This window comes from Tachyglossus aculeatus, chromosome 8, assembly GCF_015852505.1.
Source record: "Tachyglossus aculeatus isolate mTacAcu1 chromosome 8, mTacAcu1.pri, whole genome shotgun sequence".
Taxonomy (NCBI): Eukaryota; Metazoa; Chordata; class Mammalia; order Monotremata; family Tachyglossidae; genus Tachyglossus; species Tachyglossus aculeatus.
This window is the reverse complement of record NC_052073.1, coordinates 28,544,658-28,688,836: the sequence shown is the minus strand read 5'-3', so window position 1 is coordinate 28,688,836 and position 144,179 is coordinate 28,544,658. Positions and strand designations below refer to the sequence as shown.

Here is a 144,179-nt window from a genome sequence, read left to right as displayed (position 1 = left end):
GAGAAGGGTCACTGAAGACCAGCCAAGTTATTGAATTTTGTCCTTGTTTGTTTGTGTTAAGTGCAAAATAACTAACAAAACTATTCACTGGGTATTAAGGGGAGTCTTGAAGCCAACCGAGACTCAAATAATAAAGCAAACCCCTGAAGACGGCTTTTCTTCTTGCAGGGTTCAGCAAAACTGGAGGTAAACTTAGGACAGTGCTTGGCATATAGTAAGCGCTTAACAAATACCATTATTATTAAACTCAATTCTTCACTCCCCTAACACCAACCTATTCACTGAATCCTCACTCTCAATTACTTACCCCCTCCCTCTTGCCTGAACTGCATTCCTCCTGGAGCTCCCTCATGCTTCATATCTGGCAGACCACTACTTTCCACATCTTCCATGTCCTGTCCTCCAGGAAGTCTTCCATGATACATATCTGAACTCCCCATCCTATTCCCCCATCTCTACATCACCAATGTCCTTGAATCCTCACTCCCAAACACTCATCTCCTCCACCCCAAATGCTTTTGGGTACATATTCTCATATTTGATTGCTTTTCCTGGTAATAATAACAAAAATAGTATTTGTTAAGTGCTTACTATGTCTCCAGCAGTGTTCTAAGCACTAGGATAGAAACAAGCTAATCAGGTTGGACACAGTCCTTGTCCCACATGAGGCCCTCAGTCTTAATCCCCATTTTACAAGTGAGATAACTGAGGCACAGAGAAGGTAAGTGACTTGCTCAAGGTCACATAACTGACAAGTAGTGGCTATAATAATAGAATACTACAGTAATAGAAATGTATTGTAGTGTCTGTCTCCCACACTTAAGGGCAAGAATTTTATCTACCAACTCCATTGTATTATACTTTTCCCATCACTTAGTAGAGTATGCTGCACAAAGTGAGCACTTACATATGAGGATGTGAGAAGTCTGTTTTACTGTACTCTGCCCACCACTTAGTACAATGCTCTGCACACAATAAGCACTCAATGAATATGATTTATAGTTTGAAAAAGAATGTTAATGCTTTCCCCATCCCCATTTGGAAAGAGGATACGTGGAGTAGAGTAAGGGCCTGTTGTCTTCAGCAGGTCGGGGAAGGAGAAAGAAGACTCTACCATATCTGGCTGCAACCAGAGAACAAGTGAAGCAGCAGTATGTCCTAGTGGCTACAGCACAGGCCTAGGAGTCAGAAGGATCCCACTTCTGCCACTTGTCTGCTGTGTGACCTCTGGCAAATCACTCAGCTTCTCTGTGTTTCAGTTACCTTATCTGTAAAATGGGGATTAAGACTGTGAGCCCCATGTGGGACCTGACCTTGTCCAACCTGATCATTTTCTATCTACCCCAGACCTTAGAACAGTGCTTGGTACAAATACCATAGAAAAAAATGCATGGGAGATCCTATTCTGGGTCTATTGAGGGGTGCACACCTTTTGCCCAACTTCCAGCATTCCCTGGGCCTAGCCACTCTGGACAGCCTGGATGGCACTATCTTAAGGGGTAAGTCAGGAATGCCAGCTCCACATGGGCTGAATGAGCATCCTCACTGGAAAGCCCCTCTCCCAAGGACCAAACCCTCTAAAAAGAAAGAGATGCAGCCCAGGACACACAGAAAAGTATAAGAAACAGAAGAGGAGGCAGCATACAAAAATACTTTTTACCTTCTGTGATCTCTGTTGAGCTTGCTACTTTTTTCACCCCTCCATTGTTGGAACAGATAATTGGTCTGGGGGTTCCCTAAGCCCAAGTTGAGTTTTTTTTATGGTATTTGTTAAGCATTTACTATAAGCCAGGCACTGTACTAAATGCTGGGGTAAACACAAGCTAATTAGGGACATTACAGATAAGATACCTTATTACAGATAAGGTAACCCAGGCCTAGGAACGGTAAGTGACTTGTCACACAATAGCAAAGTGGCAGAGCAGCGATTAGACCTCAGGTCCTTCTGACTCCTGGGCCTGGGCTCTTTTCACTATGCCACAATGCAGCTTCCTCGTCTCTTCCACTTCATGTACAAGGATTCATGCACAGGGAAGGTCATTCATTTAGTGGTATTTATTGAGCACTTACTATACTACGTGCTTGGAAGAGTACAATATAACATTAATCAGATGCATTCCCTGCCCACAGTGAGCCCTACCTGAGGACACATACTTCTTTCCCCAGCGCTCTGTTAGGGCCTGCTTTTAACCCTTCATGACAGCGATGAAAGCAAGAGTGCATGTTCCCTGCACTTCCCCTCAACATTTTTGCACCACCTTTCCTCCCCCCTCCCAAACTACAGTACTCTTATCCACTTCGCTTTATGATGTCTACTATTTCAGGGTTCACTTTTCCACAAAACTCTCTTTCCATTCTCTTCTTCCTTCCGCGGGTAAATTATTTTCTGTCTGTCTCCCCCACGCAATTTCCAGCTCCTCGAAGACAGGAGTTGTATTTCCTTCTACCAATGGCTTAGTACAGTGCTCTGCACACAGTAGGGGATTAATAATTACTGGTTGAGAGGATAGGGAAGACGATATCTGAAAAACTTGGGGAACCCCCTCCCCCATCCAAGAGCAAGCGGCCAGTCTATTTTATCGTTATTATTATTGTTTTGTATTATGATTGTATTATTTAAGGGGCCTGGGTAAACTGCCCCTTCTGCCCATTGGTTGATGTGACTCTGCTACATGCTTTTGCAATGCACTAGGGGCAAGAGGGGAAGAGGAGTAAGGAAGGAAGAGCTCCAGAGGAGTTCCTTATGGGCAAGGAATGTGCCTGTTACATTGTACTCCCCAAGCACTTATTCCAGTGCTCTGCAATCATCAATCAATAACGCTATTTACAGAGTGCTTTTTTTGATGGCATTTATTAAGTGCTTACTATGTGCAAAGCACTGTTCTAAGCGCTGGGGAGGTTACAAGGTGATCAGGTTGTCCCACGGGGGGCTCACAGTCAATCCCCATTTTACAGATGAGGTAACCGAGGCCCAGAGAAGTTAAGTGACTTGCCCAAAGTCACACAGCTGACAATTGGTGGAGCCGGGATTTGAACCCAAGAACTCTGACTCCAGAGCCCGGGTTCTTTCCTACTGAGCCACACTTCTTACAGTCTGCAGAGCACTGTACCAACTCTGTTTTATTGTACACTCTCAAGTGCTTAGTCTGGTGCTCTGCAATCACATTTATTGAGTGCTTATTGTGTGCAGAATACTATTCCAACTCTTATATTGTACTCTCCGAAGCACTTAGTACAGTGCTCTAGGCACAGTAAGCTCTCGATAAATAATATTGATTGTACTAAGTGCTTGTGAGTGTACAACAAAGTTGGTAAACATGTTCCCTGCTCTGAACACTCAATAAACACCATTGTTTCATTAGTTGACTGAGGACCATGAATATTTTAAGCTTGTAATGGGCAGGGAACATCTCTATCAGCTCTCTTGTATTGTACTCTCTCAAGTGCTTAGTACAGTACTTTCTACCCAGGAAGCCCTCAATAAATACCACTGATTGACTGAAGAGAGCAGGCAGTTAATATGGGCATCTCCCCATTCTTTACTTTCCCTGTAGCATTATTAGTTAGGGAAATGCATATACAAATGCTACTGCTATTTCTCCATTTTCAATCTACACTTCCATAATCAAGTTATATTATTTGACATGTTCATGATGACATTTGTTAAGTGCTAAGTACTGTGGTAGATACAAGGTAATCAGGTTGTCCTATGTGGGGCTCACAGTCTTAATCCCCATTTTACACATTAGTTAACTAAGACACAAAGAAGTGATTTGCCCAAAGTCACACAGCTGACAGGTGGTGGAGCTGGAATTAGAACTCACGACCTTTGACTCCCAAACCCGTGCTCTTTCCACTAAGCCGAGCTGCTTCTCCACCATCCTATTGCATTTATTCAAGTTCCACTCTGTTCCATGTCCATCTATTTCCCCTATATATAATTTATTTTGTCCGCCTTCCTCTCTAAACCATGAACTCCTTGTGGACAGGGACTGTGGCTAACAGCTCTATTGTATTGTACTCTCAAGCATTTAGCACAGTGCTCTGCACACCGGAAGTGATGAAGAAACCCAACTGACTGACTAATTGGACACTGCAATGAAAACACCTTCTCTGTTGGAACTGAGCCATCGTGGCTGAGAGAAGCAGGGGTTGGGGAAAAAAAAAATCACAATCATAGCCAAACCCAAATATCTACATTGCTATTTTGTCTGTAGGGATGTCATCCAGTAAAAAAGAAAAGAAAGAAGAGGAAAGAGGGATGGAGCAGTCAAAGCCCTTGTTGCTGTTTCTCTAAGGCCTGTGGACTCAGTGCTGATTAGATGACAAAGGTGTTTGCCTGTTATGGGAAGATAAGCCCAGGCTGTACACTGTAGGCAACTGATAGCAATAATTCCCAGAACAAAGCTCTTAGTCCAAGCTGGGAAGAGATGAAATTAAAGTTATTTCCACTGCCCCACTGCAGAAGGGAAAAGCATGAAATGTGTTGATGTGTGCTGAGGAAGGGGCAGGTTTCAATTTCCTCATGTGTAAAATGGAAATTCAAATCCTGTCCTCCCTCTCATTTAGACTTTGAGCTCCATGTGCGACAGGGGCTGATTATCCATTGGTCCAAACTAATGATCATGTATCTACCCCTTTGCTTAGTACAGAGCTTGGCACATACTAAGCACTTAAATACCATGTTGACCTGCATATTCAATTATTTATTCAGACATTTTAATCTAACATTTGCACTACATCTGTTCCATCCTTGTTCATCCTCTTGCTCCTATTATTTGTAAATAGCTTTTGTCTATCTGCTTCCTGTATTAAACTTTACAATCCTCAAGGGGAGAGAATGGGAAGCAGTGTGGCCTAGTAGAAAGAATATGCACCTGGGAATCAGAGGACCTGGGTTCTAACCAAAAGGCCCTCCCCAACTAGGCCCTCATTTCTTCTTCTTCCACTCCTTTCTATGTCATCTTGCACTTGGGTTCGCACCAGTTGTATCTGTTGAGCACTCACTGTGTGCAGGGGATTGTACGAAGTGCTTGGGAGAGTACAAACAACAATATAACCTAAGTGTTTCCTTCCCACAATGAACTTACAGTCTAGATGGGGGGACAGATATTAATAAGTAAATAAATTGTGGATATGTATTTAAATGCTGTGAGGCTGGGGGGTAGTGAATAAACAGAGAGAGTCAGGGTGACAAAGGGAGTCAGAAAAAAGGAAATGAAGGTTTAGTCAGAGAAGTCTTCTTGGAGGAGATGTACCTTCAATAAGGCTTTGCAGCTTGGGAGAGGAATCGTCTGACATTCATTCAATCATATTTATTGAGTGCAGAGCACTGTACTAAGTTCTTGGGAGAGTACAATACACAATAGACATATTCCCTGCCCACAATGAGTTTACAGTGTACAGTTTAGTGTTGTTGTCTTCTCTGAGGGGCAGAGATCTGACTTCGGAAGGGCTTTCCAGGCCAGAGGCAGGTGGCAAGATAGACAAGATCGAGGTACAGTGAGTACAGTGGCATTAGAGGAGAGAAGTGTGCAGGTTGAGTTGGATTAGGAGAGTAGTGAGATGAGGTAGGAGGGGGCTAGGTGATTTAGTGCTCAAAGGCTGATAGTAAGGAGGTGGATGGACAATCACTAGCGATTCTGCAGGAGTGGAGAAACATGGGCTGAACATTTTTGTAGAAAAATGATCTGGGCAGCAGAGTGAAGTATAGACGGGAGGCAGAGAGGTCAGTAATGAGGGTGATACAGTAATCAAGGCAGGATAGAATAAATGTGGTAGCAGTTTGGATGGAGAAGAAAGAATGGGTTTTAGCACCTTTTAACCACCGCTCCTCAACACTAATGTGCATATCCCCGGATTGTCTTTGTCCAGAAACGCTCTGGGCATGTTACTCCCCTCCTCAAAAATCTCCAGTGGCTACCAATCTGCACATCAGGCAGAAACTCCTCACCCTGGGCTTCAAGGCTGTCCATCACCTCGCCCCCTCCTACCTCACCTCCCTTCTCTCCTTCTCCAGCCCAACCGGCACCCTCCGCTCCTCTGCCGCTAATCTCCTCACCGTACCTCGTTCTCGCCTGTCCCGCCATGGACCCCTGGCCCACGTCATCCCCCGGGCCTGGATTGCCCTCCCTCTGCCCATCCGCCAAGCTAGCTCTCTTCCACCCTTCAAGGCCCTACTGAGAGCTCACCTTCTCCAGGAGGCTTTCCCAGACTGAGCCCCTTCCTTCCTCTCCCCCTCTCCATCCCCCCCGTCTTACCTCCTTCCCTTCCCCACAGCACCTCTATATATGTTTGTACATATTTGTTACTCTATTTATTTTACTTGTACATATCTATTCTATTTATTTTACTTTGTTAGTATGTTTGGTTTTGTTCTCTGTCTCCCCCTTTTGGACTGTGAGCCCACTGTTGGGTAGGGACTGTCTCTATATGTTGCCAACTTGTACTTCCCAAGTGCTTAGTACAGTGATCTGCACACAGTAAGCGCTCAATAAATACAATTGATGATGATGATATCCACTTTTTCTTCATATTAATGTCTACCCCCAATTATACTGTAAACATTGTGGGTAGTAAATGTGACTACCAACTCTGTTATACCATACTCATCTGTAAAGTGGGACTTGAGACTGTGAGCACCACATGGGACAACCCAATTTTCATCTATCCACCCCAGCCTTTAATACAATACTTGTGTTTACCAAAAACTTCAATTAGTGTTATTATTATTATTACTGTCCAAGACAGTACAATGTTCTGCACCCGGTTAGCCCCTCCAGCCCCATACCAACCAGAACTGGGGGAGCTTCAGTGACACATAGTAGAAGTCAAACCTCACCTCTGCTCATCACAGTTAATGTGGAAAGCTTTTTTTAACTTAGCTTTACTAATGTGCAAGGGAGTGACATATACATACGCTCACTCACTCCACCAAGGGTCAAATACCAGTCTTTGGTCAAAGGAGCCCATTCTGCCAATGCTTTTTCTGCTTCCAAGTGCTGCTGCTGCTGCTGCTGCTGCTGCTGCTGCTGCTGCTGCTGCTGCTGCTGCTGCTCCAGGTGCCCCCTTTGCACTTCAAAAACAACCACCTTTTATCTGCCTTAGGCATGTCAGCTGGGGCTCTACTTGACCATCATTGATTGGTCCAGACCTGTTCTGGGTAGAACAGAGAGAGAAGGCTACGCCTCTCTCCATACTCCAACCCCACAGGACAACCATCACCTGTGTCAGGTAGAGCCCATCACTGGCTTCTCCAAGTCTCTTCCTTGTTGCTGTTCATGGGATCAAAAACAGTCATTAATAAGGCAGCTTGTTGGGGCTAACCACAACAGAAAGCACTCAATAAATACAATTGATTGATTGATAAATCCCATCTCTATCACTTGTCTGCTGTGTGACCTTGGGAAAGTCACCTAACTTTTCTGTGCCTCAGTTACCTCAACTGTAAAATAGGGATTAAGACTGTGAGCTATGTGCAACATGGACTGTGTCCAACCTGATTAGCTTCTATCTACCTAAGCACTTAGTACAGTGCCCAGCACATAGAAAGCCCTTAACAAATACCATTTAAACAAAACAAAAAGCATGCCTTGCTTTTGTTAAACTCTCCCAAGCCATTTTTAGTACAGTTCTAGGGCAAAAAACATTGACTGGTTGATGAACATTTCTGTCTGACCTTCCTGTGGCTCTAGAGCTCAGATCCAATCCCCTGCATCCAAGCAATGTGAATCCACCCTTGCCTTGAATCCCAGGACCTCCCGCTCCTGTAACTCTGCAATACCTTTCCCTCCAATATTATCTTTAATCACAGGCATAATGGGGGTTCAATTTTAGTCCTCAGCCCCAATTTCTTCGTCTTTATTCACAGCGCTGTAATTTTCTCCAAAATAAACAATTTTCCTGCTCTTTCCCGCATTGATCTTGCCAGGAAATTCAAAGAGGGGCTTTTACTTTGCGTTCGCATGATTATTTGGGAGCCCTTGGCTGGTAATGAAAATGAGGCCTTGAGGCTCTTAACGGGAATGGTCTAAAGCCCATAGCTACAGCCAGGATGGTGCCTGTTCCCTTTGTTCTTTTCAAGCACAGTCCATGGGACTGATTACTATCATTTGCTGCCATTTATGGACAGCCCCAGAAAGAGCCTCTCCGTTCTTTGCACGGCTATTGCCCGTTAGCAAAACAGCCCCTTGTGCAGTCCTAATTTCCCTCTCCTGCCGTCTTCCCTGGCGCATGCTCAATCCCCTCTATCAGGGCAACGCTGGCTGGGGAGGGCAGACCCTCATTATCCTGCAGCTGCATTTGATTACCCATGGACGCGTTTTTCTTCCTTTTTTTGTGTGTTCTTTCTAATATCTCCTGGAGTAGCCACTTTTCTCTCCCTTGCTGTATGAACAGCAGTTGGTGTAAATCATTCCTGATTGCAGACACTCCAACTCCTCCCTCTCCTTTTTCGCTTTCCACTCCGGCTACGGTGTCAGACTTTTGATCATGCCAGGGGATACAAGCCGAGGTGTTCGGAAACAGAATCTGGCTGGAAATGTCTAAAGTGACAGCAGAAACAGGCTGAGGGGATCAGAGAGGGATCATTTTGTGCAGGCAAAACAAAAACAAACGCATCTGGGTCTCAAGAGCAGCAACTGGCTTGCCTGCTGAGTGTGACAAATACAGGCTGACACCAATCTGGATTATGAATGTAAAAAGGATCCTCTTATAGAAACTGCAGAATTCCCTTTAGTTCTCTTTCTTTTTCTTAAGCATGTGTTTAGTAAAAGGGATACAGACTTTGCTAGGCTCTTTGATTGCTCTCTGTGGTGCCCACTTTCGAGTTAGGATAGGGATTGAGAGCTAGGAATTTTTGGATTCTAATTTTCACCGCTATCTGTTCTCTGTGATCTTCAGACACAATATTGACCTATTGGGTTATCCCAGCCTCCGATGGACACGTTTGAACCAGATTCTCCCATTACTCGTTAGGTGCAAGAACCCAAAGATGCCATAACATGTCCTAGTAGGATAGAGCCCGGGTCTGGGAATCAGAAAGACCTGGGTTCTAACCCCAACTCTGTCACTTGTCTGCTGTGTCTCCTTGGGCAAGTCATTTAACTTCTCTGGTCCTCAGTTACTCCATCTGTAAAATGGGGATTAAAACCATGAGCTCCATTTGGGACAGGTATTGGGTCCAGCCCAATTTGTTTGTATCCACCCCAGAATTTGAACAGTGCCTGCTACATACTAAGTGCTTAACAACTACAATTATTGTTATTGTAAAGAAGTTTTTTACCCCAACCAATCCCTTAATATTAGTTTCACACTTTTCAAAATATGGGGCAACAAAACTTCCTCAAAGGATCTGTGGAGACTGATTTTTGTAAATTAATTAGAGAACGTCAAGTGAAAGACGCTATGTCAGGGTCAGATATTACTCATTCTTTTAATCATATTTATTGAGCGCTTACTGTGTGCAGAGCACTTTACTAAGCACTTGGAAAGTACAAGTCAGCAAATACTATCTAATATCCATACCTTTATGGAGCACATTTTTCCCTTCCAAAAATATCTTTCAGGGCTTTCAACTTCTAGGTCTTAGCTAAACTAGGAAGAATGGAGGAAGGTGTGTTTAGATGTTTTTTTCATGGTATTTGTTAAGTGCTTTCAGTGTGTCAGGCATTGTACTAAGTTCTGGGAGTAGGTACTAGCTAAGCAGGTAGGACGCAGTCCCTTCCCACATAGTGCTCAGTCTTAATCCCCAATTTACAGATGCAGTAACTGAGGCACAGAGAAGTTAAGTGACTTGCCCAAGGCCACACAGCCGACAGGTGGTGGAGCCGAGGTTAGAACCCAGTTCCTCTGATTTAATGGCCCAGGTTCCTTCTACTAGGCCAAGCTGCTTCCCTCAATAATTCCTCAGTAATGTTGATCCCAGAGATTGGAGTTGGGATTTCACTCTCTTGTGTGATCAAACATTTGTCAAACAGCTGCTTGGTGATTTTCCTGTGATTTTCCTCTAATACTAAGGGAGGACAGAGAAGAGTATTTGATGTGCCGGACAGAGCATGTCCACTGGGCCAGTTTCCAGTTGAGTCAGTAACTTGGATTTTGCCAGGTTGGAGAAAAGTGAGATACACTGGAAAATTTTGCTCTCAGATTTCGCACCTTCTTTTTGAATGTGATGATGATTGGTGCTATTTTTGAAAGGATTCTACTTTTTGGGGGGTTTTTTAATGGCATTTGTTAAGCACTCATTATGTGTCAAGAACTGTTCTAAGAGCTGGGGCAGATATTAAGTAGGAAGGTTGTCCCACGTGGGGATCACAGCCTTAATCCCCATTTTACAGGTGAGGTAAAGGCACAGAGAAGTTAAGTGGCTTGACCATGGTCACACAGCAGAAAAGTGGCAGAGGTGGGTTTAGAATCCACTTCCTCTGACTCCCAAGCCCATCCTCTTTCCACTAAGCCATGTAATATAGGCAGTTCTACTTTCTGCTTGTAGAGCTGAATAGATGATTTGGGAGATTTATTATTTTTCATGATAATTTTTATCATTATGGTATTTGTTGAGCACTTACTATGTGCTAAATACTATACTAAGCCATGGGGCAATTACAAGGTAGTCAGGTCAGACACAGTCCCCATCCCACATAGAGTTCGGAGTTTAAGGAGAAAGAATAGCTATTTACTCCCCATTTTACAGATGAAGAAACAGAGGCAAAGAGAAGTTGTCACTTGGCCAAAGTCATGCAGCAGACAAGGAATGGAGTCTGTATTAGAACTCAGGTCCTCTGAATCCCAGGCCTGTGCTCATACCAATAAGTCATGCTCTGGCTCTGACACTTGCTTGCTGTGTGTCTTTGGGCAAATCACCTAACTTCTCTGGGCCTCATTTCCTCATCTGTAAAATGGGGATTCTATACCTGTTCTCCTTCCTACTTAGACTGTGAGCCCCGTGTGGGCCAGAGACTATCCCAGGGCTTAGAACTGTGCTTGACACATAGTAAGTACTTAACAAATACCATTAAAAAATGAACAAACTGGAGCAAGGGTTTCTTGTGGCTATAATGGTGTGACCAAAGCTCCTTAAAAATACCTTCTTTCTACAGTATTTTAATGTTTAGTCATCCGTGTGGTTCAAGCATTAGTATAGTGTTAGTATGCACTTATGTTTATATCCATCCACAAAACAACAAACCCCATGAAATTCTAAATGAATGAAAATTTATTTGCCTCCTTTGTTACTCCTAATTTATTTATATATCTTAACATCTGTCTCCCTCTCTAGACTGTAAGTTAGTTGTGGGCAGGGAAGGAGTCTACCATCTATGCTTTATTGTACTCTCCCATCCACTTAGTGCAGTGCTCTGCACATAGTAAATGCTCAATAGATACAAATGTTGATGGTGATGATGATGATAGCTTAATCCATTGGTAGTATAAAGTGCCACTATTTATATCTCAAGGGTATTCCTGATATCTTCCTCTGGTTCTGTAAGGGACAGACTGTGTTGGTGATTACAAGTGGATACTTGGTACCCACACAAGGAGAAGACTGTTGCTTGCGAGCTTTCCAAATGGGTGGGGGTTCTATTATATTTTCCCCCCATATTTCAGCAGCATTCGTGGTGTAGTGGAAAAAGCACAGGCCTGAGAGTCAGATGGTCATGGGTCCTAATCTCGACTCCACGACTTGTCTGCTGTCTGACCTTGGGCAAGTCATTTAACTTATCTGTGCCTCAGTTCTCTCATCTGTAAAAAATGGGGATTAAGAGTACGAGCCCAGTTTAGGACATGGACTGTGTCCAGCCCGATTAACTTATATCTACCTAAGTGCTTAAAACAGTGCTTGACACATAGTAAGCACTTAACAAGTACCATAATTATTATTATTATTATTGAACTGTAGTAGGATAGCTGGTCAATGTTGGCATCAGTGTGATGAACTTACCTCCATCTTTATAGAATTCTTTCTGTTTCCTCACTGTGATCAATCAGGATGGAGAGAAGCAGCATGGCCTAGGAGTCAGAAGACCCTGGGTTTTAATCCAACCTCCACCACTTGTCTGCTCTGTGACCTTGGGGAAGTCACTTTGTTTCTCTGTGCCTCAGTTACCTCATCTTTAAAATAGTGAAGTGGACAGCCTCTACTCCATCTTAATCCTCCTCTACCTCTCTGCCTTCAACACTGCGGACCACCCCCTTCTCCTGGAAACATTATCCAACCTTGGCTTCACTGACTCTGTCCTCTCCTGGTTCTCCTCTTCTCTCTGGCTGCTCATTCTCAGTCTTCTTTTTTGCTCCTCCTCTGTTTCCCACCTCCTTACTATGGGCGTCCCTCAAGGTTCAGTTCTGGGTCCTCTTCTATTCTCCATCTACACCCACTCCCTTGGAGAACTCATTCGCTTCCATGGCTTCAACCTCTATGCAGTTGATACCCAATTCTACATCTCCAGCTTTGATCTCCCTCTCTCTCTGCAGTCTCGCATTTCCTCTTGCCTTCAAGCTCATTGTGGACAGGGAATGAATCTGGTATATTGTTGTGTTGTACCCTTCCAAGAAATTAGTGCAGTGCCCTGAACACAGGAAGTGCCCATTAAATACGATTGAGTGATTGATTTATTTAGTTGGGACGTGAATTTACTGTAGATGTTACATCTGACTTTTAGAGCAGTTCCTTTGTACCCTATCAAGTCAAATAGTAAACAGAATCACGAGCAGTTAAGTCCATCAACATCAAAGCAGTACAGGCAGCCCTGGACTTAAGAAAAATAGCACTTACAATTTTCTAAATTTTCAGGCTATTTCAGTTTTGACTTTATAAAGCCAGCCTCCTTCACGGCATCAACTCCGGGGAGCAGGCAGTGGGAGCCAGAGTAAAAAAGGGGAACAATTTGAAAAATCACAATGGGAGGGAGAGGGAGGAAGGAGCACTTAACAAATACCATTAAAAAGGAGGGGTGAAATGAAAAATAGAGACAGCCACACTCTGTAGGAAGCAAATACAACAGCACAGCAGAGACTGATTTTACCTGGTTGCAATGTAGATGTTGACAGGGCAGAATTTATGGGGCATTTACTATGTGCAGAGCACTGTATTAAGTACTTGGGAGAGTTCAATAGTAATGGACCTGATCCTGATGGTTTAATCCTTATGGGCTTAATCCTTAGTAGTGTTCTCCTAATGATTGTGAGGCTATATAATAATAATAATAATGATGGCATTTGTTAAGCGCTATGTTTGTTATTTGCTATGTGCCAAGCACGGTTCTAAGCACTGGGGGAGATACAAGGTAATCAGGTTGGCTCACAGTCTCAATCCCCATTTTACAGATGAGGTCACTGAGGCACAGATAAGTTAAGTGACTTGCCCAAAGTCACAGAGCTGACAAGTGACAGAGCCGGGATTAGAACTCAAAACCTCTGACTCCTAAGCCCATGCTCTTTCCACTGAGCCTCACTGCTTCTCTTTTATCTTTGAAGGGAGAAGCTCTCTTTGAGAGAGAATCTCTTGCATGTTTTTGAAAATACATATGAAAATATGGGAGCACAAGGTGTTTTATAGTCTGTTATTTAATACATCAAGTTTGTGATTTAGAGGAAATGCTTGATTTTATCAGGGGGGGACCATGCTTTGGTTGCTAGAAGGAGCATTACAAAACATGAAACTCTTTGAGGATTATAGCAAAGCCACAGTTCCCTTAATTGACTCTTTAACTGCATAGAGAGCAACACAGGCCCTTCAACAGCTACTGAGAGACAACAGGAAAGGAGTGTTGCTCCCTCCTCCCCTCCTGGGGAATTGGGCTTAAGGTTCAGAAATTACATTTCTGTTTCCTTTTCCATAAAGACTTTCAAAAGACTTTCATTCAAAAGGTCACTGTTTTCCTCAGAAGGCAGCTGTAGAAGCAGCTTGCCTCTGTAAGCTTCTGTTAATTCATTTGTGAGGACAGAGGCTATAATGGCGACTTGTCTCAGGATTCCTGAAAAATTCACCAGAAATGTCGATTTTCTCCGTTTTACCTTACATTCTTCTTCTTTGCTGAGCTTACCTTACAAATTGCCTGGATTATTCAAGCCCCAAGTATATTCCTTAGTAACATCAGTTGTCTGGTTATTTCAGATCCAAGAGCATTTTGTGGAGCCAGAATTATCCACATCATTTCCTTGTGTAATCTTGAAAAGTTGGATTATTTTGTTCTTAGTATGATCCAACAGTGCTTGTGCCTCCTTTCCCACTCAATGTATCTAGGAACTTCAAATTTCCACCTTCCAGTCTTCTTGAACATCAGCTACTCTGGCAGTAAAGAACATAACAGAGAGTGGGAAAACATACCCTCCATGCACTGTGACCTCTTCCTCTCCAAATCTAATGGTCTCCACTCCATCCTAATCCTCCTTGCCCTCTCTAGTCACCTTTGACACTATGGACCATTTCCTTCTCCTGAAGATGCTATTGAATCTTGGTTGCACCAACATCAGGTTTAGCTCCTACAATTGAGAGCCTTATCTTAGTCTCTTTTGCTGACGTCTCTTCTGCCTCTCACCCCTTGACTGTGGGTGTCCCTGTAGCCTCCCAATCCCATCCTTTTCTCATTTTATACTCACTCTCTGAAGAGGTCATCCACTCCCACAACTTCACCTACCATGTCTAGTAAAACGACTCCCAAATTTATCTCACTAGCCCAGGTCTCTCCCCTAACTTCAACATCACATTTCCTTCAGCCTGTTAGACCTCTCTATATTGATGTGTGGCAGGCATCTCAAGCTCAATCTATCAAAAATTCCATAATTTATTTATTTATGTTCATATCTGTGCCCCCCCCCCAGACTATAAGCTCCTGGTGGGTAGGAAATGTATCTACCAACTCTGTAATATTGTTCTCTCCCAAAAGCTTAGTACATTGCTCTGCACATGGTAAATACTCAATATATATAACTGATTGATTGATTGAACTGTGGGCAGGGAATATTTTTTACCAACTCTGTTATATTGTACTCTCCCAAGCTCTTAGTACAGTGCTGTGCACACAGTAAGCTTTTCTAGCTGTCTTTCAAATGGAGCTGGTACAGCTGGCCAAAATTCATTATAGCCCTTCCCAATTCAGGACTCCTGCTTACCTTATAATATTCATTGATTCATTCAATCATATTTATTGAGCACTTACTGTGTGCAGAGCACTATACTAAGAGCTTGGGAAGTACAAGTTGGCAACAGATACAGTCCCTACCCAACAACGGGCTCACAGTCTAGAAGGGGGAGACAGACAACAAAACAAAACATGTAGACAGGTGTCAAAGTCATCAGAACAAATAGAGTTAAAGCTATATGCACATCGTTAACAAAATAAATAGAATAGTAAATATGTACAAGTAAAATAGAGTAATAAATCTGTGGCATGCCCAGAGCATTTCTACCCAAAGATGATCCGGGCAGCAGAGTGAAGTATAGGCTGAAGTGGGGAGACACAGGAGGATGGGAGTTCAGAGAGGAGGCTGATGCAGTAATCCAGTTGGGATAGAATGAGAGATTGAACGAACAGTATTATTATCATACCTATAATAATAATTGTGGTATCTGTTAAATGCTTACTATGTGCCAGACACTGTACTAAGCACTGAGGTAGGTACAGGTTAATCAAGTTGGATACAGTCCATGTCCTTCATGGGGCTCACAATCTTAGACCCCATTTTACAGATGAGGTAACTGATGCACAGAGAAGCAAAGTGACTTGCCCAGGGTAACACAGCAGACAAGTGGCAGAGCTTAGTGGATCGAGCATGGGCCTGTGAGTCAGAAGGAGCTGGGTTTTAATCCTGGGCCTGCTAATTGTCTGTTGTGTGACCTTGGACAAGTCACTTCACTTCTCTGTGCCTCAGTTACCTCATCTGCAAAATGGGGACTAAGACTGTGAGCCCCATGCAGGACATGGACTGTTTCCAACTTGAGTAACTAGTATCTACCTCAGTGCTTAGTTCACTGCCTGGCACGTAGTAAACGCTTTACAAATACCATTAAAAAACGAAGATTACTATTACAGTCACAAGGCTTCCTAGGGATTAATGGTCAAGGAAACAAATGGGGATTAAATACCTGTTCTCCCTCCTACTTCAGCTGTGAGCCGAAAGAGGGACATTGACTGTGTACAACCTGATTATCTTGTATCTAACCCAACACTTAGTACAGTACTTGGCATGCAGTAAGCACTTAACAATTAGCATTAAGAAAAAAAAGAAACCCTCTCCAGTCTTCAGTCCGCAGCAATTTTACTCTAATTCAAGATGCCAGGGTTCATTCCAGTAATAGTAACATTCATTCTTTTTATGCTACCTTCTTGCAGTGATTACAACAGTGCCTTACACATAGTAAGCGCTTAATAAATGCCATCATTATTATTATTATTCCCCCTTTGCTAATTTTCAGACTTTTAACTTTACATCTTTCTCTAGTCTGAGTCCTTAATTTATTTTTGATAATTGTTAACACACCAAATACAACTGAAATCTACCTGGTATTATCTCATTTATGTGGTCTAGTGGAAAGAACAGGGGTCTGAGAGTCAGAGGATCTGGGTTCTAATCCCTACTCTGCCACTTGCCTGCTAGGTGACCTCGGTCAAGCCATTTCACTTCTTAGGGCCTCAGTTTCCTCATCAGTAAAATGGGGATTCAACACGTGCTCTCCCTCCTACATGGAGTGTGAGCCCCATGTGGGACAGAGACTGCCCAACCTGGTTATCTTGTATCTACCCCAGTTCTTAGTATAGTGTTAAGCACATAGTAAATGATCAGTAAATATAACTATTATTATTAGATGCTTTGACCGGGGGATTTCTGGGTCTAACTCAGTGCATAGGGAGGTGGGGGGAAAGCTGTTTCTCCTTCCTACATTCCAAAGCCATTTTAGAACCATGATAATGAAGGGTACAGTCTGCTTAGAACACCCTGATGAGCAAGGAAAGGAATGGGTTAGTTCTTGAATAGCTAAAAGAAATTTTAAAACTAAAAGAATGTGAGACAACTGTGTGCATCTCTTGGTGATGCACCCAGAGGCTTAATTTTAATTACACAGCCAGTATAAGGTCATTGCTTATATCCAGAGCTGGGATTTGAGTTATGGTTCTGTAATATTGGACAATCAGTGATTGATTATTTGCATTCCTGGGTTATGATATCCAATATATTGCTGCAGTTTTGATTTTCACTGCTCTGGGCTCTCTGTTCTGATGATGGATAGGTTCTTCTATTTTATCATAAATACCAGGCCATCATTCCCCGTGCGATATGGATCTATAGCCTATAATCCTCAATCAGTGTATATCCTGCATTCAATCATCCAAAGACTCATTTCTTTGGAACATGCTATTATTAGCCTTGCTGAAGTAGTTTTCTAGCTCAGAAAACTTGCATTTAATTTGAATTAAGCATGTGTATGGCAGTTACTTCTGCCTCAGAAAGAAAGTCAGATGAAAAAATGTAAATCCCTACTGGGGATTTTTTTAACCTGTTGCACTCTAGGATTATACATAAAGCTTTAAAATTTTTTTGGTTGTTTTTCCTCTCCACCGAAACTGTGATGGGATCCATGGCCTGAGCAGATGAGGAGGAAATGTTAAGCAAGAAACAGCAGTTCATTTGGCTGGGCTCTCTGTGTTGTTTAGACTACTGTTATTTCCCAGTCAATGGACCAACAGGAATAGCCAGAGGGAAGTTGTCAGAGGATCTAGGCCACTGTTGTACTTGCCCAAGCAGGGAAGAGCCACAGAAGAGTCCAGAGTCCATGAATACCTGCTGGAAATCTGGCCTTCATTCATAACACCCTTGGAGCTTGAGATGGGAATTGTGTCAGCCAGACTTCTGAGGAGATGCCAGAAAGTTGAGGAAAGGCAGTTTGGACAAGGGAGTTGAACTTCGTGAGTCCTGACTCTATAGAGGGCCAGGAGACTCAGGGTAAGTGGCCCAGGAAAGTGATTGGGCCAAGAGTTGAAGGTCAAACAATTGTGCAGTGGTCAGTAGAAGCTGGAAGGCTCAAAGACTGGGATTGTTAGAAGAGGCTTCAGAGGTACACCTCTGTTTTAGGATTGCTTCAGACAGGCCCTGGGATCAGATGACTTACCCTTACTACGAAGATTCCCAGCCACTTCCTCTTCAATGGGCCTAGAATATTGTGATGAATTCATCAGTCAATCAATTAATTGTATTTATTGACCACTTACTGTGTGCAGAGAACCAGACTAGGCACTAGGGAGAGTATGATATAACAGAGTTGGTAGATACATTCCCTGCCCACAATAAACTTACTGTCTAGTGGGGGAGACAGAAATTAATATAAATAAAAATGCAATAGATATGTATATAAGTGTTGTAAGGCTGAGGGAGGAGTGAATAGAGGGAGCAAATCCAAGTACAAGGGTGATGCAGAAGGGAGTGGGAGAAAAGGAAATGGGGGCTTAGTCAGGGAAGATCTCTGTCTACATATCTCAGCTCCAAGGTCCAATTCAAGGAATGGATATTTTTCACTTTTTTTAAGTGATTTGTTAAGCACTTAATATGTGCCAGACACTCTACTAAGTGCTGGGGTAGATACAAGACACAGCCAAGTCCCATGTAGGGCTCCCAGTCATAATCCCCATTTTACAGATAAGGTAACTGAGGCACATAGAAGATAAGTGATTTGCCCAAGGTCACACAGCAACAGGACCTATCTTCCATTCCTTCATGACACATCTATAGAGAGCCTCGTCTAACTCCTGAGGCTTGGGGTGGTGGGGTTGGTAGCGTTGGGTGGAGAGGAGTGGAAGCAGGGAGGATAGAGGATTTGCCAAAGAATATCATTCTTCATGATTCGTTTCTAATCCTTGAACCAAATACAGCAACTGCCTGCCTCCCTTCTCTATCTCCTGACCCCTCCTTAGAGGGGAACTGAGTCATTGCTTGCTAATTCTGAGCCTCAGAGTCATGAGAAAAGCTGATCCCAGGGACTCTGTCAGGAGCACAGGTTTTAGTCAGTGATTAGGGAGTAAATGGGAAGATTCTGCATTAGTCTTTCCTTCCGAACCTTGAGTTTCAGAACAAAAGAGAAGGTCAGTGAGCTGAAGGAAAGCTTTTATTTTGGGAAAACAGGATCCCAAATTACAGCACTGCTAAAATTCCAAGTGTGGGGACCTGGGAGATTCAGCTTTGGCCTTCCTGCCTTTTAGTATGAATTTGGTCAATTAATCAGTCAATAAATCAATAGCATTTATTGGGTGCTCTCTGAGCACCAAACACTGTACTAAGATCTTGGGAAGCAAAACACACATTTTCTGCCCTCAAGGAATTTACAGTCTAAGGGCTCTTGAGTGGTCCATGGGGCAGGACTTCATTTTTGGGGTTTTTTAATGGTATTTGTTAAGCACTTATTATGTGCCAGGCACTGAACTAAGCACTGGGGTATATACAAGATGATCAGGTTGGATACTGTCCATGTCTCACATGGGGCTCACAGTCTTAATCCTCATTTTACTGATGAGGTAACTGAGGCACAGAGAGGTTATATGACTTGCCCAAGGTCACAGAGCAGCAAAGTGGTGGAGGTGGGATTAGAACCCAGGCCCTTATGACCCACATTTTCCCCAGTGCTTAGCGCAAAGTGAGCACTTATCACATACAATTATTACAGACTCTTACAAGTACCAGAGACTCTTGATACTACCAGCTCTATCCTTATTTTTCCTCCTCCTCCCGCTCTATGCATATATATATAGACAGATAGATATAGATATATGTATATCTAGATAGAGAGAGATGAAAGATAGATATAGATAGATACAAGATGATACAAGATAATCAGGTTGGACACAGTCCTGTCCCATATGGGGCTCACAGTCTAGGCAAGAAGGAGTAGGATTTTGATTTGATAATGTTGAATGAGAAGTTTGCTGTTGGAGCAAAGCGTCATCATTTATAAAAATGGCCTCACATCTATAGAACAGATTCCTCTAAGGGGGACACTTTCCTTCCAGTTGATCTATTTAAAAGTCACATTCCTGAACAGGAAACTTCATCTGAGAAGCTGAGTTCTGTCTTGAAAAATTCGTCCATTTCTTACCTCACCGATTTCCTACTACAACCCAGTCTGTAAATTTTGCTCCTCCAAACCCAATTTTTTCATTGTATCTTGATCTCGTTTATCCCTCCACCAACCCCTTACTCAAGTCCTCTCTCTGTCCTAGAACTCCCTCCTCCTTTCTTCATCATCATCATCAACAATGGTATTTATTGAGTGCTTATTATGTGCAGAACACTGTATTAAACTGTATACAGTGCTTGGGAGAATATAATAGAGTTGGTAGACACATTCCCTGCCCACAGCAAGCTTACAGTCTAGAAGTTTATCCAACAGACCATCACTCTTCCCAGCTTTAAAGCTTTATTAATATCACATCCCCTCTAAGAGGCCTTCCCCAAATAAGCCCTCATTTGCCCTATTCCCCCTCCCTTCTGCATCATCTATGCACTTGGATCTGTACCCAGCGTGGCTTAGTGGAAAGAGCCCGGGCTTGGGAGTCAGAAGTCATGGGTTCTAAGCCCAGCTCCGCCACTTGTCAGCTGTGTGACTTTGGGCAAGTCACTTAACTTTTCTGTGCTTCAGTTACCTCATCTGTAAAATGGGGATTAAGGCTGTAAACCTCACATGGGACAACCTGATTACCTTGTATCTACCCCAGGGCTTAGAACAGTGCTTGGCACATAGTAAGTGCTTAACAAATACCATCATTATTATTATTATTACACTTTAAGCACTTGATATCCACCCACCCTCAGTCCCACAAGGACGTATGTAACTGTAATTTATTATAATGTCTGCCTCCCTTTCTGAACTATAGCTCCTTGTGGGCAGGGATCATACCTACCAACTCTATTGTATGCTCCTAAATAGTCTAGCATTCTGCACACAGTAAGCACTCAATAAATAACATCGATTGTTTGACTGATTGATTTCCTAGGCAAAAACCCTACTACACTTTCTGGCTAATGTACCTTGCTATATAATTGCTATATTTAGAGGCAGGGAGACTGACCTCCTTTCTATGGGGATTTCTCCTCTGCTTCTCTTCCTTCCACTCCTCTCTCACACTGACCCAAAACCCACAGGGATATATTATTGCTGATGAAGGTCGTCAGCTCAACCAACAGCCCCATGACTTCTGCCCCGCACTGATTCTCTGCAGAGAGGGCAATTCCCTGGCCTTTGTAAGATGGCACTGTGATTCAGGAAGCTGAGCCCCCGTCTCACGAAACCAACTCATTGTCAAACAGAAGCTGCCTCTCAGTTTGTGTATTATTGGCCCGTCATGGTTTTGAAATATATCTTAAAATAAATGAGTCTGAATGCTCCTGCCTCTAGGGTTATTAAACTGCACAGCACAAAGGAAATTGCTTTTCATAAACATACTGACTGCTGTGCTTATGGGGATCTTTAAAATGTTTAATACAGTCAATCGTAGTTAATCTGAATCAATCTGCACGTGGCACTACTAATAAGATTGGAAAATTTTTCATGGTTGGGTATAGAAGTCCTGGATGATGGAGGAGGAGGAGGAAGAGGAGGAGGAGGAGGAGGTATGGAGAAGAAGGAAGAGGAGGAGGTAGAGAAAGGGAAGTAGGAGGAAGAGGGGGGCAAGAGGAGAGGAGGAGAAAGGGAGAGGAGGAGGTGGATGAGGAAGGAGTGGATGATGAGGAGGAGGAGAAGGAGGAGGAGGAAGAAAAGGAGAAGGAGGAGAAAGATAAGAAGGAGGAGAAAGATAAAAAGGAGGATGAAGAGGAGGAGTAAAGAGGGGAAGGGGGAGGTGAATGAGGAGAAGGAAGAGGAGGAGGAGGAGAAAGAAAGGGAGGAGGAATGGGGAGGAAGGCAAAGAAGAGGAGGAGGAAGAGAAAAAGGAGAAGGAGGAACAGGGAGAGGTGGAAGAGGAGGAGGAGGAGAAAGAAAGGGAGGAGTGGGGGGAGGAGGAATGAGGGGGAGGAAGGCAAGGAGAAGGAGGAGGAAGATTAAGAGGAGGAGGAAGAGGCAGAGAAGGAAGAGGAAGAGGAGGGGGGGAGCAAGAGGAGGAGGTGGAAGAGGAGAAGGAGGAAGAAGAGAAGAAAGAGGAGGAATAGGTGGAGGAGGAGGAGGAAGAGGAGGAGGAAAATGAAGAGGAGGAGGAGGAGGACTGTAGTAGAAAGTTAGCAAAGTTAGGTAGGAGCAGGAAAGCTGATTGAGTGCCTTAAAGTCAGTGATTTTCCAGTGGAGTGATTGTTCCAGTGGAGGAACAATTTTGTGGAATGGGAATGGGTTGGGTACATTTCTTTAAGAAAGGTCACCAATCCTGAAAGGGACAGTCTGTCAAAGAAATAAAGGAGTGGGATTGCTTAATTTGGGCACAGACTCAAAAAATCCCACCTCACCCACTGGACAGAACTGAACGGCTTTTTGGAAAGCTATTCTTTGATGTTTGACACCCCTAAAGAGAACGTAACACAGAAGCAGCATGGCCTCATGGATTGATCATGGGCTTGGGGGTCAGAAGGATCTGAGTTCTAATCCCTGCTTCACCACTTGTCTGCTGTGTGACCTTGAGTAAGTTGCTCAACTTCTCTGTGCCTCAGTTACCTCATTTATAAAATGGGGATTACAACTGTGTCCAACCTGATTAGCTTGAATCTATCCCAGCACTTAATACATAATAAGTGCTTAACAAATACCATTAAAAATAACCCATGGGAAATGAATTTCCCAGACATTCCTAAGATTGACAGGAATGACATATTTTGAAGTTCCACTCGCAGACTGGAATGGCATCGAGACGGCAGAGAAGCTAAAAATACTACAATGGCCACGGGCCCCTCCCCTCTTCCTCAACTTCAGTATTGCCCTAGACACCTGAGTCTCTCCTTCATTACAACCTGGCCATCCAAATTCCTCCACGTTCAACTGGAAAACTACAAAGCCATTTGGCAGCTGAGAATAAATTTCTATTTGCATTGTAGTTAAATTGAAGAAAATGATGACTTCTTTTTTTTCAAAAACCAGAGATGGAGACCAATCTAGGTTGCTATGCAACTGAGGCCTGCACCCGGCTGATAACACTCAAGGCATTATTTGTCTGCCTCACTGCACAGACTCAGAACAAAGCTCAGCTAATGAAGCTTTCAAACGCCGTTGGCTCTGCCTTGGACTGTTTGCCCATGTTCTCCCGGCATGTTTGTGACAGTTGCAGCGGTGATTTGACATCCCCCTCCAACCCCAGATCCTGCCCGAGATTGGGTGGGGTAATCCAATGGAAAGTGACAGGCAAACAGAGTGGCAAAATGTCTGACAGATGTTGCTAGTTCCCAAAATGGAAGCCGGCCACAGAGCTAGCTGCGCAGGGAGGCTGATAACGAGTCAGCCACTAGGATTTCCGAATCCTCATATAATCTGAAATAGGATGGTACGTCTCTCCGTGACCTTATCTTTCAGCACAACTGTCTCCGTCTCCCAAAACTCATGACTGGAATAGCATATCACTTGGACTCAAACTGGAGCAAAAGCCCAGCCATTAAACTGGTTAAGGGAATGCTGGAAACTTGGAGAGATGAGAAATTGGGAAGGAAAACAAAATCACAAAACACACATTCTAATATTCATTCAGACTTTCAGTTGTATTTTTTGAGTGCTTACTGTGTAACTTTACAAAGTGCTTGGGAGAATACAATACAATAATAATCAGACATATTCCCTGCCCACAACGAACTTACAGTCTAGAGGCAGGGAGACTGATATTACTATAAATAAATAAATTACAGGTCTGCACTTAAATGCTGTGGGCCTAGGATGGGGGGAGAAGAAAGGGAGCAAGTCAGAGAATTGCAGAAGGGAGTGGGAGAAGAGGAAAAGTGGGGCTTAGGGAAGGTGTCTTGCTGGAGATGTGCCTTCAGTAAGGCCTTGAAGCAGTAATTGTCTTTGGATTTGAGGAGGGAGGACATTCCAGGACAGAGGAGGACATGGGTGAGGGGTCGGGGGAGAGATAGGAGAGATGGAGGCATAGTGGGAAGGTTAGCATTAAGGAGTGAAGTGTGTGGCCTGGGTTTTATTAGGAGAGTAGCAAGGTGAAGTAGGAGGGGGCAAAGGGTTGAAGTGCTTTAAAGCCAACGGTGAGGAGTTTTTGTTTGTTGCGGAGGTGGATGGGGTAAACACTAGAGTTTTTTGAGGAGTGGGATGACATGCCTTGAACGTTTTTGTAGAAAAATGATCCGGGCAGCAGGGCATAGTATGGACTGGAGTGGGGACAGGCAGGAGGCCTGGAGGTCAGCAAGGACTAAAAGGGCCACATAAAGATGAATTCAAAGTCAATTAAAAAAAAAAATTATCATTTGTTTTGTGATCACCGTTCAGCTCCTAGATGAACCATGCATTTTCTTAGGTAAGTCGAGCAATAGAAGAAGAAAACTAAGGAATAAAAGTGTGTCTGCCTGGGGTTACCTTGTGTTCTCTTGGGACATGGATTTTCACCTGCATGTCACACTTTGGGCCACCCAAATCCAATGTGGAGAACAGTCTATTTTGCCATCTGCATTTTATTCCAACATTAGTCAGTATCTCTCCTCTAGAAAGACCAAATCATTGTCTAGCCATATTAAACCTCTCTCCCATGTTCTTTCCAACCTCTCTCCATAACTGATTCAGCATTGTGAAAGGAGCTTTTCAGCAACATTAAAATGCCAACAAATCATATCCGAGGGTAACAGGAAACCACGTTGAGCTGTGCGCAATGGAAGGATATGAACTAACATACGCTGATTTGGAGGAAAGTAGAGGGTTTTTTTTAAAGAATTTTAAAAAAGGGTGATTTTGAAGAACCACTGCGCTTCAGAACATGACTAACTTGCATCCAAGCCAGCCCAATTGGTGTTTAACTTTAGCACCCCAATTTGGGAGGTAGACTTCCTGCTCAGATCACTAAGCTACTACTGAATGAATCAAATTAGTCAATTAATAGACCATTCTCTGATGGCTTGAAAAGCTTAATGGAACTCTGAAAATGTCTCATCCATCCTGAAGCCCCTTATTTGTCCACCAAGATGGTAATAATAATAATGGTATTTGTTAAGCACTTACTATGTGCCAAGCACTGTTCTAAGCGCTGGAGGGGGGAAATACAAAATACAAGATAATCAGGTTGCCCCGTGTGGAGCTCACAGTCTTCATCCCCATTTTACAGATGAGGTAACAGGCACAGAGAAGTTGTGACCTGCTCAAAATCACACAACTGACAAGTGGCAAAGCCGGGATTAGAACCCATGACCTCTGACTCCCTAGCCCAAGCTCTTTCCACTGATCCACGCTGCAGATGAAGTTTGGTGCTTGTGCCCTGTCCCCCCACCGCCCCCACAAAAAATGCCAACATGGCTTTATGTTCTGCTTCCCTGACTCAAGAATCCAGGACTTGTCCAGACTCACGATCTCAACTGGACTTGGAGGAGGGATTTGAAAGGATCGTGAGGAGAGGTTGAGGTGTTCAGAAGAGATCAGTATCCTGTGGTTTTCCCCAAAGCCCATTGGAACTCTGAGGGTGTTCCTAGGACCTTCCTAGGCTCCTTGGGCTGCCAATCCCACTTCCCTGGGACATCCAGAGCCTGGAGAAGGCTCACTGAGGTCACTGTGGCCAACCTGAATTCCTATGGACTTCCCAATATATTTGAGCCAATATGGGCTTGGGGGAAGGGGTTGCGCTAGCGCTGAAAAATAGGCAAATGTGTGAGCTTTAGGAAAACAAACAATTGTCTCCTTTCCCTTCTGAAAACTCTGATCTCTCTGGAGAAGGTTTCAACCCCAAAAGGCAGCATTCTCATAGAGCCAGATGGAACCGAGATTCTGAGTATTTCAGCCAGACAGCAATAGATCAATCAGTACTATTTATTGAGCACTTACTGTATGCATTTATTTATATTAATGTCTGTCTCCCCCTCCGGACTATAATATCATTGTGGGCAGGGAATGTGTCTGTTTATTGTTATATTGTACTCTCCGAAGTGCCTAGTACAGTGTTCTGCATACAGTAAGCACTCAATTAATACGATTGACTGGCTGACAGAAGACTTACTAGTGCTTTTTAAAAATGGCATTCGTTAAGTGCTTACTATGTGTCAAGCACTGTTCTAAGTGCTGAGTAGACACAAATCAATCAACTGTCCTGCATGGGGCTTACATTCTAAGTAGGGAGGAGAACAGGGATTGAATCCCCATTTTACAGCGGAGGAAACGGAGGCCTGCAGAAGTGAAGCGACTTGCCCAAGGTCACACGGCAAGCAAGCGGCAGAGCTGGCATTAGAACCCAGTTCCTCTGACCCCAGGCCTGGGCTCTTTCCACTAAGCCATGCTGCTTCCACATTGCTTGGGAGAGTTCAGTGCAACAGAGTTGGTAGACATGATCCCTGCCCATAAGGTGTTTATGGTCTAGAGGGGGGAATCCCAATTTAGTTCAGAAAGCAAAGAGGAGAGTGGAAGGAAGTGCTCTTTTTCCTCTCTCTGTAGTTTCTGGAAGTACATTGCTGCAGTATCTATGAGGGTCTTGGAAAGGGGAGTCAGTCGGTCAATCATATTTGTTGAGCGCTTACTGTGTGCAGAGCACTGTACTAAGTGCTTGGGAGAATACACTACAACAATACAACAGACACATTCCCTAACCCTAACGAGTTTGCCGTCTAGAGGGGGAGACAGACATTAATATAAATAAATTACAGATACATACGTAAGATACATACAGATACGTGCATGAGGCTTTGTGGGGGGTGGGCGCTGAATAAAGGGAGCAAATCAGGGAGGTTTGTTGTAATAATAATAACAATAATAATAATAGTAGTAGTAGTAGTAGCAGTAATAGTAGTAGTAGTAGTAGTAGCAGTAGTAGTAGCAGGCAGAGGAACCAAAAATTACCCTAGGATCTCAGAGCAGAGAATATTCTGCTCCCTCTTATACTCACTCTCCTACCAAGCCATGCTGGCCTTGGCCAGGGTGAAACGCTGATCAAATCTGTCGTTCTCCATTAATACTTGGGGAGGGGAGAGAGGCAGAAAGAGGCCTGTCATTTACAACCACTTTGTCCTAATTCCTGGGACTTTTTAAAAAGGTTTCTATTCCTCCTTCCTTTCCTAGACCTCTTTCAGCATAGTGCTTGGCACAGAGTAAGGACTTTAGTGGTTCCATTATTACTATTGTGTCTGAAAACTAATCATGAAGAAACACAAAAGCTGGCTCCTGTTCTGCTAGAAACACAGAGGGCCAAACATTTTACATCCATTGCAAAAAAAGCTTCACTAAGTAAACTTCATTGTTTTTTTCTGGGCAATTGAGGGTATTTTAGAGCAGAAGACCCACACTGCAAAGATGAATTAGTTTGAGAGATTATGGGTCTTTCTTGCCATTGAACTTTGCTCAAGTCCTCCCTCTGGATTAGAACTCCCTCTCCCTTCGTATTTGACAGATCACCACTCTCCGCACCTGCAAACCCCTATGAATAATCATGTCTCCTGCAAGAGGCCTTCCCCAAATAAACTCTCCCATCCCTGCCTAAACCTTATTTTCTGGGTTTTGGTCTAGGAACTTGGAATTGCACTCCTTAAACATTCGATATTCACCCCTCCCTCAGCCCTACAGCACTTATGTACATACCCAGTTGTAGTTTGTTTTAATGCCTGCTTCCTCCTTTAGCCTATAGGCTCCTTATAATAATGGTGGTATTTGTTAAGCGCTTACTATGTGCCAGGCACCTTCCCAAGTGCTGTAGGGTTCATCTATTTCGTACTTTCCCCTCCCAAGTGCTTAGTGGGCAGTGCTCGGCACACAGTAAATGCTCAAAAAATACCATTGATTAATTGATCGATTGATTGATGTGGCAGATCAGAAATTTTCCTCAGGGGTGTTGGGCAGCAGACTCTAAGTTCGGCCATTCCTTTTATAAGCGATAGACAAAGGCTACAGGGGAAATTTTCCAACCTGCCCCTATATGAGGCCCTGAGTCCTGAAACTGACCAATCGGCCCATCCTCCAGGCTCAAGCCCTACTATTAAATGCTTTTCTACTATCTGTTCTCCCAGGCTGGCAAAATGCAGCCAGGTCGGATTGCTTTTTTAATTACGGTAATTTTACCTTAAAAACAGGCAGCTGGATGTCCATCAAGTTGCACATTCGCTGTTGGGTAAGTGATTCTTCTCCCTCCCCCGCCAGCTAAATGATTAGGGATAATAACAAGTGGCTCATAATAAACTCAACACATCACAGTAAGTGCTAAGGACAAGATGCCCCAGTCAGGAGGGCTATTAGGCAACCCCTGGGTCCTTTTCCCTTTTGGAAAACAATGCGGCATCCTTAATTGTCCCTCCCGTAATCTGGAACTCAGGTTTGTCAATCAGCCCTGTTGGCTTGTTATAATACCTAATTATTCCCTTCTTGATTGGCTCTCCCAGTGTCCCCTGGAGCCTCCCAGAGACATGTCACTCCCAGCCCACACGGACTGTTGAGGACAGTTTCTGCCTTCAGCAGAGAGAACCGGGCCGCCCTCTGCCACTCTCTGCTCCCAGCTTCTGCCCGCTCCTACCAAACTTCAAATAGAGAAGCAGCGTGGCCTTGTGGCTAGAGCATGGGCCTGGGTGTTAGAAGGTCACGGGTTCTAATTCTGGCTCCACAACTTGTCTGCTGTGTGACCTTGGGCCAGTCACTTCACTTCTCCAGGCCTTAGTTACCTCATCAGGAAAACGGGGACTAAGAGTGTGAGTCCCACGTGGGACCGGGACTCTGTCCAACCCGATTAACTTGTATCCACTCCAGCACTTAGTAATAATAATAATAATGATGGTATTTGTTTGTTGGTATGTGCAAAGCACTGTTCTAAGCGCTGGGGGGATACAAGGTGATCAGGTTGTCCCACGTGGGGCTCACAGTCTTCATCCCCATTTTACAGATGAGGGAACTGAGGCCCAGAGAAGTGAAGTGACTTGCCCAAAGTCACACAGCTGACAACTGAAAAATTGAACCCCTGACCTCTGACTCCAAAACCCAGGCTCTTTCCACTGAGCCACGCTGCTTCTCTGTAAAGTACAGGGCCTGGTACATAGTAAACATTTAACAACCATCATCATTCTTATTATTTCCCTCTGCTCTCTCTTGCTGCTCACAGCCGCTCTCTGCCATCTTCTGTTCTCTGTTGCTGCTAATAGCTACTCTTTGCCACCCTTTGCTGCCCGCTCCTACCCTCTGTCATCCTCTGCTCCCCGCTACTGCCTATTTCTGTCACTTTCTGCTGCCCTGGGGAGCTCTCTGTTGCTCTCTTCTCCCCGTTCCCCCCTTCTGCAGCCCGCTACTGTATCCGGCTTCCTCCTCCGCCCCGACACGGTGTGGCCTGGGCATCGGACTTGCTGTTTCCCAGGCAGGATGTACTGATCCGGCAGGGACTCAGTCCGTTCAGGATCGGAGAGCCTGGAGTTACGCATTGTGCCCCATGTTGAGTTTCAATCTATCAATCAATTGTATTTATTGAGTGTTTGCTGTGTGCAGAGCACTTGGGAGTGTACAACACAACAGAATTGGTAGACACGCTCCTTGCCCACGATGAGCTTACAGTCTAGAGGGCAAAAGCAGCTTCCCTACTGAGGGGCCTGGAAGATGGGGGATTGTGAGGAGAAGATTAAGTGGCCAGAAAGAGAGACTGTACTCTGTCCTATGTGCTTTCCATGGGTAGGGAACAGGACTATCCACTCCGTTGTACTCTTCCGAGTGCTTAGTGCAGTGGTCCCACACAGTAAGCACTCAATAAATACCATTGGTATTTGTGGTATTTGTTAAGCACTTACTGTGCATCAAGCACTGTCCTAATCACTGGAGTAAATACAAGATAATCAGGTCCCCTATGGGGCTCACAGTCTAAGTAGGAGGGAGAAGAGGTATCAAATCCCCATTCTGCAGATGAGGGAACAGAGGGTATGTCTGATCTGATCATCTTGCAGCTACACCATCACTTAGCACAGTGCTTGGCACTTGGTAAGCACTTAGCACACGCCACCGTTGTTATTATTATTAGGAAAAGCAGGTGAGGAGGCAAAGAAAATGGCCAAGATGGAGAGCACAAAAAGGCACCTTCAAACAAAAGGTGTTGGAGAGTTACAGATTCACAGAAAAGAGATCTGACAGGGCAGGCCGCTCCAATGAAGGAGGAAAGTCAAGCTTGTTTCAAGAGACTTTCTAAGCTGGAGAATTTGCAATCTCCCTTTTCTGTCCCTACTGCAGGACCTGGCCACCCTAATGAATGCCTTTATAGGGAAAGCCCAAACCCTCCTGCTGGGGCCCAGGAAAACCCGCTTCCTGGCTCCCTACTGCCTGCATGTGCATTTTTTTTTAATGGTATTCGTTAAGCACTTGCTATGTGCCAGGCACTGTACTGAGCGCTGGGGTAGATACAACCTAATCAGTTTGGACACAGTCCATGTCCCATGTGGGGCTCACAGTCTTAGTCCCCATTTTACAAATGAGGAAACGGAGGCACAGAGAAGTTAAGTGACTTGCTCAAAGTCACTCAGCAGACAAGTGGTGGAGCCGGGATTAGAACCCAGGTCCTTCTGACTCACGGTTCCATGCTTTATCCATCAGGCTACATACACTGTTTGTTCCTCAGGGTGCAGCAATCACACTGAGGCTACAGACCACACTGGTCAGCTGTGTGACTTTATTATTATTTGTTAAGCACTTACTATGTGCCAAGCACTGTTCTACGCACTGGGGTGGCTACAAGGTGATCAGGTTGGGGCTCACAGTCTTAATCCCCATTTTACAGATGAGGTAATGAGGCACAGAGAAGTTAAGTGCCTTGCCCAAAGTCACACAGCTGACAGTGGCAGAGCCGGGATACAAAACCACGATCACTGACTCCCAAGCTTGTGTTCTTTCCACTAAGCCACATTGCTTCTCTGTGCCTGTTACCTCATCTGTAAAATGGGGATTAAGACGGTGAGCCCCACGTGGGCAACCTGATAAGCTTGTGTCTACCCCAGTGCTTAGAACAGTGCTTGGCACATAGTAAGTGCTTAACAAATACTATCATTATTATTATTAGTTCCAAGGGTTAGTCAACATTACCTCAGGGAAGAGCTGTCAGTGGGTTCAAATTATTAAGGAATGCTTCAGATGAGGCAGTTATGTGAGATGCTAAGTTTCTAAGCTCCAGAAAAGGCCTCTTGCCTTTCTGGACACAGCCGAAGATAACACTACTGCATTCGCATTAGCTCTTTCCACTGCAATCTTGATGTAGGCAGCAGGAGGGGCCCAGAAAGAACTGGAGAGGAAAAGAGCAAAAGTCTGAGAAAGTGGTTAACCGTCAGTGAAGGCCTTAGCGTACAAAGCCTGCATAACTAACAGCGGGCAGTCAGGGTGGAAGGAAAATAATCAATAAAAAAAATGCCCTTGGGAATGCAAAGAGATTAGCCCTTGGATAACACTGAAGATGAATGGTTGGACTAAAACTTGATTAAACCAAAGGTGTTTTCGCTTCAGATAATCATGTCTTAGGACTAAGAAGACAAACCTATCTGAAAGCATCTGTTTTTGTTTTTTAAAGTTTGCCACAGGACCATCCGGAGATGTTACTAGCAAAAATCGATCACCTTATTATCGCTATTATTACTAATATTTGTTGAAAGCCTACTTTGAGCACTGCACAAGGAAATAGTTAAAGAAATACATGAATCAATGATAGTTTCTGCCCTTGAAAAGTTTACAATCCAGGGGAGAAAGGATAAACACCGAAATGTCTTAATCTTCTATCAATCAAATCCTACCCTTCCCCCTCAACAAATTACATAACAATTATTATTACTACTAGATGCCTGGGAAGTACAGATTAATAAAGTGACACAAGGCAAGCAGAAAAATATTTTCAGCTAGAATGGTCAAATGGGGTTTGTGCTCCTCACATATTGGATAAGATCATCTGCTCATTGCAACTACATCTAACCTAGATATGAAAAAGATGCAGCAACATCTAACTACCCATCTCCAACACAATGTCATAACTTCGAGCAATGTAAATAACTTAAGCAAGATAAACTGTAGCTCAAAAGTCATTTCTCTGGTGTGAAACAGTGCACCAATTTATAAATCCCTCCTCGGTGCAGAGAATCGGGGTAGAAATGTCAACGCAACCAGTTGGGGGGCATGTTTATCTCGTAGCTTTATTGATTAAACTGATTTTAAATACAGCATTAAAAAAATTTTTAAAAAGATAATAAAAACCAATATTCAAAACCTTGTAGTGATGGTGTTTCAACTTCACCATACTCTCCTCTCCTGCAAAAAATAGGACACAAATTGCCAACATCAACTCAAGGGATAAATCTGAACTCTATACACCCTTTCCCTATGACTTGCACAATAGTGGTTTCTTAGACTGCACACACCTCTGAAAGAGAGCACTGACTCTCCATTCCCATTTCACAGCAGCAGCTTCGCAGTGGATGACAATCAAAGTTACCTGCCCCAGGAAATTTAGTCTCCTAATGACCTAGGGCCACTATAGGCCTTCTGATCCCACTGTCCTTTTCAGCTATTCCAAAACAGTATTCCACACCAAATGCTGATGAGAAGTCTAATCTGTGGCGCTGAAACATGGAAATCCTTGATCATGACTAGTGCTGCAGAGGCAGTATTGCATCACAATCCAAAGCCGCATCCTTATAGTAACAGCTTCCCAAACCATCCCTCCCCTTATTCCTTGTTCCATGAAATCTGTTTTTCAAAGCCTGAGACTGAGGACATTTAGAGCAGCAGAGCTCGGTGGTTAACAATTTCCAGTCTGGCCTACAGGCTTCATGGTGAGACATTCATTGCCTCTTCCTCCTCCTTCCCAGGCAGGCAGATGCTCCTGGATCCCAGCGATTCTGGAGATCCTTTCTTTTGTTCCTTAATCATCTGGCAACTCCCTTTTTAACTGCTTGGGTGGAGGGGAGGAGGAGGAGGCAGTTGCTTACGTGAAAGGAATGCGCCATCCAGCAGTTCCAGTTATGCTTTGTTATTCTACTCTAAAATGAGGAGGGGGAAAAATAATGGATTGAAGTAAAAATCTTTTAATTATTAATACCAGAGAACGTTATGATTCAGCTGAAGTGGCTAATCTGCTCCAAACACATCTCAGGATACAAAGTATGTTCTCCAGATGAATCTGTTTCGAGAGTAAGGCAAGCCACTTAAAATACAACAAAATTCCATCATGAACTTATAGTCATGCCCAGTGTTCACTTTCTCTCAGGGTGAAGGTCCAGAGTTTTTTTTATCCCATTTAGGGGACATCCAGTTGGCTCTCTTGGCTTTTTCAACAGGATTAGAAAAGTGTGGAGACTATGCACTTTCTAACAAAAACTCTCGCACATTTTTTCACATAAGACACTATAAATGAGCAGACATTCTAGGCTAATCACTAAAAATATCACTATCTCTCCTAGGAACACGCACTACACACACACACACACACACACACACACACACACACACACACAGAGAGTTGTGACAAAAAGGAACATGGCTCAAATGCTTCTGACTTGCATTGGTCATTTCCAAGGCCTGACAGTATCTGGGTCAGAACACCGAATAGCAACTTTGAAAGAAGACGTGGAGCAGAAGTTACAGTCAGCGTTCTATTTCTCTGTAAGAAGTAATACTCGGTCATGGACTTGATGAGAGATTGCCAAAAGTGATCTGTGACGGTCTTTTACGGAGGAGTTGAAAGTTGATTCTGAAAGTCAGGCCTCAGGAGCAATTAGGGACCAACAGCCACTGAAGTGGTTTCCCTGGATGAAGTCTTGGGAAGAGAATTCTTCTCATTCCTGCACATGCTCATCTCAGAGAGGGAAGGCAGCAGTTTCTCCACACTCTTTCCCTAGAATGGCTTCCATCTTGATCTTTACAGTTTCCAACAGGATAAGGTTTTTATTTTTTTCTTAAAAAAATACCATTCTAGAGATATCCCTCTCAGATATTCTTTAATTTCGAGTTGAAGGCTGCCCAACTGAACAGTCTTCCCTTTTTATGTGCAGTCCTTTGACTCAAACTGCTCAATTTCGTCTTTCCCCGGATGGCACTGTAAGGAAAGGGCACAAGACAGACCCTGTTGGCACATTGGCTTCATCAGCTCCTGCAGCTCAAGAAGGGCAGCCAATCACATGGGGTAGGTAACACATCCAGTCACCCTACTTTGGGGGGCAATGAGGTGGGTGGGTCCTTCAGGAAGGTTGGATTTTTGTTTTGTTCTTTGTTAGACAAAATTGCATTTGTCTCATTGGCCCTTTAAGCATTCCAGCGGCTTAGAAGCCGCAGGAAGAGAGCGATATCTGATAGCCCACCTGCAGCCCAAGATGCTCATTAAATGTCGCTGGCCGAACAGGCTAGTTTGGGCCAGGTCGGAGAAAGTTGTCCCAGCAGTTCCTTCCCGCCTCAGCATGGAATGTCCAAAGCGAGTTTTGAGAGACTGACTGGATCTTGCCGACGTCCTCCTCTAAGAGCAGGCTTTTCTCTGACAGCGGGTCAATTCGGAATAGGATCAGAGAGCTGTCGCTGAGGTGGATGGCCTTTTTACCGGCTCTCTGGGGGACTGGGGATGCCCGCTATCTTCACAGCCCCCGAGGCAGAAATAGACAAAGCTCGTTTCCTTCATGAAATCAGAGTTGCTTCTGTCCATTGCAGGGTGTCACATGTGGACCTCATGCGTTCAGGCCACGTGACCTCTCAGAAACTTGAACCGAAGGCTTTGTGACCAGAGGAATATCCTCTAAAGTATCTGTGGTAAGGCTGGGCTCTGCTTAATGATCCACTCCCCATGAGGATTGATATGGTACAAGTCTAAGAGGTAGGTGTCTGGATCCAGGCAATGTTCACCTGGAAGGAAGAAAAACATATTGTTAAAATGGCAGAGAAGCAGCACGTCCTAGTGAATAGGGCAGGGGCCCCAGATTCAGAAGGACCTGGGTTCTAATCTCAGCTCTGCCACTCGTCTGTTGTGTGATCCGTGGGTAAGTCACTTCACTTTTCTGTGCCTCAGTTACCTCATCTGTAAAATGGGGATTAAGACTGTGAGCCCTATGTGGGACAGGGACTTTGTCCAACCCAATTAACTTGTATCGTCCCCAGCACTAAGTGCTTAAAAAAAATACCGTAAACAAAACAAAAAACCTAACATTTCTTGGGGTCTATTATTATTATTGTACTTGTTAAGTGCTTAATATGTGTCAAGCACTGTTCTAAATGCTGGTGCATGTAAAAGTTAATCAGTTTGGACCCAGTCCCTGTCCATATGGGGCTCATAGACAAAGCAGGCGGGAGAACAGATGTTGAATCCCCATTTTAGAGACAAGGAAACTGAGCACAGAGAAGTGACTTGTCCAAGGTCACACAGCACGTAACTGGCAGGCCTGGGATTAGAATCAATGGCATTTATTGAGTGCTTAATTTGTGCAGAGAAATGTACTAAGTACTTGGGAGAGTACAGTGCAAACATTAAGCCTCCGACTCCAAGGCATCTTGGTCTTTTCACTAGGCTATGCTGTTTCATCCTCTATCTATGCTGGGTCCGATCCCTGGGCTCCCTGCCACGTCTTTCCTTCCTCATCCTCTCCACCCCAGGCAAATCCACAGGAGACAACTCTGAGGTGGACGCAGACTGCTCCTTTGATTCTGAAGGAAGAGGCAGGTCAGGGGAGGAGAGCGGATGAGACGTAGTGACCGAACACATCCTCGGAGATAATGAACAGGGGGACCATGGCCATGCAGATTTCACCCTTCTGAAACACTGACTGAAAAACAACCTTCTCCAAAATCTGCCATGGCTTCTTTCTTGTACACAACAAAAATATCCACCAGCTGGCCAGCCTTTCCCCTTCTGTGGTCTTCTCCCATCACACCCCACCTTGTACTCCTTGCTCTGCCCTAGCAAACCAGGGAAGTGGTGTGGCCTAGTGGAAAGATCATGGGCCTGCATGCCGGAGGACCTGGGTTCTAATCCCAGCTCTGTCACTTGTCTGGGTGACCTTGAACAAGTCACTTGACTTTTCCATGCCTTAGTTTCCTCAGGTGTACAATGGGAATTCAATACCTGGTCTTCCTCCTACTTAGGCTATGAGCCCCATGTGAGACAGTGACGGTGTCTGACTTGATTAACTTGTATCTATCCCAGTGTTTAGAACAGTGTTTGGCACATAGTAAATACTTAACCAATACCACCTTATGACTACTATTAATAAAAGTAATCCTTCCGCCCATCACTCTACTTCCAGCCTCTGCTCTACTCTTTGCATCTTTCCCCTACCAGCTTTAGCAAGCCACATTCTTCCCTTTCATCAAGGACTTCCTAGAAAGTCATCTCCTCTAAGATCACATTCCTTATTAAATTCCACTGCTTCCCAGTCACGCCATACCATCAGCCACATCAGTAATCCTGTGCTTGTTTATCCACTCCTATCTCTTGTTTTTACCTCTTCTCACTCTTAGGAATTGTGCGGAAGCAGTGAGGCCTATTGGAAAAAGCACAGAGTTGGGAGTCAGAGGAACCTGGGTTCTAATACTGGCTCTGCTGTGTGACCTTGAGCAAGTCACTCAATTTCTCTGTGCCTCAGTCACCACATTGGCAAAATGGGGATTATGACTGTGAACCCCATGAGGCACACGGACGGTATTATCCAACCTGATTACCTTGCATCTACCCTAGCACTTAATACAGTATCTGGCATATTGTAAGTGCTCAATAAACACCATTAAATTAAAAAAAGCTATACTTTCATCCATTTCTGTCTGGTGCCTTTCCCATTGGATTGCAAGCTCCTCAAAGATGGGAATTACATCTTTGATTTCTTTTGTATATGCCAAAGCATGTAATCCTGTGCTTGGCTACTGGGAGGTGCTTGATAGATACTGTTGATACTGGTACTTCAGCGAAACCTTTAGTTGCCACTTTTGACTCATTCAGGCTGCTAGATTCAACATGTGGGAGCTTGCACATTGTTGCTTTCCCATGCACATTGTTGCTCAGTTTGCTTCTTGTGAGGAGAAGCAGTATGGCCTAGTGGATAGAGCACAGGCCTGGGCATCAGAAGGACATGGGTTCTAACCCCAGCTCTGCCACTTGTCTGCTGCGTGACACTGGGCAAGTCACTTCACTTTACCACAGTTACCTCATCAGCAAAATAGGGATTAAGTCTGTGAGCCCCATGTGAGACATGGACTGTGTCTAACCTGATTAGCTTGTATCTACCCCAGTGCTTAGTACAGTTTCTAGCAAACAGTTAAGCACTTAACAAATGCCATACTAAAAAAAAAAAGGCTCCACTGAAAGCCCAAGGCCAATGGAGATGACACTTAAGCCCTAGGGATTTCCATTCCATACACCTGGGCTCCAGATTTCCCTACATGGGATTACCCTCTTCATTCTCATTCAGTGCAACCTCACTACAGTGTTGTTTAATACAGCTTTCTGTGCCCCAGTAAGCACTCAGTAAATATCACTGATTGCCTGATTCCCCAGGAATCCCAAAGAAAGTCAGTCAGGCGTATTTATTGAGCACTTACTGTGTGCAGAGCATTGTACTAAGCGCTTGAGAGAGTACAATATAACAATATAATGGACACATTCCCTGCCCACAGTGAGCCTACAGACTAGAAGACTTTATAACTGGGGAAAACACCTGAACATTCAGGAATATTCTTTAATGCATCACTTACTCTCCCCCTCGTCCCCCTCTCCATCCCCCCCATCTTACCTCCTTCCCTTCCCCACAGCACCTGTATATATGTATATATGTTTGTACATATTTTTTACTCTATTTATTTATTTATTTTATTTGTACATATCTATTCTATTTATTTTATTTTGTTGGTATGTTTGGTTTTGTTCTCTGTCTCCCCCTTTTAGACTGTGAGCCCACTGTTGGGTAGGGACCGTCTCTATATGTTGTCAACTTGTACTTCCCAAGCTCTTAGTACAGTGCTCTGCACATAGTAAGCGCTCAATAAATACGATTGATTGATTGATTTGTGTGGGGTCTGGCCACCCATCAGGAATCCCTCCCTGAGGGACTTTCAGAGCCAGACAATCAATCAATCAATCAATTGTATTTATTGAGCATTTACTGTGTGCAGAGCACTGTACAAAGCGCTTGGGAAGTACAAGTTGGCAACATATAGAGACAGTCCCTACCCAACAGTGGGCTCACAGTCTAAAAGACGTCACAGACACACAACTGCCCAGCTGAGAAAATACTTGTGATCCACTCAGAAGGGCAACATCCCCTGAAATGAGTTCCTTGCCATTTTCCCTTTTCTTTTTTTTTAATGGTATTTGCTAAGTGCTTACTACGTGCCAAGCCCTGTACTAAATGCTCGGGTAGACACAAGCAAATCAGGTTGGACACAGTCCAGATTCCCAACTGGGGCTTACTGTTTGACTTCCCATTTTATGGATGAGGTAACTGAGGCACAGAGGAAGTGAAGTGACTTGCTCAAGGTCATACAGCAGACAAGGGGCGCAGACAGGATTGCAACCCAGGCCCTTCTGACCACCAGGACCATACTCTAACTACTAGTCCATACTGCTTCTCTTTTCCTCCTCTTTCTGAATTCCACAACTGGGAATGAGAATTCCAAAGAGATGATCTCTCTGGAACTTGGATCTCTGACATGCTCCGAACGTCCCAGTTGGGAACTTACTTATATTGCCGCCAACTTCGTACAGGAGCAGGTTAGAAGCCTCAATGGATCCATTGCTGTGGGAAACAGAAGGAAAAACAGACCCTGAGTGGACACAGACACTGAGGCAGGGTGACCCCATCCCAATCAACCAGCAGAAAAAGCCAAGACATTTTTACTTAAATAATAATAATAATAATAATGGTATTTGTTAGGTGCTTACTATGTGCAAAGCACTGTTCTAAGCACTGGGGAGGATACAAGGTGATCTGGTTGTCCCACAGGGTGATCACAGTCTTAATCCCCATTTTCCAGATGAGGTAACTGAGGTTCAGAGAAGTGAAGTGACTTGCCCAAAGTCACACAGCTGACAAGTGGCGGAGCCGGGATTTGAACCCATGACCTCTGACTCCAAAGCCCGGCCTCTTTCCACTGAGCCATGCTGCTTCCCAAAGGCTGCCAACTCGCCAGGAAGTGGCCAGCATTCTGAGAGCAGGCTCCACTGATCTCCGGGGCTTCGGGAAGGCTGAGGTGCATAATAATAATAATAATAATAATAATGATGGCATTTATTAAGCGCTTACTATGTGCAAAGCACTGTTCTAAGCACTGGGGAGGTTACAAGGTGATCAGGTTGTCCCACGGGGGGCTCACAGTCTTGAACCCCATTTTACAGATGAGGTAACTGAGGCACAGAGAAGTAAAGTGACTTGCCCGAAGTCACACAGCTGACAGTTGGCAGAGCTGGGATTCGAACCCATGACCTCTGACTCCGAAGCCCGTGCTCTTTCCACTGAGCCACGCTGCTTCTCCCATAGTCAAAGAAGCAGGGGAGGGGAAAAAACAGAAGCATTCTTCATCCCATTCAGATTCACCACAAGGAATGAAGACTGCTCCTGAAGAGGGAAGCATTTAATTCATGAGAGAGGCTTGGCTGTCAATACGGAGCCTTGCAAGGGCCATTCTTGGCAGCAGAGTTAATAAGTAGTGGCCCATATCCTTAAATTAATGTCAACCAGTCACACATAGAGACATCAGTCCACAGGCCCCATACAAAGGCTCGATGAGTCAAAGTCCATAAAAACCTTGGTGCTTTGAGCCCCTGGATCGCTGCTGTGTGATGCATTTGTTACATTTGCTGTTCGTTAGAGAAGCAGCACGCCATAGTGGAAAGAGCACCTGCCTGGGAGTCAGAGAACCTGGGCTCTAATCCCAGCTCTGTCATTTACCTGCTGTGTGACCTTGGGCAAGTCACCTCTCTGGGCCTCAGTTCCCTCATCTGCAAAATGGGGATTCGATAGCTGTGCTCCCTCCTACCTAGAATGTGAGCTCCATGGGGGACCTGATTACCATGTAATAATAATAATGATGGCATTTGTTAAGTGCTTACTATGTGCAAAGCACTGTTTTAAGCGCTGGGAGGGATACAAGGTGATCAGCTCACAGTCTTAATCCCCATTTTACAGATGAGGTAACTGAGGCTCAGAGAAGTTAAGGGACTTGCCCAAGGTCACACAGCAGACACGTGGGGGAGACGGGATTAGAACCCATGACCTCTGACTTCCAAGCCCGTGCTCTTTCCACTGAGCCACGCTGCTTCTCTTAAGGGCTTGGACCTACCCAAGTAGGTCATAGTAAGAGCTTAAATACAATTATTATTATTATTACCACTATATCACCTCAAAGAGGCTGGTGAGGTTCTGTGGAGCCCACTGTTGGGTAGGGACTGTCTCTATATGTTGCCAATTTGTACTTCCCAAGCGTTTAGTACAGTGCTCTGCACATAGTAAGCGCTCAATAAATACGATTGATGATGATGTGGAGGGGATAAGTAAAGAGAGTTCTTCCATTTATCTGTCCTGTATCCTCACATTATTGCTTCCTTTAACAGAAACCGTTCCTCGGCCTTGAGAAACAGGCAGCAAAACTTAAAGCGGGTCAGAACAAAGAATATGGGATGATGACTTTTCTTTTTCCCATTCTGGGACACTGTCTGTGTCTCTGGTGAGATCCAGACCCTTTCTGAGGGAAAAGAAAGTACTTAAGTCCCCCAGAGCCAGGCAATGAATCAATCAGTGGTATTTACTGAGCACTTACTGTGTGCAGTAATTGACTCTTTCTATTTGGAATGTGATCTACTGATGTGTTGGACAAGGCAAAGCCCAGTTTCACAACCCAAATGCTTAAAAAGTGGGTGAAAAATGAAGGGCAGGTTGCAATAAAATAAAGGTGGTACTTCTTAAGTGTTTACTATGTGCTTGGCACTATACTAAGCACTGGAGTAAATACAAGATAACCAAGTTGGACATGGTCCCTGACTCTTTTAGGGCTCATTGTCCACGTTACATAAGAGGAAGAACTGGCATTTAATCCCCATTTTACAGATGGGGCAACTGAGGCCCAGAGAAGTGAAATGACTTGCCCAAAGTCACAGAGCAGGCAAGTGGCAGAGCCGGAATTAGAACCCAGGTCCTTCTGACTCCCTCACCTGAAAACACCTTTCGGGTGGCACTGTCACACACTTCCTATCCCTCCCTTCCCTCCAAATTCTCTTTATCACTTGGGTGGGAAACAGCAGAGAGGTTCAAGTTTCACGTAACCATTCAGGATGTTAGTTACCATTTGATGAGATTGACGGTATTCACAATATTCCAGTTACTGGAACAGAGATGCTTCTGGAACTGCTTGAGGACATCAGCTGCTTTGGTCCCATTATTCAACTGCACCTCCAAAGAGTCTTTCAGAAGCAAAGTAGCCTGAATTTTCACCACCTTGGATGGCTAAGCAAACACACAAACAAAGGTTTAATCATGGACAAATGGTGCGAATTAGAGAGCCACTTGGGGTCTTAAATTCAAGCACAAACAGCTCAGAGTTTTCCAGGCGCACTAGAAAATGCACCAATCAATCAATCAATCAATCGTATTTATTTAGCACTTACTGTGTGCAGAGCACTGTACTAAGCACTTGGGAGGTACAAGTTGGCAACATATAGAGACAGTCCCTACCCTACAGTGGGCTCACAGTCTAAAAGGGGGAGACAGAGAACAAAACCAAACATACTAACAAAATAAAATAGAGTAGATATGTACAATTAAAATAAATAATAGAGTAATAAATATGTACAAACATATATACATATATACAGGTGCTGTGGGGAAGGGAAGGAGGTAAGATGGGGGGATGGAGAGGGGGACGAGGGGGAGAGGAAGGAAGGGGCTCAGTCTGGGAAGGCCTCCTGGAGGAGGCCTCCTGGCACCACATACAAAGAAACAAATTCTGGATACTGAAAGGATTAGTCTGTCCGTTTTTCCAAGTGGCCTTCTTTCCACAACCCCCCTCATCTGCATGTGGTTCGCTAACTCAGATGAGGACCTTTTTAAGGACCAAAGTCTCTCGTAAAAGTGAATCCGGAGAAGACCAGGAAGGAGCTAAGGGAACTTTGAAAACATATATTTTTTAGCAAATTCAGTTCTCAGCATCCCACCAGAGTCATAAATACCTGATCTCAGAAAGAACTAGGGAATAAAGTAAGAGTGCCCCCAGGCGTTCACAAAGTAATATAGTTTTTATTTAGAGCTAACTGGATTTTTTTGTTTGTGTTTTTTTTTTAATGATACTTGTTCAGCACTTATTATGTGTCAAATACAGTTCTAAGCGCTGGGGTACACCCAAATTAATCAGGTTGGACACAGTTCTTGTCCCACATAGGCCTCACAGTCACAACATCGCTAAAATCTGCCCTTTCCTCTTCAGCCAAACTGCCGCCACATTAGTACAATCATTCATTCATTCAATCGTATTTATTGAGCGCTTACTGTGTGCAGAGCACTGTACTAAGCACTTGGAAAGTACAAGTCACGCATCCCATCCCGCCTAGATCACTGCATCAGCCTCCTTTCTGACCTCCCAACCTCCTGCCTCTTCCCCACTCCAGTCCATACATCACTCCGCTGACAAGATTATCTTTCTACAGAAACATCATCTTCCGCCTCAGTAGTCCCCAGTGGTTGCCTATCCACCTCTGTATCAAACAAAAACTCCTCACCATTGGCTTTAAAGCATTCCATCAACTTGCCCCCTCCTACCACACCTTGCTTATCTTCTTCTACAACCCAACCCGCACACTTGGCTCCGATGGAGCTAACCTTTTCACTGTGCCTCGATCTCACCTGTCTCACTGCCGACTCCTAGACGGCATCCTACCTCTGGCCTGGAATGTCCTCCCTCCTCAAATCCACCAAATTACTTTTCCTTCAAAGCCTTACTGAAGGCACATCTCCTCCAAGAGGCCTTGCCAGACTAAGCCCCACTTTTTGTCATCTCCCACTCCCTTCTGTGTTACTCTGACTCACTCCCTTTGCTCTTCCCCGCTCTCCCCACCCCACAGCACTTATGTATATATCTGTAATTTTATTTATTTATATTGATGTCTGTTTACTTGTATTGATGTGTGTTTCCCCCCTCCACCCCCATACTGTGAGCTCGTTGTGGGCATGGGTTGTCTCTCTTAAATACTGCATGGTACTTTCCCAAGTGCTTAGTACAGTGCTTTGCACACAATAAGTGTTCAATAAATACGATTGCGTGACAACGAATGAATGCATAAAATAGAAGGGAGAACAGGTTTTGCATCCCTATTTCACAGATCATGAAAGTTTTCGTTAAACTGTGGCTCTCTGCCTGCCTCATCCTTATGTGAACCTGTTCAAGAACAGAGACCTTGGCAATGGAGTCAAAGCCCAAATCTCTGCCCCAGACCACCTCTTGGAGAATGGCTATGTGTGAAGAACCTTTCCAGGATTTCTGCTTAGACGGTTTCTGTACTGTCTCTCAGCCTTCAGTCTTTATTTAGGGATGGGAATGTGTGTGTATGTGGAGGGGGCAGGCGGAGAGGAGAAGGGGACCAGGGGAGGAGGTCAAAAAAGGTCTGGAGGAAAGGGTCTCAGCTGAGCTTCAGCAGGAATGCCCACGTGGAGAGACTTCCTCCCCTCCTCAGAAGAAGGGGGATAAAACAGTCTCAGAACTATTTCCAACCAAGAAAGGAAAAAGGGAAAGCTTTTCTCCTGTAACGGCAGACACAGCGGCAACCTGCACTTCCTGGAAGTCTTTCGTTCTGCTGGGTTTGACCTAGCTCTTTCTAGCCATCCACCCGAGAGAGGATCACCCCTAAAACTCACATGCCTACAGAAGGCCACAAACAGTCAAAATGCATTTGGGTTGAAGCCATGTGGCCTGTTGAATGGGCAGGGCAGGGAGAGATCTGCAGCATAGCATGATGGATAGAGCATGGGACTGGAAGTCTAACTCTGAGTTAGTAATGAGCTCTGGCTCTGCCACTTGTCTGCTGTGTGGTTCTGGGCATGTCACTTTACTTCTCTGTGCCTCAGTTCCCTCATCTGTAAAATGGGGATTAAGACTGTGAGTCCGACGAAGGATAGGGGCTGTGTTCAACCTGATTTGCTTGTATCCACCCGAGCGCTTAGTACAGTGCCTGGCCCCCAGTAAGCACTTAAATATCATAATTATTATTATTACTAGTGGTGGAAATGGGAACTCTGACTGAATATCTGACCCAACTCTCTGGGCTAAGAAATGGCTCCCAGAATCTTGTGCTCTCCCTCAAGTCCTTCAGGTTTTTTGAGAAAACAAGGAGAGGGAAAGGGGTAAGTGGGATGGAGAGGAGTGGAGGAGAAAGGGGAACAATACGGATGAGGACAAGACAGGGAATGGGAATCAAAGAGCGTGGGCAGAGAATGTGGGCACTGTGACAGCATAAAGCCATGCACCTCTACTGTCTGCACTCTGCAGGGTGTGACAATTGCAGGAATTTTCTGGCTGCCTCGAGCCTGTAGAGACATGTTCTCAGTGCATGGGGAGTGGATTAAATTACCTAACTTTTGAATTTACTTTCATCCTTTAAATACACATCTACTCGCTACGATGAGTACAATAAGCAGGTTGGCTCCTTGGAGAAGCAGTGTGGCCTAATGGGAAGAGCATGGGACAGAGTCAGGAGACCTGGGTCCTAATCCCAGCGCTGCCACTAGCCTGTTGTGTGGCATTAGGTAAGTCACTTGACTTCTCTAGGCCTCGGTTTCTTCATCTGTAAAACGGGGACTAAACACCCATTCTCCCTCTCCGTAAAACTGTGAGCCCCATATGGGACAAAGACTGTGTCTGATCTGATTCTACCGTAACTAGCACACAGAATGGCACATACTAAATGCTTGACAAATGCCACCATTCTTATTATTATTTAGTAATTTGTGGAGAAAGGCGACAGCAGCCTGCAGGCCTAGAGTCTCAGACCCTAGCTAACATGCAGGTCCAACTGGGAAAATTCAACGCTTGCTCACAAAGTAGGAGTAAGCCCTGTCTGTCAGAAACCACCTATGACTGAGGCTCCAGGAAAACTCTAAGTGGAATAAACTGTGAGAATGCTTGGGGAGTTTTTCATTATGTGTAGGGAGCATGTTTGCTAATTCTGTTGTACTGCCCTCTTCCAAGCGCTTAGTACAGTGCTCTGCACATAGTAAGCTCTCAACAAATACCATTAATTGGTTAATTGATTGAGGAGGGGGTGGAGGGAAACAGCAGCCACTCTGAATGTGTCTATTTATGTTTTCATTGTACTGTTCCAAGTACCTTAGTACAATGCTCTGCACACAGTAAGTGCTCAATAAATATGATTGAATGAATGAATGAACGAATGGATTTGGTTTTATGGGACCTGATGAATTGATGGAGCCCATCTGAGCTCCGGGAGGCAGAACTCACTTCTCCAGGGGCTTTCCCAGCCTTGTCCTTGTCAGTGTGGATCTTTCTCAACAAGTTCTTGATCCGTTTATCGTAAAATTGGTACCTCCGGCTGCTGCTCTCGTTCAGTTTTCTCACTTGAGATACCAGGAACGAGGATACCTGGTGGGGAAAAAAAACAACTGTATTTATTGATCATTTACTGTGTGCAGAGCACTATACAAAGGGCTTGGGAGAGTACGATTTAACAGAGTTAGCAGAGAGGTTCCCTGCCCACAATGAGCTAACAGTCTAAAGGGGGAGACAGGCATGGATGTAAAGAAATAAATTATGGATACATACGTAAGTACTGTGGGGCTGAGAGGGTGGCGAATAAAGGGTGCAAATCTAAGTGAAAGGGTGACAGAGAAGGGAGTGAGAGAAGAGGAAATAAGGGTCTAATTGGAGAAGGCCTCTTGGAGGAGATATTCTTTCAATAAGGTGGGTACAAATGGGAGACTCCTAGGTGCAGGGGGGCAAAACCATCATCTGACCCTCCTTACCATAAACTGCTATGTCGGGGGGCACCCTGGGAGCTGAGAAGTGTCAGATTTCCTTCACTAAAATGTCTATCTCCTTCATCCTTTGCTTGGGACACAGCCAAGCAGAAGAATGGATTTAAAGAGGAAGGGGAGCCTAGTCTCAAACAACACAGCAGGGAGACTGGCTGGGGTGGGGGGCATTACAACTGGGAGAAGGGGGTGGCTCTCCATGAACAGGGGCTTTGGGAACATTGGGATTCCAGGAGGCGGATTCAAAACCAGCGCAGACCGACGCCTCAGTGAGGTCTTTCTATGCACACAGTGTGGAGCGGGGTGTTCCCATCTGGGATGGAGCAGGAGTCCAAGGGGAGAGGGAGGGACTTACTGTCCACAGCAGATCCTGGTAATGGATCATCATCCGAACCAAATCGGCCGCCCCCTCAGCCAACTGTTTCTCCTTCCCCTCCGGGATCTTGTTGGGCAGCCCCTTGTGCATGAAGAGGTTGGGCGCGATCACCGTGGAGACGTTCCATAAGTTCATCTTGTTCTTCTTCTCCCGGGCAACCACTTTGCTGAGAAACTCCAACAGGGCCTGAAAGAGGCCAGAGGGACGGTTAAGAGAATCGCCAGCGCTTGGCAGAGCCCCCTCAGCTCAGGGGCAACCCAGAAGCCTCAGCGTCCTCTCATTCTTCCTTCTTGGGGGTCAGGGTTCAAACACTGCCCATCTCAGTCCCGGGACGGGGTACGGAACCACAAGTTCTGGTTCTGACCCAGGTTGTGAGACTCTGGGGCTGTCATTACCCGCTCTGGGCCATCTGGGAAATGGGGAGAATATGTGGCCTCCCGACTACCCAGGAATGGAGGAGACACAATCTGAAATCACAGCCTGTGTCGGGAAACCGGGCTTGGGCCTGCTCTTCTCCTAGGGCCCAAGTGAATGTTTTCCTCTAGGGAGAGAAGGGATGGTCCAGGAGAGCTGCCAGCCTGAACTGAAAAGAAATAAACTAAAATGCCACGAGGGTGGAATTCCTTTGAAATTTAAAGAATCAGCCAGAAACATCCTCATATATTCATAATCCTATCTCACCCCCACCACCACTCCACCCACCTGCTGGCTTTCATCTAACCCCTGACTGTGGAGAAGAAACGTAGTTACCTCGGGTGGATTTTTTTCCCTCCCAAACGCGATCCGCTTCACAAGGTGACTAAGTTTCCCGCAACAAGGTCTGCAATTGTAAGGGACTCATGGGAGGGTGGAGAGAGGGGAGTAGGCTGTGTTAAGTACTGAGGGGAAGTGGGAAGGGAATTACCTTCAGGGTGTTCCTGTTTGGTTCTGGAAGGATCAAGATGAGCAAATTGAGGGCCTGCAGCCTCTGCTTCAGGTCAGGGATATCTGGATTAAGAGGAACACACACCCATCATCCCAACTACATGCTTTGTCAGTTATCAAAACACTCCCAAATATCGCCACTGTGCCTTTCAATCAATCGATGGTATTTATTGAGTGCTCACAGTGCATAATGCACCATACAAAACACTTGGAAGAGTACAATAGGGCTAGTACATCCCTGCCCTCAGGGAGCTTCCAATCTAGGATGGGAGACAGACTTAAAATAGATGACAGGTAGAAGAAGCCACAGAAGATACAAAGATATGTTCATGAGGGATGTTGGGGTGGGAACAGATTGAGTATTAAAGGGCTCGGGGTGCCGACTTAGGCAGAGAAGTGACATGCAATAGGAAGGGAAATAAGTTGGGGAGACGAGAGGTTAGTCAGGGAAGGCTTCTTGGAAGAGATAACATTTTAGTGTAGAGCTTTGAAGATGGGAAGAGTGGTGGTTTGTTGGCTATGAAGGCGGAGGGAGTTCCAGGAAAGAGGAAGGAGGTGGGCAAGGGGTCAACAGCAAGACATAAGAGAAAGCAGCATGGCTTAGTGGATAGAGCATGGGTCAGAAGGACCTGGGTTCTAATCCCAGCTCTGCCATTTCATTCATTCTTTCAGTCATATTTACTGAGTGCTTCCTTTGTGCAGAGCACCTGGAAAGTACAATTCAGCATCAAATAGAGACAATCCCTGCCCAACAACGGGCTCACAGTCCAGAAGGGAGGAGACAGACATCAAAACAAGTAAACAGGCATCAATATAAATAAATGGAATCATAGATATATACACATCATTAATAAAATAAATAGAATAATAAACATGTACATATATACACAAGTGCTGTGGGGTGGGGAGGGAGGTAGAGCAGAGGGAGGGAGTTGGGGCGATGGGGAGGGGAGGAGGAGCAGAGGAAAGGGAGGCTTAGTCATTTGTCTGCTGGGTGACCTTGAGTCAAACAGTTAACTTCTCCGTACCTCAGTTACCTCCTCTGTAAAATGGGGATTAAGACGGTGAGCCCTGTGTGGGACATGGAATCCAATCTGCTTAAATTGTATTTACCCCAGCATTTATTCATTCATTCATTCATTCAATCGTATTTATTGAGCACTTACTGTGTGCAGAGCACTGCACTAAGCGCTTGGGAAGTACAAGTCGGCAACATATACAGATGGTCCCTACCCCACAACGGGCTCACAGTCTAGAAGGGGGAGACAGACAACAAAACAAAACATGTAAACAGGTGTCAAGTCATCAGAATAAATAGAAGTAAAGAAGTAAAGGGACAAGTACACTTTAAAAAAAATTAAGTAACATCTTGGAAATGTGTCATTCATTCATTGTCGTATTTATTGAGCGCTTACTGTGTGCAGACCACTGTACTAAGTGCTTGGGAAGTACAAGTCGGCAACATATAGAGACAGTCCCTACCCAACAACGGGCTCACAGTCTAGAAGGGGGGAGACAGACAACAAAATGAAACATGTGAACAGGTGTCAAGTCATCAGAATAAACAAATAAAGCTAGATGCACATCACTGCCTGTTACTTAGTAAGCACTTAAATACCATAAAAAAAGTTCAGGTGATATCATTCATTCATTCATTCATTGTCGTATTTATTGAGCGCTTACTGTGTGCTGACCACTGTACTAAGCGCTTGGGAAGTACAAGTCGGCAACATATGGAGACGGTCCCTACCCAACAACGGGCTCACAGTCTAGGAGGGGGGAGACAGACAACAAAACGAAACGTGAACAGGTGTCAAGTCATCAGAATAAACAGAAGTAAAGCTAGATGCCATCACTGCCTGTTACTTAGTAAGGACTTAAATACCATAAAAAAAGTTCAGGTGATATCATTCATTCATTCATTCATTGTCGTATTTATTGAGCGCTTACTGTGTGCAGACCACTGTACTAAGCGCTTGGGAAGTACAAGTCGGCAACATATAGAGACGGTCCCTACCCAACAACGGGCTCACAGTCTAGAAGGGGGGAGACAGACAACAAAACGAAACATGTGAACAGGTGTCAAGTCATCAAAATAAATAGAAGTAAAGCTAGATGCACATCACTGCCTGTTACTTAGTAAGCACTTAAATACCATAAAAAAAGTTCAGGTGATATCATTCATTCATTCATTCATTGTCGTATTTATTGAGCGCTTACTGTGTGCAGACCACTGTACTAAGCGCTTGGGAAGTACAAGTCGGCAACATATAGAGACGGTCCCTACCCAACAACGGGCTCACAGTCTAGAAGGGGGGAGACAGACAACAAAACGAAACATGTGAACAGGTGTCAAGTCATCAAAATAAATAGAAGTAAAGCTAGATGCACATCACTGCCTGTTACTTAGTAAGCACTTAAATACCATAAAAAAAAGTTCAGGTGATATCATGATACCGTTATATCTCCCTTGGTCTAGGATGAGCGTCCCATTGGAGGCTGCTAACACAAAACAGCATCTTATATCCTCTCCCTCCGCCTCCCTACCCACAGGGATTATTTTCACACTACTGCCCTGCTGATTAGCATTTTATTTGGCAAAGGGGGGAAGGGATTATACTTTTCTTTGCCATATGATGGATGGATGCGACTTGGGCGACAGAGGTGAGGACCAGGACAGGGACGGTGCAGTGATAAAGGAAACCACCAGAGAGCACGGTGAAACTGTTCTCCAGCCCCACGAAAGTCATTTTCTCCCTGATTTCTCCATGATTTGGGCTCCAAAATTCATTCATTCAATCGCATGTATTGAGAGCTTACTGTGCGCAAAGCTAAGTGCTTGGGAGAGGAGTTACACAGTAACTGAATTTGGAGAAAGTTTACCCTAGAAGTAGTTAAAAACCAGGAGAAGATCTGCAGAGACATGCACAGTATTCATTAGACAAGATCCATCCCCTCCCCACAGCACCTGTACATAGGTTTGTACAGATTTATTACTCTATTTTACTTGTACATATTTACTATTCTGTTTATGGTGTTAATCATCATCATCATCATCAATCGTATTTATTGAGCTCTTACTATGTGCAGAGCACTGTACTAAGCGCTTGGGAAGTACGAATTGGCAACATATAGAGACAGTCCCTACCCAACAGTGGGCTCACAGTCTAAAAGGGGGAGACAGAGAACAAAACCAAACACACTAACAAAATAAAATAAATAGAATAGCTATGTATAAGTAAAATAAATAAAGAAATAAATAGAGTAATAAATATGTACAAACATATATACATATATACAGGTGCTGTGGGGAAGGGAAGGAGGTAAGATGGGGGGGATGGAGATGTGCATCTAGCTTTATTTCTATTTATTCTGATGACTTGACACCTGTCTACATGTTTTGCCTTGTTGTCTGTCTCCCCCTTCTAGACTGTGAGCCCGTTGTAGGGTAGGGACCGTCTCTATATGTTGCCAACTTGTACTTCCCAAGCGCTTAGTACAGTGCTCTGCACACAGTAAGTTCTCAATAAATATGACTGAATGAATGAATGACACATTTCCAAAATGTTCCTTAATTTTTTTTAAAGTTGTACTTGTGAGGCACTTACTCTATGCCAGGCAGTGTAATAAGTGCTGGGGTAGATCCAAGCTAATCAGGTTGGACACAGTCCCTGTCTCACATGGGGATCACCGTCTTATTCCCCATTTTACATATGAGGGAACTACAGCATGGAGAAGTGAGGTGACTTGCCCAAGGTCACGCAGCAGACAAGTGGTGGAGCCGGGATTAGAACCCAGGTCCTTCTGACTCTCAGGCCTGTGCTCTATTCACTAGGCTATGCTGTTTTCCTCATTAGTAATTTAGCAGTCGTTCATTTTCACAACCGTAAGAGAAGCAATGGTAATGAGCACTTACTTTATACAGAGCACTGTACTAAGTGCTTGGGAGAGTACAAGACAACAAAGTTGGTAGGCTGCCCACAAGGAGCTTACAGTCTAGAGGAGGGGTTTACAGTTTAATGATTATTTTAACACAATAATCAAAAATGAATCTCATAAGGGCACCATAGACAGTGAATTCAGACAGTGAATTTAGCAGGCAGTGTCTGCTAATTCTGTTTGTTGCATTCTCCCAAGCACTTAGTATGGTCCTATGCACTTAGTAAGGACTCAATCAATATCACTGATTGATTGATAATCAAACTGGCACTGTAGAAGTTGCTCTGAAGGATGAAATAACTGAGATGCTGGGAGTCAAGAAGACAAATACGAACCATCTTTCACATTCATTCAGTCAGTCATATCTATTGAGTGCTTACTGTGTGCAAAGCACTGTAAAAAGTGCTGGGGAGAGTGCAATATAACAACAAACAGGCACATTCCTGCCCACAACGAGATGTCTAGAGTCTATCTGATTGCAGAGTTTTCCTCCCAGGAAAGCTCTAAGAAAAAAACATTTATTCAAAATGGGGTTGGGGAGAACATTTAAGCTTTATTTCTAGCTTTATTTCTATTTATTCTGATGACTTGACACCTGTCTACATGTTTTGTCTTGTTGTCTGTCTCCCCCTTCTAGACTGTGAGCCCATTGTAGGGTAGGGACTGTCTCTATATGTTTAAAGCACTGTACTAGGAGCTTGAAAAGAACAATTCAGCAACAAATAGAGACAATCCCTGCCCACAATGGGCTCAGTCTAGAAGGGGGGAGACAGGCATCAAAACAAGCAAACAGGTATCAACAGCATCAATATCAGTAAACATAATTCTAGATCTATACGCATCGTTAATATAAATAAATAGAATTATATATATGCAAATATCTACCCAAGTGCTATGGTGGGGAAGTGGGGTAGAGCAAAGGGAGCAAGTCAGGGTGAGGGGAGGGGAGAGTAGAGGAAAAGGGGGGCTTAGTATGGGAAGGCCTCCTGGAGGAGGTGAGCCTTCAGTAGGGCTCTGAAAGGGGGAAGTGTGATTGGCAGATTTGAGGAGGGAGGGCAAGAAGTGGAAACTAAGGGACATCTCTTCATGTCCTGTGGTCTTAATGAAGGTGGAAAGGAAAGTACCCAACACATGCCCTTAGGAGGATCGGCCACATGGCAAAAAAACAGTGAAATCTGGTAGGCCTCCTAAAACATGAGCTATGCCAGGTATATTTAAGGGAATCAGGACTTGAAAAGTGTACACCTATCTATCTTCCCGTTCCTCCCCTCCAGTGTGGCCTAGTGGAAAGGCCACGGGCCTGAAAGTCAAAGGACGTGGGTTCTAATCCCAGCCCCTCCACGTGTCTGCTGTGTGATCTTGGGCAAGTCACTTCACTTCTCTGTGCCTCAGTTACTAATAATTGTGGTATCTGTTAAGCGCTTACTATGTGCCAAGCACTCTACAAAGTGCTGGAGTAGATACAAGGTAACTCGGTTGGACAGTTCCTGTCCCACACAGGGCTCACAGTCTTAATCCCCATTATACGGATGCGGTAACTAAGGTACAGAGAAGTGAAGTGACTTTGCCCAAGGCCACACAGCAGACACATGGTGGAGCTGGGTTTATAGCCCAGGTCCTTCGGACTCCCAGGCTTGTGCTCTAACCATTAGGCCATGCTACTTCGCCTGTAAAACGGGGATTAAGACTGTGAGCCCCATGTGGGACAGGCACTGCGTCCAAACTGATTACTTTGTATCTACCCCAGAGCTTAGAACAGTGCTTGGCCCATGGTAAGCGCTTAACAAATGCTACAATCATTATTATTATTATTACTAATAAATGAGCATTTTTCCCTTCAGAAAAAAGTGTAGGCCACAGATGTCTATCCTGAGAAAGCCCGCTGCATCTCCCCAAAGCTAGAGAGAGGCAGACTGACAGGGCTCTGATATCGCCCACTACCCTTCCCTGGTCCTGGTTGAGCACCGAGGCTCGTGCAATCCCCGCACGCCCCGTCTTCCCCCTCGCCAGCTCCAGGGCCCGGCCGGACTCACTCTGCACGGCGGCAAAGGCAGGCAGGTATTCGGCTGTGAGCAGCGGGGTGGGGAGCTCCCGAATGAACCTCTTGAGTAAACCCGACACGTCATTCTGGTGGACGTCGTCCCAGCTGAAGAGGCCGGCGTAGAAATCATTTTCCAGCTTTTGCTCCAGGCTCTGGAGAAGGGAGGGAAAATGGATTTATTCATTCATCATGGTACTTCCTAAGCGCTTACTATTTTCATTCATTTGATTGTATTTATTGAAAGCTTACTGTGGGCAGAGCACTGTATTAAGCGATTGGGAGAGTATGAAATACCAATAAACGGACACATTCCCCACCCACAATGAGCTTCCAATCTAGAGGGGGAGACCGACATTAATATAAATAAATTACAGATCTGTACATAAGTGCGATGGGTATGGGAGGCGGGCATGTACCCAACACTGTTCTAAGCGCTGGGGTAGATTCAAATTCATCGGGTTGAGCACGATCCCTGTCCCACATGGGAGAGTGACCCTCAGATTCTCACCATGGCCCATCTCCTTTTGATTTTCAGATTGTGAACCTCAAGAGATAGCGACCAGGTCTAATTCCCAAGCTGGTATTCTTTCCCAGCACTGCCGACATTAAGTGCTCGTACACACTATAACTCCTCCTCCTCCTCTCATTCATTCATTCAATCGTATTCGAGCATTTCCTGTACTAAGCACTTGGGAGAGTACAATATAACAATAATCAACAGACACATTGCCTGCCCATAACGAGCTTACAGTCTAGAGTCCAGTGGTCTGCATCTAGCAGACTCTGAAATTCCTGGAATTAAGAGACATGGGCAATAAGGCAAGGAGAGGGTAGAGTGAAGAAGAACCACCAGGCTTCCACAACATCGGTAGCCGTGACTCTCTTGGCAGACTATTTTCTGTGAATAAATGGGCAAGTACAGTACGTCAAGTTGGCAGATGCTATTACTGCCCACAGGGAGCTTATAGTCTACAGCAGGACATCACGCACCCCTCAATCAGTGGTATTTATTGAGCACTTGCCATGTGCAGAGCACTATACTAAGCGCTTAGGTGAGTACGATGCAACAATGTCGGTAGATGTATTCCCTCCCCATCCCACTGATGTCTTGCTTGGGGCTGACACCACAACTCAATGGGCTTCTAAACTCTGGGGCGGAGATAGTCATTGCTGAAATGAGCCCACCTTGAAACTAAAGAAGCAGCCTCAGCCCACCCCGAACCCTCTCATTCAAGCAGTGTGGCTCAGTGGAAAGAGGACGGGCTTTGGAGTCAGAGGTCAGGGGTTCAAATCCCGGCTCTGCCAATTGTCAGCTGTGTGACTTTGGGCAAGTCACTTCACTTCTCTGTGCCTCAGTTACCTCATCTGTAAAATGGGGGTGAAGACTGTGAGCTGCCCCCGTGGGACAACCTGATCACCTTGTACCTCCCCAGTGCTGAGAACAGTGCTTTGCACATAGTAAGTGCTTAATAAATGCCATAAAAAATGGTTTCATTAGCAAGAGCAGGTACTACAGCTGTATCTAATTATTATATATTATAATTATATTATAATTATAATTATTATAATTATTATAATAATAATTATTATTATTATTGGAAGACTTTTAGAGTCTTTAGACACTCTAAAGACTTTCTGGTTGGAACCTGTCAAGGTCTGATAGGTGAACAGGGTGGAAGGCAGGAGACAGAGAGATAGGAAAGGAAATTTGGGCTGGAGTAACGATGCCCAGAAAAACTGAGCTAAGGGAGGGGGGAATGAGAAGGAAGAGATCTAACAGCAGCTGGAGAGGGTAATATTAACAACTGCGGTATCTGTTAAGTGTTAAGTACTGTACTAAACACTGAGGTAGATACAAGAGAAGCAGTGTGGTCTAGTGGAAATAGCACAGAACTGGGAGTCAGAGGACCTGGGTTCTAAATCTGGCTCCACCACTTGTCTGCCATGTGACCTCGGGCAAGTCACTTAACTTTTCTGTGCCTCAGTTACCTCATCTGTACAGTAATAATGCTGGTATGTAATAATGATAGTATTTAGGTGCTTACCATGCACCAGACACTGTACGAAGCGCAGGGGTGGATATAAGCAAATCGAGTTGGACACAGTCCCTGTCCCATATGGGGCTCACAGTCTCAATCCTCAATTTTACAGGTAATTGAGGCACAGAGAAGTGACTTCAATCAGGATTAAGACTGTGAGCCCTATGTGGAACAGAAGCTATGTCCAACCTGATTAGCTTCTGTCTATGCCAGGACTTAGAACAGTGCTTGACATGCAGTAAGTGCTTAAAAAATACCATTTTAGAAAAAGAATTAGTTGGACACAATCCCAGTCTCCACATGGGGCTCATAGGGATCCCCTGGAACAGTGACCGTGGCTTTTACATTATATGACTCTGAAACCAGGAAGAGGATTTTATGCTACTTTCACCACTGAGAAAACCAAGCCTCATTTTCCAATCACAATCTAAGCCACTGTGCAGAAATACTCTCTGAGAACTGTGTGCTACAACTTGATACATTTCACTTTCTCCCCCTTTCCTTCCCAGCTGGCTACCATGTCACAGGGGCCAGAGCCAGACTTGGGAAAGCAAACATCCGAGAGCAATTTCACCGCCCGTCCCACAAGAAGGGCTGGTCTTCGGAGGTATTTGATAAAAGTGAGGCAGCACGGGTTGGTGGAGACAGCGTGGGCCTGAGAGTTAGGAATCCTGGGCTCCAATCACAGCTCCACAAATCACAACCTCTCAGTCAGTAGTATTTACTGAGTACCCACTGCGTGCACTCATTCATTCATTCAATCATATTTATTGAGTGCTTACTGTGTGCAGAGCACTGTACTAAGTGCTTAGTACCGACCTAAGCACTTGGGAGAGTTTAATAGAATTACAAGACATGAACCTTCCCTAAAGGAGCTCATCATCATCATCATCATCATCATAATAATAATGGTATTTGTTAAGCACTTATTATGTGCAAAGCACTATTCTAAGCCCTGGGGGGATACAGGGTGATCAGGTTGTCCTACGTGGGGCTCACAGTCTTAATCACCATTTTACAGATGAGGGAACTGGCACAGAGAAGTTAAGTGACTTACCCAAAGTCACACAGCTGACAAGTGGCGGGGCCAGAATTTGAACCCATGACCTCTGACTCCAAAGCCTGTGCTCTTTCCACTGAGCCACGCTGCTTCCTGCTTCATGTGGTGAAGAATGACATTAAAATAAATTTCATAAATGAGGAAGGAAAAGGGGATATGTATCTGTTTGCTCAAACTTATATCTCTTTAGAAAAACAACATGGCCTAGTGGGAAAAGCATAGGCCTGGGAGTTGGAGGACCTAGGTTCTAATCCCAGCTCTGCCACAGTCCTGCTGTGTGACTTTGGGCAAGTCACGTAACTTCTCTGGGCCTCAATTCTCTCATCTGCAATACCTGTTCTCCCTCCAGTGTATACTGTGAATCCCATGTAGGATCTGATTATCTTGTATCTACTCCAATGCTTAGTACAGTGCTTGACACATAGTAAGTGCTTAACAAATATCACAATTCTTATTATTAGTCCCTGTCTTGAGGAGTCTTACTTATTAACTGAATTTCCTACCACATTGCCGCAGAAAAGAGTTTTTTAAAGTTTGTGTGTTGGGAGGTAAAGATTTGGGTGTCCATTGAGGAAACTGATAGAAATAGGAAACAAGACCTATAGAGATTTGAATAATGATTTTTTTGAAAAAAAAAAAACAACTCTAAAGCTTCAGATTTTAGGGGGATTTTCAAACTCAGGTACACCTTGGTTTTAGCATCTATGAACCTGGGCATATTGCAGCCCAGGTAGAAAATAAAGCCTCACAATTTTAAATATCCACACAAAACCTTACCTTAATCCGGGTTTGGGACCCACAGACTCTCAAAATGCCTTCGGTATCCAGCCCTCTCTTTTCCAAGCATGACAACAGCTGGAAGAAAATTGAAACCAGTATCTTAAATACAAAAATGTGGAACTCTGTACCTCTCTGTATTGTCTGTACCTAAATCTCATCTATCCCACCACTGACCCCTTGCCTACCTTCTCCCTCGGGCCTGGAACTCTCTCCCACTTCACATCCAACAGTCCATCATTCTCCCCATCTTCAAAACCCTCCAAAAATAACTTCTCCTCCAAGAGGCCTTCCCCTATCCACCCTCCCTTTTCTATTATCTATGCACTTGACTCTGTGCTCCTCACTCCAGTCTCACAACACACAGTCTTTAATTCTATTTCCCTTCTCTCTAATTTATTTAAAGTCTGTCTAACCCTGTGACTAAGCTCCTTGCAGACAGAAATTGTGTCAACCAACTCCACTTTGTTGTACTTTCCAAAGCACTTAGTACAGTGCTCTGCACACAATAAGCACTCAATAAATATCACTGATTGACATCCAGGTGCAGGATGATCAAAAACAGTCACAACTTGGTCCTTGGCTACTGAAAATCAGGAGTGGCAGATCTCTCTTTGGATACAGTCAGTTCTTTCTTAGCACAGGCCTTAGGATCACGAAAACCCTGGTTTTGCTCTTACCCCGCCATTGAAGTAGCCTGCGTGTGCAACATCATTTCTTATAAAATCATATTGCCTTTTTATCCATACAAACACCCACTAAATCCCTAGTTTTATCCAAAACACATAATGCAAACAAGCAATCATTTCTTATTATCAGTTGGCAAAACTGCCCTTTGAAACGCTCATAAGAAACAACCTGAAAGAGTCCCCAGATGAAAACTAGAGGGAACTTACTGCTTGAAGAATCAATGGGACCTGAGTGTTGGGAATGACTTTTTGATCGGTTTCCAATAAAGTGCTTAGTGGAACTCCAAAGAGCCGTTTTTCTGTAGCGAGAAAAGCACCTTGAGTTACCTCGTCTTTAAGCGATAAGTCAAAGAGCCCTGGTGTACAGTACCTTAGGGGAATTAATTTGAGGATTCTACGGTTATGGCACCAAGGGCTAGCCCTAGTTTTTTGTACACAAGGACTTAATAAATATATTAATGCCCAGCAACTTATACATAGCAAGTTGATTAATAGCTAGGGGGAAAAGAGGGTTTTTTGGAGGTAGAATTGCATCAAATCCCAAATTCCCAAATGCCTCTATTCATTCCCATTAATCAATAGGATAAAACAAACTTCTGAAAAAAAAAAAACACACATTCAATAAGATTCTCAGCTTTTCCCTTACAGGAGCACTCAACTGGAGAGAGGAGGGGGAACCTAGGAAACCATATTTATAAATGCCCATTCCCACCATCTTTTAATAATCATCATCATCATCAATCGTATTTATTGAGTGCTTACTATGTGCAGAGCACTGTACTAAGTGCTTGGGAAGTACAAATTGGCAACATAATAATAATAACATAATAATAATAATAATTATGCATTAGTTAAGCTCTTACTATGTGCACTGTTCTAAGTATGAACATCAGCATAAATTACACATCAATCTATCCTTTTCTTCTGAACTTGAGATGTAAAGTCAGGTTCATCTGAACCTCTTTAAAGTTGATATTTGCAGACCGATCCTCCAATTTCATCCTTCCTCTCCTGGTTTTTAAAAATTATATTCAGTAGGATCCCTCTGCCTTTAGGTCTCTTGGTGAAAAATCTAAAGAGAGAAGCTTTTTTCTGGCAGGTGCTAACTTAGAGAAAGGGTCTTGAAGACAGACATAAATCTTGGATGAGCACAGAGAAGAGATAAGCTTAGAAAGTCTAATTGGCTATTAATCCCTTTGGGTCACATAATTTAGCAACCACTACTACTAATTTGCAAGCAATCCTAGGAAAACTTAGCAGTTTATCCCATTACTTCAAGAGAACTGCAGTCCTAAGGTTACACCTATGCTTTAAAATTAAATCCAGAAAAGTCACAGAAACAAGCCACTCATATTTAAAAGCCAGTGCCTCCCAGAGCACTCTCCCCACATAACTCTCCAACTAGTGAAAGACGGAGGAAACTGGGGGATTTTTTTCCAACCCAAACTCAGGCTTCAGAGTAGATTGCAGAGAGCTGACCTGTGGCTTTCCGTTTTCCTGCTTTGTTTCTCTTCAGGTCCAATCCCAAGATATCGCAGAGAGCGGTGAGCTCAATCAGAGCCAAGGTGGGGATCTTCTTCATATCTTGAGGAGACAGGTCTCCAATTCGTGTGACGCCCAATCTGCCCTTGGGAATCCTAAACTTCTACAGAGGGAAGAGATGAAAATTAGTGATACTAAAGAACTCCTGACTATACACACCTTTGGCTTTAAAAAAAAACTTGCAAAACAGAGAAATATTCAAGAGCAAGTTGATTTTCCAAAAATCAGAAATAATAATAATAGTATTTGTGGAGGGCCTACTATGTGTCCAGCACTTAGAACAGTGCTTTGCACATAGTAAGGCTTAATAAATGCCATCATTGTTATTATTATTATTATTATTTAGTACTGTTCAAAGCCCTGGGGTAGAGACAACTAAATTAGGTTAGCTGCAAACCATGTCCCACAGTGGGCTCACAATCTAAGGGGGAGAGGGAAATAAGTACTGGATCCCCATTTTCCAGATGGGGAAACTGAGGTTCAGAGAAGTTAAATGACTTGCCCAAGGTCACACGGGGGCAGAGCCAGAATTAGAACCCAGGTCCTCCGACTCCTAAGTCCGTGCTCTTTCCACTAGGCAATGCTGCTTCTCTGAAAGGAAGAGGATGTGATCCGAGAACAGTAGATTAGGCAATGCCACGCTCACCCATATGCTTCAAAGTTTGAAAGATCTGCCTCCCTTTAGAGGTTGGACTCAGTCCAGCTAATTCTGAAGGGATCAGTTTAGGAGAATCTAGAATGTCTGATTCCACATACAGGGCTGGGTTCTCTTTTTTGGAGATATGAGAAGCTGTAAGTGACTGGTAAGAAGACAGACAGGAGCAGATTGGTTGGTGAGGGAGAGTGAACCGGGACAACATGTGGGTGACTGGTGAAGACTTCTGCAGGCCTGTAGATTTCTGAACCTATCTGCTAGGTTGATAAACATGCTAGCAACTCCGACACGATTCCCTCCTTGTAAGCCACGGCATTAACATTACCCAGAGGCTCAGAGCCACACAAAGCGAGGTGTACCCAAGTCGAAGTTTAGCCCTTACAGGCAATGAGCTTTCATCCTTGATCCGGATGACTTCCCGTGGGAGAGATGCTCTCTGCAGTACAGCCGCTTGTTCTGAATAGGCAGAGTCGGTGTTGAATGTTTCCTCACGGCCAGAGCCCCAAAGACTGCAGGGAAAATCCTGGAGTCCTGTTGGTCCCGCCACTGCCAAGAGACCACAGAAAAGTCCCCAGTCAGAAAGGGATCTTCCCTCAACAGAGACACCAAAACACTCGATGACTCCTACGAGGGAGCTTCGGGAGAGATGACACCAAAAGTGATACCAAAGATGACATCACTTGACAATTTCCCCGGGCCACTCCCTTGTCCCAGTTGGTCAGCTTTATTTTTGGAGATTTCTCATAGGAGGAGGGCCTCCCCATGTCTTTATCACAGGCCTCATTAAGGCCTATCAGCATAGTCTCCAGTCTCACTCGCTTCTCCACCACTTGTGAAGCAGTGTCGCTCAGTGGAAAGAGCACAGTCCTGGAAGCCAAAGAGCCTGGGTTTTAATCCTACCTCTGCCACTTGTCTGCTGCTTGATGTTGGGCATGCCATTTCACTTCTCTTTGCTTCAGCTACCTTATTTGTAAAATGGGGATTAAGTTCCTGCCGCCGTGACAAACCTGATTACTTTCTACCAGGACTTAGGACAGTATTGACACATTGTAAACATTTAACAAATACCATAATTATTATATCTTCTTGGTGGGAAGGGTGGAAACTGACTGTACTATACCAGGTAACCAGGTATTAGTATCTTTGCTGCCTTTGAGTGAAGGCTAATAATAATAGTAATAGCATTTGTTAAACACTTACCATGTGCCAAGCACTGTACTAAGCGCTCGGGTAGATACAAGATAATCAAATCCCACAAGGGGCTCACATTCCAAGTCGGGGGGAGAACAAGTACTGAATCCCCATTTTGCGGAAGAGGAAATTGAGGCATGGATAAATTATGTGACTTGCCCAAAGTCACGCAGCAGGTTCATGGCAGGGCTGGAATTAGAACCCAAGTCCCCTGATTCTCAGGCCTGTGCTCTTTCCACTAGGCAACACTGCTTATATCCCAGTGTTGTACTGGGGCAAAGATGAGGGAGAACAAGAGGGGGAAGTGCCAACTAGTAATGTTATGTAACTGGACTTCTTTTGCTAAGTGCCAGTACGAAATATCTCCCTAGACAGAACACTTCCACATGCAAAAAAAATGCATTTGCCTGGGACATAGCTTTGCCCTCCTGGAAGTGTATTTCACTGTGGTTTGACCTCTACAAAAGTCAAACAACTCAAGGAAATTCCAATTGAAAACAGCAGCATGGAAATTCCAGCAGACATTCCAGGCTCTAGCTGCTCCTTTGAAGGATGGTGCAGAACCTATATATTTCAGCACATACGTGATGTAGCGTGGTGTAGTGGAAAGAGCACGGAGCAGGGAGTAAGAGGATCTAGGTCCTAATACCAGCTCTACCACATATCTGCTGTGGAACCTTGGGCAAGTCACTTAACTTCCTTGGGCCTCGGTTGCCTCATCTGTAAAATGGGGATTAAGTCTGGGAGCCCCATATAGGACATGGACTGTGTCCAACCTGATTAGCTTATAGCTATCCCAGTGCTTAGTACAGGGTCTGGCACATACCGTGCTTGGCACATAGTAAGTGCTTAACAAATACCATCATCATCATCACAGAGAAGCAGCATGGCTCAGTGGAAAGAGCGCGGGTTTGGGAATCAAAGGTCATAGGTTCTAATCCCACCTCTGCCACTTATCAGCTGTGTGACTTTGAGCAAGTCACTTCACTTCTCTGTGCCTCGGTTACCTCATCTGGAAAACGAGGATTAAGACTGTGAGCCCTGTATGGGACAACCTGATTTACCTTGTATCTCCCCCAGAGCTTAGAACAGTGCTTGGCACATAGTAAGCACTTAACAAATACCAAAATTATTATTATTACTATCCACAGTAGGTTATGTGGGAAGCAGCATGGCCTAATGGATAGAGCATGGGCCTTGAAGCCAGAAGGACCTGGGTTCCAATTCTGGCTCTGCCACATATCCGCTGTGTGACCTTGGTCAAGTCACTTCACTTAACTGAGCCTCAGTTCCTTCATCTGTAAAATAAGGATTAAGACTGTGAACCCCATGTGGGACATGGACCATGTCCAACCTGATTATCTTGTGTCTACCCCAGCACGTGGCACTAAGTAAACACTTAAAGCAGCATGGCTCAGTGGAAAGAGCACAGGTTTTGAAGCCACAGGTCATGGGTTCAAATCTTGACTCTGCCACGTCTGCTGTGTGACCTTGGGCAAGTCACTTAACTTCTCTGAGCCTCAGTTACCTCATCTGTAAAATGGGGATTAATACTGTGAGCCCCACGTGGGACAACTTGATCACCTTGTAACCCCCCAGCGCTTAGAACAGTGCTTTGCACATAGTAAGCGCTTAACAAATGCCATTATTATTATTATTATTACTTAAAGACCATACACACTGAGACCATACTGAAAGCTCACCTCCTCCAAGAGGCCTTCCCAGACTGAGCCCCCTTTTTCCTCTCCTCCTCCCCATCCCCCCGCCCTACCTCCTTCCCCTCCCCACAGCACTTGTACATATATTTGTACAGATTTATTACTCTATTTTACTTGTACATATTTACTATTCTATTTATTTTGTTAATGATGTGCATAGAGCATTAATTCAATTTTTCTGACGACTTTGACACCTGTCGCCATGTTTTGTTTTGTTGCTTGTCTGTCTCCCCCTTCTAGACTGTGAGCCGGTTGTTGGGTAGGGACCGTCTTTATATGTTGCCGACTTGTACTTCCCAAGTGCTTAATACAGTGCTCCGCACACAGTAAGTGCTCAATAAATGCGACTGAATGAATGAATGAATGAAAAAATAAATAAGTGTGCTATTGGAGCCATGGCCTGTTTTCACACTCCCTCATCCTTGGCACAATACATAACTTGATGCCAACCTGCAGGCTGAGCTACTGCAACTCAGTTTGGCATTTTGAGTCTTATGTATTTCCTTCCTTTTGACTACTGGATTTTTTTTTTTTTTTTACAATTAAGGCATTGAGTTTTACTCTGGGTTGTAAGCTCGTTGTTGGCAGAAAATGTGCCTACCAACATTTTTGCACTGTACTCTCCCAAGTGCTTAGTACAGTGCTCTCCACACAGGTAGCTCTCAATAAATACCATTGTTTGATGAAGCAGTGTGTCTCACCCTTCACAGACTGTAAACAATTGAAATGCTATACTGATGCTCATCGTGTCCTCAATGCTGCTGTCTCGCAAGAGTCCTGAACCAAAATGAGGGTGTACTTTTCCTTTTAAACTCCATGAGAATGCCTATTCCAAGAGCTAAAAGATTGGGCCTAAAATTCCCAGCCCTTAGAGGCTGGTAAGGAAGAGGAAGATTCTCCCTGCAGAATCAGCCATATTTATTGACTGCTTATTGTGTGCAGAGCAGTGTACTACTCACCTGGGAGAGAACAATGTAACAGGGTTGATAGAAACCTTCCCTGCCCACCAGGAGCTTACATTCTAGAGGGGGAGATATGCATTAATATAAATACATTACAGATATGTAGGTAAGTGCTGGGGGGATGAGCTGTTCTGATCTTCCCTTCATTGGCTTGTACCCAGGAAGGGATTAATGTTCCCCCAATTATGCCAGTTGGCCTTCTAGAAGGAAGAGGTCATTTCAGGAAAATAAGCCACCTTTGTATTCCCAATGTCTGGACCCAGAGACCTTGAACATGGATTTGTTTGAATCACAGCCAAGCTGACTTCCGTGCTCCTACACCAAACTCAGATGTGGCATTCCCATTTCCACCTGTCGGAACCCAGGGGCCAAGTGCCCTGCTGGCCTTTAGAGGGGCCATGATGGGTGATCGTGGTCCCTACTCAACCTGAGAGGGCGGGTGACAATAGTGTAGGAGACCAATCAGAAGAAGGGCACGGTGGACACTCCACAAGCAGATTTTTCCCACCACTCCGACCCAGCCTGGAGAAATCAATCAGGAGGAGGAGCCAGGAAGCGCAGGTCGTAATAAATCATTGTTTTGAATGGGAGGAAACAAAAGGCAGAAGTTGACTGGAAGCTTCGCACTTTCACGAAAATCTCAACTTTACAAGCCACTTTTTTTTTAATGGGATTTGTTAAGCACTTACTATGTGCCAGGCACTGAGGTAGATATAAGCTAATCAGGTTGGACACAGTCCATGTCCTACATAATAATAATAATAATAATGACGGCTTTTATTAAGCACTTACTATGTGCAAAGCACTGTTCTAAGTGCTGGGGAAGTTACAAAGTGATCAGGTTGTCCCACAGGGGGCTCACAGTCTTAATCCCCTTTACAGATGAGGTAACTGAGGCCCAGAGAAATGAAGTGACTTGCCCAAAGTCACACAGCTGACAGTTGGTGGAGCCGGGATTTGAACCCATGACCTCTGACTCTTTCCACTGAGACACGCTGCTTCTCCGCAGCTCACATGCGGCTCACAGTCTTAATCCCCATTTTACAGGTGAGGTACCGGATGCACATAGAAGTGAAGTGATTTGCCCAAGCTCGTCCAGCAGACGAGTGGCAGAGCAGGCGTTAGAAACCTGGTCCTTCCGACTCTCAGATCCTTGCACTAACCGCCAGCCCACACTGCTTCTGACGAAGCGTGCCTGGGACCGATGACTCCACGATGGCTTCTGGCTAGGGGAGCTTTCCCAGAACAGGTGGGTCACTGAGAAGAGCAGGGAGGACAGCTGAAGCTTCCTCTCCCCCTTCCTCATTCCCTAATGGGGAAGTTGCGAATGGCGGTCACGGCCAAAGGCACGACACTGTCTCTTGCAAGACCGCACAAAATGGATCAGGCCACAGTTATTCCCCATAGAGCGGCGGAGGTTGTTCTGGCGAAGAGGTGACAGGGAAGGAAGTGGGACTTAGGTCCTCTTGTCAGGGAACGGGTCACAGCCACTCCAGGTTCATACAGTCTGGAAATACCCAAAGACCCCCTCAGGGCAAATGGTTACAGCAGAATGACTGTTCTCTTTTTGCTTACTGAGCTAAGAGAAGCGGGTTCTGGATTCAGGATCAATAAAGAAGGACTCTTAAAACACAGATGGGAAATAATAATAACTATAATTGCGGTACTTCTTAAGCACTTACTATACGTCAAGCGCTGTGCTGGGATAGATACAAGATAATCAGCTCCCACTTGGGGATCATCTAAACAAGAATGAGAAGAGGAATAGAATCCCCATTTGCACAGTTACTTGCCCAAGGTCACACGACAGGTATATAGCAGAGACAGGATTAGAACCCAGGGCGTCTGACTCAAACACTGATCAAGGATAGGGAATGGGAAACCAGAGGACAATCCAATTTATATTGACACCCAGCCGCTTGACAAGCTCATTTCTCTCCCTACTGCCTGCCCCCTCACCAGACAAGCATCTCTACTGCAACAAAATGAGACAGAATGAGACCTCTCTCCCTTTGAATCCCAAAACACAATCAATGATCTTTATTGAGCACTTACTGTGTGCGGAGCACTGTACTAAGTATATGGGAGAGCCCAGTATGGCAGAGTTGGTAGACATTTTCTCTGCCCCTAAGGTTGTGTACACAGAACAACAACTTGAAAGCAGAGTGTGTTTTCAGAGAACAGAAAGCCCTCCTTACACTTTGGGGTGTTTGAAGACCTTGGTTTCTCCCGTATCAGCTTCACATCCAAATCTTCTCTCTCTGGCAATGTCTCCTGCATGAAAATAAGAGACAGATCATTCTAGATTTACCAGAGATGGGAGTAGGGGGCAGGGGGTGTCTCCACTCAGTGAATAAGAAGCAGATAGAGAAGGTCAGGCGGGCAGTGTTTGGATTGATGGGGAAAAGAGTCATTTTCAAGAATTTGAGAAACATGAAGGGATGGGCAGGAAGAAGCTGCAACACATAAAATCCACATGCTAGAGAGGTTTCTTAGATAAGCCAGCTTTACCCCCAAAAGGCAGATACAAACTCATACTGTTAGACTTAAGGGTCAATATTTGTTTTCCTCTGGTTCAAACCAGCAATTAAACTAAGCACGCTTTCTTTGGCTGAAGGTAAACATGTCATAATCTCACCTCAGGATTGATGCATTCATTCACTCATTAAATCTTATTTAATTTAGACTGTGAGCCCACTGTTGGGTAGGGACTGTCTCTATATGTTGCCAACTTGTACTTCCCAAGCGCTTAGTACAGTGCTCTGCACACAGTAAGCGCTCAATAAATACGATTGATTGATTGATTTTTTAAGTGCTTACTGTGTGCAGAGCACTGTACTAAGCACCGGGGAAATTACAATAAAACAATGAACACTGACAATCCCTGCCCACAATGAGCTCAGTCTCGGGGGGTGGTGGAGAGACATCAATACAAATAAATAAAATACAGATATATACATAAGTGCTGTGGGGCTGGAGGGGAGGGAAGAGCAAAGGGAGTAAAATCAGGGTGAGGGTGACACAGAAGGGAGTGGAAGATGAGGAAAAATGGGGCTTAGTCTGGGAAGGCCTCTTGGAGATGTGCCTTCAATGCATCCAACCATCACCTACTGTTCTGAGAATATTTTTTTTCTGACTGTATTAATGCTCCATTTCAGCTCCAAAAATGTTTTTAAAAAAACCATACTGGTTAGGGAATAAATAAGAAAATCACCTTACCAGAAGTTCCCACAATTGAATTTACTAGTACATTTCTGCCAACTTCAGCATACAGTGATATTTCGTTGGCCCAAATCACACACAGTTCTTTGCATTTATTCAGGTCAGGCCAATTGGCCGTACAGGAAATGTGAGAGCGGAGAGTTCTGCAATAACAGCACGCTTCCATGGCACTGTTAACAGAAACAAAGTAAAACCCAGAGGAGTTTTACTCTAGAGGAGTGAGAAAGCTCACTCTTTCGTATCGCTCTTTCATAACCAAAGTTCAGCAAGATCAAGTTCTGAGATAAGATTGCTGGACATAGTCCAGAAGGGCAAAGCAACACATAAGGCAGGGATGGCATCCCCACACTGCTATCAGACTTTCACTCATTCCTTTCTTGGCAACTGATCTCTTACTGCTCCAATCATCCAGTCCTTGAAATGCCTGTTTCCTGTGACTTGAGAATTCTTCTTAAACTGCAGGTCCCAATGAGATTTAGAGACAGATCTTCCCTCCCACCTGTTTCTAAAATCTCAGGAGAAAAAGAAATGCTTTAAGTGCATCTTTGTTTGCACATTATCTGACAAGGTCAGGTGTTATATTTTCTCTGAAGATTTTTTTAAAAGAAGTTAAGCACGTACTATGTGTTAAGCACTTTTTCAAGCACTGGGGTAGATACAAGTTAATCAGTTGCAAGGTATTTCACTGGTCATTCATTAGCCTGACTGAGTGTCTCCTGGTGCACAGCACTAAACTAAGCACTTGGGAGAGTACAACAGAGTTAGAAACACAATCCTAGCCCTTGGTACTTCAGAAGGCACGTGGGTTTGCTTTGAAAAAGCAAATCTTCCTGGCATGTACTAATGGGAATAAGACAGAAGAGAGCCAAGAATAATATGTCCTGCCCTACTCTGTGTCAGTCAAACCAACACAGACCAGTGGATTCAGTTTGAATCGCTGCATTTTAAATAAAGCATGATGGAGAACTTGGAGACTCTACGAAACAGCATTTAACATGATCAAGGGGTTTATGGGTGGGAAGAGTAAAAGAAAGTGGGTCATTTAGTTCGGGAGAGAAAAGGTTGAAGGATAACATGGGGAGAGCGCTGACTATAACACAAGGAAAAAGGCTAATATCACAGCAAGAGGACGTTAGGTCCGCTAAATCTTTCTGAGCGTTATTACACCTACAACTCCCTCAGGGTTGCACCTGGAGAGTTTCCAGTACTCTACAAGTCATGGCTACGGGATGGAGAGTCAAGCGAAGGCATAACCATTTCATTCCTAGCTTGGGCAGTGGCTAGTGAGAAGAAAGAGATCTGCTACAAGTCAAAACTCACCTGTGTCGGGCAGCAGCGGAAAGGGAGAGAGTCAAGGGCAGAGACTTTTTTACTGCATGGAAGGAGGCAGTGGTAAACCATTTCCATATTTTTACCAAGAAAACTCTATGGATCCACTACTAGAACAATTGCAGGTGGAAGTTGAGCTTTCTGGGAGAGATGTGTCAGTGGCGTCGCTATGGGTCAGACACGACAACAGCATAAGACAACAACAACAACACCTACAACAGGTTGCTGAGAGAGCTTGTGGACTCCTCATTGCCAGGGCTTTCTTAAAACAGAAAGTCCGCTCTCTTGTTCCAGAGGGATTAGGCTCTCACAATCTGCTCAGAGGCAGGGGACTGGACCAGATCACCTCTTGAGGTCGTTTCATCTCTATAATATCATATTTAACTCCATCACAACTAAAACACATACCCAGATGACGGGAGTTTTTCCCAGAGCCCTACGACTACTCCATTTAAAACTCTTAAGTGAGCGGGACATTCAGAGACAGGATTTGTGTTACAATCAGCTACTGACACTGTAATCTAATTATGCCTTTGCTGGTCATTCTGGAATTTGATTCAAGGCACTAGCTCTCTCCCTACCCTCACTGCATGGTAGACAGGCATCTCCGGTCGTGCTAAAAGACATGAAGGGGCATCACTGCCTGGGTCGAATTTGTCTGTTATGTTGTACCTCCCCCTCTCCATCCCCCCTGCCTTACCTCCTTCCCTTCCCCACAGCACCTGTATATATGTATATATGTTTGTACGTATTTATTACTCTATTTATTTATTTATTTTACTTGTACATATCTATTCTATTTATTTTATTTTGTTAATACGTTTTGTTTTGTTCTCTGTCTCCCCCTTCTAGACTGTAAGCCCACTGTTGGGTAGGGACCGTCTCTATATGTTGCCAACTTGTACTTCCCAAGCACTTAGTACAGTGCTCTGCACACAGTAAGTGCTCAATATATACGATTGATTGATTGTACTCTCCCAAGTGCTTAGCACACAGCTTTGCACACAGTAAGTGCTCAATAAATACGATTGACCGAGGCACAGGGTACTAGGGCAGATGGGTCTGTCTTGGCTCATCCAGGAATGAAAGCCTAGAACTCTCTTCATTCTAGTTTAAACAGGGCACAGGCCTGGGGGACAGGACTCCTGAGTTTTAATCCTGGCTCTGCCACCTGCCTGATGTCTGACCCTTCTAGACTGTGAGCCCGTTGTTGGGTAGGGACCGTCTGTATATGTTGCCAACTTGTACTTCCCAAGCGCTTAGTACAGTGCTCTGCACACAGTAAGTGCTCAATAAATACGACAATGAATGAATGACCCTGAGCAAGTCACTTCATTTGTCTATGCCACAGTTTCCTCACCTGTAAAAATGGGGATAAAATATTCTCCCACCCCTTTAGGTTGTGAGCCCCACACAGGACAGGGATTGGGGCCTATCGTTTTTATCCTGTATCTGCCCCAGGCTCAAGTACAATGCTTGCCACAAAGTACGTGCTGGTCAAATACCACATATGCTTTATTATTATTTCATTGAAATGCTGAATTCTACAGCATTAAGCGCTTGGAAAACCACGTTCCAAATTTAAGAGGGAGAGAGAAATAGGGAGGAAGAGAGAGGCAGATGAGTGAGACAGACAGAAAAGGGAGGAAGAGAAAAAGAAAAAGAGGAAGAAGGGAGGTGGAGAGAGAAAAAACAGGGAGAAATAGAGAAAAAAGAGAGAGGGAGAGAGAATGAAGGGGTGACAGGGAGGGATTGAGAAAGAATTTCCTTCTGCCTCTCCCCTACACATGCAAGTCAGTCTTTTTCTTTCCTTTCACCTGGTATAAAGGACAGCATCCTCCATTTAATCTACAGCAGGCCTCATATTAAATGAATTAAGGAAGATGCAACTCAGAATCTTTGGACAGATTTGGTCATCAGCTGAACACCCCGCAGGGCTGAAACTGCCAACGACCGGTTACTGTGATGCTTTCGGTCCCCGGGGAGACCTCACTCCACCAATATTTACCGTTTCATTTCCACTCCCACAGCACCCAGACCCTAATCCTCATCACCGAATTCGTGCCTTTGAGATCATCGGAATCCCCGTGAGCCCTGCCAACAACTTCAGTCGAGTAGATTAATGAACCCTAATCTGTTCCTCTCTTTCTCTGTTCTGAGACCCAGCCCTGGGCCCCAGAACAACCACGGAAGCCAGGTGCTTGCTTGATCTGGGAGGTATAGGATGCCATAGGAATAAACACAAACAGACCCAAAGGGATAGTTTTGGGTTGTCCCTTCCCACTAGTTTTAACTGGCCTTGTCTTATGCCGTTGAGTCGTTTCTCACAGTGACACCAGGGCCCATCTCTCCCAGAACGCCCCGCTGTTCACCTGCAATCGTTCTGCTACTGTATCCATAGAGTTCCCTTGGTAAAAATGTGGAAGTGGTTTACCACGGCCGCCTTCCGCGCAGTAAACTCGCGTCTCCACCCTCGACTCTCTCCCATGCTGCTGCTGCCCAGCATGGGTGAGTTTTGACTTGTAGTGGATTGCCTTCCACACGCTAGCCACTGCCCAAGCTAGGAATGGAATGGGTAGGCCTCTGCCTGTCTCTCCTTCCCACAGCCGAGACTGGTAGAGTACTGAAAACCCTGCAGGTGCGACCCTAAGAGGGGTGTTTCAACTGGTATGACCCAAAAAAATAAAAACTGATCATCACACTGGGCCAGGGTCCTGGACCTTGGACTTCTGGACCCAGGACCCTCTAGACTGTAAGCTTCTTGTGGGAAGAGAATGAGTCTGTTTATTGTTATAGTGTATTTTACCAAGCGCTTAGTATAGTGCTCCGCTCAGTGCTCAGTAAATATGATTGATGGACTGACTTCTCTCTAGCCACATGAGAGCAGAGCTGACGATGTAGCAACACAGCACTGAACCTGGGACCCAGAATGAATGAGTCTCCTTCTTGGGGAGATTCCTAACAAGAATGGGGAGAATGGGATTTCTGCTCTGGTCCTTGGAAGTAATAATAATGACAATAATTAACAATATGGTTAATTATTAGAGAAGCAGAAGTGGCGTGGCTCAGTGGGCTTGGGAGTCAGAGGTTATGGGTTCTAATCCCTGCTCCCCCGTGACCTTGGGCAAGTCACGTGACTTCTCTGAGCCTCAGTTACCTCATCTGTAAAATAGGGATTAAGACTGTGAGCCCTACATGGGACAGCGTGCTCCCCTTGTATCCTCCCCAGTGCTTAGAACAGTGCTTCGCACACAGTGAGCGCTTAACAAATGCCATCATTATTATTATAATTATTATATGGTACTAAGCGCTGACTACGTGCAAAGCACTATAGTAGCACTGGGAACGATCCAAGTTAAACAGGTTGGGCAGTCCCTGTCCGTTTCCCCCAGTTAGTTTCTGTCTAATTAGGAGGGAGTAGAATTCCCATTTTTACTGATGAGGCAATTGAGGAACAGAGACGTTAAGTAACTTACCCACGGTCAAACAGCAGGTACGTGACAGAACTGGAATTAGAACCCAGGTTCTCCAACTCCCAGGCCTGTGCTCTATCCACCAGGCTACAGCTGAATGGCTTTCTCCCCATTCTCTGACTGGTCACCTCACTTCCCTGTCAGACCATCCTATCAGCCACCTCTGCACTTATGGGTTGACCTATTTCGTTATTAGTCACTTGGTGACTTACTTGGATCTATTTCAAATAGACCTAATAGATCTTAATCTAATCCCAGATCCTCCATTTGCCTGCTGGGCAACCTTGGGCAACTCACTTGACTTTTCTGTGCCTCAGTTCCCTCATCTGCCAAATGAAGATTAAATACCTGCTTTCCCTCCCCTTAGACTGTGGGAAAGGGACTCTGTCCAACCTGATTTACTTGTCTCTACCCCAGGGCACAGTAAAGCAGTAAGTGCTCAACAAAAAACACAATCATTTTGATTATGTTTGTCAATTTATTACTCTCTCCTTCATAAAAGTATAAACTCCTCAAGGACAGATATATCTATTACTTCATCTGGATGGCTCCCAAATACTGGCCATAGTGCTCTGCACAAAGCAGGGAACCTACCTACTAACTCTGGTATATTTTCCTCACCCAAGTGCTTAGTTAGTGCTTTGCACACAGTAAGTGCTCAATAGTACCACTGGATGATTGACTGATAGGGGTTCAACAAATACTGCAATGTAGATATATCTTGCAAGGGTTATCTTTTCCACTCAGTACTAAGAAGGGTAGTTCAGACTCCCAGGAGTTGCTCTCAGAGTGATAAAGGGGCCCAGGAACAGGGAAAACAAACAAAAATTCAAGCAATGGGAGAATGAAAACTGAATTACACCAATGGTAAGCATTATTAACAACAAATACAAGAAGTGGGAAGAAGATACATGGATACAGTATCTGAGATCACCTCAACTCCAAATATCACGGTGCAGAATGGTATAATAATAATAATAACAATAATGGCATTTATTAAGTGCTTACCATGTGCAAAGCACTGTTCTAAATGCTGGGGAGGTTAAAAGGTGATCAGGTTGCCCCATGGGGGGCTCACAGTCTTAATCCCCATTTTACAGATGAGGTAACTGAGGCCCAGAGAAGTGAAGTGACTTGCCCAAAGTCACACAGCTGACAATTGGCGGAGCCAGGATTTGAACGCATGACCTCTGACTCCAAAGCCCGTGCTCTTTCCACTGAGTCATGCTGCTTCTCTGGTGTATCTCTGGCATATCTTACGCCAAATATGATTCTCCACTTAAGTATTTAAAAACATCGGTTGGGGTGGCCTCCAATTGATACTTGGGCCAGGTAGATTTATACAAAGCAACTAAAAGTTTCCCAATGTAGGCCACATCCACATGGGTCCAAAGTTTTCTGAAGGGAAGAAACCCATTTTGTTGTTGGTTTTTTGCTTTTGTTTGTTTTTTTTTTTTAAATGGCATTGTACTAAGCGCAGGCTGGACACAGTCCCTGTTCCACATGGGGCACAACTATTAATCCCCATTCTCCAGATGAAGTAACAGAGGTGTCGAGAAGTTAAGTGACTTCCCCAAGGTCACACAGCAGACAAGTTCCAGAGCTGGATTAGAACCCAGGCCTTCCAACACTCAGGCCCGACCTCTTTCCACTAGTCTAAACTTATATTAGTGGGAATTGTGCCACACGGATCACATCACTACTTCTGGAATTAGTCCTATCTCCAGACACACCCCAGTAACCCAGGCAGCAGCACGTTTGACGGACAACAATAGTTTGGGCTTCTGGTTTTTTCCCAGTTTTCACATCCCAAGCCCTGCATCCTTCCTCCCCTCCCCAATCCCTGGAAGGTTCTGGGGGAGTCCTCAGGGCTACCAACAGCCCAGCTCCTTCCAGGACAACCCAGGGGTAATCCCAAGGAGATGGTCACACAGAAAAAAACACCCCATCAGTTGGTAGGATTTATTGAGCACTTACTATTTGCAGAGTACCAAACTCAGCAAATGGGAAACTATAATATGAAAGCATTGGTAGATATGATCTCTGACCTTGAGGAGTTTATGATCTCACGGAGGAGTTTACAGCTCATGCCAGGAAGCAGCAGGGCCTAAGGGAGAGAGCATGGGCCTGGGAATCAGAGGACCTGGGTTCTAATCCTAGCTCTGCCACTCATCTGCTGTATGACCTTGGTCAAGTCACTTCACTTCTCTGTGCCTCATTTATCCTGGCTGTAAAATGAGGGAACAAGACTGTGAGCCCCATGTGGAATCTGGACTGTATCCAACCTGATTATCTTGCATCTACTCCAGTGTCTAATAAAGTTGTCTGGCACATAATAAGTACTTACCAAATACCACTAAAAAAAAGGCTTTCTCTTTTCAGAAAAACCTTTGCCTCAGTTTCCTCAACTGTAAAATGAGAATACCTCTTCTCCCTCCTATTTAGAATGAAAGCCCCAGGTGGTACTGTCCATCCTGATTATAATAATAATAATAATAATAATAATAATAATGGCATTTGTTAAGCGCTTACTATGTGCAAAGCACTGATTATCTTGAATCTAAATGAGTGCTTAGAAAGGTGTTTGAAACTAAGTAAGCACTTAAATACCATAAAAACCCTTGATGCATTTCAGACCCTCAAGTATGACTTGTGCCAAAAAGATATAAAAACATATTGTAACTCTCCCAAGCACTTAATACAGTGCTCTGCACATAGTAAGCCCTCAAAAAATACCATCAATTGATCAAACTAGTTGTCCATGAGGGGCCAATATTTTGTCTCCACCAATGATGCTATGGACACTTAGAGGAACCATATAAAAATGTTGTTCTTCCACAAAATCCAGAAAATCATTTCTGTGCTAGCTGTCTAAGCTATTACACATCATTAATGTCAATATTCCCCTTATCTGTAATTTAAGTATCTCAATCAGTGGTATTTATTGAGTTTTTACTGCATGCAGAGCACTGTGCTAAGCCCTTGGATGAGTACAATACGAGTTGGTAGACACTTTCCGTGCCCACAGTTCATTCACACCCTAGAGGAAGAGAAAAACAACATAAATAAATTACAGATATGTACACAAAACGCTGTGGGATTGAGGGTACGGTGAATATCAAGTGTTTAAAAGGGCACAGATCCACGGGCATAGGCAGTGCAGAATGGAGAGGGAGAAGGGGAAATGCAGACTAGTTGTGGAAGGCCTCTTGAAGGAGATGTGATTTTCACAGGTATTCGAAGGTGGAAAGAGTAGTGGCTTGCCATATATGAAGGGGGAGAGAGTTCCAGGCCAGAGGGAGGACATGGGAGAGGGGTTGGTGGAAAGTCAGAGTTCAGTGAGTAGGTGGGTGTTAGAGGAGCAAAGTGTGTGGAGGTAAGATAGGACGGGGAAAGCTGACTGGGTACTTTAAAGCCGATGGGAAGGAGTTTCCATTTAATGTGACGGTTTTTGAGAAGTGGGGAGCCGTGGACTAAATGATTTTCCAGAACAATTACTCGGGCAGCCGAGTCAAGTAAGGATTGGCGTGGGAAAGACTGAGGTGGCACGTGACAAATACAGAGATGGAATCTGTTCACTCTACCTTGTGTGTGTTCGTTCTCTCTCTTTCATCACATTTCCTCAGTACTAAGCAAGACTCCGGCATCTCAGTGAGCTGGATCCCACCTCACACTGGAATTCAAACCCATCACCACCAATCACCAACTGGCAGACAGTGGCAAGTAAGAGCAGAAATTTGAAACGTGGGTACAGAGCTCACAAGCGACTGGGCCATCTTGCATCCATAGAACCTCCCAGTTGGTTTCTAAACCCTGGCAGGATACCAGTCGTAACAGGAGTCTTATCTACTAGTGATGAAACACAGAAGCCCCAGCACTTAATACAGTGCTTGGCTCATAGTAGACATTTAAAAACCACAATTATTATTATAAGCCTGGAAAAGGGGGATGCTTCTTTTCACTCAAATCTGGCCAAAGCAGAGGGAACGTTAGACAGGAAAATTAACAGGGATGACCCTGTACACATCTGTCTATTGATTTTGGAACCGTGTTTTACCAGTCCCGGCTGCAAGCCTGTTCAAGGAACACGGATGTACGCATGGGCACCAGCTTGGCCAGCAACAATTCAGAGTTTTTCCACCTGCTCCAAACCCCAGCCCCGCACCCTGCTACTGTGACCACCCTTCTCAGGTCATCCATATTAAAGCTGAAATAAAGACTAGATTGTAGACTGTAAGTCCCTAGATTCTAGGCCTCTAGACTGCGAGGGAATGAGTCTGTTACAGTGTACTTTCCCCCAAGCACTTAGTACAGTGCCCTGCACACAGTAAGTGCTCAATAAATACATTTGACTGACTATTCCAGTTACTATGAATACTTTGAATTGGTACAGTACTTTCATTTGTCTGGAGTTGCCTCACTCAGTGATCTCATTTATCCTTCCAACGTTCCTGGGAGAAAAGAAGGCATTAATATTCTCATTCTACAGATGAGAAAACTGAGGCCTAAGGAGAGTAAGTGACCTACCTGGGGCTACACACAGCAGGTCAGTGGTTCAATCAGAACAAGATCTCTGGTTGCCCAATTTACAGATCCAGATTTTTTCCAGTAGATCACCCTGCCTCCCTAAAAGGGTAATGTGGCATAGTGAAAACAGCATGGTATTAGGCGGGGGTTATTTGTTATCTTAGTTGTTAAGTGCTTATTGCTGTTCAAAATGCTGAAATAGTTACAAATTAATCACGCCAGACACGGTCCCTGTGCCACAAGGGGGTCACCGTCAAGTAGAAGGGAGAACAGGTATTGAATCCCATTTTTACAGCTGAAGAAACTGAGGAAAAGAGAAGTAACTTGCCCAGGTTCACACACAGCAGGCAAGGGGAAAGCCAGGATTCAATCATTCAGTGGTGTTTATTGAGTGCTTACTGTGTTCAGAGCACTGTACTAAGTGCTTGGGAAAGTACAGTGCATTAATTCATTCATTCATTCAATCGTATTTATTGAGCCCTTACTGTGTGCGGAGCACTGCCCTAAGCGCTTGAAATAATGGCATTTGTTAAGCGCTTACTATGTGCAAAGCACTGTTCTAAGCACTGGGGAGGATACATAGAACCAGCATGGCTCAGTGGAAAGAGCACGGGCTTTGGAGTCAGAGATCATGGGTTCAAATCCCGGCTCCACCAGTTGTTAGCTGTGTGACTTTGGGCAAGTCACTTAACTTCTCTGGGCCTCAGTTACCTCATCTGTAAAATGGGGATTAAGACTGTGAGCCCCCCGTGGGGCAACCTGATCACCTTGTAACCTCCCTAGCATTTAGAACAGTGCTTTGCACATAGTTAGCCCTTAATAAATGCCATTATTATTATACAAGATGACCAGGTTGTCCCACAGTGGGGCTCACAGCCTTAATCCTCATTTCACAGATGAGGTAACTGAGGCACAGAGAAGTTAAATGACTTGCCCAAAGTCACACAGCTGACAATTGGCAGAGCCGGGATTAGAACCCATGATCCCTAACACCCAAGCCCATGCTCTTTCCACTGAGCCACGCTCTGGCTTCAAGACCCGTGGTCTTTTCACTAAATCATCTCAACTCTGTCACTTGTCTGCTGTGTGATCAAGTCACTTAACTTCTCTGGGCCTCAGTCACCTCATCTGTAAAATGGGGATTAAACCTGTGAGCCCAACCTGATTAGCTTATATCTATCCCCGTGTTTAGTACAGTGCCTGGCATAAAGTAAGCCCTTAACAAATGCCATTTTAAAAAAGAAATGAATGTGACTCTCCAAACATCTCGTACATAATCAAGAAATCCTAGAATGTGCCCTGCTCAATGTGCCCTGCTTGTCACCCCTGCCTGCTGCATTGGGCAACTCACTACCTCGATTTCCCCATTGGCAAGATAAGGCTCTCACCCAAATACCTCCCAAAGGCAGGGGATTCATGACATAACGTCTGCTTAGCATTCTGAACTCTCTGGAGGAAACTGAAAGTTGTTGCAAAAATGTCGTTATCTGGAGTGATGTTGAACGAGCCCTAAAGAGGTAAGAGGAACTGGCCAGTGCTCCCTGCCCTCTGGACTCGGGGTCCAAACACACAGTGTTTTGGATACAAACAAAATAAGAGAAGCAGCATGGCGTAGTTGAAAAAGCACAGGTTTGTGAGTCAGAGGACCTGGGTTCTAATTCTGACTCCGCCATTTGCTTGCTCTGTGACCTCAGGCAGGTCGCAACTTCTCTAGCTCACTGTGGGCAGGGATTGTGCCTATTTATTGTTATACTACAGTCTCCCAAGTGCTTAGTACAGTACTTTGCATACAGTAAGCATTCAATACGATTGAGTGAATGAATGTGCCTCAGTTTCCTCATCTGTAAAACGGAGATTATGATTGTGAACCCCAAGTGGGACACGGCCTGTGTCCAACCTGATTATCTTATATCTACCCCATCGCTTAGTACAGTGCCTGGCACAATGTAAGTGCTTAACAAATACCATTAAAAATAATCCAAACCTTAGGAAGCTTCTTTTCAATTCAGAAAAAATCTGTACGAAAGTCTTGGAATGAAATTCAAGATGCCAGTTACAAACAAAGCCCTACTGAGAGCTCACCTCCTCCAGGAGGCCTTTCCAATCTGAGCCCCCTTTTTCTTCTCCTCTTCCCCATTCCCCCCGCCCTACCTCCTTCCCCTCCCCACAGCACTTGTATATATTTGTACAGATTTATTACTCTATTTTCCTTGTACATATTTACTATTCTATTTATTTTGTTAATGATGTGCATAGAGCTTTAATTCTATTTGTTCTGACGATTTTGACACCTGTCTACATGTTTTGTTTCGTTGTCTGTCTTCCCCTTCTAGACTGTGAGCCCGTTATTGGGTAGGGACCATCTCTATATGTTGCCGACTTCTACTTCCCAAGCGCTTAGTACAGAGTTCTGCATACAGTAAGTGCTCAATAAGTACGATTGAATGAATGAATGAATAGCTTAGGCCACAGATTTTGTAGAACCATAAAAAAAGTAGCGTAGTCACCTCAGAATCCACAGATCCAAATATGTCTCGGACGTCCCGCACTGGCTGCTTGTTCTTCTTGCGGATCGACCGCGTGTAGGTGTCCAGTCGACGTTGCACGGCGGCGGCCTGGGTCTTGGTCAGGGTGGACAGGAGCACGATGTTATCACTGTCCGACGTGGGATCACCGAGGAGATTGGACAGTCCCGCGTCCTGCAGCCACTCCGCCTCCGCCTCCCCTTCTGTGGAATAACGGAGGTGGACCCCAGTGATCCAGTGAGCCCCCCGAAGAGCAGCGAGGTGTAGCGAATAGAGCACGGGCGTGGAAGTCGGAAGGTCATGAGTTCTAATCCAGGCTCTGCCACTTGTCCGCTACATGACCGTGGGCAAGCCACTTAACTACCAAGTGCCTCGGTTACCTCGTCTGTAAAATGGGGATTGAGACTATTAGCCCCACATGGGATAGGGTCTGTGTCCAACCCAAATTGCTTGTATTCACCCCAGCACTTAGTGCAGTTCTTGGCACACACTAAGTACTTAACAAATACTACAATTACATTACACAGCACTGGATCCCTTTTTGCTTGGTATTTTTATTTTAAACATTCGGCCTCACTCCTTCTCACCTCCTGTGACTGAGTCCCATAGTCAGGAAGCTGGGCCAGTGTTTATAGGGACCTAGTAGGGGAATGCAATAGCTCTGGAGCTGTCAGGAGACAGCTTTCATTCATTCATTCCATCGTATTTATTGAGCACTTACTGTGTGAGGAGCACTACATTAAGCGCTAGGGAGAGTACAATATAACAATAAACAGACACATTCCCTGTCCTCAATGAGTATACAGTCTACAGGGGGAAACAGACATGAACAGAAATAAATTACGGATATGGATATAAGTGCTGTGGGGCTGAGTCAATGCAGGAACACGCTCGGCTATTATATAGGTTTTGCAAAGTTCTCCAAAGAAGGGTGTGCATGTGTGTGTGTGTGTGTGTCTGTTTGTCTCCTAAGGATGCCATTCCTCATACCACAAATTGTGCTACAGAGCCAGCAAAGTTGTGACTGGAATTTTTTAATACTCTCAGGGACAATTCTATCCAGCTCTTGAGAGTCCCCTTCTCTAAGCCACTCCATATTCATGGTCAGATTTTTTTTTTGAAAAATTTCACGCCCACACCAGATGCTTGATGAAGAAAAGCAACACACACACACACACACACACACACACACACACACACACACACACACACACAAATTCAGTGCTCTGCCCTCTGGGGAGTTTGATGCTGTTAGGTGACTATCCACAATCATTAAATACATTTGTTGTGTGCTTTAGAGAAAAGATTAGTGCTCTATTCCACAGCAATTTTAAAGGGGTGTCCCATAGATTAAAAGCTGTAATGCCTGAAGACATTTTCCCACACAAACACACATGTGCCTTTTGTGTTGGTTGCGCTGGTAACTGCTGCATTTTAGTTTTCAGGTTTTAATCAACACAACAGAAATCAGAGACTTTTTTTTCCTAAATTCTTTTCCAACAGAACATTTTTTAAAGTCAATTTTTTGCTCGAAAGTAGGACATTCACTTTGGTCTAGCTGTTTCTTTTAGTTGGAGAAGGGAATTGATGACAAACTCCCAAACCTAGGCTCCTGCTGAGACTATTGCCTTCCCAGCCAGACTTCCAGGGGCAGTTTTTCTTGTTCTGGCTCCAGGTTTCACCACACGTGAAAAATGAATCATAAATTTGCCTAGTGTTGTTTGGCAGTGGCCTGAAAATTCTGTACAAAGAAGACTTGCTGGTTTAGGACAAAACTTAACCTAGAAAACTTGCCTCTGTTCTTGGAAAATTCTCCTCACAATTGTTGATCTGTTCTCCTGACTTCCCACTTACTCTTTCAAGAGCACAACTGCAGGCAGAAGTGAAGTTTTTTAACTTCATCATAATATCGACTCCCTATTTGAGGTAGCTGGGTCCATTCATTTCTATGTCCCAAGCCCTGATTTTGATCCCCTTAAGATTTCCTTATGCCAAGCTTAAATTTTCACCAGCACCTGCACGAAAGTTATAAGGGGAAAATATCGATGTCACAATTTTAGGAAACGTAATGACTAAAATAGGAATTGGAATGTAATCATCTCACCAACATTTTCCATAACTGGGAGCTCTTTCTTAATTAACGTTTTCAGATCTGTTCACTTTGTTGTTTATCTGCTAGGTAGTTTTGTGACTCTTTGTCTCCATTTCACATCAAGGTTTCTTCCTGCCCACACCATAATGGCTATGAAAAATCAGGTTAAGCTCTGAAGTGCAAATTTGTGCTGCTGGCAATAAAATTAATGATCTACGTAATTACTAAGGATTTTTTGTGTCCAAGAAAAGCAGTTTGGCAAGATGTCGTAATGCCATGTGGTGGTCTTCATGGGCTGTGGACGAGTGTTCTGAAATCTGACTGTAATTTACACCCAATTTCTAACTTCATCAGAACAGACCCCCGGGATCGGTGACTCAATATTCCTTCTTGTAAATAGGGGAGAGGGGGAAGTTCTGTTTTTTCAAAAACTATGGAAAATCTTCACTCCTGCTCCCTCTGAGGGAGGACGAAGCACGTTTCTTTAATAAAGGTTTAAGAGAGATGGACAGCCAGACAGAAACAGCCAGGCAGTCAGAAACAGAGCCAGAAACCAACAGCCAGACAGAAACAGAAACAGCCAGGCAGAAACAGCCAGACAGAGCAAGACAGCTTGATGTATAGCTTTAATTTATTGATATTAATGCCTGTTTCCCCCTCTAGACTGTAAGCTTGCTGTGGGCAGGGAACGTATCCACCAACTCTTATACTGTGCTCTTCTGAGTGCTCAGTACAGTGCTCTGGACACATAAGCACTCAATAAATACCACTGATTGACTGAGACAGCACAATCTCAATTGTTTGTGTGGGTGTGTGTGTCTGTGGGAAATGAGAGCTGCCTACTGAGAGCTCACCTCCTCCAGGAGGCATCCCAGACTGAGCCCCCTTTTTTCTCTCCTCCTCCCCATCCCTCCGGCCCTACCTCCTTCCCCTCCCCACAGCACCTGTATATATGTTTGTACAGATTTATTACTCTATTTATTTTACTTGTACATATTTACTATTCTATTTATTTTGTGAATGATGTGCATCTAGCTTTATTTCTATTTATTCTGATGACTTGACACCTGTCCACATGTTTTGTTGTCTGTCTTTCCCTTCTAGACTGTGAGCCTGTTGTTGGGTAGGGATCGTATCTATATGTTGCTGACTCGTACTCTCCCAAGCGCTTAGTACAGTGCTCTGCACACAGTAAGCGCTCAATAAATACGATTGAATGAATAAATGAAGTGACAGGGATTCAAGATCAACTACTCTAAAGGACTCAGAGGCTAAAGCAACTGGCACATCAAATTATTATTTGAAAAAGAAAATTATTTTTAAAAGACTCATACGTTCCATGGATGTATATCCCGCTTCCATAAATGTCACCAGATCTGCCCCCACTCTAGCCCTGCCCCAGCATGGCATGCTAGAGATCGGGTTGACTAACATGAAACAAAAATATTTCATCCTGATGGCTCAACTCAATCAGGTAATGACCTGGACCAACGCATCCATTCTCCCACATTGTTTTCTAAAATGAATTTCTCCAGGCAAGATCCTACTCGGGCTAAACCGAAACACAGCCTGACCTCTTTTCTTCATGCCAAGGACTATTCTAGATGTTTACTTACCCTCGGGGAGTTTTGCTTCCATAATGCTGCCCTCCTCCTGTTCTGACTCATTGCTCTGTTTGATGTTCTCCACTTCTGTCCAAAAGTCCTCCATCGATAAGCTATCTGCAGGGTACGGTTCCGAAGACAGAGGCGGCAGGGGACTCTTTGGTGGAAACTGATTCATCTTGCATGGGAAATGTTGAGAGCTGAAAAGACGGGTTGGAAAATAAATAGGTAACTTCGCTTTACTGGATCAGCTGTAATAGTTGGGATCATTCTTTATTATTCCTTAGCTTATTTCTTCCCAAGAGCTCAATGCTCACGTGAGACCTCGTTTCTCTGATCACAATCCCAAGGTAAGGAGGAAAGGAGAAGATATTTTTCTCATTTACCCTAAGGTTCATGAAGAGGAAGTAACTGGGCAGACTTCTCCAGGTCAATGATAATTGCGGTATGTATTAAGCACTTACGACGTGCCAAGTACTGGAGTGGATGCAATACAATTCGTTCAGAGGCAGACCCCATGCCAAAGGAGCTCACAGTCTATGGGAGACGGAGACCAAGTATTGAATCCCCTTTTTACGGAGGAGGAAACTATGGCACAGAAAAGTGACTTGACCAAGGTCACACAGCAGACTGATGGCAGAGCCAGGATTAGAAGCCAGATCTCCTTACTCCCGGGCCCAGGTTCTTTCCACTAGGCCATGATGTGATTAGTCTATAAGCTCCCTGAGGACAAGAACAGGGGCTGAGCCTAATTATTGCCAAGAACCCAAAGAGCGCAAGAGAATGTGATAAGTCCTATGGGCTGATGGACAAGCATTAGTATTTGTTGACGTGCCTAAGTGGTTAAAACTTTGGCAATAACATCTCATGATAATGACAATACAATTTTTTTTCAGAATTCTAAGGGCTCTTTTCTTTTGTATTTATTCGTAGTAAGTACCTCTGGGCTACAAATTGTGCATTCCAGAGATTGTGTAGTACAGGGCATGTTTTACATGTAATTTTTTTCCCCATACTGCCCTGCTAGTGACCCTTAAAAGGTTCTGCCCTTCAGTGGAGGCCTACGAGGTCACTGATAGCCCATCAGTGAGGTACAGCATTTGGTTTCCTATGAAAGGGGTTTTTATCTGATCAGCCCACAGAGCAAAGCCTCCTGAAGTACTAGAGCCAAAAATCCAGCAGCCCAAACAGCACCCCAAATAAAAAGCATCCACACACGTATGCACCCCAAGGGGCTAGTAGCCAGATACATAATACCCGTTTCCAAGCTCCACCCTTATGAGGCAAAACACTAATATATATATTTATACATGTATGTGTATACATATATATGTATATTAAGGACTGGGGCGAGCCGGAGGGCAGGGATGGTACCTTCCGCTTGAACTTTGTCGCAATAAAGCCATAAGAGTACAGTTCTTCTGCAATTCGAAGAATCAGCCTGCCCTAATGGATAGGTGGATAGTGCACAGGCCTGGGATTCAGAAGGACCAGTGTTCTAGTCCTGGTTCTGCCATTTATCTGCTTTGTGACATTGGACAAGTCACTTAACTGCTCTGTACCTCAGTTACCTCATCTGTAAAATGGGGATTAGGACTGTGAGCCCCATGTGGGAGATAGATGGTTTCCAATCCGATTATTTTGTCTCAACCCCAGCACTTAGAACAGTGCCTGGCATGTGGTAAGCATTTAACAAACACCATAAAAAAAAATAACTGCCATAACTGCCAAAATAACTGGTGACACTGCATCCATGAGTATGAGTTTCACTGGGAAAGAATCTCTTGCACTCATTCATTCAATGATATTCACTGAGCATCTACTGTGCGCAGAGCACTGTACTATGCTCTTGGGAGAGTACAATACAACAGAGTTGGTAGACATGATCCCTGTCCACAAGAAGCTTAGAGCCTGCGGAGGGAGACAGACATTAAAATAAATTATGGATATGTACTTCAGCGCCGGGGGCTTGCTCGATCCAACTAAGGCAAGACAGAAGTATGCGCAGTTGGCTTTAGAGGTTACAGGAAATGGCATATTTTTCATTATTTTCGGAACTGATTAAATCTATCATAGGCTTGAGATGGTGGAAATCCAGGAGGGCCCTAGACCAAATTTGCACCCTCCTGTCCTCTGTGGAGCACATGTGCACCCCTACTTCTGAGCATCTGTCCCCCTCAGTGGCTACAGCAGAGGAAATGGGATGGCAGCTCCCTGCCCCTTCATCCAAACAATGGCTCATTTATTTATTTTATGGTATTTGTTAAGCATTTCTTAGGTGTCCGAAACTGTTCTAAGCATTGGAATAGATACAAGTGAATTAGCTTGGACATAGTCCCTGTCCCTCATGGGGCTTAGCAGTCTCAGTAGGAGGGAGAAAAGGGGAATTGAGGCATAGAGAAATTAAAGGACTTGACCAAGGTCACACAACAAGCTTTAGGCAGAGCTGGGATTACAGTGCTCTGCACATAGTAAGCGCTCAATAAATACGATTGATGATGATGGTTAGAACCCAGGTACTCTGACTCCCAGTTCCATGCTCTTTCCAATAGAGCACGCTTCTTTGCCACTACACTAAGCGTTTGGGAGAGTACAATACAACAGAGTTGATAAACACATTCCCTGCCCATCAGTTTGTTAGGGTGACTTATCTGGGTGAAGATGGGACATGAAAGGAGAGAATTATTCCTGGACTCATTCAGAGCAGAATGGAAGTTCAACCCCCCTTATCCAGAATGCTATAAATAATCAAATACAACCATATACATCATTACAGGCAGTAATATGAGTGTGTGTGTGTGTGTTTGTGAGACAGAGAGGGAGAGTATATATAAGCATTAGTATATCTACTGATTATACTCACATATACACATAGAACATCTCATATACAGATCACATAAGGGACTAATCCAGTTTTTTTTTTCTGTGAAAGAAAAGGGGACTCATGGTTTTCTTCTCAAAGGAAAGGATGGCTGTTCATCTCTCCCAGGAAGTCTTCTCTGACTAATCCTGCCCCTATTTTCCTTCCCTATTGCATCACCTATGCACTCAAGTCTGTAACCCCTAAATGCTTACTCACCTCACTGCCCCTATTTATATGTCCTTAATATCTGTTGCTTTCCATACCTGTCATTTATTTCCATTCCTGTCTCGCAGCTAGGTTGCAAGCTTTTTGAAGGCAGGATTCATGTCTACCAACACTTTTGTATTGTACTCTCCCAAGCACTTTGTGATATGCAAACAATAAGCAGAAGAAGCACTGTTGCCTAGTGGACAGAGCACGGTCCTGGACGCTAGAAGGACCTGAGTTCTAATCCCAGCTCCACCACTCATCTGTGGTGTGACCTTGGGCATGTCATTACCCTAATCTGTAAAATGGGGATTAAAACTCTAAGCCCCACATGGAACATATACTGTGTTCAACCTAATTAGCTTGTATCTACTCCAGCACTTTCACAGTGCCTGGAACATAGTAAGAGCTTAACAAGTACCATAAAATAAACTAAGCACTAAGATAACACTGATGGATTGCTCGAGGAATTAAAAGGATAAACTGACAGTAACAGTGAAGCAGGTGCTTAGTACAGCACCCTGCACAGAGAAATCAATAAATATGATTGATTTATTAGGGATTGAATGAGGAGCCAGTGGCTTTTCTGAATTGCTAAAAGGGGAAAGCCAAGTCGAATTGCCTAGGCTAAGGGGATGGAAAACCGAGGCTTTGTTCAAGTGCCCTTCCTTCTCCCTCTCATTTTCATTTCCTCTTCTCACGAGCTTGGTTACTGGAGAAGCTGCTAGAACCTTCTGAGAACTTCTCATTTTTACAGGGACTTTCCAAAACTGATATATTGATGAGCGACTATAGGAACGTCTGGAGAAAAGGACTTCACTCTAACCTGGTGCATTTTTATCCGTAGGATTATCAACTTTAAATTGGGCCCGAGGCCTGCCCTGGATCTGGGCATGTTACAAACGAAAGAGAAAACATGGTCTCTGCCCTCAAGGAGTTTTCAGGTTACAAAGGAGAGGCAGGTCAAGCATAAATAAGATTATAAAAATATATTCAAAAATAGCACAGTACATGCAAAAACGAATTATAACTGCTTATATTGTACTCTCCCAAGTGCTTATTACAGTGCTCTGTACACCGTAATCAGAATCGGTAGCAGCGTGGCCTAGTGCATAGAGGATGGGCTTGGGAGTTTAAAGGACCTGGGTTCTAATCCCAATTCCAACACTTGTCTGCTATGTGATCCCAGGCAAGTCACTAAACTTCTCTGGGCCTCAGTTACCTCATCTGTAAAATGGGGATTAAGACTGTGAGCCCCATATGGGGCATGGACTCTGTCCAATCTGATTAGCTTGATTTTAATCCAGTGCTTTGTACAGTGCCTGGCACACAGGAGGTGCTTCAGAAATACCCTAAAAGAAAGAAAAAAGGTAAGCTCTCAATAAATACAACTGATTGATGATTGATTTAGCTGCTTAGAGACATTCAGAGATGCTAAGAGCTTGACCAGTATTTACTGCGGTTATTTATTGTGGTTATTTAATGTTGTCATCCTGTGTGCAAAGCCACTATATTTAGCACTTGGGAAAGTATAATTGTGGTAAAAAAAAGACATAATCCTCATCTAAAATTGCCAGACGTCATCCCCAGGACTCGACTCAATCAATGGTATTACCAAGTGGAATTTAGTGAGAGGTAAGAAGCTTTGCCCATTCCTCTGAAGGCTTCACCACAGCTGCTTCAATAATTAATAGCAATTACCACTCCTCCTTTTCCCTCCTCCTCCTCCTACTTCTCCACCACCACTACCCCTCAAATTTTAAACCTCTTTTTTCGAGTGAGAATATACTCATTTTGCAAAGTTTGCCTGTTTATGAGTTGTGCTGGAGGGGGAGAAAGAGAAATGTCCAAAGTATGTTTGTAGAGAAAAAAATCTTAGAATCAAAGGACAGAGTGGCAATAATAGTAAAAAAAAATTGTGGCATTTGGTAACTGCTAATTATGTGCCAAGCACTGTACTAAGTCCTGGGAGAGAGACAATGTAATCAGATAAGTATATTTGTGGCATTTTTTACGGGCTTCCTATATGTCAAACACTATACCAAGTGCTGGAGTAGATAAAATACACTCAGTCCCTGTCCCACATGGGGCTCAGAGTCTGAGATATTTAATTCTCATTTTACAAATGAGGAAACTGAGGCACTGAGAAGTGACTTTCCCCAGGTCCCACATTAGGCAGGTGGAGTCACGATTAGAACCCAGATCTCCTGACTCCCAGCAATGTACTCTTTCCATCAGACCACACAGCTTCTCAACTTGGTATTATCTGCAAGCCCTCGTTCAATGCACTTAATAAGTGTTAATAATAATCAAAATCCACAGATGCAAAGGCGGTGAAAAAGGAAGCAGTAGATCACAAAGATCTTCAGACTTTTGAAAATCATTCTCAATTTAATTTCCTCACAAGCACTGCACCCTGTGGTTAACCAGGATGTGTGTTTGTACACTGAGACCACTGTCTGAGTCTTTGGCAAAGTTACCTATGGCTGAGTGAAAATAGTCTGGATAAGAGGTCGCTTACCTCCAAGGAAACACAGGAAAAAGAACTTTAGGAGTTTCAAAATAGCAAGGGATAGTTTATTTCGGTTGTCTAACAAGGAAGCTGGAAATGAGAAAAGTTTTTAAATACCGACTATGTGGAAAGAAGTCAAAAGTTACAGTAGCGAGACATTTACTCTACAAAGAATTCTTTCTTCCATAAAGAGAAAGTTGGAGATGATCAAGTTTGGCAACTTCATTATCTCTCTCTTTAGGGAGTTCAAATTTTAATTTTTAAAAAGCTAATTTGTCTTGTAATCATGCTATTATTCTCCTCTAAGTAATTATGGCTAATGTTTGCTGCTTTACACACTCCTTTCCTGACAATTGTCAGTTTATGCCTACTTCATTTTATGAAAATTCCCACATTTCAGAGAGAGGTGTTGTCAATGTACCCAACTTTGTGCTTCCAAATCCTTCAATTACACACTGTCTCATTGAAAGGCTTGGGAAAACAGCCAAGAAAACTAAGTTAGAACATGCCCGATCATACAGGAGTTTGGGAGAGTGATGGGGTGGAGAGTAATGCATTTTGCATCACACTTTCATTTTGCCAAAGCAATTATCTCACTTTATCCCCACGACACTCCTGAGAGCTAGCAAGAGGCCGGTTTCATTACCTCCATTTTACAAATGAGGAAACTGGGGCCGAGAAAGCTTAAATGACACCTAAGATCAACCAGCAAGTCAGTAATGGAGCTAGGAATTAGAACCCCACGTGTCCTAACTCCCAACAAGACCACACTGCTTTCTGAAACAGGGAACTGGACACTGCCCAAGTCTCAATTCCCAGATTTCAGAGGAAAGGGGCCCCTCCGAAAAGGTCCAGACCCCGGAAGGGGAGGAGTGAATTCCCAAGATTGCCTTAAGGGAATCATATTTACCAGGCAAAGTAAAGCACCGATCCAAAAGCCTTTACTTCAAAGAGATTCACTTGAAGAAGCACCAGATGTTCCCAGTAAGGAAAACCTGTTGGAAGTTGGGGTCAGGGGAGACTTATGGGAAGTCGTCTGCTCTATCAGGAAAACAGCCAAAGAAACCTCGGGCAGCCTTTTCACGGGCTTCTGATGATGCTCCTACTCTAGTGGGTTAAAAGATCTTCGGAAGAGAATTTGAACACCAGTTTCTAGGTCCATAGCAGGATCCCCAAATATGGAAGCAGAGAAAATGGAACCTATTTTCACACCTAATGGTGAGGGGGGAAAGGGTCAGACAAGCAAATTAAACTCTTGCACTCAAACAGTTTCAATCATTACCTACAAACCATACCCAATGCTTAATGGCGAGGCAGTATCGTCTACCCCAAGGTCTTGGAATACAGCCGATTTCCCAGGACTGGGACCATGTTCAAAGCAACATGACTTCAGTTCATTCTCTGTAAGAACTGAAACGGGTTGCACAGATGTAGGGAGGGCAGAACAACTGCTTGGACTACTAGCAAAGCACAGGCTCCAACCATGTAGTTTAGCAACAGACTCTGGGGTGACAAACCTGTTTGGCGTTTAGACATACTCGGGAGAGAGGGATTGTTTTACTGGAGGGGGACTGTGGGAACATCAGAACAGCAAGAGCCCCATCCAAAAACCGTGACAAGCCCTGCATGAGATAAGGTGATCAATGGGCCAGAAAAACTAGGTTTTTTCAGCCACACCCGCTGACAGATAAGATCTCTCTGTCATTAGATGATTTTTTAAAATGCAGATGGCAAGATCTGCATCCATGAAGGAAGAAGAGTCCTAGCAGATCTTTGAAGGAGGAGAGGAGTAATGAAGGGAGGGCCCTCCCAGACTCCTTTCTGTAACTGATACTTTAGAGAAGCAGCATGGCAGGGTGGGACTGAGAGTCAGAAGGTCACGGGTTCTAATTACATCTCTGCCACTTGTCTGTTGTGTGACCTTGGGCAAGTCATTTCATTTCTGTGTGCCTCAGTAACCTCATCTATAAAATGGGGATTGAGTCTGTGAGCCCCACTATGGACAGGGACTGTTTCCAACCTGATTCCAACCTACCCCAGTGCTTTGTACAGTGCCTGGCACGTAGTAAGCGCTTAACAAATACCACAATTATTATTATTATCTAAGATGGAAATGCTAAAAAGAGACGATACCAAAGTATATTTTATGATGAGGAAAAAATACGTAAGAAATGGTTTGTCTACAAAGCCAAATTTTTGTGGGGAATGAATGGGAAAATTTATGGGCCATTATAGAGCACAAATCAAAACCCAAGACACTGTGCCAAAGTGGAATCACTCCTCGGATATTGGGAGATCACTCCCCTTTTGGATGGAGAAGTGGTTTTGTGGGGGTGGGGTGGGAGGGGATGGGAGAAATTACCAAGCCTCTTGCCTGGGTTATCAAGGAAGGCTTTGGGAAAGAGGAAAAAAAGGCAGCTGGATGGATGTGGGATTTAGAAGCAGCACAGCCTAGTGGATAGGGCAGGAGCCTGGGAGAAGGATCCGGGTTCTAATCCCAACTCTGCCATGTGCCTGCTGTGTGACCTTGGGCAAGTTACTTAACTTTTCTGTACTTCAGTTACCTCATCTGTAAAACGTGGAGACTGTGAGCCTCATGCGGGACATGGACTGCATCCAGTCTAGCAACTGCCTCAGTGCTCAGTACAGTGCCTGGCACATAATAAGCACTTACCAAACACCTTTAAAAAAAAAAAGGCAGAGGGAAAGTATAAAGTGCTAGCTGGGAGTCCAAAATGGAAAAAGCACAGGGACCAAAGTGTTTCCTTCAGTAGAGAACAGGCTGGGGAGTAGGGGATGTGGGAATGGGATCAATTTATTAATATTAATAATAATAATAATAATTGTGGTATTTGTTAAGCACTCATGTGCCAGTGCTGGGGTAGATACAAAGTTAATAAAATAAGGCAGAGGGAGGCTTCTACAGACAAGATTGATGAAATGAGCTTTGACAGGGGCTTGCAGGACAAAGATGCTTGAAGACATTAGGCACATCATGTATGCACAAATCATCGAGAGAGTACTTAGGCATTTTCTATCCCTGCTGAGATGGCAACATCACGAAATACCCAGTTCCTCTCCCTGTCCATAAAATGAAAGCGGTAGACTTTTATCATGACCAAGTTGTTTTCGGTGAGCTACCTGAATGGGATGTTTATAATGGAGTTTTAATCCCATATCTCTCACATAATAAAGACATCCTCCTCTTCATTTGAAACCCTCAAAAATAGGAGAGTCCTGGCAGATTAAACCATCACTGTGATTCAGTCTAACAAAGGCCCATGTGAACTTCTGGCTGACAGAAACTGGGCCCTTACATCCCCCCATAAAAAATGGATCAGTTCCAGGCAGGGCAGACCCCACCAGCCTAGACCAGGCAAGCAATCAAGGCCAGGCGGAGGGTAGGGGAAATGTCCCTGCTCTGAGAAATGGACAAGGAGGACTCAGGACCCACAAAAGTGACCCTGATGTGATGCTGGAACCAGCAAGTAGAAGACACCTTGACTAGGCTTCATTGACAGAACTAAGCCCCCCTCCACACTTCTCTCTAAAGTTCCTCCAGCTAAGCTCAGCAGCAGAAGAATAGAGACTACATTTCTTCTAGGACAAGGCACTTAGAAAAAGGCACTTTGCCTTCTACCTTCCCTTCACTTAAAATGTGATGCAAGGAGGCACAGTAATTACAGCATTACAGTAATAATAATAATAAGGAAAAAAAATCTAGTCAGTATAGAACTGGCAAGTAAACGCTTTTCAAAATGTGTACCGGTGTCCTGAGAAAGAGAACAGGTGAGATCAAACCAGTAAAAATAATAATTATGGTATTTGTTAAGTGCTTACTGTGTGTCAGACACTGTACTAAATGCTGGGGTAGATATAGCAAATTGGGTTGGACACAGTCCCCGTCCCACGTGGGGCTCAGTCTCAATCCCCGTTTTACAAATGAGGTAACTAAGGCTCAGAGAAGTAAGTGACTTGCCAAAAGTCACCCAGCAGACAAGTGGCAGAGCTGGGATTAGAGCCACTCACCACGGGCTAGTAAAGAATAATGAAAGTAATAATAATAATAACAAGGAAAAAATTAAAATAAGAATAGTAATAATGAAAAAAAAAGAATCTTGTCAGTATAGAACTGGTGAGTAAACTCTTTAAATGTGTAGCAGTGTCCTGACAGGTGAGATCAAGCATTTGGTGTTAAATCAAATGCACCTTTATTGAACCTGAAACCATGGAATAATAATCTAATTAAAATAATTTCATGGAGGAAACACTGAAACTTCCCACTAGGAATTAGAAACATCCACAGCTCATTGGTAAGCAATCTACTAGTTGCAGTTGTTAAGATTCAGAGAAAATTCTTATCTTAAAAACACAGGGGCCTCCCCTCATTCCTCGGCATCTCAGCTAAGGGATAAAAAACAACATTTAGAGTTTGAATGGAGGAGACCAAGTGCTTCGTCTACTTGCTTCCAAATGGGTCTTATCTCCTCACTAAAAAATGTAGGTGGAACAAAGGTAGCTTGCCAAAAACCAACAGTTTCCAAGAAACAGGATTCCCAGGAGTCTTGTTTAGAGAAAGGAAAACCTTGCGAGGCAGCGTTGTCTAGTGGAGAGAGCAAGGGTCTGGGAGCCAGGAGACACGAGTTCTAATCCTGACTCCTCCTCTTGTCTGCTGGGAGGCCTTGGGCAAGTCCCCTAAATGTCTCTCTGCCTCAATTTATAAAATGGGGGTTAAATATCTGTTCTCCCTCTCCTACTTTGAGCCCTGTGTGGGACAGAGACTGTATCTGAACTCAGTAGGACAGTGCTTGGCCAATTAAATACCCTTAAATACCATTATTATAACATTTTTCATTATTACTATTCTAGTAGTAATCCCTTTCACACATCATTCAGTAACATTTTGAGGCTTAAATTGAGTTGTGATTGCAAAGCAGGCTGCCATATGAGTAGATATTTTTAATAAATTAAGAAAAAAATTCAACCCATGAACTCTCCTACAACAATCAGACCTAAACATCCAGGCCCTCTCCGACTTTAATTTTAGGATCCTCTCCAGACAATCTCCTGCCTGTTTCAGAGACAGGAAGCTTCAACGGGAGAGCACCTCTCAATAAATTAGAAAGTTGCCCTTTTTGCCAGAAAAAGTGTCACTGGATGGTCTGTGGGGCTAGTAAAAAGTCCACGGGATGGAGTGTCAGAAGACAAGTTCTGGTCACATCCTCTGCCAGTGACCTGCTGTATGAGCAAGAAAACTTCACTTGACTAGTCTCTATCTCAGTTCCCTCCACTGTAAAATGGGAATAAATTACTTTCTTTCCCTTCCTCTTAGCCTGGGAGCCCTGCATGGGACAGGGGCTGTGTACAATCTGATTGCCATGCATTTTTGGCGTATCGTGTTTATTTTTTTATTTCTGTAAACTCACCTTATGGCTCCTTGCTGGACTAACATTGCCAGTTTATAGAGCTAAATTACAGAGCTTCTTGCTCAGAAAAAAAACGCCAATATCGATGAAATGCACCCTAAAGCCCAATGTGTGGCTGAAAAAGTCAGTGTAGAACCAATAGCCCTAACCACACTGTCTATAATTTATTGTTCTTCACCTAGTTTTGTCGTCCATTTTTGAGAAGCAGCTGGTTGTTTTCAGAACTATTTGATAACTGATCTGAGCCAAAATTAAAGCTTAATATCTCTGTTTTGACTACTAGAGTGATGAAAGGAAAACAACAGCCTCTCAGAGTGCATTTTTAGAGGAAGAGAAGGACACAGCTGGGAAGGACAGAAATGAAATCAAAAAGAAAAGCCCGCTTATTCCAAGGCCATCTTGTGCTACGTAGAATCACACCAGTGTGACTTTTATTGTCTAAGTAACCGTTAATGCTTAGCAAGTCAGCGGGGCACCATCGCCCAGGACAAACTCAGAAAGATTTAATTTCCAGGATATTTATTCGGCACAGGGGCCTACCCTGGGATTATAGCAAGCAGGATCTCAAGTCTCGAATCTTCTTTCTCTTAGTCCAGTCACTTCTTTTCTCGGACAGGTGGAGAGCGGGCCTGGGAAAATAATCCTTCCTGGCCAGAGTGACGAGAAAACTAGGACAAGAGGCCGAAATAAAGATTCAGGGTTATCCCCATTCCATGGATGAAGCTGGCAGTTGAAAACTCACCTATTTTTTCCAAATCTTAGGTTGACTAATTAACCTGAGTTAAATCCGGAGGAGCTTAAACAAAAGCCAACACTAATCCTAGAAAAAGTACATTAAGGCTTTTAGTATGATTTTAGCCTGCGCAACATAAGCCTCTACTGCCCAACACGCCCAAATAGCAATCTCCATGAGGACTGTCATCTTTGAACATGGAGTGTTACCCTATAATCTACACAAGAAAGAATCCCAACTGATTCTCCTATTTTCCCTTCGGCCTTCATTACCTATTCTTTTACTCATCGGGCATTAGAGTGAGAATACACTCTCTCCACATTCCTCCCAAGTAGGTCAATGTATTCTCCAAAACCTGACACACCCAATCCACCTACTGGGTATTTTAAAACCAGTTTCAGCTCCGTAATGCCACCACGCTTCACCGTGATTTACCCTTTATCCCGCGGAGAAGTTTCGAGTCAGAACTATGCCAAGAGTGGCCACGGTTTATCTCCACCCCAGACTCTGGAATTTCATTCTCCTTTCCAGTTTGCTTCAAGACGGCGGCAGAAAAAATTCCTAACTAAAAGCTGCCGATTGTTGCTTGGTGGGGGACTGGGTTGACCTGGAGATACAGAGGCTGAAAAGTTCGTCAAATCATTTATAAGGCTTCTGCTCCCCCAGGCTCCTCATCAACAATAAGGTAAAAAAAAAACAAAACCAAGTAATGTGTAAATCTAAAAAGGAGATGACTGCATTGATTGTGAAGCTGCATGGCTCAGTGGAAAGAGCACCGGTTTGGGAGTCAAAGGTCATGGGTTCTAATCCCAGCTCCGCCACTTGTCAGCCGTGTAACTTTGGGCAAGTTATTTAACTTCACCGTGCTTCAGTTCCCTCATCTGTAAAATGGGGATTAAGACTGTGAGCCCCACGTGGGACAAACTGATTACCTTGTATCCCCCCCACAGCTTAGAACAGTGCTTGGCACACAGTAAGCGCTTAACAAATACCATCATTATTATTGTCATTAATAATAATGCATTTACTCAGCTCTTTGAAAACAACTCAGAATAACCATCAGTATTAGAGGAGAGTAATGAAAACCTTCCTTCCACCTGAAAAGAAACCTTCCTTCTTCCAATTTTATTGAAAAGTTCGCCCCTCCTTCCTCTCTCCTACCACAATTCAGTGCTTCGGCATTCTTCACAATGGGCTCTATTCTCCTGACACGGATTGCCCCTTGGCATATCGTACTTCCATTGACTTCAAAAGAAGTCCATTAGGAGGAGGAAGTCTAGGGGAGGCAGGGATAGAGAGCAGAGAGGATAGCATCCATTGGAGTATAGAATCACACTCCTCAGAGCAGGGTGACCCACAGGCTAGATGAACACAGTAGGAAGGCCATGTTCTGTAGACAGCCTGAGAAAGCTATAAGATGGAGATGATTTTTTTTTTGCCTTAGAAATATTCAACTGGAAACCCTAACTCTCAGTTCACAGTTAACCTGTACTTGCGCCCCATCTCTCACACCTCTAAAACAGTGATGTCCATATCATTCATTCATTCAATCGTATTTATTGAGCGCTTACTGTGTGCAGAGCACTGTACTAAGCGCTTGGGAAGTACAAGTTGGCAACATATAGAGACGGTCCCTACCCAATAACGGGCTCACGGTCCATATCCTTATACTTAGCTACCTCCCCGAGCTGTAATTTATTTTAATGTCTGTCCACCCTTTAGATTGTAAGCCCCTTGAAGACAGGGGCCATGACTACTTTATAATACTGTAAAGTAATTAGTACTGTGCTCTGTTCCAGAGATCATTCAGTGACTGATTGGAAAAGCAAACAAAAAAAGACCGTGGTGTGTCACTCCTAAAGTCAGGCTTTGAATCAATTCTCCTACATCCAGGGTTTGGAGGCATTTTCTGTTGGAATCACCTACCAAGGAGATCAGTCAGTCAATGGCACACTTACTGAACACTTACTGGGTGCAAAGCATTGTACTGAGCTCTTGGGAGAGTACAATAACACAGTTGGCAGACATGTTCCCTGTCCACAAAGAACTTACGGTCTTGCGGGGGAGAAAGACATTAAATTAAATTACAGATATTCATTCATTCAATCACATTTATTGAGCACTTACTGTGTGCAGAGCACTGTACTAAGCACTTGGGAAGTACAAGTTGGCAACATATGTTAGCAAGACATGTAATTTAAGTGCTGTGGGGCTGAGGATGGGGTGAATAAAGGGTACAAAGCCAAGTGCAAGGGTAATGCACAATGAAGAGGGAGTAGGGAAAATGAGGGCTTAGTCGGGGAAAGCTTTTTAGCGAAGAAGTGATTTTACTAAGGCTATGAAGGTGGAGACCCCTCTCAGGATCGCACCTGGAGAGTTTCCAGTAGTCTACGATTCTCGGCTAAATGAGGGAAAGTCAAGCAGAGGTATACACATTCCATTCCTAGCGTGGGCAGTGGCTAGTGCGTGAAAGGCAATCTGATACAAGTCAAAATTCACCTGTGCTGGGCAGTGGTGGCATGGGAGAGGGTCAAGTGTGGAGACTCAGGTTTACGGCACAGAGAAAGGCAATGGTAAACTACATCCGTATTTTTACCAAGAAAATTCTGTGTATACACTATGAGAATGATCGCAGGTGGAGAGCAGGGCGTTCTGGGAGAGATGGGTCCATGGAGTTGCTATGGGTTGGAGACGACTCAACGGAATAAGACAAGAAAATGAAGGTGGGGATAGTTATGGCCTGTGGGACATGAAGGGGGAGTGAAGAGGTAAGAGATCATTCTCCCTTTCCCCTTAGCCCACCTGCCCAAAGCCACTGAGATGGGAGACGAACCAAGATGGATGCAGGGGATACAGTTCCTGATCTGCTGGATGTGAAACTTGGTGCTCGGAACTTTCAACTTCCACTCAACAACCTGCCATTCAACTTGGCTCAGGGTAGATTTTGAGTGGGGAAGGGGAAGATGCGGAATTGGCTACTGGTTAGAGCAGAAATTTGAAACAATAAAGTCCCAAATTCTCTATCACGTTGCCTCACTACATTTTCTGTCTATATACATATAAATAATGCTCAATTCCTAAACTCCAGTTGTCAGCAAATCCATCCAATCAATAGTATTTATAAAGTTTTTACCCTGTGCAGAACACAACAAGGGCAAAGGAAAGGACAATGTAATAATGGCACTTGTTAAGCGCTTACTATGTGCAAAGCACTGTTCTAAGCGCTGGGGGGGATACAAGGTGAGCAGGTTGTCCCACGTGGGGCTCACAGTCTTAATCCCCGTTTTACAGATGAGGGAACTGAGGCTCAGAGAAGTTAAGTGACTTGCCCAAGGTCACACAGCAGACATGTGGCAGAGCCGGGATTCGAACCCATGACCTCTGACTCCCAAGCCCAGGCTCTTTCCACTGAGCCACGCTGCTTCAATGTAGTAGATACGATCCCTGCCCTCAAGGAATTTGCAATCTAGCAGTGCTTCCAACATCATCAGTGTTTCCCAAAACTTGAACTCAATCATTTCAGTTGTTGAAACCCTTGTTAGTACATTGGGTTTTATTAACCTCTGGCTTAGCTAGTGAGTAGATTGTCAATGACTAAGCCTTAGACATTTCATCCCTCAGATGATTTAATGTTATTTGTGGATTCTTAGCCCGGCACCTCGGTTTCTGATTCTGCAGAATGAGGATGCCAAATCTACAGACAACTTCCCTGTTCAGATACTCCTGTTTCCCATTGGCTTCAACATCTGTGAATGATCTGGTCAGGTGGGTGTATAAATTTTGTTTCCCAAACTCAGGGCTCTGTGTAATGTTTTTAGAGCTTAAACAATGTAATAACAAAACTTGTAGTGTCTGTTAGATACTTACTATGGGTCAAGCCCTATTCTAAGCTCTGGGATAGATACAAATCAGATCCCTTGTCCGCATTCTCTCTCTGACCTGGATCTCCTTCACCTTTCCCATCCAGCAGTCCACCGCTCTCCCCTCCTTAAAAGCTATCCTGAAATCCCATCCCCACCAAGAGGCCTTCCTCAAAAAAGTACTCATTTCCCCTACTCATTCTCCCTTCTGCCTCCCCTATGCACTTGGATCTTTACATCACCTAATAATAATGGCATGTGTTAAGCGCTTTCCAGGCACTGTACCGAGCGCTGGGGTAGATACAAGCAAATAGGGTTAGGCACAGTTCCTGTCCCGCATGGGGCTCACAGTCTGAATCCCCATTTTACAGATGAGGGAACTGAGGCACAGAGAAGTTAAGGGACTTACCCAAGGCCATTCCGCAGACAAGTAGCAGAGCTGGGATTAGAACCCATGACTTTCTGACTCCCAAACCCATGCTTTATCCACTAGGCCATGCTGCCACACTCAGACTCAAAGAACTTAGATACAATACCTTGCCATTTCCCCCATCTGTAATTTATTTCAATGTGTCTCCCTCTAGACTGTAAACTCCTTGTGGGCTGGGATTATGTCTTATAACTCTATTGTACTCTCCCAAATCCTTTAGTCAAGTGCTCAGCGCACACTAAAGCTCAAACATCAACTATATTTATTGATCGCTTACTGTGTGCACAGCACTTGTACTAAGCGCTTGGGAGAATATAAAATAACAGAGTAGGTAGACACACTCCCTGACCACAAGGAGTTTACAGTCTATGGGTGGGAGACAGACATTAAAATAAATTATGACTATGTACATAAATCTTGTGGGACTGAGGACGGGGTACATAAAGGGCACAATTCCAAGTGCAAGGGGGACACAGATAGGGAGAGGTAGTAGGGAAAACAAGGGCTTAATCAGGGAAGGGCTAAATACCAATCACTGACTGATTAATTAATTTCCTTATACCCCAGTTTCCTCATCATTGAAGTGGAAAAAAATACATTTTCTCCTTCCCCTTTAGACTGTGTGTCTCATGTGGACAGGAACTGTATCCAACCGGATTATATTGTATCTTGTCCAGTGTTTAATACAATGCTTGGCACACCGTAAGCATTTCAATCTTCTTTAAATGCTGTCGTCATTTCCAATTCAAAGCAACTCTATGGTTTTCCATAGAGTTTTCTTGGTAAAAAAAATATATATATATAGGTGTTTTACCATTGCCGTCTTCCAAGCAGTAAAAACTGAAGTCTCTAACATTGTCTGTTAAAAATTTGATCACTCTATTATCCATCTTTGACTCTTTCCCATGCTGCTGCTGCCCAGCACAGGTAAATCAACTCTGACAATTTAGCTTGGACCTTTCCATTATGGGTAATCCTGGAGACAGAATCTCTCTCAATAGCATTGCTTTTACCTTCAGTGGTGTACACAAACTCTCCTGCTTCGATAAGGCGTTGATTCACAGGACAGCATTTCAATACCACAGTTATTATCTCCGTGATCCAACATTTTAGCCCCTACCTAGTGTCCATATCAAAGCTCATTTGCTAGTCTATGTAAAGGTTCAGAGGGAAGGGAAATGCAAAACAGAAGTGAGGATTCCAGAAAATTTATTTTCTCGCCTGGGTGTGTTTTTGCCATATTGGCACATGAAGCAAACAGGAAGAATTTGTATTGTCTCACAGATCCTGTTGGATGCTTTTTTAAAAAACGGGTGGGTGTGGGGGCCAGATCTGCAAAAGCAGGGAACGGTTAAGGAGGTTCAGCAGTCCTCTCCATCACAATTTTACAAAGTAGCTTGATAGTAAAAGCTTGATGATCAGTTTCTTTATAATATACATGTGTATATACATGTAGATGTGTGTGTGTTTGTGTGTGTGAAGGAAATGCTAGGAATATGCAAGTTCGTGCCCCATGGATTAAAACGAACATCTCACTGCACGGGGCTACATTCTTTCTTGGCTAAATGATTAAAAACACATTGTGGAATTTGAAACGATCATGATGTAGAACCCTTGGGTACATGAGCAGGCTGAAAAAAATTCATACAGATGAAAACTATCACGGCAGTGAGGCACAAAATACAAACTCAGCAACAGGAGTTGTTCCAATTAACCCTTCGGGGTCCAGGCATCTCCGATTGTTTTAATAGAATCCCACCCACTGTCATGTCATCTCTGACTACTGACTGTGTGTGTGTGTGTGTGTTATTGTGTTCATACACAACTCTTGCAAAATGGGTGAGTACGGGCTTCTGGGAAACAATTGCAGATTGAGCAGCTGTAGCAAACTACAGAGAGACATATTTGACTCAAACTGACCAACATAATGAACAAGGACCATAGCGGGTTAACAGCGGATCAACTGCTTAAGAGATTTACACACAGGGGAGCCTGGGAAATAGAACTGCAATCCTTGCTTGAATTTTGCCAACCCTTCTATGTATGGCTCGACATCACTATGGGACGTGCTATCTATCCTTCTCCTTTTATAATCAATGGCATTTATTGAGGGCTCGCTGTGTGCTCTGCACAAGCTCTGCAAGCTCTGCAAGACAACAGAGTTGGGTGATGTGTTCCCTGCCCACGATGAGCTTACAGTCAAGAGAGAACAGGATAACAACCAGACATTGGGCAGTCTCTGTTGGTAAAACACATGGCAGCACACTCATGGAAGGGTGCCCTGTTCAGATTGGTAATTTTCTAAGACGACTCACTCTAGCCAGGACATCAACCTTGGCAATTGATTATGATACTGAACTGGTCCTTTAAGTAGTGTTACCATTTTGAGGAATGCCACCAGGCAAGTTCTGGAGCTCGAGAGCCTGCTCTGTTGCATTCCCTAATGCTCGGAGGACCAACTGTTTTCTGACATGCTGATATAATGGCAGAGTTATTTTGGAAGTGAGGAATAATTGACCTTATTGGGGGGAAAAAAGGAATCAGCCCTCACAAGAGTAATTAGAGAAATGGCAACAAGTGCCTTTGAAACAAAGGTTAAGTGCTTTAATTCTTCAGTATGCTTTTATTAAACCTTCAGTGGTCTCTTCCTATCTTTTTTATGGTATTTGTTAAAAGCTTGCAATGTGCCAGGCACTGTACTAAGCGTGGCTCAGTGGAAAGAGCAAGGGCTTGGGAGTCAGAGGTCAAGGGTTCTAATCCTGTCTCTATCGCTTGTCAGCTGTGTGACGTTGGACAAGTCACAACTTTTCTGTGCCTCAGTCACCTCGTCTGGAAAATGGGGATTAAGACTGTGAGCCCCACGTGGGACAACCTGATCACCTTGTATCCCCCCAGCGCTTAGAACAGGGCTTCGCACATAGTAAGCGCTTAAGAAATACCATCATTATTATTATTATTCAAGTTGGACACAGTCCATGTCCCACAGGGGGCTCACAGTCTTAATCTCCATTTTACAGATGAGGTAACAGGCACAAATAAGGTAAGTGACTTGCCCAAGGTCGCACAGCAGAAAAGTGGCAGAGTCAGAATTAGAACCCAGGTCCTTCTGACTCCCAGGTGTGTGCTCTATCCACTAGGCCACACTGCTTCTCAAATCATCGAATCATCTTCAAATAAACCAACAGCTACGATTTCAGTGAAGAGTCACAGAAAACATTTATGTTCTTCAAGCAATTTCTACAAAAAGGGTATATTAAAAATAGGAGATGATTGTTTAAAACAGTTAACTGCAGTGTTTAAATACTTACACTTGTTGCACTAAAAAGGCCAAGAAAATACATACCATTCTGATCTATTAAAAGGTAGACAAATATGACTGGTTATATATAAGGAGCTATTTTACTCCAACTCAATTCGCCATCTGATGGATACTAAACATAAATTGAACAGAACTAATACTCTTCATACACACTTTCTCATTTTGTTTGTTTGCTGCACGCTCTTGTGGTAAAGTACATCAACGTCTCCTCCAGAATAGATATCATTACTGACAACTGTGAGAAAAGTGACTTAGAAGTCAATAACAAACATAGAATTACAGAGAGAAGTGAAGCTAAAACAATTCAGGCAACCTGACGCCATCCAGACATTACCCAAGCATGACGCGAATCCAGGCTAAAAGTAGTAGTCAAACTATTTATTACAGTATTTAAAGGACAGAGAAAGATAACCCAAGAAGAGGTTAAAGAAGAAGGAATCACAAAATTCCACAGGTTGGATCTACCAATTCTACAGTACTCTCCCAAGGACTTTTCACTGATTAACATGAAGACCCTCAACGTTACGTTTCTCTACCATTACTCGCTTGCAAGTTTGCCCTTCCTTCCACTGCACCTCCTTTCTCCTCTCAGTCCCCTGGGTTAATAGGAAGTATTCTTCCTTTCTGCTACCTACCCTCCGCCCCCCCAAAAAATTTGTCCTCTTCCTTTCTCGGCCCAGACTGCCCCCCGCCCCCTTCATTAGCCCGGCAACTCGGAACACAAACCCTTAGTACCTGAATGTTCTGGAGCCGGGCAAGTGACTGCGATATTCAACGGGCCGCCACACCATCTGGGGCCTGGGAATCCGAGTTCTGGTGAAGCCAGGACACGGCTTTCCCATCTGCTCCATCTCCTCAGTTTCACCCAGGGCTCTGGCCCCATCCCCAAGTCAAACCGACATTTTAACGCACGTCCCCCAGACGGCCACGAGACAAAGAAGCTGCTTCACTCCTGGTGCTAAATTTGAATCTGCTAAGAGTGAAAGGAAAAAAAGAAATCTGAAGCACCACCTCCTGAGAATTTGGCGACACTCCTAATGGGAGGGAGCTCCCTCCTCCTCCTCTCTTGGCAGGACAGATGGAGCTAACTCATTGTCAACATATCCATGACTTGAAATACACACACATACACACACACAGAGCCAAAGGTTTGTAAATACTGCCAACCTGTCTAAATACCTGGAGGGCACAGCACAGTCTATTTTTCACACTAAGCATTAGAAACTCCTTTGGTATTGTGACACACCAAAACCCTGGCTTCGTACCCAAAGCCTAATCCGCCCGTTTCCCCACGCCACATACTTACAGGATATCAGTGCTCAGGGCGGGGGAGGAACCCTAAAAAGAAATCCCCACGACAGGTAATATTATTTATGAGAGGTCAAGGAACCAGCCCGTAGACCTGGGCTGTGGCTTTTGGGGCTTTAATCAGATAGATTTTTAGAAGCATGAGACAGGATATTCGTTGGGTTTCATGGATAAGGACCACCCAATTTTGCCCCTTAAAATTCACCCCAAAACTTCACTCTAATAGATCCCCCAACAAGCCTTCTAGGCCTAGGAGGGGGAGAACTTCCTTTCACCAGGGCTCTTTCATTGCCCACCCAGCTTGGCTTTGTCCCCTGGGGCCAGAAATCTGGGCTCTTGGCCTGGACTAAGAAAGACAGCTGTGGAGAGAAGGGGAGGGGCGGGAAAGGGAAAGGAGGACCACCCATCACCATCGGGACCCACCCACCCTGACACCTCCACCCCCTGCCTGAGGCTAGCTGGATGAATTCTCAATTGCAACTCAAGATGTCTCTGCATGCCCATCTGGGTGTGAGTGGCAGCTTGTTTTTGGACTTTTTCCAAACACCAAAGGCGGAAAAATAGATACAGGGTGAGGCGAAAGTCACCCTTCAACTGCACAGATTGCTCTTGTATAAAGGATCTGCTGTCCAATTTTCCTTTGTTTTGATGTCCCTCCACTCTAAGCCTTAGCAAAATTAAAATATGGAAACATACAAGAGTTAAAAAATCATCTATGGGCAGTTATGGAGTGGAATTTGCCGTCCTGAGGATGGGTGCCCCTACGTGGTAACATGCTTATTGAGAGCTTACTGTGTGCAGAGCACTGTACTAAGCACTTGGGAGAGTATGACAACAACAGACACGTTCCCTGCCCACAATGAGCTTACCGTCTAGAGGGGAAACAGACATTAATAGAAATAAATAAATTAAGGATATGTACATAAGTGCTGTGGGGCTGAGGGTAGGGGGGCGAATGAAGGGAGCAAGTCAGGGTGACGAAGAAGGGAGTGGGAAGAGAGGAAATGAGGGCTTAGTCAGGGAAGGCCTCTTGGAAAAGATGTGCCTTCAATAAGACTTTGAAGGTGGGGAGAGTAATATGAAAACATTGGGAGAAAACACCCCAAACTATGGGATTGAATATGCTCATTTCTACTTTAACGTGGTAGCTGTATTTTTTTAAATGGTATTTGATAAGCACTTACTATGTGCCAGGAAAAAATAATAATAATGGTTTTATTAACTGCTTACTCTGTGCCAGGCACTGTTCGAAGCACTGGGGTAGATACGAGCATATGAGGTTGGACACAATCCCTGTCCCACATGGGGCTCACAATCTCACAAAACCCCATTTTACAGATGAGGTAATTGAGGCACAGAGAAGTTAAGTGACTTGCCCTAGGCCACGCAGCAGAGAAGTGTGATAATCCCATTAGAAATTAGAACCCAAGTCCTCCAAGTCCCAGGCCTGTGATCTTTCCTGTAGGCCAATCTACTTCTTAAAGAACCTCATTTTATGGGGAAATTTGCATTATCGTAACCACTGATTCACTGGAAATTAATGGGTTGGTAGTTAGAAGGAGACACCATAACTGACATTTTTGGATACAAGTTGTCATATTATTATTATGTCCACTACCAACACAGTGTTTGAAGTTGTACACTTCTGCTCCTCAGTGTCGTTTTACTGTCTAATGAAAAGTTTCAAAAGCACAAAACTGCACAGGACAAGTAGGCTGAGGCAGAAGCTGAGCAGCAAAGCAGCCTCATGCCTTGACCCACAACATGTGATGTTTCTTCCTACACTGAATCTACTTGCGCCAATAATAATAATAATGGTATTTGTTAAGCGCTTACTACATGCCAAGGACCGTTCTAAGCGCTGGGGGAGGTACAAAGTAATCAGATTGTCCCCTCGAGGGGCTCACAGTTTTAATCCCCATTTTACACAGAGAAGTGACTTGTCTAAGGTCACACAGCAGACACGTGGCAGAGCCGGGATTAGAACCCACATCCTCTAACTTGTGGATTATGTTTTACCCAGGGTAGACTCAGTTTGTGTTATGCTCAAGTCTTGCACCAAAAAGACACGTACAGCAGAAATGACAGTACTTCCAAATTCAAGGAGAATAAGGGAGTCAGATGGTATCTCAAAGCACCAGTAAGATGCTTCACGTTCCCTGTTCCCCCATTCTTTCCAGTCATTATGCAACAGCTTTCTCCAGTATCATTTTATCTGCTCTTCATTCTAGGTGAACTTTGCACACAAATGACTTTTCACATCCGGTTCCTTCTCCATACCAGACCTCCGTCTTCAAGGTGACATGCTCGGCTTTTCTTGCTCATGAAGGCGGCCTCGGTTTCCTTTCCTTTTCCATGGAATACATGGAAATCATCCAAGACTGTCAAATGAATAACTCTCCTGCCTTCAAGACCTGGTGACATACATTAGAAACACCTAACCCAAAGAGATTTTAGCAGGAGTGGTCTCCCCAGTGGGGGAAGGGGGGTCAGTTACCTGCACTTGAATCTTTACCCTTTGGGCATTTGGTATTCCCCCACCCACAGCCCCATTGCATACACATCTACAACTTACTGATATGAACGTCTCTCTCTCCATTTAGATTGTAAGCTTGTTGTGGACAGGAAACACATCTACCAACTCTTGTTGAACTGTACTCTCCCAAGCTCTTAGTTCCACGCTCTTAACACAGTAAGCACTCAATCAGTGATATTTATCAAGTGTTTACTGTGTGCAGAGTACTGTCCAAATAAATACCATTGACGGATTTGCGGATTCAGAATAGGACACCTGCTAACTTTGTTTCATCTCAAACAAAAAAACAAAGGTAAAGAAAAAAGCTAGTTGCCTCTTTCATTCTTTTTTTTGAACCACTCGAAGCAAACAAAACATTCGGACTCATTTCATTTACAGGTTTGATGACAAATTTTCCTTTTGAAATGCCCTTCCCCAAGCCACAAATCTGTCATAAGATGAACCAAGTTATTATGCACAAATAACCTGATAATGACATGCTCTACTGGAAAATCACGGGTCTGGTAGCTAGGAGACCTGGGTTCTAGCCCCACTTGTCACTGGTCAAATGAGTGGCCTTGGACAAGATACAACTGCTCTTTGCCTCAGTTTCCTCATCTGTAAAACAAGGATAATGCCTGCCCCTCCCTCTCCCAAAGGGATGTAGGAAGAATAAAGTGAGATAACTAAATTGAAAACAAGTTGGAAAAAAAAAAATCAAAGAGCCTATACATTCAAGGTATTATAAATTTCCCCAGGGCTCAACTCTTAAAAAAAAAATAGCCTGTTTAAGGTGAGAAGTGTTTTCCTACACTGATCCTTGAGACAAAGAAAAACTTGAAGGGAAATCTGCTGGTCATGGGCACTAGGCCAAACTTCTATCTTATGGAAAAAAGTATATCAGTCAATGGCATTTATGGAGTGCTTATTATGTGCAGGGCACTAAACTAAGCACTTGGGAGATTACAATTCAAGAGAAATAGGAGGCAAATATAGCCCAACCCAAGCCTGAGGCAGCTTAGTATCTCTTTTACAGATTCAGAGACATCTGGCTTTTTACTCAACAGCTTTGTCACAGCTCCAGGCCAGCCACAGATAAAAGGCAAGGAGACCCCTGAAATCTAAAGGCCTCATTATTCTAGAGACATTCCATCTTAGCTGGGCTTTTTTAAGCTTCTGGTGAATTATGAATGCTTAGTTGTTGTTATAGTTGCACCACTAATCCCAACCTGGATAGTTTTAATTTCACAACCTTACTACTAACTGGTAATATAAGAAGCGGTGCTGCAGCTTTCTGCCTTCCGGTTAACAAAAACACAAAACATTTCCTACCAACCCAATTTGCTTGTTTCCACCCCAGCACTTAGTACAGTGCCTGGCACATAGTAAATGCTGAACAAATACCCTAATATATATATATGTAAAGGTTGCTGTCTAAGTTTCAGTTTCTTATTGAATCTAAGAAACAGGGCTTTAATACCAAGTAAAGAGCTTGAGAAGCAGCTATTACAACAACTGGAAAATAAGCACTCCCCCTAAATTTGTGTCCACCTTGAGAGCCGGTTACTATAGAGAACGGGGTAATAGGTGTACTTCTTCCATACTAGTGGTGATATTGTTAAGCAGTTCCTTCAAAAGAAGTTTCCTTTTCTAAGTTCCCTGCAAAGTGTTTCAAATGACAAGGTAGGATACTTTTGCATTTATCACTTGGCATTTGGTGCCCAGCGTACAGTGGTTTTCCGATTTCAGATGATCCGATAGTTTAGCACAGGTTTGGAGAGCATGTGGTCTTTCATCTGTAAAAATCAAGCTGTTTTAACTGAAATAACTGAATAAACATCTACCAAGTAGAAGGCATGTTCAACAGTTTCTGGGCTGATTCCGGGTAGATGGATGCTTCCAGTTTTTCATAACTGTATTCAGAAAGTCTACCTGCAACGTAACTCTTCTGGAAACAAGATTGGTAATTGAGCTGGATCACCTTAACCCCCCCCCATACTAATTATGAACATATCGTATTCATTCATTCAATCGTATTTATTGAGCGCTTACTGTGTGCAGAGCACTGTACTAAGCGCTTAGGAAGTACAAGTTGGCAACATCTTATCTGTTGGTAAGTTGGCAATATCTTATTATTTCCTCCTACCTGTAATTCAAATGTGTGTCTTCAAGTGTGTGACTGAAAGCTCCTGGAGGGGAGATATCACATTTACTAATTCTGCCATACTCTCCCAAGAACTTAAAATATCGCTGTGCTCCTGAGGCAAAAGGGCTCATTAAACACTACTGATTGGATCCTTACAAAGGTTACAAAACCACTAACGCCACCATGCAAAATGCTTTTTCTTCACATATCCTGGGCGATCAGCCTTCCTGATTTTTCTGTGCCTTGTGGGTGAAGAGGCATACGTGTCCCCAGATTCCCTTCATTCCTTACTGCAAAACAGGAGGAAACGGCAGCATCTGGGTTCATCTCATCAGGAGAAGGGAAGAAAACTGTTTTCACGCAATCTCCTGGATTTAATCGCCTTGACCCTCATTAAATCAGCAAAGAAACATATAAGCAGCTCAAATTCTCATCGTAGCAACTGGAGCCACAAATCAGGAACATAGAACTATGTGCTGACTGCAGACTAACACTGCTACTTCCTTCACCTCTCCCTTTACATTCCCTCCCAAATTGAAAGTCTTCTGGCTTCCCTGGATCATCCCTTCCTTTCTCTGATTTACCTGCCTCCAGCTCCTTTCCCTTTCATCAGAGAAGCCGAGTTGCCTTATGGATAGAGCACCAGTCTGGGAGTCAGAAGGACCTGGATTCTAATCCCTGCTCCATTTTTGTCTGCTGTGTGACCTTGGGCAAATTACTTAACTTCTCTGTGCCTCACTTACCTCCTCTGTAAAATGGGGATTAAGATTGTGAGCCCTATGTGGAACGGGGACCGTGTCCAACCTGGTTAGTTTGCATCTACCCCAGGGCTTAAGTATAGTGGCTGGCACATAGTAAGTACTTTGTAAATATTAAGAAAGTCAACTCAAGGTCTTCCTGCACTGCTGTATTTGTTAAGAGCTTATTTAGTGCAAAGCTCTGAACTAAGAACTGAAGAAATGCATAAAGATATCAAATCAGACAAACCTAATAATAATAATCATTATATTTTTAAGGACTTGCTATGTGTTGAGCACTGTACTAGGGAGATACAGAGTAATCAGGATTAACAGATTCCCAGTCCTTCATTGGGTTCACTGTCTGATCAATTGATCAATACTATTTATTGAGTGCTTACGGTATGAAGAAGACTGTAATAAGTCCTTGGGGGAGTACTAAGTGCTTGGGAGAATATAATAATAATAATAATAATAATAATAATGGTATTTGTTAAGCACTTACTATATGCCAGGCACTGTACCAAGCACTGGGTTGGACATAGTCTCAGTACCGCAGGAGGCTCACAATCTTAATCCCCATTTTACAGATGATGTAATTGACACACAGAGGTGTAAATGACTCACCCAAGGTCACAAAGAGGACAAGTCGCAGAGGCAGAATTAGAACCCAGGTCCTTCCGGCTCCCAGGCCCATGCTCTATCCATTATACCACGCTGCAAGTTGGTAGACATGCTCCCTGCCCGCAACAAATTTACTATCATTTAACAGATGAGGAAACTGAAGCACAGAGAAGTTAAGTGACTGTGGGCTAGAATTTGGGGGGGTGTTATTATTATTATGGTATTTGTTAAGCGCTTATTATGTGCCAAGCACTGTTGTAAGCGCTGGGGTAGATACAAGGTAATCAGGTTGCCCACATGGGACACGTCCCCATTTTCCAGATGAGATAACTGAGGCACAGAGAAGTTAAGTGACTTGCCCAAAGTCACACAGCTGATAAGTGGTGGGGCTGGGATTAGAACCCACGACCTCCGACTCCCAAGCCCGGGCTCTTTCCACTCAACCACGTCGCTTCTCGTGCGGCGCTTCACGTGGCGTGTCATGGGGGAGGCCTTGCCACAGGGTCGGTGGAGGTCTCATCCACGGGGAAAGAAATAACCAGGCCCATTCTGCAACAAATGTGATTACAAAAACAAGGAGGAGAAGAAAAGCAGCAGTGAATCACTGCTCAGGGGGAATTGTCCTCGGGCTCCTCACCAGCCCAGGCAGGGATTGGTCATCCTTGGTCTAAACAGGACCAGTCTTCTCCCCAGTGCTTGAGGATGACAAGAGGGGAGGGAGGAGGCCACAAAGTCGCTGCCACTGACCCTCGAACCGCAGAATCTGGATGGCAGGGAGCTCTGCACCTTGTGATTCCAATAATCAGAGAAGCAGCGTGGCTAGTGATAATTAGTCTTATCTGAAGGGGCAGTTCAGCATCCAGATTTTCATAGTTATGCAAAACTTTTCTTTAAGGCGATGGAGAAAAGGAAGACTTTCCTGCGCTGCTTCAACACAGTTATGAAGACGCCACATGAACTAAGAAGGTTATCCAAGTCCCAGGCTATCCATTGATGGGTCTTTCAGCAGATGCAGACTGCTTCATTTGCTGGATTGAAAACAGTCTTGCTTTACTGCTGCTAATAGATGTTTGAGCAGTTGAAACAGGTTACGAGTAAAGCAAAGATGAAAAATAAAGAGCAGATGACACAGAACTGGGAGTCAGGAAGTCTCGTGTCCTCCCCCAGGCCTGGAATGCCCTCCCTCCCTCCGCTTAGACTGTGAGCCCGCTGTTGGGTAGGGACTGTCTCTATATGTTGCCAATTTGTACTTCCCAAGCGCTTAGTACAGTGCTCTGCACATAGTAAGCGCTCAATAAATACGATTGATGATGATGATTTCATTTTGCTAACATGTTTTGTTGTCTGTCTCCCCCTTCTAGACTGTGAGCCCGCCGTTGGGTAGGGACTGTCTCTATACGTTGCCAACTTGTACTTCCCAAGTGCTTAGTACAGTGCTCTGCACACAGTAAGTGCTCAATAAATACAATTGAATGAATGAATGGAAAGGGCATCGGCCTGAGAGTCAGAGGACCTGGATTCTAATTCCGGCTCCACCACTTGCCGGCTGTGTGTGACCTTGGATAAGTCACTTCACATCTCTGTGTCTCAGTTACCCCATCTGGAAAACGGGGATTAGGACTGTGAGCTCTCTGTGGAACAGGGACTGTGAACCACCCGATTATCCTGTAAGCACATAGTAAGCACTTAACAGGTACATTAAATAACAGTAATAATAATAAAAACTAACTGTGGTATTTAAGCACTTTATTGCCAAGCACTGTACTAAACACTGAAGTAGATATAATTCTACTAGATCTGACAGTCCCTGACCCACTCTAAGATATCTTATCCCTGTTTTGCAGATGAGGTAACTGAGACAAGTTAAGTGACTTGCCCAGGGTCACACTGCAGGAAAGCAGAAGAGCCTGGATTTGAACCCAGGTGCTCTGATTCTCTGATTCTCAGGCCCATGTTCTTTTCACTAAGACACACCGCTCTAATTGTGGCCAGCTTTCACCAAAGTTGTCAACAAGTAGCCAGATCAAGTAATTTGAATGTCCCCTTCCCTCTTTTTCCATGACCCACTCTCTGGGGAAGGTACTAATGAGCAGTGAAAAGACGAAAATGAGGACAAAAAGCAGGAGGAGGAGAAGCATGTGGCTTGGTAGCTAGTTAATCCATAAGAGGTTCATTTGTCTTCATTCAAAAAGCAGTTCAGCATCAGGAAAAGCAGGAAAACCAGATTTACTCTTGCTCTCTAGAATATACCTAATGAAGTGTAATTTTTTAAGCATAAAAAATGAGCTTTTTCAAGATACGTCTATTTTCTCTGGGTGCAAAGGTTTAAATTTCCCATTTAGACTGTGAGCCCACTGTTGGATAGGGACTGTCTCTATATGTTGCCAATTTGTACTTCCCAAGCGCTTAGTACAGTGCTCTGCACATAGTAAGCGCTCAATAAATACGATTGATTGATTGATTGATTTGCAGTAGAAGGATGCCACATACTTAGAGAAGCCATATGGACTAGTAGAAAGAGCCTGAGCTTGGAGTCAGAGGAGCTAGGTTCTAATCCTGACTCTGCTACGTGTCTGCTGCTGCTGCTGCTGATGATGATGGTATTTGTTTAAGCGCTTACTATGTGCAAAGCACTGTTCTAAGCGCTGGGGAGGTTACAAGGTAATCAGGTTGTCCCACGGGGGGCTCACAGTTTTAATCCCCATTTTACAGATGAGGGAACTGAGGCCGAGAGAAGTGAAGTGACTTGCCCACACAGCTGACAGTTGGCGGAGCCGGGATTTGAACCCCTGACCTCTGACTCCAAAGCCCGGGCTCTTTCCACCGAGCCACGCTGCTTCTCCAAGGTCTGCTGGGTGACCTTGGGCAAGTTACTTAACTTCTCTGTGCCTCAGCTCCCTGATCTGCAAAATGGGGATTCAATAGCTGTTCTCCATCTTACTTAGACTGTGAGACCCACATTGAACCTATCTTGTATCTACCTCATTGCTTAGTGCAGTGCTTCATTCATTCATTCAATCATTTATTGAGCGCTTCCTGTGTGCAGAGCACTGTACTAAGCGCTTGGGAAGTACAAGTCGGCAACATATAGAGACGGTCCCTACCCAACAGCGGGCTCACAGTCTAGGAGGGGGAGACAGACAACAAAACAAAACATATTAACAAAATAAAATAAATAGAATAGTAAATATGTACAAGTAAAATAGAGTAATAAATCTGTACACACATATAGACAGGTGCTGTGGGGAGGGGAAGGAGGTAGGGTGGGGGGATAGGGAGGGGGAGGAGGGGGAGAGGAAGGAGGGGGTTCAGTCTGGGAAGGCCTCCTGGAGGAGGTGAGCTCTCAGTAGGGCTTTGAAGGGAGGAAGAGAGCTAACTTGGCGGATGTGCAGAGGGAGGGCATTCCGGGCCAGGGGGAGGATGTGGCCCGGGGGTCGACGTTGGGACAGTGAGGAGGTTAGCGGCAGAGGAGCAGAGGGTGCGGGCTGGACTATAGAAGGAAAGAAGGGAAGTGAGGTAGGAGGGGGCGAGGTGATGGACAGCCTTGAAGCCCAGGGTGAGGAGTTTCTGCCTGCTTGGCACCTAGAAAGCGTTTAACAAAAACAACATTTTTTTAAATTTTATTTACTCCATCGTAAGGGCTGATGTTAGCCAGCACCAGCATCTTATCCTGTTAAGGAAAGAACTGTAACAATGGAAGGAGGCACTCAGCTACAGTATCTATTTATATAAATAATCCAGGCTATTATTCTACTAATTAAATTTTGCTGGTCTAAATTTACAAGATGTTGCCTTGGGAGTTATTTTTAGGGGAGCCTGGGAAAAAAAAAACCACAAGTAAAAAAGGTCCACAGTTTAAAAGCTAACTCCTCCTGTTCCTCAGGGTAAGAACACATTTCACTGCCCCGTGGATCCTCCTATACTAGTCTGAATAGTCTTATCATCAACTTCTACTTCCCAAGCGCTTAGTACAGTGCTCTGCACACAGTAAGCGCTCAATAAATACGATTGATGATGATGATCAACATCAATGATATTTATTGAGCGCGTGCTGAGCACTGTCCTCACTCTCCAGATACATAAATCTTCTCAACCAAGCATACATCTTAAGGACAGAAATTGGATCCAGATTCTCCATCAAAATTAATACTGATAGATTTGACCGATTGATTTGATACATTTGACATTCACCCCAACCCCACAGCACTGAAATACAAATCTGTAAATATTATGTATTATTTATTTATTCATATTAATGTCTGCCTCCCCCCTCTGGACTGTTAGCTCATTTTGGGCATGGAATGTGTCTGGCAATTCTGTTGTGTGGTATTCTCCCAAGCACTTAGTACAGTGCTCTGCATATAGTAAGTGCTCAATAATTTCTTTCAATCATATTTATGGAGCGCTTATTAAGTGCTCGGGATTTCAATAAGATATTTAATGCTCAATTTATCATCATGTAGTTTTCTCTTTTCCTGAAAACGGAGAGGGTTGAACTGGACTTGAAAATATTGAAGTTTAAGAAGGGGACACACACATGCTGACAAGTCACCTGACAGGACAGCCATATAATAATAATAATAATAATAGTAATAATAATGGCATTTATTAAGTGCTTACTATGTGCAAAGCACTGTTCTAAGCTCTTGGGAGGTTACAAGGTGATCAGGTTGTCCCACGGGGGGCTCACAGTCTTAATTCCCATTTTACAGATGAAGTAACAGGCACAGAGAAGTTAAGGGCCTTGCCCAAAGTCACACAGCTGACAATTGGCTGAGCCGGGGTTTGAACCCATGACCTCTGACTCCAAAGCCCGTGCTCTTTCACATGCAAGATAAACAACCCCCAGACTTAATACCGCAATTCATTTTGAGAAAGGATGAACATGGGATCTCCTCCGGTAAGTAAATATTAGAATACCTGCTGCTTGAATCCCTTTGCTCTGAAATGAGCTCTGATGAACTTCCCAGAAGTCAAAAATGTATTTCAGACGGTACACCCTTGACTCATTTTAAAAAGCATGTTATAAAGAAGTCACACTCAGTCCATTTCCAGAAGGTCAACAAATCATTGCCCAATGTGCACAATTCTATTTTTTTTGACGTGGACTGGTGTTTTGTTCCTGTACCTTGTAAATATCTACACACTCCCCCACATGCTGAAGGTGACATGTAGTTCTTTGTGTAGTCTATAGCCACATACACAAACACATCCATTTTAACTCAAGACACCACTACAATGGCCTGTGCTCTTGGACATCAGCCAAAGCCTCAACTAACCAAAGGCAAAGAAACAACCCGTAGATCATAACGTGACTAGTCTCATTTATGCATCCCTATAGCAAAGCACAAAAGAGAAGCGGTGTTTCCTAGTGGAAAGAGCACCTGGATTCTAATCCCAACTCTGTCACTCATCTGCTGTGTGACCCTGGGCAAGACACACTTCTCTACGCCTCAGTCCCTGCTCATCGGCAAAATGCCGATTCAATACCTGTTCTCCCTTCTACTTAGACTGTGAGCCAGTGTGGAACCTGATTATCTTGTACCTACTCCAGTGTTCGGTATAGTGCTTGAAAACATAGTAAGCGCTTAACAAATACCACAATTATTCATCACAAAGTGGTTCCCTGAAGTTGCCCAACGTTATAGCAGCTGTCTGCTCTTTCTCCCAGGCTCACTCCCATCACCTCTTTGTCAGTTTGGGTTTGCTGCATACTGTTGCTTCTTCTTTGATTTAACCAACAAAAAAGGTCTGGCAGCCTTAAAAATCCTCAAAAGTGAAGAGTGGGAAATGAAAGAAAAGTGGTTCAGTGCTTCCAAAATGGAGAAATGCTTTCTTTTCTAAGTTTTAACAATTGTGATTGCTATTTACATCTATCTCCAACAAGCTCTTTATAAACTTATCTGTAAACCCAAGCATACAGGAGGTAAGCGATAACCTGAAGGACCCAGCAGAGAGGGACTAGGTTATCTGTGCTGATGACCTCCATTGTTCAAAACAATCAGTGTTATTTATTGAGCCCTTACTGTGTGAAGAGCCCTATACTAAGCGCTTGGGAGACTACAATACTACAGAGTTTGTGGACAGGAACCCTGCCTACAAGGAGCTTATGATGAGAAGTATTGGAAGGCAAGTAAGTAAAACCTCTTCATCCAATGTGTGGCAGAAAAGACAAATTTGGCCTAAACTTACCACAGCCCAACAAAAAAAAGAACCTCAAACTGCTCCCTTTGGTGGCAATGCTCAAACTGTAATTGAACCAAATTTTATTAATTACTCAATGGACTTGCCTTAATAAGTCCCATTCACCCACTTGCACAAAAGAAGCTCAATTCTTGGCATTGGCTCATTCTTCCATCAATCACCAATCCAACAATGATATGCATTCTTTTTATGGCATTTCTTAAGCACTTACTGTGTGCCAGGCACCATACTAAGCGCTGGGGTAGATATAAGTTCATCAGGTTGGACACCCAGTCTTCATCCCTACTTTACAGATGAGGGAACTGAGGCATAGAGAAGTGAAGTGACTTGCCCAAGGTCACACAGCAGACAAGTGGTGGAGCTGGGATTAGAACCCAGATCCTTCTGAATCCCAGCCCTTGGCTCTCTCCATTAGGCTAAGCTACTTAATAATGATGGCATTTGTTAAGCACTTACTATGTGCTGAGCACTGTTCAACGCACTGTGGGGGCTACAAGGTAATCAGGTTGTCCCATGTGGGGCTCACAGTCTTCATCCCCATTTTACAGTTGAGGGAACTGAGGCCCAGAGAAGTTAAGTGACTTGCCCAAAGTCACACAGCTGACAAGTGGCGGAGCCGGGATTAGAACCCATGACCTCTGACTCCCAAGCCCGGGCTCCTTCCACTGAGCCATGCTACTTCTCACATTGAGCACTTACTATCAATCAATCAATCGTATTTATTGAGCGCTTACTATGTGCAGAGCACTGTACTAAGTGCTTGGGAAGTACAAATTAGCAACACATAGAGACAGTCCCTACCCAACAGTGGGCTCACAGTCTAAAAGGGGAAGACAGAGAACAAAACCAAACATACCAACAAAATAAAATAAATAGGATAGAAATGTACAAGTAAAATAAATAAATAAATAAATAAATAGAGTAATAAATATGTATTACTAGGTACAGAGCACTGTACTAAGCACTTAACCTTTGATACTTGAGGTTTGGGGTAGGCAAGAGTTTCACCTGCGTGGATCGGGCCCAAGCAGCAGTGCTAATATTGCAAGAGAAGGAATTTACCTTCCAGGGCCTTCTGGGCTTGTCATCAGGAGGGAGGGAAATTAAATAAATGCATAGTGTTCCCAGGTTACAGGCTCTTCCCCTGGATCCCCATTCAATAGGCGGTTACATCATCCGAGGAAATTCCATTTAAAAGGGCCACCTGGGTCAACTGAGCCTGGCAACTAGAAATATTGACAGTACAAAAATCGAGAAAGCTGCTTAGAAGCTTTCTGTAGAGCGGCCAAGAAAGGACAGACGAGGGACACTTGACAGACAGCCTTAAAAAAAAAAACCTCCAGCCTCCGGACATTTGGGGCCTAGAAGAATTAAGTTCCGACCTCAATGATGTTATTTTCCTTTTTCAAACGCAAACCGCTTCATGGGAGACAGCTATATGGGAGGGGCCTACAATAAAAGCTCATTTTCTCGATTTCTAAAAAATATAACTGCATAATAGACCTAATGCAAGATTGAGTTTCGGAAATGATGATGCAAAATCTTGCTGACTCCTAAAGTATCCAAAACACAGCAGCATAGGCAAAGGCACTTATGTTAGAGGCTTTAACTGAATTATTTCTGGCTGAATTGAGGTAACAATATCACAATTAAATGTAGATGCAACTTCTCCCAAAAGCTAAATCTACTTTCTTCGTTCTTTAATCTACCTTCTGTCTTACAGTCCTTAGCTTTGACAGTCATAATATGTTCCCCTGGAGACCACTACTGAAACAAGAATTTCTGCCTGCCTACACACTCACACCCATTTCAGATAACGAAATGTTACGAGAGGGCTCAAATGGTTAGTTTTGGGTTTTTTGTATCCTTTACCATTGTGATTCACCTTTGTTGAGGATTTCCATTAGGAACAAGAACAGTGCTCTGCACATAGTAAGCGCTTAATAAATGCCATTAAAAAAAAACCAAAAAAAAACAAAGCAGAAGGACTTAACTTTCATACTGCAACGTTTTCACTAAATCTCTGTGCTCTGAAAAGTGACTAACAAAAAACAAAAGTTTTTCAAGTGTTTATTCCCAGAGGGCTCTTTTAAAGGGATAGACAGCTGCAAAACCAAACAAAACCCAGTTCCTGTATATTGTTTGTCTCGGCCTTAGCTTTAGAAATTTTCAAGTATAAGCACAGCTATTCTTTTTTTTTCTTTTTATCTAGGGCTCATTTTGATCCATTATCACATATTATCAACTCTTTGTTTAATGCCCATAGAACAGGATACTCTGAGGAGTTTACAAAACTTCTATTAAACACAGTGCCAACCTCCAAGGAGCTTATAATCTAGAGGAGATACCGAGCAAAAAAGACACAGACACGACACTAATTTGAACATTACACATCAGTCAACTTTCCTGGAGACTCATGTACTCAGAACTGTACTAGAAGCATGGGGAAAATAAAAATCTGAATATACGGAGATAGGATTGCCAGTCTTGAGGAGCTTACAATTTCCTAGCGAATTGCAAGTAAATACTGGACAATATGAAAACAACTTTTCCTTATAAAGGAGTTTCCTGGAGATACCATGTACCCAATAATAATAATGATAATAATAGTATTTGTTAAGCGCACACTATGGGTCATTCATTCAATCGTACTTATTAAGCACTTACTGTGGGCAGAGCATTGTAATTAGAGCTAGGGAAAGTATAACACTAAAGAGTGACAATCCCTGCCCACAATGAGCTCACAGTCTAGAGATGCCACACATTGTGCTAAGCACTGGGGAGACAGAGATATGCAGTTCAGGAGCAGTCCCTGACCCATGTGGGGTGTACGGTCTAAGGAGGAATGAGAATAGATATGGACAGAAACTGAGGCACAGAGAAGGCTGTGAGCCCCAGGTGGGACATGGACTGTGTCCAACCCAATTTGCTTGTATCCACCCAGTACAGTGCCTGGCACATAGTAAGCGCTTAACAAATACCATTATTATCATTATTGCTTTACAGTTTGGGTGTCCTGCTTTTCAGGGTGAATTTCGAGGTTCTTTAAAGAAGAAATAACCTATTTCGCTTTGACAAGAGCCAAGTTGCTATCCAAACAAATCCATGCCAGCAAATGAGCGATCCCAATTCAGGTTTTGCTCATTCCCTCGCTGTCCTGAGGAAAGTGGAGGTGGTGGCTACTTCCCGGAAGGTCCCACTGAACTCCCCACTTAGAGATGATTGGTAATGAAGAATCAAGATCAAACGTTACAATAGGCTGCAGAGAAAAGTGTCATGGCCTAGTGGACAAAGCATGCACCTGGGAGGCTGAGGCCCTGAGTTCTAATCCCAGCTCTGCCACTTGCCCGCTGTGTGACTTTGGGCAAGTCACCTAACTTCTCTGTGCCTCGGTTTCTTCAAATGCCAAACGGGCATTCAATACCTGTTCTCCCTCTTACTTAGACTGTAAGCCCCATGTGGGACAGGAACTGTATTGGGCTTAACTTATATCTCCCCAAAGCATGGAACAGTGCTTGACCCAGTAAGCACTTAACAAATATCATTAAAAAAATAAACGTGGGCTTGGGAGTCGGATCACCTGGGTTCCAATCCCAGCTCTGCCAAGCACTTGCTGTGTGGCCTTGGGGAAGTCACTTAATTTCTCTGTGCCCACTTCCTCATTTGTAAAATGGACATCAAATACCTGTTCTCCCTGCAAGACTGTAAGCCCCATGTGGGACAGGGACTGTGTCCAACTTAACTTGTGGCTACCCCAGCGCTGAGAACAGTGCTTGACATATAAGTGCTTAAATACCGTAATTATTTATTTTAAAAAAATTCCTCCTCCCCTGCCTTAGATCCTGCTCAGATGAGTTTCAAAGGTGAGAAGTGAAGAGGCAGAGAGGTGATGAAGAGCCCACTGGTTTTTGTGTATTTTGTTTTGAAACAGATGGGAGTTGAGCGCCACATACTAAGTCCATCACCTCCTCTGGAATGCCGATTCCTGCCCGGAACCACACAACCGTTCCAGGCAAATTCCTCCCTCTGCCTAGGAGCAGGGCCCAGGGAGCAATCCGCCAATACACCCGCTTCGGTGGCCCGCTGGCCCTTGGGGCTGACCAGCTCTGCTTAGGTTAGGGTCAGCAAAAAGTCACTGGCCGGGGTGGGGGCGAGGGGAGAGAATGAGGATTATCTGCTCTAAACACATGATTCTGTCTAGGACTAAATTGGATTATCAGGGTGGCCCGGAGAGAGGACAGAGGAGTCAGGTGACGTGGCCCAAGGGGGCAGGACAGAATAGGATCGACAACTCCAACCGGCAGCTGAACCGAAAGGGCAGGACCTGAGGGGATAGCCTTGCGTGGGCCATTTCCTATCGGGCCTGCAGTCAGATCCCATGGGAAGAACAATGGAAGTGGTCCCAGAAGAGAAGGAAGGGCAGCTAGCAAACCTCAGCCCCGAAGGCCACCGACGCACCAAGCCGGGCCTGGAGGAAGCAGCAAATCTGGAAATAGAATGACCTCGTGTTTAAACGAACACGTTGAAGCCACAACCCGGAGGATCCCAGGGATTTGGGAACCTTCTGAGCCCGGCAGCTGCATTTTCCATCGGCTCCGGGGAAGTCCCCGGGGCAGCCCTGCTCCTGGTTTCCTGCACCAGGCCAGCAAGGATTTCCTTTTCCACCACGTGAGCCGGAGTGCTTTTTTATCATCAGCATTGTCCGAGCTTTACCTTGACTGGGGAAAAACAACCTCGTAAGCACATTTCGGCCGCCCCCGAAGGATATCCTTTCATGCTGTTTTATATCAACCACCTGCTGCTAAGCTGGAAGCTCAGATTCCCCCACTTCCCCAGTAATGGGGGGCTTGTGACAGCTTCTCTGAACCCAGAGGAACCCACACAAACATGGAAACAATGAAACATGGCCATCTCCTTCCTTCCTCCCTCCCTCACTAACTCCTGAGTGTATCACGACTGGATGAAACCCAAACACAAAGCACCAGGACCTTACACAGCCTGGAAGGTCTAAATTAGACATAAACTCGTCCTCTAGGTTATAAACTCATCGTGGTCAGGGAACATGTCTACCAACTCTCTCCCAAGAGCTTAGTACGGGACTCTGCACATGGTACGCACTCAATTAATACGACTGATTGATTGATTGACATAGCCTGAGTCCTCCCAGAGCGTCACAACAGTGCCTAGGGATCACAACTCCTCTCCCCCTCTAGACTGTGACCTTGTAGTGGGCAGGGAATGTGTCTGTTTGTCGTGATATTGTACTCTACCGAACGCTTAGTACACTGCTTTGCATACAATGAGCGTTCAATAAATACGATTGAATTAAGGAATGAATAGGGTCCCCTCAGGCTGAGGAGCTCCAGACCAGCACCAGAAAATGTCAGATGGCATCTGACTGTCTGATGCAACGGGAAGCAATGTGGCCTAATGGATAAAGCATAGGCCTGGGAATCAGAAGAACCTGGGTTCTAAACCCCACTCTGCCACTTGTCTGCTGTGGCGCCATGGGCAAGTCACTTCACTTCTCTGTGCCTCAGTTCCCTCATCTCCAAAACAGGGACTCAGACGGTGACCAACCTGATTAACCGGTATCTACCCCAGTGCTTAGAATGGTGCCTGGCACGTAGTAAGCGGTTAAATATCATTAAAAGATAAAAATCAATAATCCCATTAGCGTGTACAGCTCAGGGCTCAACATCACACCAGCTCTTGGGGTAGCTGGAAAGGAGGGCTGCCCCCATATTTCACCAGGCCTCTGAGAAGGTGTCCTTCATGGTGAAAGCTCAGGAGAAGCCAGATAGGAGAAGCAGAGGAAGCTGAACTCAGGGAGAGTTTCAAGCAGCTAAGTTATCCGAGCTCTAGCTCAGAAAAATCTCCTCTTCATAAATCAAGCAGCAGAGTGGCCTAGTTGATAGAGCACGGGCCTGGGAATCAGAAGGATCTGGGTTCTAATCCCGGCTCTGCCGTTTCTCTGCTGTGGGACCCTGGACAAGTCACTTCAGTTCTCCTTGCCTCTTGTTACCTCATCTGTAAAATGGGGATTAAGAACATGAGCCCTAGACTGTGAGCCCACTGTTGGGTCGGGACTGCCTCTATATGTTGCCAATTTGTACTTCCCAAGCGCTTAGTTCAGTGCTCTGCACACAGTAAGCGCTCAATAAATACGATTGATGATGATGAGCCCCATGTGGGACACGGACTGTGTCAAACCCGATTAGCTTTTATCTACTCTGTTGCTTAGTAAAGCAAATAGTAAACACTTAAGAAATACCATAAAAAAAAATAGCAACATTGACAGAGTACCTACTGCGTTCCAGGAAGTGTGGCAAGCCCCCTGCCACCTGTGTGGGTGAGAGAAGTTTCACCGGAGTAATGGAGGGCAGGAAGAATCAGAGGAAAGGGAAGGAGGGGCTGTCGTTTTTCATTTCTAATGAAATTTCTATTTGTTCTAAACTCATTTAGGGATCCCAAATTCAGGCCTTGGAATGGTAGGAGCCTTGGGAAGTGTCCAGTAGCGCCCAAAATGGGCAGGTATGGGGGAACCTGGAAGGTGAGAGGTCAGTTCAGAGCTGGAGAGATCCTGGTCTTCCAGAGATCAAGGGAGGCACCACGGAGAACAGCCCTGGCCTGACTCCTGGTCACGGTGGAGGAAGGAATGTCTTCCCTGCTGTGGTTTGTGCTAAGTCAAACCTGCCCGAGCCAGCGACCAAGTCAGTCGATCGATCGTATTTATTCAGCGCTTACGGTGTGCAGAGCACGGAACTCACCTCTTGGGAGAGGGAAATTCAACAATATAACAGTGCCTAGGGGTCACAACTCTTCAGGCCACAACTCAGCAAAAATACAAATGCATTGACAAGGCAGGAAAAAAACTGGCAGCTAAGCCAAAATGTTAAATAGGATTGTTGTAAATTCCTGGACACCTGTTGTACTCTCCCAACTACATAGTTTAGTATTTGGCACTCAAAAGATGATGATGAAGGGAAGCATCATCATCATCATCAATTGTATTTATTGAGCGCTTTCTGTGTGCAGAGCACTGTACTAAGCGCTTGGGAAGTACAAACTGGCAACATATAGAGACAGTCCCTACCCAACAGTGGGCTCACTGTTCTAAAAGGGGGAGACAGAGAACAAAACCAAACATACGAACAAAATAAAATAAATAGAATAGATATGTACAAGTAAAATAAATAAATGAATAAACAGAGTAATAAATATGTACAAACATATATACATATATACAGGTGCTGTGGGTAAGGGAAGGAGGTAAAATGGGGGGATGGAGAGGGGGACGAGGGGGGAGAGGAAGGAAGGGGCTCAGTCTGGCCTAATGTGTGGCCTAATGGAAGGAGCCCGGCCAAGGAGTCAGAGGATCTGGGTTCTAATCCCAGCTCTGCCAATTGTTTGCTCTGTGACCCTGGGGAAGTCCCCAAACTTCCCTGGGCCTCAGTTTCCTCCTCTGTAAAATGGGGATTCAATTCTATTCAATCCTGCTGACACTGTGGGACAGGGAGTGTGTCCAACCAGATTATGTCATACATCCCAACACTTAGTACAGTGCACAGTACATAGTAAGCTCTTAACTTGTACCATAATTATTATGATGAGTGGACTATCTCTACTGGAAAAGAGATGGCAGAGGCGTGGCTGCTAAATCTTCAAATACGGGAAGATATTTCTACAGTAGGCAGGGAATGGCATTGCTCTTTCATTCCAGGGCTCATAGGGGGAAGTGAGTTTAAATTACAGCAGGAGGGATTCAGGTTAGACAAGAAAGTAGCTTCCTGATAGCTCAGATTGCTACATGTGAAGGATTACATACATATTACATGCTCCGAAATGGCTCTCTGTAAAGTTTCCGACCAAGAGGAAGCTTGAAGTTCTTCGGCAAGGAAGCTGGCAGGTCTAATTTTCTGGGTAACTGAAAAATGAACCAATGTTCCCCCTCCCCGAATATCACCATTTCTTAGAAGTCTGCCCACTGTTCATAGGCAAACATCAAGCCTTGGAAACATCACCCGGATTGAGCGCTTAGTACAGTGCCTGGCACATAGTAAGTGCTTAACAAATTCCATTATTATTATTACTATTACTGCTCCCTTGGGAGCTTCCCCAACTACTGACAACTTTCCAGGGTGATATCAGAGAGTTGATGTCCAGGGTGATAGGAGGCAAGCCTGGCCTAACAGAAAGAATTTGGACCTGGGTCGTAATCCCGGCTCCACCGTTTTCCTGCTGGGTGACCCTGGGCAAGTCACTTCACTTCTCTATGCCTTGATTCCCTCATCTGCAAAATGGAGATTCAATCCCTGTTCTCCATCCTACTTAGACTGTGAACCTTATGTGGGAATTGATTATCTAGTATCTTAGAGAAGCAGCGTGGCTCAGTGGAAAGAGCACAGGCTTTGGAGTCAGTGGCCATGGGCTCAAATCCTGGCTCTGCCAATTGTCAGCTGTGTGACTTTGGGCAAATCACTTAACTCCTCTGTGCCTCAGTTACCTCATCTGTAAAATGGGGATTGACTGTGAGCCCCCCGTGGGACAACCTGATCACCTTGTAACCTCTCCAGAGCTTAGAACAGTGCTTTGCACATAGGAAGCGCTTAATACATGCCATCATTATTATTAGTACTATTACCCCAGTGCTTAGTATAGTGCTTGGCACACAGTAAGCACTTAAACACCGAATTATTATCATTATCACCTCTGAAAGGCCCCTTCCAGATCAGCGATTCTCAATCTCAGATATTTAGAAAATGTAAAATGAAAGAAAAATAACCCTTCCATGAGTCAAGGAATCAAGCCAGATGGTAATGAAGCAGCCCAGCTTCTCTATGCTCTTATTATCCATATTATAAAATAGTGAGCTGGATACACAGCTACATATGTGCACACACATAAACAGACACACACACACACTCTCGCGTACACACCAGGCCATTTCTGCCTTGCACACTGGCATGAAAAGCACCTTGCATGACAGCTCACAAGGTTTTCCTGATTCCACAAGGATAATCTCACATTAATGCCTCGAAGACCAAAAGGGGGTGGAACTGAGAAACACAACCACCAAAAAAGCCGCTAAGCTGTCTTTGGTCTCTCTCCCGTGTCCAAGGTAGAAAAATTGGAGTCCAAATCCTCCACGAAGAGGGAGATACAAGTGGGAAGATAGGGAGAAAGCCCCCATTTAAGGATTTTTTTATGATATTTGTTAAGAACTTGCCATGTGCCAGGCACTGTAGTAATAATAATAATAATAATGGCATTTATTAAGCGCTTACTATGTGCAGAGCACTGTTCTAAGCGCTGTGGAGGTACAAGGTGATCAGGTTGTCCCACAGGGGGCTCACAGTCTTCATCCCCATTTTACAGATAACTGAGGCACAGAGAAGTTAAGTGACTTGCCCAAAGTCACCCAGCTGACAATTGGCGGAGCTGGGATTTGAACCCATGACCTCTGACTCCAAAGCCCATGCTCTTTCCACTGAGCCATGCTGCTTCTCATTAATGCCTTGAAGACCAAAAGGGGGTGGAACTGAGAAACACAACCGCCAAACAAACCACCAGGCTGTCTTCGGTCTCTCTCCCGTGTCCAAAGTAGAAAAATTTGCGTCCAAATCCTCCACGAAGAGGGAGATACAAGTGGGAAGATGGGGAGAAAGCCCCATTTAAGGATTTTTTTTATGATATTTGTTAAATGCTTACCATGTGCCAGGCACTGTACTAAGTGCAGGGATAGATGTGAGCTGATCATGTTAGATAGAGTCCATTTCCTACACTGGGCTCATAGTATTAATCCCCCATTTTACGGAGGCGGTAACTGAGGCACAGAGTTGTTTAAGCATATTTGAATACAGAGGGATCAGAAATCCGGTCAGCTTAAAGAGGACAGTGAGCAGGTCCCGCAGATGGCAGAGCCAAGAAAGGGTAAGGGGACAAAGAGATGAAGTGAAAAGCAAGGACTCACCAACCTGCCATTCACCGATACCAGCCCCTGCTGTAGCTGGCACCACCCATCAAGAAATATTTAACAATAATAATAATAATTATTATGGTACTTGCTGAGCACTTACTATGTACGAAACACTGTTCTAAGCACCGGGGTGCTTAGCACCACACTAAGCAGTGTGGCTCAGTGGAAAGAACATGGGTTCTAATGCCTGCTCTGCCACTTGTCTGCTGTGTGACCTTGGGTAAGTCACTTCACTTCTCTGTGCCTCCGTTCCCTCATCAGTAAAATGGGGATTAAGACTGTGAGCCCCATGTGGGACAATCTGATTACTGTGTATCTACCCCAGCACCTGGCACATAGTAAGCGCTTAACAAATACCACTATTATTAGTAGTATTATTATTACCTGTTAATCAGATTGGACACAGTCCCTGTCTCACTTGGGGCTTACACTCTCAGCCCCATTTTACCAATGAGGTAACTGAGGCCCAGAGAAGATAAGAGACTTGCCCAAGGTCACCCAGCGGACACATGAAGGAGCCAGGACTAGAACCCAGGTCCTTCTGGCTCCCAGGCTGGTGCGCTGAGTGCTTACTGCACGCAGAGCACTGTGCTAAGCACACTTCTCGGCACATCATCATCACCATAAATACGATTGATTGATTGATTGATCATCATCAATCGTATTTATTGAGCGCTTACTATGTGCAGAGCACTGTACTAAGCGCTTGGGAAGTACAAACTGGCAAAATATAGAGACAGTCCCTACCCAACAGTGGGCTCACAGTCTAAAAGGGGGAGACAGAGAACAAAACCAAACATACTAACAAAATAAAATAAATAGAATAAAGAGGACACAGTAAATGTGAACGCTTGATAAGCACTTGGGAGACTTCAACGCCAGAGAGTGGGTTGGCACACCGCCACGGTCACCACCCAGAGAGAAGGTGGAGACGAGGGAGACGAGAAACTTCCCTTCGCCTCAGCTCCTGACCTTGGCACCACCCGACTGAACTAACCATCTCGGAGTAATTCAAGGGAATTTCCAGGACAGCCGGAAACGTGTAATCCAGGCGGCCGGGAAACTCCCGCGGGTGGCCAAGAACAGGTTAGGCACGGTGGTGATGGCTGAAGCAAGCGCAGAGCCCAGGGGAAGAGCCAGAGACCTTCTCCTCCTCGGTGACTCTTTTCCACGTCCACCTCCCTGCTACCATCACAGTGCGTGCCAGTTCCTTGTCGTTAACCTGGAAAGAGCAGGAGAAGTGATGTGGTCTAACGGAAAGAGCAAGGTTCTGGGATTCGAGGGAATTGGGGAATTGGGTTCCAATCCCAGCTTCACCACTTGGCTCTGCACACAGTAAGTGCTCAATAAATAGGAATGAATGAATGACTGCTGTGTGACCTCGGGCAAGTCACCCAACTTCTCCATGCCTCGGCTACAATCAATCAATCAATCAATCGTATTTATTGAGCGCTTACTATGTGCAGAGCACTGTACTAAGCGCTTGGGAAGTACAAATTGGCAACACATAGAGACAGTCCCTACCCAACAGTGGGCTCACAGTCTAAAAGATAAATACGTACAAACATATTTATTTCAATCAATCGTATTTACTGAGAGCTTACTGTGTGCAGGGCACTGTACTAAGCGCTTGGGAAGTACAAGTTGGCAACGTATAGAGACGGTCCCTACCCAACAGTGGGCTTACAGTCTAGAAGAAGTGAAGTGACTTGCCCAAAGTCACACAGCTGACAAGTGGTGGAGCCGGGATTTGAACCCATGACCTCCGACTCCAAAGCCCGGGCTCTTTCCACTGAGCCACGCTGCCACTTGCGGTGGCTACAAAATGCGGTTAAATACCTGCGATAATAATAATCATAATAATGACGGTATTTGTTAAGCGCTTACTATGTGCCAAACACCCTGTTAAGTGCCAGGGCAAATACAGATGATCAGGCCCCACATGGGACTCACAGTCCAAGTAGGAAGGGAAACAAATATTGAATCCCCCCTTCTGCAGACAAGGGAACTGAGGCACAGAGAAGTTAAGCGACTTGCCCAAGGTCACCCAGCAGGCAAGCAGCGGAGCTGGGTTCAGACTCCGCCACTTGTCTGCTGGGTGATCCTGGGCAAGTCACTTCACTTCTCTGAAGCAGCGTGGCTCAGTGGAGAGAGCACGGGCTTTGGAGTCAGAGGTCATGGGTTCAAATCCTGACTCCACCACTTGTCAGCTGTGTGACTTTGGGCAAGTCACTTAACTTCTCTTTGCCTCAGTTACCTCATCCGTAAAATGGAGATTAAGACTGTGAGTCCCACGTGGGGCAGCCTGCTCAGCTTGTAACCTCCCCAGCGCTTAGAACAATGCTTTGCACATAGTAAGGGCTTAATAAATGCCATCATTATTATTATTATTATTCCTGTGCCTCAGTTCCCTCATCTGTAGAATGGGGATTAGGCCTGTGAGCCCCACATGGGACAACCTGATTACCTTGTATCTACATCAGCGTTTAGAACAGTGCTTGACACATAGTGAGCGCTTAACAAATACCATAAAGCAGCATGGCTCGGTGGAAAAGAGAACTGGCTTTGGAGTCAGAGGTCATGGGTTCAAATCCCGGCTCCACCAACTGCCAGCTGTGTGACTTTGGGCAAGTCACTTCACTTCTCGGGGCCTCAGCTACCTCATCTGTCAAATGGGGAGTAAGACTGTGAGCCCCACGTGGGACAACTTGGTCACCTTGTAACCTCCCCAGCACTTAGAACAGTGATTTGCACATAGTAAGCGCTTAATAAATGCCATTATTATTATTATTATTATTTATTAATATTATTATTTCCACTACACCATGCTGCTTCTCAATCCAGCCACTGATGATCCCAGCTGGCCACAAGCCCCACCCCATCTCCAGCCCCTAACTCCCAATCCGTTCTCCAACCAACCCTCCCTGCAGCGAGCTTACCCGTGATCCCAGATTATCCGTGGGCTCAGAGACCATCTGTTCAGGCCCGATGACCTTAAGTCATTGTTTGAGATTAAAGTTTATAAATAGTTGGAGCTGCAAGAGGACATGAAAGGAGAAAATCCAAGGCCTGTTTATCTCTCCACAGGCAAATCTGAAAATTCTTCCCTTGAAAATGTCACGAGAAATGTTTGGTTCTACCCGGCAGACAGCTCTGCTTATGCATAATGTAATTATTTATGCCCGGCAAGGAAACCAAACTCCATTTCATGTTTCATTCGCTTCGCGTGGTTCAAAAAATACAGCAATGGTCCCCTCAGGGGGTGGAGAATAGAAATAATTGAGCTAAGAAAGGGTCTCTTTTCTGCCAAATGTATTGGACTCTCCCAAGTGCTTAGTAGGGTGTCCTGCACAAAGTGCTTAATAAATGCCACTGATGGACCCCTCTTCTCTGATTACCCCAAATCCTACATAATCTCTCTTGTAGCATATATCCGATGGTAAGCCATGTGGCTTTGGCATTTGCAGTAATTCAGGAGTATTTATTGAACACTAGACAGCGTACTGAACTAGACGGTTGGGAGAGTACTTTAGAATCGACATGTTTTAAGAGACAAGAAGAAGAAAAGTGGCCTACTGGATAGAGCGTGGGGTCTGAGGGCCAGAAGGTCCTAACTTCCAAGGTCCTAGGTTCTAATCCCAGCTCCACCACTTGTCCGCTGTGTGGCCTCGGGTAGGTCACTTAACTTCTCTGTGCCTCAGTTACCTCCTCTGTATAAAAGGCTTTAAGACTGAGGGACAAGGACTGTGTCCAAACGAATTTTCTGGTAACCACCCCCGTCCTTAGTACAGGGCCCTACTCAGCAAGCGCCTAACAAATACCACATTTATATTATTGCAGACATGATCCCTCAGTTAGCTTACAATATTGCAGAGGAGAAACACACGTAAGCATATTTGCTCCTCTAAATTTACTCTTCTGATCTTTGACGTTCCTGAAGCCACCAGGAGACACCAAAATCTCCTCCCGAACCGTAACGATCATAAATAGTTATTACATCGGCCAACAGATTTTCAATCAAATGTTAACAGTATTCAGGACACGGTGTGCAAACTACCGACTACCTTATCCCCCTGGTAAAACCCTTGAGGCACAACAGCTACGATGCACTAGATCCGCGGAAGTTAAGCTACTATGAAAGTACGTACCGCAAACGAAGCCTAAAATGCAAATGAAGAACCCAAGGTTAAATTCAGAGCAATTACAGGGCCGGAGAGAGGTCAGGCAGTGGAAGCTAAAGATGGAAAAATCAAATTTAACTTCATTCTAAGCCGATGTCAGAAGCGTGCATTTGCTCCTTCTCCTAAATGGGAAAGGTTGTATTTAATGGGCTCTTAGGGAAAAGGGTCCGGATGGGCTACTGTGGAATTCACTACCATCAGAGTAGAGGTCATTAAGAATTTTGACGAGGTTAAAATTATTTCTTTGGGAAAAGTGCAATTACCTAATTTAAAAAAAAAGCAAAAATAGTATTTCAGCTCTAGGCCCTGACGGATCTACCAGTACAGCGATCATACTGGCTGCTGAATACTAGAAGAGAATGAGGTAAGACCCCAGGTTTGAATAAAGCAATTTGACGGGTCCGCTTTGAAGTGGATCATTTCAGCCAAGGAGCAAATACCAATTATAGATGCCTAAAATCACTGTGGCACTGGCCCCAGGCTTTTACCGAAGATCAGCACCCTGAAGACGAAGTCTCTAACATACTAGGACCAAGCAAAACTTCTGGAAAAAGATCACCTCTGGATTGTCTTTCCCTTCCAACTGCCTTGACCGTAAGGCACCTGGGGAAACGGAGTCATTTGCCCCCACAGATGTTCTGAGCTAGACTAAGGCTCTATTTTACCCCAAGCAAAATGAAAAATTTGCACCTGTGACCTGGGCCAACCAATCAGTGGTATTTACTGCATATCAACGGGGCACAGAGTGCCCAAAGTCACACAGCTGGCAATTGGTGGAGCCGGGATTTGAACCCATGACCTCTGACTCCAAAGCCAGTTCTCTTTTCCACCGAGCCATGCTGCTTTATGGTATTTGTTAAGCGCTCACTATGTGTCAAGCACTGTTCTAAACGCTGATGTAGATACAAGGTAATCAGGTTGTCCCATGTGGGGCTCAGAGGCTTAATCCCCATTCTACAGATGAGGTAACTGAGGCACAGAGAATAATAATAATAATAATAATGGTGGTATTTGTTAAGCGCTTACTATGTGCAAAACTCTGTTCTAAGCACTGGGGGGATACAAGGTGATCAGGTTGTCCCACTTGGGGCTCACAGTCTTAATCCCCATTTTACAGATGAGGTAACAGGCACAGAGAAGTTAAGTGGCTTGCCCAAGGGCACACAGCTGACACGTGGCGGAGCCGGGATTCGAACCCATGACCTCTGGCTCCCAAGCCCGCGCTCTTTCCACTGAGCCATGCTGCATATGAGAATACTAGATCATTCAGGGCCTAGCCCTTCCTCATCCTTGCCCTTTAACCCTCAGCCTAATCCCTGGCTTCTGGGCTATAGAATGGGACCTCTCACAATCTGAAATTAGTCAATTATATTTGCCGAACGCTCAGTGTGTGCAGAGCACTGAGCCCGTTGTTGGGTAGGGACTGTCTCTATATGTTGCTAACTTGTACTTCCCAAGCGCTTAGTACAGTGTTCTGCACACAGTCAGCGCTCAATAAATACGATTGATTGATTGAATGAATGAATAATTAGATTTGAGCCCCAGGAGGGACAGGCACCATATTTAATCCCACCTGTTATTCTCTCCTAGCGCTTAGTACAGTGCTCTGCACACAGTAAGCACTTTATAAATACTGTTACTACTGTAATACATTTTTTGTGTCCATATGAGATGAAGGTAGAAGATGGTCGGGAGATGACCGAGCTAGACACAGCTAAAGCACGAGTGGTCTGCTTTCAGAGAATTCAAAGGAAATATACCAAGTGATTAATGCTGACGGCACAATTCCCCCAGAACGCTAGAGAAAAACAAAAAACAAAAACCACTCCATTCACCCGATATCCCGACAAATAACCGCAGGATATGTTGAGTCCACTCCAGTTTTAAGGGATGCAAAGCAGACTAATCTTCCGTGGAAGTTTGTTTTTTCCGCAGGATTGGAACTATACCTGCAGAAAAACTAGAGATGAATGCAAATCACGGCCACAAAACCTTCAAGACTCAAGCCTGTGTTTAATAGGAAACAGATGCCGGGATCAACACTCAAGAATGTCCTTGAGGAATACTTCCCGCTGATAAATTTCACAGGGAAAGGAATATGAATGCTCTACATTCACAAAAATGACAGCCCAGATCTGGCAGCACCTCTGACCCAAAACGACAGCTGCGTGCAGCGGAGGGAGAGAAAGCTTATGTCCTGTCAAGTCTGGGTCGGAATCGAGGGAATTGGGAACTGGGGGAGAGGGAACAAGCCGTAATGGCCTGCCACCCTTTTATTATGGTATTTGTTAGGCACTTACTGTGTACCAGGCTCTATACTAAGCACTGGGGTAGCTACAAGTTAATCAGGTTGGACAAAGACCCTGTCTCATTTAGGGTTCACGATCTTAATCTCTGTTTCATAGATAACTGAGGCACAGAGAAATTAAGCTAGTTGCCCGAGGTCACACAGCAGCCATGTCCTTCTGATTCCCAGGCCCGTGTTTTATTCGCTAGGCCAAGCTGTTTCTCATGAGGAACACTGGGTAGTCATTTAATTTTTCTTAGGGCTCAAATTTCCCAAAACCGCCGTCTATTTGGGATGCATCGACCAAAAGCTTTCTACTGGAAGGTGACGGCAATATTTCTACCTCAAGATCAGAAACCGTAGGACAGAAACCGGCACCATTCCCTTGTATCAACTTTATTATCATTATTATTATAAACGGTATTTGTTAAGCACTCGCCCTGTGCCAAGCACTGTACTAAGCACTGGGATAGATACAGAACGTGCAGATAGGACACAGCCCCTGTCCCACATGGAGCTCATAATTTAGTAGTAGGGCGAACAGCTATCAAATCCCCATTTTACAGGTGAGGAAACTGAGGCCCAGAGAAGGGAAGTGACCTGTCCAAGGTCACAGAGCAGGCAAGTGGCGGAGCCAGAACCCAGGTCCTCTGACTTCCAGTCCCTTACTGTTTCCACTAGAACACACTGCTTCACTCTGCCATTATTTTCCCCAAATCTTAAATACCAAAAAGCTTCGCTGTGCTCTTAGCAGCCTGAGGACTCACAGATTTTCTGGTTAAATTAGCCAAGACTGTAGAGGACAAAACTATCCCTTTGGCAAAAAGGTCCCAAAGCCACATCCTTTTTATTGGCAGTAATATTTTAAGCTCCATTTCCACAGCGACAAATGAGAGTGTCTCAAAAGTGGCTTCTGCCATCGCACAGGGGTTAAATGTACCAGGTGTTTTCACTGGGGATTTAGTTTGAGGGATGCTTCCCGACTAGCCCGATGATAATAATAATGATCCACTTGACTGACAGCTGCTGCCCCAATTGCTGCTGACTTCAAGTTACTCCTCTCATCCACTGCCAACCGGTCTCAAGCGAGTCAACAGAGGGAAGGATACCCGACCGTGGCGTGGAAAAACCCAAAATGTTCTCTCTCAGTCCTCTCCAGTGGCAGACTGACAGACGAGACCTGTGGTGAGAGGTTCACAACCGTTTCCCTTGTGTGCAGTTTTGCCTTGTGCCGATTTGAGTCAAAAATGAATATTTGCAGTGAAAATATCTGTCCTAAAAATGCCCTTGAATCCTCCAAACCTGGCCAGAAAACCTCGCTGTTGGGTGCCTTCTTAAACAAAGACTTGTTGAGCCTAGAAATACTTTATTCCCATTTTCTAGGGGAAGGAAATATCTTCTTGACTGAAAGCTTCCTGTGGGCAATCATCATCATCAATCATCAATCGTACTTATTGAGCGCTTACTGTGTGCAGAGCACTGTACTAAGCGCTTGGGAAGTACAAGTTGGTAACATATAGAGACAGTCCCTACCCAGCAGTGGGCTCACAGTCTAAAAGGGGGAGACAGAGAACAAAACCAAACATACTAACAAAATAAAATAAATAGAGTAGATATGTACAAGTAAAATAAATAAATAAATAAATAGAGTAATATGTACAAACATATATACATATATATAATATATTATATATATATTAGGAGTGTGTCTACCAACTCTGTTATATTGTGCTCTCCCAAGCACTCAGCACAGTGCTCCACACACAGTAGGAACTGAATAAATATGATTAACAAATTGATCTTCTAAATTAGTGGCCGAGATCAGAACAGGAAGGCAGAACTCTTGAATCTAAACCGACCTTCTAATTATTTGTGTTCCCCTTCCCCCTGTGGTTTGAAGCCAATCTTGGCTGCTTCTGCACGCTCACCCTTTTGGCTCTAGTCAAGTGGCACCCCAAGTCTCCTCTTCCCACTTTTCTGGCCGCTCCCAGTATTTATCCCACAGAGAAGGTTGCCTGAAGCTCCTGAGCCAGAGGCAGGAAATAAAGAGAATTCCTGGCAGAAAATGCGGCCGTGAAGAGCAGGGAACGTGTCCACTAACTCCGTTATATTGTACTCTTCACACGGTAAGCGCTCAATAAATACCACTGGTTGACTAATTGATCTTAAAGAATGAGAAACTGCCCTTGATGGATCACAACTGAATGACTGATTACTATCCTCTCCCAAGCACTTAGTACCATGATCTGCACACGGTAAAAACTCAGTAAATACCACCGATTGACTCACCGATCTTACATAAAGAAGGAGAAATTGTCCCAGACGAATCACTCCTGACCTGAAATAAGAGTTGCCTAAATTAGAGGCAATGGTTCGGCTACAAGCAGATTGCCTTAAAAACCCCAAGCTTTGGAAACTCATACATATCTCTTCTCCCAAAGACATTTAAATAAAATTAAGGCACAAAGTAAGCAGAGAAAGAATTGACACTTTGGTCAGAAGAAGCAAAAAGAGGCATGTAAAAAAAATAAAAGGCCACGGACAAGAATGACGCCGCGCTAAACATCAAGCAATTCTCAAGGAAGAAAAGGGCAGGTTAAAACCATCTTAAAAGTAGCATTTTACGGACAGGTTAAAACCATCTTAAAAGTAGCATTTTAAGGACAGGTTAAAACCATCTTAAAAGTAGCATTTTACAGACAGGTTAAAATCATCTTAAAAGTAGCATTTTAAGGACAGGTTAAAGCCATCTTAAAAGTAGCATTTTAAGGACAGGTTAAAGCCATCTTAAAAGTAGCATTTTAAGTACAGGTTAAAACCATCTTAAAAGTAGCATTTTACGGACAGGTTAAAACCATCTTAAAAGTAGCATTTTAAGGACAGGTTAAAACCACCTTAAAAGTAGCATTTTAAGGACAGGTTAAAACCATCTTAAAAGTAGCATTTTCCAGACAGGTTAAAACCATCTTAAAAGTAGCATTTTACGGACAGGTTAAAACCATCTTAAAAGTGGCATTTTAAATAACAAGCGAAATATTCAGCTACACAAAAGCATATAAGTTTGAAACAATAGCGAAGGTGGGGGAAAAGAGTTACAATAAGCCCCGTACTGTCATTTTTATTTTTCCTTTTAAAAGCCGAGATGAAGAGAGGGATCCAGGGAGAGATAATTATGTTCTCCCAGAAGTAGCCAGTTTGCATGGCATCTAGGGTGATATAATTAGTTCAGTTTGAAAACAAACAATAGCTACACAGAACAGGGACGGTTCGGTTATTGTGGTCTCCCGTGGAAAGACTATTAGCTCAGTTTGAAAACAAACAATAGCTACACAGAAGAGTCACGGTTCGGTCATCGTGTTCTCCCGAGGAAAGACATCTATTTTCTCCGCAGACTAAAAACCCAGGGAAAAAGCGAGTTTTTGCTCCTTGCAATGATTGCAGGATTTGATTTTTCTCAATGAGGACTAATATTCCCCATCCGCTAGAATAGGAAAGGTTGAAATGCACCAGCCGGATTTGTCTGCATCCACCCCGGCGCTTAGGAGAGCGCCTGGCACAAAGGAAGGGCCTCAAAAATGCCATCATTAACCCAGCCTACGAAGGAAGGGAAAGGAAAAATATTCCAAGGAATGTGTGTCTCCAGTTGGATTCCCCGGGTCGCGTGAGGATCAAGAGGAGGGGACCCACACAGTAAGCACTCAATAAATACGATTGATTGATTGATTGATTGACCCCTTATGGTCTTGGGGCTGATGGCCAGAGGAGCAGCGTGGCTCGGTGGAAAAGAGCCCGGGCCTTGGAGTCGGGGGTCGTGGGTTCAAATCCCGCCTCTGCCACTGCTCAGCTGTGTGACTTTGGGCAAGTCACTTGACTTCTCTGGGCCTCACGGGATCATCATCATCATCAATCGTATTTACTGAGCGCTTACTATCATCACCAATCATATTTATTGAGCGCTTACTATGTGCAGAGCACTGTACTAAGCGCTTGGGAAGTACAAATTGGCACCATCTAGAGACAGTCCCTACCCAACAGTGGGCTCACGGTCTAAAAGCTTACTATGTGCAGAGCACTGTACTAAGCGCTTGGGAAGTACAAACTGGCAACATCTAGAGACAGTCCCTACCCAACAGTGGGCTCACAGTCTAAAAGGGGGAGACAGAGAACAAAACCAACCATACTAACCAAATCAAATAAATAGAATAGATAGGTGGGATGAAGACCGTGAGCCAACCTGATCACCTTGTAACCTCCCCAGCGCTTAGAACAGTGCTTTGCACAGAGTGAGCGCTTAATAGATGTCATCAATCAATCAATCAATCGTATTTATTGAGCGCTTACTATGTGCAGAGCACTGGACTAAGCGCTTGGGAAGTACAAATTGGCAACACATAGAGACAGTCCCTACCCAACAGCGGGCTCACAGTCTAAAAGGGGGAGACAGAGAACAGAACCAAACACAACAACAAAATAAAATAAATAGGATAGAAATGTACAAGTAAAATAAATAAATAGAGTAATAAATATGTACAACCATATATACATATATACAGGTGCTGTGGGGAAGGGAGGGAGGTAAGATGGGGGGATGGAGAGGGGGACGAGGGGGAGAGGAAGGAAGGGGCTCAGTCTGGGAAGGCCTCCTGGAGGAGGTGAGCTCTCAGCAGGGAGCAATGTCATCATTATTGTTATTAGACCCGCTTGGGAGTGCAAGGGCGCAGCCCCTTCTTCTCCTTTGAAGGTTAAGGGGGAATAAAAAGAAATCAAGGTTCGCACGCTGTGCAATACCGGTGGAAAGGGTCCGGTCCCCGGCACTGGTCCCCGGCCCGACCTGCGGAGGCGGCGTTGTTAGCTGCGGACGGTCCGATCGCCGGACCCGCTTTGCATCGGACAGCGGCCGGCGGCAGGGGGAGGGCCGGGGGCAGGGGGCGGGGCGCGCGGTGATTGGACGGGACCCGTCGCCCGGGGGCGGGGCGTGCTGTGATTGGACGGGACGTGTAGTCGGGGGCGTGGCTTGAGGCGAGTGGGCGGGGCGTGTGGACGAGAGGGGCGTGGCTTCGCTGCGACTGGACGGGACCTGGGACCGGGGGCGTGGCTTGGGACCAGGGGGCGGGGGTCTGTGGTGGTGCGGCTTGCGCTGATTGGGCGGGACCTGGGGACGAGGGGCGGGGCTTGCGTTGATTGGACAGGAACCGGGGCCGGGGGCGTGGCTTGCTTCGAGTGGGCGGAGCGTGTGGGCGAGAGGGGCGTGGCTTCGCTGCGTTTGGACGGGGCCTGGGATCGGGGGCGTGGCTTGGGACCAGGGGGCGGGGTCTGAGGAGGTGTGGCTTGCGGCGATTGGGCGGGACCTGGGGGCGAGGGGCGGGGCTTGAGGTGAGTGGGCGGGACGTGGGGACGAGAGGGGCGGGGCTTTGATGCGATTGGACGGGACCGGGGACCGGGGGCGTGGCTTGGGACCAGGGGGCGGGGGTCTGTGGTGGTGTGGCTTGCGCTGATTGGGCGGGACCTGGGGGGAGAGGGCGTGGCTTGACTCGAGTGGGCGGGGCGTGTGGGCGAGAGGGGCGTGGCTTTGCTGTGATTGGACGTTGTCTGGGGCCGGGGGCGGGGCTTGAGGCGAGAGGGCGGGGCAAGTGGACGAGAGGGGCGTGGCTTTGCTGCGATTGGACGGGACCTGGGACGGGGCGCGGCTTGGGACCGGGGGGCGGGGTCTGAGGAGGTGTGGCTTGCGGCGATTGGGCGGGACCTGGGGACGAGGGGCGGGGCTTGATTCGAGTGGACGGGGCGTGTGGGGCGAGAGGGGCGTGGCTTGAGGCGAGAGGGCGGGGCGTGCGGACCAGAGGGGCGGGGCTTTGCTGCGATTGGACGTTGCCTGGGCCGGGGGCGGGGCTTTGAGACGAGTGGGCGGGGCAAGTGGACGAGAGGGGCGGGGCTTTGCTGCGATTGGATGGGACCTGGGCCGGGGACGTGGCTTGGGACCAGGGGGCGGGGGCTGAGGAGGTGTGGCTTGTGGCGATTGGGCGGGACCTGGGGACGAGGGGCGGGGCTTGCGTTGATCGGTCGGGACCTGTCTCCGAGGGGCGGGGCTGGAGGTGAGTGGGCGGGGCGTGTGGACGAGAGGGGCGTGGCTTTGCTGCGACTGGACGGGACCTGGGCCAGGGGCGTGGCTTGGGACCAGGGGGCGGGGCCTGAGGAGGTGTGGCTTGTGGCGATTGGGCGGGACCTGGGGACGAGGGGCGGGGCTTGCGTTGATCGGTCGGGACCTGTCTCCGAGGGGCGGGGCTGGAGGTGAGTGGGCGGGGCGTGTGGACGAGAGGGGCGGGGCTTGAGGCGAGTGGGTGGGGCAGGTGGGAGAGAGGGGCGTGGCTTCGCTGAGATAGGATGGGGCTTAGGACCGGGGGCGTGGCTTGGGACCAGGGGCGGGGCCTGATGGGTGTGGCTTGCGGCGATTGGACGGGGCCTGGGGTCGAGGGGCGGGGCTTGATTCGAGTGGGGGGGAAGGCGAGGGGGGCGGGGCTTCGCGGCGATTGGACGGGACCTGGGACCGGAGGCGTGGCTTGGGCCCAGGGGGCGGGGCCTGAGGAGGTGTGGCTTGTGGCGATTGGGCGGGACCTGGGGACGAGGGGCGGGGCTTGCGCTGATCGGTCGGGACCTGTCGCCGAGGGGCGGGGCTGGAGGTGAGTGGGCGGGGCGTGTGGATGAAGGGGCGTGGCTTTGCTGCGATTGGACGTTGCCTGAGCCGGGGGCGGGGCTTGCTGTCGAGGGGCGGGGCTTGAGGCGAGTGGGTGGGGCAGGTGGGAGAGATGGGCGTGGCTTCGCTGCGATTGGACGGGGCCTAGGACCGGGGAGCGTGGCTTGGGACCAGGGGCGGGGCCTGAGGGGTGTGGCTTGCGGCGATTGGACGGGGTCTGGGGCGAGGGGCGGGGCTTCTGTTGATTGAACAGGACCTGGGGTCGAGGGGCGTGGCTTGAGACGAGTGGGCGGGGCGTGTGACCGAGGGGCGTGGCTTTGCTGCGATTGGGCGGGTCCTGGGTGGTGGGCGTGGCTTGGGACCAGGGGCGGGGTCTGAGGGGGTGTGGCTTGCGGCGATTCATTCATTCAATCGTATTTATTGAGCGCTTACTGTGCGCAGAGCACTGTACTAAGCGCTTGGGAAGTACAAACTGGCAACATCTAGAGACGGTCCCTACCCAACAGTGGGCTCGCAGTCTAGAAGGGGGAGACAGAGAACAAAACCAAACATACTAACAAAATAAAATAAATAGAATAGATATGTAGAAGTAAAATACATAAATGAATAGAGTAATAAATATGTACAAACATATATACATATATACAGGGACAAGACTGTGAGCCCCCTGTGGGACCACCTGATCACCTTGTATCCTCCCCCAGCGCTTAGAACAGTGCTTTGCACATAGTAAGCACTTAACAAATGCCATTATTATTATTATTATTACAGCTGAGGGAACTGAAGCCCAGAGAAATGAAGTGATTTGCTCAATGAAGTGATTTGCAGACAAGTGGCAGAGTCAGAATTAGAATCCAGGTCCTTCGGACTCCCAGGCTCTAACCGCTAAACGCCACGGGCAATACAACGGAGTTGGTGGCCACGTTGCCTGCCCTCAGGGAGTTTTCTCTTGTCAGGGGCTGCGTGGTCTGAGTTCACTTTACTTTCTCTCGTCCCTCTGTGGGCTGTAATGACAGTAATGACGTGTATTGAGCACCACCTCGTTGCAGTGCTTAATGAGCACTTTAGGAGCACAACAGAAGCGTGACACCTTCCCTACCCACAAAGATGGCAGGAGGGGATGCTGCAGCCCTCCCCTCCTCTCTCTTCCCCAACAATATCTCTGTTAGACTGCGAGCCCACTGTTGGGTAGGGACTGTCTCTATATGTTGCCAATTTGTACTTCCCAAGCGCCTAGTACAGTGCTCTGCACATAGTAAGCGCTCAATAAATACGATTGATGATGATGATGATGTTAGCCAAGAGCATATATTTCCCTTCCCTTTCCCTCCTGCCCCCCTGCAAATAATTTCCCCAAATCTCCCCCCAGTGCCTTAGGACAGGGGGCTTCCGATACATTACTTGTACTGGAACTTGTACTTCCCAAGCGCTTAGTACAGTGCTCTGCACATAGTAAGCGCTCAATAAATACGATTGATGATGATGATGATGTTAGCCAAGAGCATATATTTCCCTTCCCTTTCCCTCCTGCCCCCCTGCAAATAATTTCCCCAAATCTCCCCCCAGTGCCTTAGGACAGGGGGCTTCCGATACATTACTTGTACTGGAACTTGTACTTCCCAAGCGCTTAGTACAGTGCTCTGCACATAGTAAGCGCTCAATAAATACGATTGATGATGATGATGATGATGTTAGCCAAGAGCATATATTTCCCTCCCCTTTCCCTCCTGCCCCCCTGCAAATGATTTCCCCAAATCTCCCCCCAGTGCCTTAGGACAGGGGGCTTCCGATACATTACTTGTACTGGAACTTGTACTTCCCAAGCGCTTAGTACAGTGCTCTGCACATAGTAAGCGCTCAATAAATACGATTGATGATGATGATGATGTTAGCCAAGAGCATATATTTCCCTTCCCTTTCCCTCCTGCCCCCCTGCAAATAATTTCCCCAAATCTCCCCCCAGTGCCTTAGGACAGGGGGCTTCCGATTCATTACTTATATTGGAACTTGCACTTCCCAAGCGCTTAGTACAGTGCTCTGCACATGGTAAGCGCTCAATAAATACGATTGATGATGATGATGATGATGTTAGCCAAGAGCATATATTTCCCTTCCCTTTCCCTCCTGCCCCCCTGCAAATAATTTCCCCAAATCTCCCCCCAGTGCCTTAGGACAGGGGGCTTCCGATACATTACTTGTATTGGAACTTGTACTTCCCAAGCGCTTAGTACAGTGCTCTGCACATGGTAAGCGCTCAAGAAATACGATTGATTGAGAACGTCTAGCATTTCGTTCAAGAAAATGCAGCAGTACATCTCTTCTGGCCCCTTGCCATTCAGAGGGACATTGCTCAGATGACAATTACTTGAGCGAGTCAAACCAAATGAAGAAACGGGCAGAGGAATGGGAATTCATTGAAGGTGAGAAAAAAGCCAGTTTCTCAGATGTTTTGGTTTGCTTTATTCAAGTATCCTTGGTTTCTTAAATCCATTCTTAACCAAACGTGAGGGCATCACAGTCTCTTGCTGGCCTAGTTGATATCGGGGGAAACAGTGGCAGTAGGAAAAATAATAGTAGTAAAAATAGAAACAGTAGTGGCCTAGAGGATAGAGCACAGATCTGGGTTCTGATACTTGTCAGCTGGGTGACCTTGGGCAGGTCACTTCACGTCTCTGGGCCTCAGTTCCCTCATCTGTCAAATGGGGATTGAGACGGCGAGTCCCGTGTGGGACAGGGACTGTGTCCAAACCGACCCCGGTGCTTAGAACTGTGCCTGGCGTATAAAAATCAATCAATCAATCATCATCATCCTCATCAATCGTATTTATTGAGCGCTTACTATGTGCAGAGCACTGGACTAAGCGCTTGGGAAGTACAAATTGGCGACATATAGAGACAGTCCCTACCCAACAGTGGGCTCACAGTCTAAAAGGGGGGAGACAGAGAACAAAACCAGACATACTAACAAAATAAAATAAATAGAATAGATATGTACAAGTAAAATAAATAAATAGGGTAAAAAAATATGTACAAACATATATACATATATACAGGTGCTGTTGGGAAGGGAAGGAGGTAAGATGGGGGGGATGGAGAGGGAGGCGAGGGGGAGAGGAAGGAAGGGGCTCAGTCTGGGAAGGCCTCCTGGAGCAGGTGAGCTCTCAGTAGGGCCAATCAATCGTATAAAAAGCGCTTAACAAATGCCACAATTATTAATATTATTAGTAATAGACTTGTGCTTTGAAGATGACACTGCCCACAATAGGACTTCATCCACGAATGTATCTTCGAGAGAACGTCTCGCATTTTGTTCAAGAAAATACAGCAGTACATCTCATCTGGCCCCCCGCCATTCAGAGGGACATTGCTCAGACAACAGTGGTTAAAAGAGGAAAGCGTAAACAATAACCGGGGAAATGAAGGTGGCAATAGCTCCCACTCCATAACTCTAAACAAGTAGGAGTATTGAGTCTCAAATGGTAATTTGTCCATACAGAAATAGCTTTCCAGTGGTTGGCGTTCACACTTGGTTTGGCTTCAGGAACTATTCACATCTGAGTTGACTTGGTAACTGCAAGGCCAAACAAGCAACTTTGCCAAGGTAAACTAACATGCTTCTTAGCCTTAGAGCCCGTAGCAGTAATGCTAGTTGGCTGCCTTGCACAAAGCCAGATAATTAACTTTGTTTGGAGAAACAATAATCCATCTTTAACCCATTGTATTTGTTTCTGAATCCTACTGAGTTCTAAACATGATTTACAGAGTTACTAAACCTAGTTATTTGCCAAAGTGTTCCTTGACTCAACCTTTAAAATGCTCAGTTTCTGTTTACTAAACAAGGAGGGTTGATATTTCCTGTCTACCTCGTCATTCCAGTTTAAATTAACAGGATTTTCATTTATAAATAGAATTATGTTCTGAAAATAAATTACAGAAGACACGAGAAACTTCAAAGAATTGGATCCTCCAGGAGGCCTTCCCAGACTGAGCCCCTTCCTTCCTCTCCATCCCCCCATCTTACCTCCTTCCCTTCCCCACAGCACCTGTATATATGTATATATGTTTGTACATATTTATTTATTTTACTTGTACCTATCTATTCTATTTATTTTATTTTGTTAGAATGTTTGGTTTTGTTCTCTGTCTCCCCCTTCTAGACTGTGAGCCCACTGTTGGGTAGGGACCGTCTCTATATGTTGCCACCTTGGACTTCCCAAGCGCTTAGTACAGTGCTCTGCACACAGTAAGTGCTCAATAAATACGATTGATTGATTGATTGATTCCACCTGGTAGGCCATTCCCATATTCCATTCAAGCCTTGACTATTTTTAATGCCATGATAAATAGGATATGCACGGTTCCATTTTCTCTTCATCAACATCAGAGTCAGCGGTCATGGGTTCTAATCCCGGCTCCGCCACTTGTCAGCTGTGTGACTTTGGGCAAGTCACTTAACTTCTCTGTGCCTCAGTTCCCTTATCTGTAAAATGGGGATTCAGGCTGTAAGCCCCATGTGGGACAACCTGATTACCTTGTACCCCCTTGTACCTTGCACTGCACTAAGCACTTGGAAAGTACAATTCAGCAAAAGAGACAATCCCTGCCCACAATGAGCTTCATCATTATTATTTGCAGATGATGTGAGCCCGCTGTTGGGTAGGGACCGCCTCTGTATGTTCCCGACTTGTACTTCACAAGCGCTTAGTACAGTGCTCTGCACACAGTAAGTGCTCAGTAAATCATCATCATCATCATCATCAATCGTATTTATTGACCATACGATTGAATGAATGATGTTATCAGGTTGTGGCACGTGGGGCTCACAGTCTTAACCCCCCATTTCACAGATGAGGTCACTGAGGCCCAGAGAAATGAAGTGACCTGCCCAAGGTCACCCAGCAGACAAGTGGCAGAGGCGGAATTAGAACCCATGACCGCTGTGGGATGGTTCTTCACATTTACTGTCTCCTTTCCCCATCCTCCAATGCCACCTTTGATCAGGGGCTTATAACTTGTGGCAAGCAGGGTGGCCTTGTCAGAGGACCTGAGTTCTAATTCCAGCTCCACCACTTACTGCTGTATGACCTTGGACAAGTCACTTAACTTCTCTGTGCCTCAGATCCCTCACCTGAAAAATGGGGATTCAATACCTGTTCTTCCTACTTAGAACTGTGAGCCCCACGTGGGACTTGGTTATCTTGAATTTACCCCAGAGCTTAGTACAGTGCTTAGCATATAGTAAGCACTTAACAAACACCACAGTTATTAGTATATTTTTTGCTAACATTGTTTGACATTCATGTGAACAACGCCTAAGGATTCAGATCGTAATGTGGAGCTGTAATTCATAGGATTTCTTGGCCTGGTGTGCAGACAGCTAATGTATGTTTCGGGGCAATCAGAATTTCACTTTTTATATTTTAGGGGGTATAGGTAGGTAACCAGAGACTCCTGTACACGTGTC

General features: G+C 44.8%; 1 protein-coding gene across 1 annotated transcript; it reads right to left on the bottom strand.

Moving 5' to 3' along the window:
* Positions 1–32,182: 32,182 nt before the first annotated feature.
* Positions 32,183–102,936, bottom strand: ARHGAP40 (Rho GTPase activating protein 40). Its single transcript, XM_038750533.1, has 15 exons — positions 102,782–102,936; positions 82,709–82,896; positions 78,983–79,203; positions 66,123–66,198; positions 60,436–60,599; positions 59,336–59,501; positions 58,064–58,155; positions 57,168–57,245; positions 53,284–53,443; positions 47,292–47,374; positions 46,367–46,573; positions 45,482–45,622; positions 41,321–41,481; positions 38,723–38,778; positions 32,183–34,903 (listed from the first exon to the last, which is right to left on the bottom strand). Exons 1-15 carry the CDS (start codon positions 102,895–102,897, stop codon positions 34,797–34,799), a joined length of 2,016 nt encoding a protein of 671 aa, XP_038606461.1. The 5' UTR covers positions 102,898–102,936; the 3' UTR covers positions 32,183–34,796.
* Between the last annotated feature and the right edge of the window lie 41,243 nt (positions 102,937–144,179).

Coding starts and splice junctions, on each gene's coding strand:
- ARHGAP40 (XM_038750533.1), bottom strand. CDS start 102,897: ATGGAGCAGATGGGAAAGCCGTGTCCTGGCTTCACCAGAACTCGGATT. Junction 59,502..60,435: donor AGGATGAAAGCTCATTGCCT/GTAAGGGCTAAA, acceptor TTCCCTCTGTAG/AAGTTTAGGATTCCCAAGGG. Junction 41,482..45,481: donor CTGGGAAAGCCCCTGGAGAA/GTGAGTTCTGCC, acceptor GTGTTTGCTTAG/CCATCCAAGGTGGTGAAAAT.